The sequence below is a fragment of a genome, unplaced genomic scaffold (genome assembly GCF_019419815.1).
Source record: "Pyrus x bretschneideri cultivar Hongxiangsu unplaced genomic scaffold, Pyrus_bretschneideri_v1 Contig12, whole genome shotgun sequence".
NCBI lineage: Eukaryota > Viridiplantae > Streptophyta > Magnoliopsida > Rosales > Rosaceae > Pyrus > Pyrus x bretschneideri.
This window is the reverse complement of record NW_025999413.1, coordinates 7569262-7673613: the sequence shown is the minus strand read 5'-3', so window position 1 is coordinate 7673613 and position 104352 is coordinate 7569262. Positions and strand designations below refer to the sequence as shown.

At 37.8% G+C, this 104352-nt stretch overlaps 13 protein-coding genes and 4 pseudogenes across 18 annotated transcripts; 8 read left to right on the top strand and 9 right to left on the bottom strand.

The window, feature by feature from the left end:
* The first annotated feature begins 1878 nt into the window (after window positions 1-1878).
* LOC125474501 (7-deoxyloganetin glucosyltransferase-like) lies at window positions 1879-4130 on the top strand. Its single transcript, XM_048578315.1, has 2 exons — window positions 1879-2539; window positions 2765-4130. Exons 1-2 carry the CDS (start codon window positions 2035-2037, stop codon window positions 3694-3696), a joined length of 1437 nt encoding a protein of 478 aa, XP_048434272.1. The 5' UTR covers window positions 1879-2034; the 3' UTR covers window positions 3697-4130.
* A 3061-nt stretch (window positions 4131-7191) lies between these two features.
* Window positions 7192-8621, bottom strand: LOC125474164 (annotated as a pseudogene).
* A 2311-nt stretch (window positions 8622-10932) lies between these two features.
* LOC125474500 lies at window positions 10933-13830 on the top strand (annotated as a pseudogene).
* A 1884-nt stretch (window positions 13831-15714) lies between these two features.
* LOC125474499 lies at window positions 15715-17671 on the top strand (annotated as a pseudogene).
* Window positions 17672-18021: 350 nt separating this feature from the next.
* On the bottom strand, window positions 18022-27533 carry LOC125474498 (Fanconi anemia group D2 protein homolog). Its single transcript, XM_048578314.1, is given in 32 exon segments — window positions 18022-18486; window positions 19135-19255; window positions 19370-19426; window positions 19529-19584; window positions 19655-19715; window positions 19863-19997; window positions 20084-20116; window positions 20202-20279; window positions 20457-20552; window positions 20665-20891; window positions 20989-21169; window positions 21360-21493; window positions 21578-21779; window positions 21867-21902; window positions 22450-22930; window positions 23067-23170; window positions 23244-23339; window positions 23658-23738; window positions 23815-23866; window positions 23963-24041; window positions 24210-24304; window positions 24414-24556; window positions 24820-24927; window positions 25070-25171; window positions 25249-25295; window positions 25391-25520; window positions 25604-25735; window positions 25830-26042; window positions 26142-26393; window positions 26620-27049; window positions 27165-27493; window positions 27495-27533. Coding segments are annotated over 32 exon segments (4494 nt in total). The 5' UTR covers window positions 27519-27533; the 3' UTR covers window positions 18022-18307.
* A 921-nt stretch (window positions 27534-28454) lies between these two features.
* On the bottom strand, window positions 28455-32047 carry LOC125474497 (F-box protein At3g07870-like). The gene is made up of 3 exons (XM_048578313.1): window positions 31650-32047; window positions 30112-31358; window positions 28455-29047 (listed from the first exon to the last, which is right to left on the bottom strand). Exon 2 carries the CDS (start codon window positions 31280-31282, stop codon window positions 30122-30124), a length of 1161 nt encoding a protein of 386 aa, XP_048434270.1. The 5' UTR covers window positions 31283-31358; window positions 31650-32047; the 3' UTR covers window positions 28455-29047; window positions 30112-30121.
* Window positions 32048-35896: 3849 nt separating this feature from the next.
* Window positions 35897-39328, bottom strand: LOC125474496 (membrane-associated progesterone-binding protein 4). 2 transcript variants are annotated; one of them, XM_048578311.1, is made up of 8 exons: window positions 39080-39326; window positions 38747-38823; window positions 38411-38482; window positions 38077-38114; window positions 37833-37876; window positions 37188-37234; window positions 36456-36630; window positions 35897-36320 (listed from the first exon to the last, which is right to left on the bottom strand). In XM_048578311.1, the coding sequence occupies exons 1-8, from the start codon at window positions 39179-39181 to the stop codon at window positions 36153-36155; spliced, it is 723 nt and encodes a 240-aa protein (XP_048434268.1). In that variant the 5' UTR covers window positions 39182-39326; the 3' UTR covers window positions 35897-36152. The 2 variants fall into 2 exon arrangements, with proteins under 2 accessions (XP_048434268.1, XP_048434269.1); XM_048578312.1 differs by lacking the exon at window positions 37188-37234 and having other exon boundaries at window positions 36456-36566; window positions 39080-39328.
* A 923-nt stretch (window positions 39329-40251) lies between these two features.
* Window positions 40252-44704, top strand: LOC125474495 (endoplasmic reticulum-Golgi intermediate compartment protein 3-like). Its single transcript, XM_048578310.1, has 12 exons — window positions 40252-40412; window positions 40588-40722; window positions 40816-40898; window positions 41036-41111; window positions 41231-41298; window positions 41809-41890; window positions 41979-42103; window positions 42197-42280; window positions 42722-42868; window positions 43723-43831; window positions 43923-44042; window positions 44281-44704. Exons 2-12 carry the CDS (start codon window positions 40635-40637, stop codon window positions 44427-44429), a joined length of 1131 nt encoding a protein of 376 aa, XP_048434267.1. The 5' UTR covers window positions 40252-40412; window positions 40588-40634; the 3' UTR covers window positions 44430-44704.
* Window positions 44705-45016: 312 nt separating this feature from the next.
* LOC125474494 lies at window positions 45017-50436 on the bottom strand. 3 transcript variants are annotated; one of them, XM_048578307.1, is made up of 9 exons: window positions 50036-50428; window positions 49160-49615; window positions 48904-49075; window positions 48046-48349; window positions 47324-47396; window positions 46955-47045; window positions 46210-46289; window positions 45639-46091; window positions 45017-45464 (listed from the first exon to the last, which is right to left on the bottom strand). In XM_048578307.1, the coding sequence occupies exons 1-8, from the start codon at window positions 50129-50131 to the stop codon at window positions 45675-45677; spliced, it is 1689 nt and encodes a 562-aa protein (XP_048434264.1). In that variant the 5' UTR covers window positions 50132-50428; the 3' UTR covers window positions 45017-45464; window positions 45639-45674. The 3 variants fall into 3 exon arrangements, with proteins under 3 accessions (XP_048434264.1, XP_048434265.1, XP_048434266.1); XM_048578308.1 differs by having other exon boundaries at window positions 50057-50372; XM_048578309.1 differs by lacking the exon at window positions 45017-45464 and having other exon boundaries at window positions 45783-46066; window positions 50036-50436.
* A 1120-nt stretch (window positions 50437-51556) lies between these two features.
* On the top strand, window positions 51557-60544 carry LOC125474491 (vacuolar protein sorting-associated protein 53 A-like). 2 transcript variants are annotated; one of them, XM_048578303.1, is made up of 24 exons: window positions 51557-51693; window positions 51837-51931; window positions 52038-52094; window positions 52251-52401; window positions 52542-52612; window positions 52968-53092; window positions 53391-53551; window positions 53663-53804; window positions 54381-54444; window positions 55364-55549; window positions 55651-55686; window positions 56072-56176; window positions 56272-56331; window positions 56717-56794; window positions 57055-57160; window positions 57248-57315; window positions 57989-58066; window positions 58146-58279; window positions 58361-58454; window positions 58708-58785; window positions 59149-59211; window positions 59475-59543; window positions 59626-59721; window positions 60001-60544. In XM_048578303.1, exons 1-24 carry the CDS (start codon window positions 51645-51647, stop codon window positions 60301-60303), a joined length of 2469 nt encoding a protein of 822 aa, XP_048434260.1. In that variant the 5' UTR covers window positions 51557-51644; the 3' UTR covers window positions 60304-60544. The 2 variants fall into 2 exon arrangements, with proteins under 2 accessions (XP_048434260.1, XP_048434261.1); XM_048578304.1 differs by lacking the exon at window positions 51557-51693 and having other exon boundaries at window positions 51839-51931; window positions 52247-52401.
* A 567-nt stretch (window positions 60545-61111) lies between these two features.
* On the bottom strand, window positions 61112-65105 carry LOC125474492 (DEAD-box ATP-dependent RNA helicase 53, mitochondrial-like). Its single transcript, XM_048578305.1, is given in 8 exon segments — window positions 61112-61958; window positions 61960-62031; window positions 62540-62701; window positions 62970-63194; window positions 63275-63373; window positions 63793-64204; window positions 64347-64474; window positions 64624-65105. Coding segments are annotated over 8 exon segments (1917 nt in total). The 5' UTR covers window positions 65041-65105; the 3' UTR covers window positions 61112-61556.
* On the top strand, window positions 65078-67399 carry LOC125474493 (photosystem I chlorophyll a/b-binding protein 3-1, chloroplastic-like). The gene is made up of 4 exons (XM_048578306.1): window positions 65078-65087; window positions 65954-66137; window positions 66265-66326; window positions 66654-67399. The coding sequence occupies exons 2-4, from the start codon at window positions 65982-65984 to the stop codon at window positions 67267-67269; spliced, it is 834 nt and encodes a 277-aa protein (XP_048434263.1). The 5' UTR covers window positions 65078-65087; window positions 65954-65981; the 3' UTR covers window positions 67270-67399.
* A 1919-nt stretch (window positions 67400-69318) lies between these two features.
* On the top strand, window positions 69319-72281 carry LOC125474490 (transmembrane 9 superfamily member 12-like). Its single transcript, XM_048578302.1, is given in 3 exon segments — window positions 69319-69515; window positions 69845-71390; window positions 71393-72281. Coding segments are annotated over 2 exon segments (1977 nt in total). The 5' UTR covers window positions 69319-69515; window positions 69845-69931; the 3' UTR covers window positions 71911-72281.
* A 260-nt stretch (window positions 72282-72541) lies between these two features.
* On the bottom strand, window positions 72542-75231 carry LOC125474142 (annotated as a pseudogene).
* Window positions 75232-77886: 2655 nt separating this feature from the next.
* Window positions 77887-88846, top strand: LOC125474546. The gene is made up of 22 exons (XM_048578473.1): window positions 77887-78070; window positions 78149-78643; window positions 78792-79060; window positions 79193-79264; window positions 79440-79574; window positions 79686-79807; window positions 80128-80292; window positions 80530-80635; window positions 80848-80953; window positions 81055-81165; window positions 81327-81490; window positions 81629-81746; window positions 81932-82156; window positions 82551-82741; window positions 82853-83020; window positions 83159-83264; window positions 83416-83553; window positions 83672-83830; window positions 87777-87986; window positions 88073-88267; window positions 88350-88421; window positions 88510-88846. Exons 1-22 carry the CDS (start codon window positions 78023-78025, stop codon window positions 88666-88668), a joined length of 3534 nt encoding a protein of 1177 aa, XP_048434430.1. The 5' UTR covers window positions 77887-78022; the 3' UTR covers window positions 88669-88846.
* Window positions 88847-89078: 232 nt separating this feature from the next.
* Window positions 89079-96784, bottom strand: LOC125474489 (flowering time control protein FPA). The gene is made up of 4 exons (XM_048578301.1): window positions 96487-96784; window positions 96044-96358; window positions 91254-92494; window positions 89079-90514 (listed from the first exon to the last, which is right to left on the bottom strand). The coding sequence occupies exons 1-4, from the start codon at window positions 96487-96489 to the stop codon at window positions 89353-89355; spliced, it is 2721 nt and encodes a 906-aa protein (XP_048434258.1). The 5' UTR covers window positions 96490-96784; the 3' UTR covers window positions 89079-89352.
* A 2066-nt stretch (window positions 96785-98850) lies between these two features.
* LOC125474141 (vacuolar cation/proton exchanger 3-like) lies at window positions 98851-103024 on the bottom strand. Of its 2 annotated transcripts, none has more exons than XM_048577586.1 (14): window positions 102836-103024; window positions 102481-102593; window positions 102210-102363; window positions 101862-102110; window positions 101703-101770; window positions 101424-101452; window positions 101028-101224; window positions 100706-100918; window positions 100419-100553; window positions 100177-100293; window positions 100030-100083; window positions 99804-99920; window positions 99504-99600; window positions 98851-99318 (listed from the first exon to the last, which is right to left on the bottom strand). In XM_048577586.1, the coding sequence occupies exons 3-14, from the start codon at window positions 102294-102296 to the stop codon at window positions 99290-99292; spliced, it is 1392 nt and encodes a 463-aa protein (XP_048433543.1). In that variant the 5' UTR covers window positions 102297-102363; window positions 102481-102593; window positions 102836-103024; the 3' UTR covers window positions 98851-99289. The 2 variants fall into 2 exon arrangements, with proteins under 2 accessions (XP_048433543.1, XP_048433544.1); XM_048577587.1 differs by lacking the exon at window positions 102836-103024 and adding an exon at window positions 102733-102828.
* Window positions 103025-104352: the final 1328 nt, after the last annotated feature.

The window sequence follows — 104352 nt, the reverse complement described above, 5'->3', positions numbered from 1 at the left end:
GAAATCCCTTAATTACACTGAGTTAAATCCGGGTATAGCACTTAACTTGGTGCACAAGGAATGGTCATCATTAAACTCTAACCTTACCCGTTTCCTAAGTTAATGAAGCAGTACCAAAGAGGCCCGAAATACTTCCTTGGCCAATTTTCATTAAACAAACTATTGATGAGATTAATCTGCCTTCACTTGGATGTTGGTTGTATATGACAGCTGCTTGACAAAGAGATTTTTGGAACATGGTAATAGATTGGGTTCCAGTAATGAAGGGTATCAGGTTGAGGGGTCCGAATGACCTTGTGTGTTTACATTTCCCTTGGAAGAACTTGAAAGATTTCATGAAGCTTTAGCAGTTGTTTTGACGCATTCGAGCCGGAAGTTTTTATGACTGCTTTGTCATCTATGCCTCCGCCTGTTTATGCTCTTGGCCCTCTCCAATTGCTTCTCAATCAATTTCCGAAAGACCCTTTGAAGCCTATAGGATATGGTTTGGGGAAAGAAGAAATCAAGTGCCTTGATGGTTAAGCGCCAAGGCACGAAATTCAGTTGTTTATATGAATTTTGGCAGCTTACTATTCCTGATACCACAACAGCTTTTGGAGTTTGGTTGAATACTTGCAAAAGTAAGCTTCCCTTCTTGTGGGTAATTAGGCCTGATGTGGTTGTTGGTGAATCAGCAATTTTTCCACCAGAGTTTGAGTTTGAAACGAAAGAAAGAGGTCTAATAATGAGCTGGTGCCAGCAAGAGGAAGTCCCGAACCCTCCATCAGTTGTTGGGTTTTTGACGCACAGCAGTTGGAATTCGACTGTTGAGAGCAGGTCTGCAGGAGTGGCTCTTTATCATCCTAACTGAATGCTGATTACATATACTCAATATTTTGGCATCTGTTTTCAACATTTTCAATTTTTTGCATCATCTTGTTGAGTGCATCTTTGCTCACCCCCTATAAGTAGGGGTGATGCTCACCCCTCAATTGATTGCTGTTAGATTACTTTGGTTTAATTGATTTAACACACAAATCTTGAAATTTAAACTAGTTTAACTACAACCAATGCGGGGTGAGCATCTTCCTCAAAAATATACTCATTGTTGTTAGGCCGATCTTGCCATTTCTCAATGAAAAATTAGTCGTTTGGATTTTGTTCAGATAATAGTATGCTTATATAAATGAATACTAGCTAACACACGCGGATGTTCCACTTTGCTGAAAATCTTTGTGAACTGTTAGTTGATTCTGTTACAGTAACGACAGCCATTTTACTTTGGGAATTAATTCTGATCAGGTCTTTAATACCATTCTGGTTTTAAGTAGGATGATTAAGTCTGACAAAAAAAATTAGGATGATAAAGAGCCACATGAATGAGCAGAAAGGTCAAAGAGAAATTGTCACCACATTTGCCAAAGAGAACAAAAAAAATTAGGCTGATGAGGAGCCAAAATGAAAGAGCAGAAAGGTCAAAGAGAAATTGTCAACACATGTGCTAAAGAGATCAAAGTACAAAGAACAAACACAACCGTCCATTGTTTATCTGAATCATTGTGAAGAAAGTTGAGGTTCTACCATAAAATTAATTGACAATATAAGGAGTAACCCAATTTATTTATAAGCCCATGTAAGGTTTCTTCTCCCATCAATGCGGGACTCATTCTTAAGCCTAAAATGTGGACAACACAATAGGTGTCATGGAGCGTATGTGGCCGTTTGCCTTCACAAGAGGAACAACCTACTCTAACACCATGAAAAAAGTTGAGGGTCCACCATTAAACCAATTAGCAATATAAGAAGTACCACAATTTACTTATAAGCCCATGAAATGTCTCTCCTCCTATCAATGTGAATCTCATATTTTTTTACGTCCCCATCAAAGATATTTTATTAAAATCATTGAAATTTAAATCCAAATAATTGTTGTATTAAATGATAGTTATTTTAGTATTTCTTTGTAAAACCATATTCATCCATTTTATATAATCATGTGTGCACAATCCATCCATATATAATCATGTCCCACACTAGAGATTCATACAATCTGAGATGACTAGTTCCATAGAAGTAGGAGGCAATAAGCCTCATGCTGTAATTACTCCGCTTCCACTTCCAAGCCATGTAAAGGCGATGCTTAAATTTGCAAAGCTCCTCCACCATAAAGGCTTTCACATAACCTTTATCAACACTGAGTACAACCATAAGCGCTTTCTCAAGTCTCTCGGCCCCAACTCCCTTGATGGATTGCCTGACTTTCGGTACGAAACAATCCCAGATGGCCTCTCAGATATCGATACCCGCCAAGACCTCCCCTTGCTTCTGGAGTCCCTCGTAAAGAACTTCTTGTCTCCGTTCCGTAACCTCCTCAAGACACTGAAGGACAATAATCCTCCAGTGACTTGTATGGTTTCAGATGGTTTTTTGCCATCCACCATCACAGCTGCTCACGAGATTGGAGTTCCTATCGTAATCTTCTTTACTTTCGCTGCAGCCGGCTTCCTGGGCTCTAAACAATATCCTGTTTTGGTGGAAAAGGGACTTGCACCTTTAAAAGGTTAGAAATGTTGAAAATACATAATTTGTTATAATAATTTGAAGAAAGTTATTAAAAAATCTAAGCACTTGGAGGAGCTTCCTGAAGAAGCACATAAACCCATAAACACTTTTAGCTCTTTCAGAAGCAGTCACAGATAGGCTCTAAATACTGCTTGCCAATTGTTAATTTAATAAATTATTGATCATGAAATTAGGCCGCCTTACCTTGGGTGTTGTGTTGTAGATGAGAGCAGCTTGACAAACGGATTTTTGGACATGGCAATAGATTGGGTTCCGGGAATGAAGGGTATCCGGTTGAGGGATCTCCCAACTTGCTTTCGAACTACAGATCCGAATGACACTGTGTTTAAATTTTCCTTGGCAGCAGTGGAAGGAGTTCATGAAGCTTCAGCTGTTGTTGTTCATACGTTTGATGCATTGGAGCCAGATGCTTTGAGTGCTTTGTCATCTATGCCTCCACCTGTTTATGCCATTGGCCCTCTCCAGTTGCTTCTGGATCAGCTACCAAAAGATCCTTTGAAGTCTATGGGGTATAGTCTATGGAAAGAAGAAACTGAGTGCCTCGAATGGTTAAACACCAAGGCGCAAAATTCAGTTGTTTACGTGAATTTTGGCAGCTTAATATTCCTCACGCCACAACAGATTTTGGAGTTTGGTTGGGGACTTGCAAATAGTAAGCTTCCCTTCTTGTGGGCAATTAGGCCTGATTTGGTTCTTGGTGAATCGGCAATTTTGCCACCTGAATTTGAATTTGAAACGAAAGAAAGAAGTCTTATACCGAGTTGGTGCCCTCAAGAGCAAGTCTTAAACCATCCGGCAGTTGGTGGGTTTTTGACACACAGCGGTTGGAATTCAACCATTGAGAGCTTGTGTGCAGGAGTGCCTATGCTCTGTTGGCCCATCTTTGCTGAGCAAACGACCAACTGTTACTATACATGCAATGATTGGGGCTGCGGTTTGGAGATTGAAAATGATGTCAAGAGAGATGATGTGGAGAAGCTTGTTAGAGAGTTAATGGAGGGCGAGAAGGGCAAGGAAATGAAAAATAAAGCCATGGAGTGGAAGAAACTTGCGGAAGAAGCTAGCAGTCCACATGGTTCTTCGTCAAGAACTTTAGATAATTTGGTGAATCAAGTTTTATTAAGAAAAAGCTAGATCATGTATCCATACATGATACATGGTTCTTCGTCAAGAATGTAACAAATTTGCAATGGAGGGACAAGCGGCGGGCTCCCCGAGAGTGTGGCACCCTTCGCCTTCGGGATTGAGAGTCTTTCAACTCGATCCATTACATGTTGAAATATCAAAGTTTTAAGGCTTTTATATGAGGAAGCCACCACAATAGTCAAATGAAGTGGCGAAAGCCAATTATACTTTAGACCACAGGCTGCAAAGCTTTAATTCGAGCCGTGTATAAGATGATTAGGGTTGGAAGGAATATCTTCAAGATATATGCATTGTTTATGTCATTTAGTGTGAAGTGCTTGCGTGTAAAATATTTATTTTTTCTTGTTTCCTCGTCAAAATTCCAGCAAAACAGTCTCATGTTTGCCATCTCATAAAACTAATTAATCATAATATTTCATTCATCTCGACTGACTCAGAGCTCTCTATGAGATGCACGCACTCCTCCTTTGTCTTCTACACTGTAGGTGATACGAAGAAATCCGTCTTCATCCCTATTCTCCTCATCCACTGTAGAAAGTTTTTGCGTTTTCATTGCACCAAACCATCAGCCGTAGATAACCTTACAACAATATTTTGGTATATCTCAATGATGAGTTGATATTATACTATATATTTTACCCTATTCTTAGTATTAATTTATTGGTTATTTTGTAAGAAGTTTGATACTTTGAATTATATTTCTAATGTAGGACATTCGACTTCCTCTGGAGCAAAACATGATGAACCGGATGAATTTTGGAGTGTTTCAAATTGGAGGACGTTCGTGTGTCTCTGAACTTGATCGTATCAAAGTTTCATAATTTTATACCAAGCGGTTTATTTATGGTGATGAAATAAAGAATAAGCGCGAAGTGCTGTCAAAGTGACATTTTAGGCTTCTTTGGGCTTTTTGGCATCCAAGATAATGTCTTTTGGGTTCGAGGTCTTCTGCAATTATGTTCAAACCATCTCAAACTTTAATTCTAGCCATTTTAGGCCTGTCTTGAAGCGCTGAAGATCAAAAAACGTGGCTGTTTTCAGGCTGTGCAGATTTTTGGCAGATTTCTCATATTTGATTAGGATTATGTTTCCTAATTTATTTTAATTTATTTGGTTTCCTAGTATTTTTTTTTTCTGGTAGTATAAATAAGGCTTTTTAGCCATTAGGATTTGGAGGAGGAGAGAACGAGGAGAAGAACGCATAATATTTTGGATAACTTTGCTAGGTTTTGACGATTCAAGTTTATTTTCAAGGTGTTTTCTATCCTTGGTTTTTAATAATATTTTGTTTATGATTGTTCATAACTAGTTTCGCTTGCTAGGGCGAAGCCACGAGCCTTAGCAAGAATATGTAGTTTCTTTTCAATTTGCTTGTGATATTATGCATGCAGGTTTGAATTATTAATCACCGGTTTAAACTATCTAATTTTCTTAATGCTTAGCTACCATTATGATCTTTAGAAAAGTAATTTGATTCAATTTGGTTGGAGGTTAGTCCCTAAGATTGACGAAGGTTTTTTGTGATTAATATGTGCAACTTCACTTAGGATGAATACCACCTCTTAAGAGTTGTATGGTTTTTTAAAAGGTCTGACAAAGCTTAATGGGTCATGCATGTTTAGATTTAATCTGAATACTACAGACGGATTGCATGTTTGATATACGCTCTATATTGGGGTCCAAGTAGGCATATATTAGGAAAACCTAACCTTCAAATATGCATGGGGTTGTTACGGGTTGCATGTTTGATATACGCTCTATGTTGGGGGTTCAAGTAAGTCATAAATAATTGAAAGAACTACATAGGATTGTTAAGGTGACGGCGAAATCCTAGGCTTTTACAATTTAATTTTCAAAAACCGTTTTATTTTATTTTATTTTATTTTGTCACTTTATTTAATTATTTTCTATTAAATTCGTTTTTATTATTTGAAATCACAAAATCATCTTTTTCCAAAATTTTGTTTTAAATAATTAATTAAGATTTGATTTAACATAAATTATTCATTCAATTCTTCAAGAGCACAATCTTATTAGAGCTGTTATACTACAATTACTTTGTACTTTAAGTATTTAAATTGTTTTTATCTTTATTTCTGCAAGTGGAAAAAATCTCTATCAGTCAACGTCAGAAATGACAAGCATCATTATCCACACTCACCCGTATCAAACCTTGACAGTTCTCAGTTGTCAAGCAACTACGTTGTTCCGGAGCCACCACATACTCCCTTGTCCTGTTGCCCATGTCAGGACTGCCAAGAAATCAGTCTTTGTAGACTTTTCGGCAATTACGTCCTTTCCCCACATTATACACCTTAATTTGCCGGTATGCTTTACCATTCCGAGTGGTGATCTCTCTTTTGTTATATCTCAACCGCCCATTCTGAAAATATCCATCTTTCATATTTTAATAAAGGGATTTTTTTCTATATGGATCCAAAATAATTAAAAATTAGACCTATTTTAAAAATTAAAAATCACTAAAAATTGATCCTATATCAAAAATTGGCTTATAAAATTGAACTTATTTCAAATTTTTCCTTTAATAATTTGGGGGGAACATGCATGGGTACTCTGGCTCCACAACTCGTACAATTCGTTCAATGAAGCAGAAGTTACTAGAGGATTTTCATTCTTGAAAAGGCTTGCATGCCTTTACCTGCCATTTTGAACGAGAGAAATAATCTTGAAATTTGGGTAAAAGTAAGAATTTATAAAGTGGCATGCATTAATTTTCTAATTTGGATTCATAGCCATAGAAATTTAGAATTTTCACGGAAAAAAAAATTGGAATTTAGGACCTTCACTTTCCAAATTTTAATTCTATGTTGTTTGTACCATACTTCACCAATTCCAAAATTACCAAGTACTGATCAACTTTGTACCTAACCCGCTGAAGAAGTAGTGTTGAGGCAACCTTGCCAAAACACACGATTTTCTCTCCAATCACAACATGACATGCGTCAACATCAAAATAAAGCTCCTACAGTCCTACATTGACAACGGACGGGAGCCGAATACTCTCCTCAACTATAAAAGGAGATCATTCTTCTACAATAAATTCTTAATATCATATTGTACTTGTCATTAGAACTCACCAATGATGATTATGCTTGAACCTATGTATCATAAACTCGTCACTAGTAATGAGAACTCCCCCACCCCGTGAACGTAGCCCAACTTAGGATGAACAACGTACATCTTGTGTTTGTTCTTTATCGCTATTTCTTTACATATTATTTTCACTAGGTGACCGAATCAACCTTACGAAGGTCACAAACCTGACACTTTATATTGTTCCAAAGTCTATCCAATTTTGTATCTAAATAACAGAAAGAAAAAAAAACAATAATAACATTTATTGTTTTTGACAGATAGGTTGGAGCGAAAAGTTGGACAATATGGCAAAATCCAAATAAGCCCTCAAAACCAAATTTGACACCTTAAATTTAAGGTCCGGAGATACTCTTAGAAATAGAAAAGCTGAACAAATTAATCTGCGTAATTTTCAAGGGCGGAATTTGCAAGCGACTTTCAACTCGCCGGATGGTTTGTCACTGGCAAGTCCACTGTCCACCCAAGAGGAGTAGCCTCCTTCCATGTTGGTCACATGCTGGAAACCCTGCAATTATTTTGCCATTGTAATGCATTTCTCTTTAAATTTATGACTATGAAAAAAACAAAAACCAGAATAACGGCAAGCAATTAAAGGAAATCTGTAAGTTTGGAAACCTACTTCATTTAGAAGATCAACACAAGCTTTAAGTGCTCTTCCTCCACTGTTGCAACCCTTCAAATATATTTCAAAAAAATCCGCACTGATCAGATGAGAATTCTCATGACATTAAGAAAGAAGGAAAAATTAGGCAATGTCGAGATGATGTTTTAGTAAATACCACGACCAAGTGATCCTCTTTCTTGAAGGTTGAGGAAATTTGCGTGAGAAATTCAGGGTTTTTCACTCTACCTGCAGATTATTATAACAAGAAAGAAAAGAAAACAGAATTATATGCTAACTGAGTTGTTAGAGCTGGAATGTAATACATACATACATACATATATACATACATATATATATATATATATATATATTTCAAGCCCTTTAGGGAAAAAATGGGGACTAGTTATGAGATTTACCTCACATCAAACTTTAACGATTCGAACCGTATTATTTTATAAGTTTTGATTCACATATCATCTTTCAAAAATTCAATTCAATCCAAAATCATTTGCCTATTTAATTGTCACTATAAAATTTCAATGTTTCTTAAAACATATTGTTCGTTAATTTATTTGAACTTAATTAGATGCTTCAAATATTTCTGATTAGACTAATAATTTCAAGAAGGTGTAACTTGAAGATAGATAGTTCAGATTATTGAAGTTAAATATAGTGTGGACTCCACAACTAATCTCCAATTTTTTAAGAAAAATGAGGATCCCTCCGTTAAAGGCTCTGTACGAGTGTGTTTGTGTGTGTGTTGTGTGTATATATATATATATATATATATATATAATTCATATCCTGAAAGAAACATTATATACCTTCTTCTGTGATGAGCATGTAAGGAATGTTCATGGCATTTTCAACGTGGCTCTTTTTGGCCTATACACTCGTCCAATTGATAATAACATTTTCTTATTAGTTTTGGATCAGAAAAAGCAAGAGTTTCTTCTATCATTTATTTTTTTAGCTAGCAATAAGATGAATCCGCACCTGACATCCAGATAACGGTGACCTATACTGAGGAGACCTTTCGCTGTATAGACGTCGACACTTGCAACGTCTTCAGGCCTACAAAATAACACAAACATATTTTCAATCAGATCAGAACTCAAACTGTTGTCATGTAGGTTTTGATTATTCTTGAAGATTAGAAAATGAGATGATCTTACCTTTTCATGGCAGCCATTGTAGTACTAGCAGGTTTGACTTCAACTTCTTGGAACCCCAGGAGACTAGTTGGCACAACCTATGAAGTGCCAGAAGAGCCTGTCATGTCTATATATACAAGTGTTCAAAACAAGGAGTTGACTTTAACTACTATCCAGTTATGAGTTATGGATCATTAATCTCCTGATAGATGTATTTAGCCTTTAGTCACTTGCTTGAACATATAATTTTTTAAGGCTAAACGGTTGACTTTACTCTAATTGAAATATTTATTGGATAAATTATTTTAATTAGTTTAGAAGTTGCTTCCTTGATTATGTAAAGTATACAGCCCATTAATCATTTAAAATAAAAGAACGAACCTATATATATATATATATATATATAGGGTTGGAGAAGTATCAATTTTGGGCATATGCTTTGGCGATCCTGTGGACATACGTCACCAGGGGCTGAGGAGGTGAAAAGGGAAGGAGTGAAGAGTATAGGACTGACTACTGAGAGGGAAAAGAAAGAAAGAGTGGAAAAAGAAACGTGAAAATCCTAAATGGGTGTGTAGCTCAAGTGTGTAGAGCCAATTAATATCTCTTAGGTTCATTGGGATATTTCACTTTGGTATAATTTTGCATATATAACGTTTTAAAATATATAGTAGTGAAAAATAATTATATTTATGCATTCCAGTGTGGATTTGACCTCCTCTCTCCTAACAAATAATTTGATTCATTAACTTTATCATTTGTCAAATGTTGGATCCCTCTCCCCCTAACAAACAATTTAACCCACTAATTAACTCTATCGTTTGTCCAAAAAAATAAATGAAAGTTAAAATAACTAACAAATAAGTAGCCTCATAAGGTGGTTTAAATGTTGTAAAAGTAGCATTACTATTTCAGTAGTAATGCTAGGGATACCAAATTTTGTAAATCAAATTATGTGAATGTTGATGATTGATTAGTTAAGTGTTGATTAACATGCTTATTTCCTATTGATGATACATTACTTGGTTTAAAATTTGGAGGAAACATTTTTGCTCACCACGATAAATTATGGTATATGCTCACTATGCATCTAATCAATTGACATGTGTCATTTTATTTAACCTTGGTTAATTTTTTTCAAAATTGAAAAAAATAACAATTAATGTGAAGGTTAGGTGAAAGGTAAATGCTCACTTTATTCTGAGTACATCAATATTTTTATTGTAAAGGGAGGGGAAGTTTAGCAAAGTCACACAATGGGCAGCTTAATTTGGTATCGGATTGGCCATTCACAAGATTCAAATCTAAGACCTCTCACTTTCGAAGCTCCAGACCTTAGTACTGAGTGACATCAATGCTCACCTTATTGTGTAGTCATTAGCACAATATATATATATATAATGAAACGATAGCAGTTCTATTAAAAACCTATTACAAATATTAAAAAGGACATTCTAAATAACATCCAAGAGGTCCTCAATCCAAAGATACTTCAACAAAACGTAAAATGTCAACTTAACTAAATGAATAATGCTAGGGAGATTAAATTTGGAGACTAAACTTGCAAACTAAATGATGTGTCACCAATAGGAATGAGCATGTTTATCGACGTTTAAGTAATAAGCCAATTATCAACTTTCATATCTTTTAGTTTTTAAAATTTAGTCTCCCTAACATTACCCTAACTAAATTAGTTGCCACATACTCGCAAATTTGAGGATAAGACATGTGAGAATAAGCAAAGGACAACTTAGGCCAAACTAGTTGCCAATTGAAATTATTAGTTTAGAAGTTGTTAGCTATATAGTAGTACCAAGTTGTAATATTGATTTGTAAACAATTAAATGGGAATGTGAACCTTAAGAGGCGTTGTGCGTTTGTTGTGCATGCTAAGGCAAGCTCGGGCATATGTGCACGCCACTAATTGCATTCTTTCCTCGATTGATTCAGCTTCTACATTTTTACAATTTGCATATGAACAAATTCCCAAGTATACTGGTACAACTTCTCTTCATTCAACTTCCTTAATGACGGGAACCAAATGCTTGTCGAGCTTCCATGCTTCCCATGTCACTCTTCTCCAGAAGGTACCTCAAATTAACACAGCAACAAAATTACATTTTGTTTTTTTGTATAAAATTAAGCGCATATAATTTTGGTTAACTAATTAGATATATATATATATACACACACACACACATACATACATACATACATACATACATACATACATACATATATCAATGTTTTAAAAGGCTTGCCTCAAGGTGCACCTAGGTGGCCTTTGAGCCTGGGCGTGAGGGTTGCCGTCTCTGTTTTGAGGGAGTGGGCAGAAGGTGGCCGAAGGCATCGCTGGAGACTCTGTTTGGCTTTATTTTTTCCTTTTTCTTTTTTACTCCCAAATCCAAATTTTAGGTAGGGTTTTAACTGACTCATACATCTTCCTTGCACTATCATCTCTCTACCTTTTTTTTCTGATTTTTATTTTTGGCCTAATCGGATAAACGTTCTTCATAGTGATAAGGTAATTGGAAGATAGGCCATGTGATTAAAAAACTTAGGATTTAAGCCCTTGTAGTGATGCTCTGTTAATAAAGTTAGTCCAAAAAACAGGATAAAAATGTAATTTGACCCGTACACCTTCCTCTTTCCTCTCTGTAATTTTACTTTCTTCCATTTCAGAATGTTGTATTTTGCATCTGGCATATCAGCAAGCACATGGATTTCTTCAATTGGACCAGCACATGGATCCCTTCATCGGAGTGGCCAAGCTCCGTCCTCACCAATCAAAACCCATCTACCCATTTCTCAGCAGAAAACTCAAAATCAAACCCTCAGTCGAATCCCAGCTACCTAGTTCATCAAGAATCACAATTTCAAACTCCAAAACGCTGCTGGTGTTCGCGTCCGGCGACGGCAAGTTGATCCATGCCGTCCACTACATGTTTCTGGGTGTGGGATTGGGGCTGCTATGCACGGTGATGAAGTGCTGCGACGTCATATATAGAAGCACTAGTCCCCAAATCCGATGACTTGACGCTCACGGCTCCCGGTGCTGTTCTGGTTTGGGCGCCCTGTCGTATTTCTGGGCCGCCCTCGGCGTGACTCCATGGCTCTTTGACTTGTTTGTGGTAGCTTTTATTGAAAGGCTTTTCAGACCCACTTACAAAATGGTACTTCAGTTGATTTTTGTTTAAATTATGGGTTTTGATTGAAATTCTGAAGTGGGTTTTGTGTTGATAGTTGATATTTTGTTCTGGGGAAGAAGGTGTTGATAATGCAAAGTACAGCATCCCGAAATGGAAGATCGAAAATGCAAATTACAAACAGAGCAGAGAGACGAAGAAGAAGGTGTACACATGTTAAAGTACATTTTTATCCTTACATTTAATAGACATTTAACGGAAAAATTACTTTTAGATTAAATTTGCTAATAGATTACACCATGAGGGTTTAAATCCTAATTTTTTAATCAGGATGGCTATCTTCCAATTACATTGTTATCACAAGGACCATTTATCCAATTAGGCCTTTATTTTTTTTATATAATAGATGTGCGTGCTGTCTGCATGCATTTTTATATATGTGCTCATTGTGTTTTTCATCTTCTATTTAATATATATATATATTATATATATAATATAATATATGTATATATAAGTGTGTGTGTGTATATATATATATTTATAATATATGTATGTGCTCAGGATGATTATTGATTAATAATTTTTTTTTTAATATAATATATATGTACGCTCAGTGTATATATTAAAAAATTTAGGTTCTCGCCTCGCGCCTAGGCCGGGCTATCCCTCAGACGTGTCGCCCATGCCTCACGCTTTTAATACACTGATATATATATATATATATATATATATTAATACTAATAAATCACTAATTAATAGTTAGCAACTTTTATATGCATCATCCATGTCTATTTATAATTTATGTACTATGTACAGATTGGAGCGGAGTTTGTGGGGAGCTTCATCCTGATATTTTCGGCAGCAGCAGCACCTATTGTGAACCAAAAGTACCCTGATTCCGGGACGCTTCTAGGTAATGCGGCATGTTCAGGCCTAGCATTGACGATGGTTGTTTTGTCCATAGGCCACATCTCCGGAGCAAACCTAAGCCCGTCTGTCACCCTTGCTTTCGCAGCGTTTCGACACTTTCCGTGGTCCCAAGTTCCCTTCTACATAACAGCTCAGGTTTCAGCGTCCATTTCAGCAAGTTTTGCTCTCAAGGGTGTTTTTCATCACTTAATGTCTGGTGGAGTTACGGTTCCCTCAGTAAGCAATGGCCAAGGTTTTGCCCTCGAGTTCATTGTCACGTTCATTCTCATGTTTACTATCACTGCCGTTGCCACTGATACGCGTGCGGTATGTGTGTATATATGTCGGCATGATCTTGCAATCTAAATTCCCTTTAATTTATGATGTAAACTAATTTCTAGTTGGTTCATGCAGGTGGAGGAGATGGCAGGCGTAGCAATTGGAGCCGCAGTTTTACTCAACATTCTTGTGGCAGGGTGAGAACCATTGTTATAAACTAACATCATTTAGTCTCAGTTGATCTAAAACAAATTATACTTTGGCAGACCAACAACTGGCGGTTCGATGAACCCTATCCGGACTTTGGGTCCGGGTGTTGCCACCGGAAATTATAACGGATTTTGGATCTACTTAGTTGCACTCCCCTCTTGGTGCCTTAGCTGGTGCTGCTGCCTACACAGCTGTGAAGCTCCCAGACAATAAACCACCAAACCCGGTTAGAACTTCCCCTACTACTGCCAACCAGTCCACACAGGTTAATTAGTTAGGACAATAAAACCACCAAATCAGGTTAGGACTTCCACTTTTATTTGATCATTTGGTTCGTGTGTGATAGGTTAATGCGACACACTTCCTGACGCTAATTTGCCACAACTCCACATAGACGAATCTCCTTCCACTGTACAGGGTAATTCAAACTAGACCGATCGTGTTTCATATCATGCCCATACCATAACCAGCTACTTGACTTATTTCGACGATCATTCTGATGACTCACGTTATGGTAGGTTTGATTACAGGTATCATCAAAGGATCTCATCGATCCTAAAAATGGAACAGTTGCTGAATCTATATATTTAGGTTGGGAATGAAATATAATTTATACTTTATAATACGCTGAAGAAAAGAGAGCTGTGTTACGTTATCAAAATTCAAAAACAAGAAATTAATTAAAGAAAACTATTTTGGAACATTCTTTACATTTACAATATTATATGTCAATATCTACCACTGAAACGGATAGAAATGATCACAGAAAGTAGAAAATGAACGGGGGTGCTGTGAGGGTAGACTAATACTGCATCTACCTAAAAAAAATATCAGATTCAGGGAGGACCCTGATTAAACTAAACTGTTATCAATAGCGGCATAAGTATTGCCTACTCACCATGAGCAATTTGATCACATTAATTGTAAATATTTTCGAGGGACGTATACAGGCCAATAGTTCATCATTAACCACACTGATATTGTCCCCTAACTTTTGTCTTATCATTTGTACACCACATCAGGCGTGGAGTTTTCATGAAACGCATCTGTGTAATTAAAAGTTGAACCAATCAATATAAGCTTATTACACAAACATAGTCCAATGGAGTTGGTGACCAAACTGAAAGTCTAAAAGTGATCGTTCAGTTCAGTTTACAACCATAAACTTCAAGAAATCGTAGGCCTCTCTAGCTTTACAAACAGAATAAACCCGCGTACATTATTATTGTTTGTGCCCGGATTCTTAATTTGTATGAGTCACTATGAAAAGCGTTGTGTTAACCTTAAAATTTATTCGAGAAAATCCAACATGAGTTTCATGGTCGATCATGAGATTTTGGGGGCCTGTGCAACAACGACAGAGACAATTTCATAAAAACTGGCATGCCTTGACGAAGAGGGGAAAAAATTGTGAATTGTTTGAATTGAATCACATAAGTTACCTTACATAAGTGGTCGTACAACACAAATAATCTATATGCGCCTGTGAGTTCTCGCTCAGCTACATTGGATGAATATTTGTGAAAAACAGATGAGGTGGATCATGCGGTGCAGCGAGAAGTTAATGGCTTCTGGATGATCTGGAGATAAAATTATCACAGCTTTTAAAGGATCAAAACAGGTGGGTCGTTGGATGAAATTTGGAAGGTCTAGATCACTAATTCGGTGGCCTTGGTGGAAGAAATCCGGAGAGAATCTCTTTCCCATTTCAACAGGTGACGGCATATGACAATACGAGTAAGAGTCAGAAGCGCCTTCCACCATTTACTCCGGACCACATGCCCCACGTTTGTCCCTTCTTAATGTATATATACACAATTTCTGACACAAGTTTTTGTGGGGCGACTCTGTAATGTATTTTAACAATTCAAGTAGTTTATCTTTTAGGTATTTTCTTAAAGATTATGTCCACCAAAAATCACCCAAATCTTCAACGATATGGTTAAAAAAGTTGAGGTTTCACAATAAAACTAATTGGCAATAGAGAGAGGAACTTAATTATTTATAAGTGCATGCAAAAATCCGTTCTTTCTCTGATGTGAAACTCACTCTCAACAAATGACTTAATAGAACTTGGGCTTAAGCGATACTAGAGGAATTAGAGGGATTGAATGGATGCTATTAACCACTTGAATTGCTAGGCCTTTACATTATGATGTTCACAAACTTGTCTCAAAATGCTAAATCAAGGCAACTTCTGCAAAAACATTCAAAAAGTGAGACACACTTGTGCATCCACATAAAATCGTGATTAATAAGCATTGGCTCTCTGTGCTCAATCTTTCTTTTTCTTTTGCATGTGTTGAGTTATTAATCACATAAATAATGAATAATAAGAGGTGAAACGTCAATACTCACTCTCCTTGTAAGTCGTTTACAATTTAATAGGTATTAATTTGTAATAATAATATGATGATTATTAAAGATTTCGTGCTCCAAACAGGAAAAAAATATTCTTAAGGATTGGATCAGGATCTTGATCATCGAGTCAAATTTCGTGCAGTTTTGAATAGGAAAGTGACTAAATGTTTCGATTGTTTTTCACTCAAGTTAGGGTTGACGATCATTATATAAGGATGACTACTTATTCGTCCCGAAACACAAATCTCTCAACATATAACTTATCTCAACGATATCAACTGATCCAGATTCCTGATTTTCTTTTGAAGATTGCTCGGCAAAACCATTGTGTTTGGTATGGATTTTCGATCGTGATTCGTTACGAAATTGTTTTTAGTTTAGTGATTCGGCTCAAACTGTATTCAGTTCTTACTACTATTTTTCATTTGTATTTGCTTTCAGTTACAATGTAAAGGACGTTCTGCGCTGGTGAATATTTAAAGTCCGTACTCGCTCGAGTCACAGAAAAGAACTAAATCGCCCAGTTCACTCGATGCACAACAGCTTTGATTGGAGGTCAAGATTTCTTAAGGCGCAAGAACTGATTCAAACTGTCTAGTAGCAGTACCTAGTAGCAGCATACTCACTATTTCCGGCCTATAAGCACTATGTAAAGTTGTAAACAAAGTCGCGGTTTCAGCCTATAAGCAATATATATGTAAACAAAGTCCCCACTACTAGTACTGTTTCTCTTCCTTCGTTCTTCTGCCATAATGCCAGAAACCAATTCCCCGTCGAGCGTCCATGCTCCTCATGTCACTTTGCTCCGGAAGGTACGTACCTCTTATTTAACAGACCAACGAAATTATTAGATTTTCTAACTTTTGAAATCAAATTAAGCTATATATTTTGTACGCATCATGCACGTGTATTTACAGCTTGGTGCCGAGTTTGTGGGGAGCTTCATCCTGATATTTTCAGCAGCAGCAGCCCCTATTGTGAACCAAAAGTATCAAGGTTCGGAGACGCTGCTAGGCAATGCGGCATGCGCAGGCCTAGCAGTGATGGCAGTGATTTTGTCTACAGGCCACATCTCCGGAGCACACCTAAACCCGTCTGTCACCATTGCTTTTGCAGCGTTTCGACACTTCCCATGGACCCAAGTTCCCCTCTACATAATAGCACAGGTTTCAGCGTCCATCTCTGCAAGTTTCGCTCTAAAGGGAGTTTTTCATCCATTCATGTCTGGTGGTGTAACGGTTCCCTCTGTTAGCCATTGCCAAGCTTTTGCACTCGAGTTCATTGTCACTTTCATTCTCATGTTCACAGTCACTTCCGTTGCCACTGATACTCGTGCGGTATGTGCGTGCGTGCGTGCACTGTTACGTTGCTGCAGTCCAAATTCTCGCTAATCTATGATGTAAACTAATTTCTAAGTTGATGCAGGTGGGGGAGTTGGCAGGTGTAGCAATTGGAGCGACAGTTTTGCTCAACATTCTTGTGGCAGGGTGAGAAACCTTTTTGTTATAAAACTAACTGTATTCAAACTTTATTAGTTTATCTATATCAAATATTTATCTGCTCAGACAAACAACGGGGGTTCAATGAACCCTATCCGGACTTTGGGTCCGGCTGTGGCTGCCGGAAATTATAAAGGATTGTGGATCTACTTGGTCGCACCCACACTCGGTGCCTTAACTGGTGCTGCTACGTACACAGCTGTGAAGCTCCCACACAACCAGGTTTGACACTATCAATCATGTTCAAGTTATACATGGTCTCGACTTTCATTTGATCAATTGTTTTGTTGGGTCTGATAGATTCGTGACGAGGCTGATGGTGGCACTCCTTTGCCGCAATTCTACCCAGACAGATCTCCTTCCATCGAACAGGGTAATTCAAACTAGATCGATCGGTTGTCTTTCATATTATGATTATAATATAAGCAGTGCACCTACTTGATGACTAACGTTATGGTGGTAATTTTGATTTCAGGTCGCGCAACAGAACCTCGTCGGGCCTAAAACGCAGAAGAGTTGCTGAAGAACAGAAAGCACCATGTGCTATCTTTTTGAGTCAATATTACCTTGTCATACGAGGAAACTATGTTATCAGAAACAAATATTATTTATTGTACTTTGTCAAAATCTATCATATGAATAAATCCTGGAGTGTAAAATTCCTTACAAAAGATTCACAAAGAACCCAGATCCAGCTGAACAGTTATCCATACCCGGCATAAGTATTGCTGCAAACGAATGCTATCAACAGAGCGGGATTTGAAGCGTGGACTAGTATTTCCAAAACTGGAGAAACTAGATTACCGCCTTTTCCTGTTACAATACTCCACCACTCCATCCAACCCATGTCTGAGGATCTTGGATGTCTATACGCTGCTGCTGTTAACTCGGAATTACGAGTTAATAAATATATGCTGCCCACTTATCATTTGTCGTCCGCAATCATCAGAACTCAAGAATTCTTAGAGGTCCTGCAAAATTTAGATCGTGGAGTATTAAAATTTTTAAACTAATTGCTATTGAACTGCTGATACACTAAATGTAGAATTCTCTTTTATTTTTCATGTATTAAGTTACTCCCTTTTCAATATTAAAGTACAAATTCAATCATAATATTCAAACGAGGAGAGAAAAAAAGGTTCTATGTTATCTTCAGTTCTTGGCCGATATAACGTAACTCAGAATTTTATGTACTACGTGCAGACCGAGAATAGCAAACCACTCAGTTGCACGTTTTCCTTTGATGACTACTCGCAAAAATTTAGAACTCACACAAGGTTGGGCTCCGGTCAATATGCTTAAAGTTTCGGAATGCATTTCTCATTCTGTTTCTCTGTCCTCTTCACTATCAGGATTCTCAGGTTGATAATCATCAGTTGCTTCATCTGCTGTTTCATCAGCGGCTTCTGCTGTTTCTTCACCAGCATGGTCATCCTCGGTATCCATATACACTTGAGAACTCACCACCTGACCCTTCAAGTCTTTATGCTTCAGACTGCCTGTAAGAGCAGGCAACGAATGATAAATAAGAAACATGAACCGGAAGATGAAAAAACGATAATCGATAAAATGTGATCAGACCCACTGCATAGAAAAAGCGCAACTTAATTTAAGGTGTGAAGGTCTAAGAGAAAAATGACACTGGTGAAAGTATTAAAGATGTATGTATCGCATGATCACTAAGCATCTAACGATGAAAGCTCAGTGGTAATAACAAAGTATTCATGTAAATGACTGCAATCAATTGGGAGGAAGGAGGTTTGATTTAGTTGTGTAAGAGATAATTTCAACTATGCGGTTAAAGTAAGATATCGACTTGAAAATAATCAAATTCAAGTCAGTTGGTAATTTATTCTATATCCTCTCTTACCGCAAGCACAATACAGAACTCGGTAACAATCGGGAAGTAACTCAAGAGTCCAAGGAGATTAAAGAAAATGCAATTTAGCATGGGAAGAAACTGAATACTAGTATGATGATGTGGTAGTCAACAAAGAGCAAGAATACATTGACATTATCTAGTACATTTCTAACCCTTACAAATAATAAACGTTGCAAGAGGCTACGAGAAGATTATATGCCTAGTTCGAGGTAGCATATTCAAGTACCCACACAGTGCACAAAAGAAAACAACAATTCATACATACCCATCCAGAAAGTACATCCATTTGATGATGTGTGGAGAAGAGCTTTCACAGAGAACAAAAGGCGTTCCATAGATCTCTTTGTAGCAGGAATTTTTCTGGTAATGCTTGTTTGCCTCAAACCCTTCCACAATACAAAACAAAAAATAAAATGGTATTGTACGATAACAAACTCCAAGGGTGAAGATGATTTAGACCAAAATCTAATAAAAATAAAAAATATATATTTAAGACTTACCTTTGCTTCTGAACATAGGGTCTGTATTGTTCTTGTGGCCTTTTGAAGCTCTAAAACCTAATTCATTACAAGGATAAGTTTTGTTTTCCGGATAAATTAAGGGTAAAACTCGACTCCAATCATTAAGATGTATTTATGTATTTGCTCAAGAGATCTTACCAAGTGGATAATATCCTCTCTGTGAACTTCAAAATGGGACTGTAAGAAGTCAAAAACTGGAAACATAATGATGTTAGCGCCTCAAACACTTCTCATTTAATCATATGTAAAGTGTCGTGAATATACCTTTCATAAAGGAATCAATGAACTTCCCACCATACCCAACAGCCATGGCATGCAAAGTCACCTGAACCACGATATTGGGATGTCAAGAGTATCTTACCCGGGTGGCATTTGAACATAATAAGGACAATTATTATTTATTACACAAAAAGAGTAAATCAAGAAGAGAACAGATGCTAATTTAGAGAACTTTGGAGTCTTGTTTATTTACCTTATCGTGAGTTTTACAAAGGTTAACTAATGACACAACCACATTTACAGACTGTTGTAGCTTGCTTAGAAGTTTTTCAATAATGTTATGTTGAGCACTAGCTCTCGCTTTCTTCAGAAGAATAGCTTCCTTGACCTAAGAGAGAATCAACATGAGTAGTTCTGACCAAATGCACTTCAAGTACAACACTAAACGTTTCAAAAAATAAATCTACATCTCACCAATTTGTTAAGAACAGTTAGGTTCTCTTCATGCTGCACATAACACCAACTTGTGTTACTATCTCTGTCAAGAAAGAGTATCAGTTAACTTGATAGAAGGGGGAAATGTAAGCCTTACCAGTATCTTGTTCCACACAGCAAACGTTCCAGAACTTAGAGATGGGAAACCATGTTCATCATCTTCTCCCTTTGTCCACTAAAAAAAAAAGTAGAAAAACAGTCAGCAATTGCTGACTACCATACAGTGGTTATGTTATAATCAAACACCCAAAACTTTTAAAACCAGTTCTTCGATGCAGAATTTAAACAAATTGAGAAAAATAGTGTCTACCAAAACTCTTAAGAGACCAAGGTCCATAACAAAAATATGCACCTCAGGCAAAATAGTGCAGGCTAGCTGTTCCAGCCGATCAGAAGTGGAATCTCTATTTTCTAGGTAAATGCGCAATATTTTCTGTACCATTTCCCCCTGAAAAAATTAGAAAATAAAAAATGACAAGCATACACACATATCATAATATGGATCAAATAAATTTCCAAGCATGTGCAAGAAATAAGAGCTAGAAACATAGTTTGCTCACTTTGCACTTCCCACCATTCTCAAGATTTTCATCAAATCTATGCTTTAAAATCTTCTCGGCAGAAATACCAAGTTTCGTGCGCAAAGTAGGAAGAGCCTCCTGGACAAATCCTGAGTGCATGTTTTTACCATTTCCCTCCATCTTACTGATGAATTTGTGGACTGATGATACAATTGATTCTAGAGTAAAAAGTGACTCTGACGCCAGCATAAAAGAAAGAGAGCATGCTGCAGGGACCATATGAGGTTATGTAAGTGGCTTAATAAAGAGTGACAATCAATAAGCACCCTGAACACTATCAGCAAACAGAATGAAGTTATGTACCTATGTCCAAGACACCTTCAAAAAATGAATAAGCGCCAAAATATAGATATTCTGAAGTCCCAGGGGAAAGGTTAAGCTGTATGCCTTCCAAAAAACTATCTGGGATCTTGGTAGGCTGGAATGCTTCTAGCAGGTATGAGAGAGCTGGCTTATCTGTCTGAATACCAGGAAGGTTTAATATCTGTAATTAAAAAACCGAAGCAAAAGATTTAGTAGTTTTCATTTCAAACATAAAATTTGTGTGTAACAGTGTAAGTACTCATTTAGTTATCAGCCGAGGATGGGAGGTCTCACACACACACACACACACAATAAGAGACAGAGAGAGATGCCATTTCATTGAGGTGATAGATAAGGTAATGGAATTTCACCGCATTGAAACAATGAAGCACTTTTTTGAACATTGAAGTAGAAACTGCAGTTTTTGAATGTACAAGATTGGGAATGTCTGGATTTCGAGCAGAAGTAGATTGAATATTCCAATGTTCTTCACAAGTTTCATCACCTGCAGAGTGATGCTCAAAGATTAAAAGAAGATAGTGGCATCCTTCTAGTGTGTATCCATCAAATTTGGACTTCACTTTCTTACCTTCCGTAAGTACTAAAAGTGCACTATCAAAATGCCTCTTAATACTTGGACAGAGTGGTTTAACTTTGCTCAAGAATTCATCCACTGTCATTCTGGTGAACCCAACTGGAGGACTCAAGCCTCTGCCCCACAATTGTTTCCCAGGATTTAAGTAATCCAGCTTGTAGTGAACATCACGCAGAAGGTACAGATATAGAGGTAACTAGCATCCGCAAAAAAGGACATAAATGTTATAAGTTTAGAACTTTGTTTACAACATATAACAAAAATGACTCAAGTTGGTGGGTACCTCAGCAGCAGCATCAACACAACAGGATGCTTCACTCTGCATAAAATACATGAAAAACTACAATAAAAATTGCATGATGGTTCTAATCAAAATTTCAAATACACTGCACATCTTGTAAAACAAGATCAAGAAATGCTAGGGACTCTGTTAGTGCGTCGTTTGACACCTAACCAATTGTCATTTGAATTAATATGTAGCAAGACAAATCACTCCAAAGTAGACCATTTGATACTAATACTCCACACTTTTCAACAGTACATTTATCCATTGCTTGCATTTGAAAGAAAAGAAATATAAATAACTTTAGAGTATAATCACTCTAATGTACAAGTTCACAACCTCTTGCCAACATCTAATTAAGAATTAAGTTTTGAACTAAGAGGTGGCCACATTCAGAAAAAGAGTATCAGATTTATGATTTCTATTTGGACTTGAAGACCTGTGCATTGGGCTATGAGAATCACCTTCCTTCACTAATACCGAACAGTGACACTAATGAATGCAGTGGCCTAAAAGTGTGGTTAATCACAATCAATACCATAAGAACACCTTATTAGAGGCCAACCATCATGAAGCGTAATACCTTTGCAAACCCCAAAATGGAATAACAATGAACCAGCAGAGGTCTGAACTTAAATCTCTGAGCATCAATAGCCTTGGCGATGGCAGAAATTTCTATAACAGCAGCCTCATTAGAGTCAGAAGAATTTTTCTCTGATGACTCATATGACCTGCTCTTTGACGTTAAACAAGAAGAATCTTCATTTGGCACCTCTTGGCCTGTTAGAACTCCTGCCTTCTCCAAGACATCAAATAATGTGGGCTGCCGGAGTTTCGCATTGGTATATGATGTTGTTGATGCTTTTGAGATCTTTTTGTTTTTCTTCATGCCTCTTGGAGAGGTGGCCTCATGTGTTTTCTTATGCTCAATTTTCTTTTCAATGTTCACCATATGGTGAGGTTGGCTTAAAAGGGAAGACCGGTATATATCAGCATAAGGATGAAGTTCAGGAAGAGATAGAGAGCACCTCTCAATACAATTGTTTAATATGCTTTCCAAGAATCTGTGTTGTTAAGATTGTCTCCATCAGTACTTAGGGATCAAGAGGTTGTAATAAACAAGCTAGTTCATGTACACAAGAAAGCTGATTTACAAATTTAAAAACATGTTTTCAAGGGATTAACACCACAATAACTTACACAAGGTTTCTCAAGCGCTTCATTAGCTTGGAAAGTATATCCTCCTTTGTGGCCTGGCTTGTAAATTCAAATCTCCCAGTAACTTGTGTACAGAAGGCATTGAGCTAGCATGGTACATAAAGAGTCAGAAACCACAATTTAAATGCAAGGTAATATCTTTTAAGCTTCTTCACTTACTAGTTCCCGTATCCAATTGGCAGCATAATATAGAGACGCACATATAATCTGTTTCTGCTTCCCTGTTAGAGACTTCCACTCAGATCCGAATAAATACTGGTAATGCACAAGTCAGCACATGTCAGAGTAGGACATTGCCACCAACACTGGTAGGCTACACAAATTTGAGAAACCAAACCAACTAAAAATAATATCTTAGTTCATTTAAATAATTCTCAAATTCTGCAGTAAATAAGTTAGCTGGAGCAATCTCTCTGTGCCTGTATCTGAACATGTGTGCGACTTATGGTGTTAATCAGGGATATTTTTCTACAAACTTAAAATGTGGATTGCAGCTTCAACTTTAAGAAACTTCAGTATAAACCAAAGTCTAACTAGTGGGCGCTGTTGACAAAGCATTTTACTTCGCCTGACCTTAGACGAAGGCAGGTGCAAAGGGCAGCCAAGTAGTGCATCAATTCCACCAAGAGATCCTTGGTTTGTCAACCTTTCAATCTGAAAATTGACAGAAAAGTTTAAAGTTTTATCACAGAGGTCATAATCAGATCAGTCATAGCCACCTTTCACTTACTGCAGCTAATAAAAGGAAGTTAGCAGGAAGAACTTGTAAAGAAGAAGAAGACCTGCACACAACAAGATTCCAACTTCAGCAATCATAGATATCAAGTGGAGAAAACCTTATGTACAATAATAGATATAATGTATGGCCAAAATATTACTGCAATGTAGAGGAAGCCAATGGCAAAATGTTTAGACAAATAGGTGATATATCACCATCCAAGTTCATCCACAGCTCCCCTACAATGAAAAAAAGAATGGCAACTTTAATTCACCCACAATTAATTGCTTATACAGCACAATCTCAAGTAGCATCAGAAAACAAAAACAAAAACAAACAAAAATAAAAATTAAAAATTAAAAATTAAAAAAAAAAACAGAGGATGAAATATTGCATCACAGAATCACCTTCTAAACCACAATATGAGTCCTTAACAGCCAAATTCCCACCATCAAGATCAGACAGAAACAGGGATTCAAACTCCCCTACATGTTTCCCAATCCTGAAATATGCAGATTAGTTTTCTTCCAAATAAAGAACAATTACTTGTAAAAAAAATTAAATTGCTAACACGATAACAAAGAAAACACCAGCTTTTGAAACCAACTGACCATTCTATAACTGTTGGATGAAGTAATTTACAATCCAACGTTTCAGTCAGTTCATCATAAAACATGATCAAAGGTAAGGGCAGCTGTCTGCAAGAGTCCAAAGAAGTCTTCAAGAGCTCCAGTGCCTCGTCACAATTAGATTTCTGTAGTCAATGTGTTTAATAATGGTGAATGTACATCCCTTAATAAAAATTTTGGAAGCCAAAAAACATTTGATGTTAACTATATTGACAATATAAAATAGTATAAGCAAACCCATCTGGACACATTAAAATGTATTTTGCAGGTTTCCATATTTTCTTTGTTTCCTCTAATTATTAAAAAGAATTTGTAAATCTTACTATCTTACTAACAGTATGTGCCCCTAACTATGGTAGAGTGAAACTGAAATGCTGATGGATCTTACTTGAGATGGGGATGGACAGGTAACATCGGTTGCATCTCCTAGACAGGAAACAATCTTTAGAGTTCCAACCAGGCCCATCTTCTTGTAGTTCAGATCAGGATGAGTGACCTGCCAAACAGAGGGATGGAATAGATCAATTTGGATTACCAGAAAGGGTAAAATAATGATCATACACAAATGTGTGGTTCAAAGACGTTTGATCATGCTTATGTTGAAGTGCTCCAAATGAAAAGAAAATAATTCTTGGTACCTGCTTGCGTACTATCATCAAAAGTTCATTTGCAAAGGAAGAACCATAAGAATATGCACTAGACCGAGCCAAAAGTGCCAGATGGCCAAAAATCTCGTAGACCTGCACTGTAGTAAAGCCAGTGAAATAGTGATTCAACACTTTTGTGCCAAGAATGATAAAGAAATGTAGCATCCTACCTTGTGCAGATTTTCAACACTAAATCCCTCTAAGTAATCCAAAATACCTGGATTGCGGAACAAAGAATTCATCATGCATTTCTTGGAAAAGAATTACTCCAGAGTCTGACAAATCAACATGAACAACAGACTAATATCATACCGCTAATATGAGAAGAAAGAGGAATTAACTGCTGTGCATATTTCGAGGCTAGCAAAGCCAAGGTCTCTAAAGCAGAACCAACTTCAAAACCCACACTAGAACCCACATGGGTAACTAGCGAGCCAAGAACCTGCGAAAGTCATGATAGTAGTCACAGAATAGACCTTTATTTTAAATATCATATAACCAACAAAGAATATATAGGCCACTTACTTCCTGTCTGGAATACATATCGGCAAACTCCTCAAAAAGACAAACATAGATATACATGCCAAACTCCCTGGATTTTTGCTCCTTGCAAGCCAACAAGTACTCGGACAGAGAAATGAAAGATAGAAAATAATCCTAACAACAAATAAAAAAGCAGAATCAAATAAGGCTACAGAAACACCACTTAATTTTGTATTTCAGACTGAATCCATTCCTTGATACCAGATACCTGTACAAGCTCTTTGTGTCCATGAATGCATTGATCAAACATAGCTTCCTGAATGCAATCCTCAATAATTTTCTTCTTGAATAGCTTTTCAACGCTCCTTTGCAGGGATTCACCATTCATGTATATCAGCATCAGTAACCATATATCGATGACTTTGTGATCCTGAGCTTTCTCGAGGCTGTTCAATTCTTTCAAAATCTCCTGACACAGTATCTACACAACTCGTATAGAAGCAAATATATGATTTAGGGGAAATTTAACTTTATAAGAAGCACAAAATTTCTTTTAAGGACCAACTGGCAGAAGACATACATTCTTAAATCGAAGACTTGATCTCAAGGCATCAAGGATAGAAGCCTCGGTGTTGTCGGCACGTGACTTTCCTTTGAGTTTTTGTTGTGATGTGCGATAATTTGATACCCCAACAAATTTTAACTGCTGTCGAATCTGTGAGATTATTCTCCGGACATTTGACGGTGTTGCTGAAAGCAGTAGAAACCTAAGCAGATGAGGCATGTGCTCTGCCTCGATTGTTCTGATGCATGACAATGCTATGGTGGTTACCTTCAAATTGAAGAAAATTTAAAGTCAGGTGCAGCTAGAATATTCAAAAGAGAAAACTTCAATCCTATGTACGTGTAATAGCAACCCGTAAACTTGGAATACTCAATCATGCACTTTCTAAGTCAAATGAAGTTTCTTATTTTCTCATTTTCCTAGAAAATAAGCACAAATTTGATATTCCCAATTTTCTGACCAACCAAACAGATAATAAAGGATAATGTGAAACCTGTTCTTGCAACATTGGATCCAAATTAAGGTTCGAAAAGGAATCGAGCACTGGCACAACTACAGCCGAGTCCTCCTGAAGCAATTTCTCGAGAGCTTCAACCACAGTCTTATTATTCTGATCGCCGATGATCTCCGGCAACGATCCAATTATCTCTTTCTTCAAATGCAGAGGGCAAATCGAAAGAATCTGCATCAATTTCTCGGCCAATGCATTCGGATCAACAAGAAAATCCAGCCACCGGAAGTGATTGATGATCAGCCTAGCGACGTCGTCTTCGAGGGACAGAGACGGACCGGAATACTGCGTATACACGTGGAAATATTCTGGAAGCTTCTCGAGAAGCATGTTCTGAATTTGCAACTGGATAGTGGGCACCAACAGCAAGTGGCGTAGTAAGCTCTCGCTTCTGGCGGAGGCGGTGAGAATCCTGAAAATGTAGGAGCAATTTTCCATTAGATTTTCTTTCTCGGCAGCCAAACAGGAAATAGAAATTTTTGAAACTGAAGACTAGAAGTTGTTAGAGTGTCGAGGAAGTTACTCACCTGCGGAGGTTTTTAGGTGTGTTGATGTAGGAAGAGAGGCCGGAGAGGAAATCGGAGAGAAGAACAGAGGCATTTTCGGAAGAGGAAAAGGTGCGGTGGAGGTGACGGCGGAGCTTGTGTAGGTCCGAAGGGAGGCACGGCGGCCCGGAGTGATTGAGGAGGGTGCAGCCAGCGTCGGCTAAAATAGAGACCATTTTATCGATGGCTGGGGTTTCGACGGCGTCGTTAGGGGTTGGATTGGTTGAGTTCGCGGTGGCGGCGGGTTTAGAAGATTTGGAGGGAGGGCAAGAAGGGGCGGAAGAAGAGGGGGGCGGCCGTTTGCGGGAAGGGCATTTGCTGGTGGAGGAATACCATCTTGGCTTCGTTACGGCGTCGTTTTGCAGGTGGTGCTGTGATCTCTACGTCCGTGCGAGAGGGAGACGAAAAGAGAGAGATGAAGGCAGAACAGGCGCCAAATTTTGGAGAAAGTGGCGGTGGGGTTTTCAAAAATTAAAATAAAATTTTAAGTAAATTGTAGAAATAGTCCTTCAATTTAACTCAATTGAAGTAATTAACCCCCAACTAAAATTCAGTACTATTGGTCCCTCAACTTATTAAAACGTGCATCTATGATCTCTCAACTAAAAATTCATTACCAATGGTCCCTAAACTCATCAAAACGTGCATATATGGTCCCTCAACTAAAAATTCATTACCAATGATCCCTCAACTTGAATCCAACAAGAGAAATGGTCCCTTAACTTTAACCTAATTGGAGAAATGGTCTATCAACTTCAACCCAATTATGGACTTTCCAACATAACTCATTTTGACAAAATCCTAACGAAGTTGACAAAAATGATCATAGCTACACGTTTTGATGTGTTGAATGACCAATGATAATAAATTTTTAGTTGAATGCTGCAATTTAATTAAAGTTGAAAGACCATTATTACAATTTACTCTAAAATTTTAGAGGTATTTGTCGATTTTCAATCTGCCAATATCTTACTTTAATTTTTTACAATTGATTTTAAAAACATTTTTATTAAAAATAATTTTAATCATTTTAAAAGTATTTTCAAACAGTCTTATATCTTTATATTTTATATACATGAGATATATTTATATAGGGTTTCATTCTCGTTTATAGGCTCACTTTACATCGTATTTCAATGATCTAACTATCTATATTTTATAACACTATTTGCAAACATTAGGCAAATCTAAATCCATCCAACTATAATAAAGAAAATAGACGAATATGATTTTACGAAGTAAAAAAAAAAAAAAAAACACAATAATATAGCCACAAGAATATCCAAGTTTGGGTATAAATTAAAAGAAAACATACGAATATATATGTACAGTTATAAAATCCATGTACTGCTCGGAGGAAAAACGTTCCAACTATAATAAAGAAAATAGACGAATATGATTTTACGAAGAAGAAAAAAAAAAAAACACAATAATATAGCTACAAGAATATCCAAGTTTGGGTATAAATTAAAAGAAAACACAGTTATAAAATCCATGTACTGCTCGGAGGAAAACACGTTAACAATGCTTCTCTTTCCGCCCTTGTTCATCCTCCATTCCTCCTCCAACAACTTTGCCAGCCGGCATCAGATGTAGGATATATTAGATCTCCAGCCGGCATCAGATGTAGGATATATGAGATCTCTATCGTGTAAGCTCCTGAACGGATCGCATTCAAACTTGGCAGGTCCTGGCAAGATAATCGCATCCTTCGTAGTTTTCAACCCTGGTTAGTCCAGTTGGTCTTCTTGAAAGCATGCATAACGCGTGCTCATTTTCCCCCATCAAAACCATTTCTGGAGGTCTCTGAACTACCCTTGGGGCGCCTCATCATACCAAACCTAACTGAACAGTTTAAATCTAACCTGAAACCATTAAAACGAAGACAAGAACAAATCAAGTTCAGACAGATCAGACGGGATGACTTTCCTGTAACAAAATGGAAGAGGAACGGACAAGCTTATTGTGCTTATCACATGGAAACAGATATTAAGTATAAACTTACAATTTAAGCGAACTAGAGACTAGGCAAACAGCAGTTTGGGAAGAAATAAAAAAAAAAATCGTTTAACCATATGCCACGTTAATATTACACCAAAATATTAATGATTTGGCACATCGGATTCCCAAAATTTATGCAGTTGAACCAGATAGCAGTTATAAGAGAGAATGAGTTTATAAGTGTGTAAACAACCAGAAAGTACAGAAAACAAAATTTTAAAGGCTGAGGTTGAACCAGAAAACTGAAGAAATCAATCGGATATGTCACAAAATGGAGAAGGGAGACGGAATTTTACCAACTATGACACACAGTAATAGAGGCTCTACAACAGAAGTTGGCAAGGGGACAGACATAGTCATATAGTAAAGTGATTCGGGTAGGCACAGTTTAAAAATCTCCACTATTTTGTAATTCTTGTTATTGTTTTAATAAATGGTTATCGTTTCTTCTCCCAAAAAAAAAAAAAAAAAAAAAACATTAGAGTGTCAGGAATTACTTTCCATAACTTAGTAACATGGGGCTTGTTTGGCAAGTATTTTTAGACGAGGGCTTCTTGCAGGAAGCACTTCACGTGCTTTTGGAACTAAAAAACACTTTCTCTAAAAGCGCCTTCAATCGTTTAAAAGCACTTGCCAAACAAGCCCATAATCTACTATGAAACTAGTTCCTTTTAATATAAACAAGTAAAAAGCACAATTTGTCTCTAGCATGTCGTCCAAATTCGCGAAAGCAACTTGCAAACTACTAAAATATATCAACTAAAAAGAACTGAATGGTGCTCGAACAAATGCTATATTTCAAACACCAAGTAAAAACTTAAATATCGAATCTTATTTGTTCAGGTTAAACACTTATAGAAGCCACTCAACATTATGTCGTTCTAGACAAAACTGCATAGTATCAGTTAGATAGAGTGAAGAGACTTACATCGTTGGTTTCAGATGTTGGCGCCACCACCAATTACTGGTGAAACTAAGGTCTCCACAAACATAGTTGCTTCAGGCAACAAATTAGTAGGAGTATTAAGAACCTTCGTCAATGTATTTTCCTTTGGATTGTATAAAGCCAAGTAACTTGAATCACAACTCATCAAAACTTCATCATTCTCTAAAATGCAGAAAATATTAACAAAATTCATACTTAGTTGACGTAACGACGTCAAAGGAATTTGTATGATTTTAGTCCAAGATTCATGGACACCATAATCCTTCATCACCCATACAGTTATTGCAATATCACTCAAACTGACGTCATTGAACAAATATGCAAAGAGACGATTTGCAATAGTCCCAATACGAATGGAGATGTAACTTTGGATGTGAAGATAGGGTAGCGGCACAATATTCTCCTCCGCCAAAATAAAAGAGATGATTCTTGAACTAAGTACAGGGCGGAGCTCCTCCCCGCTCCATTTAAGCTCTACCCAATGTAGAGCTCCATTAACCAAGCACCCTTGCCCATGCAATTTAAAAGAGTCAAGGTATTGTTTAGTCCTCCACAAACCTGATTTTAGTGTAAAGACCGCAATCATCATGCCATCTGCAGTTGTAGATTTGCCACCCAATATAACCTTGTAATCTTCAATGGTGGAATCATAACCAAATCCATAAAACTTTGGACAAAAATAAAAACATGCAATTCTTGGTAACATTTTGGTAACTCTGGTACAAGGGTTCCATAAGAGAACTTCGCCTTTGTTTCCCTTTAGACATATCAAGCCATTGCAAGAACCCACAACACTCATACGTTCAAGCGTTACTGGCAATTGCAAACAAAGAAAAGAGCTTTGCACACATATACTGACATCCTTGAGTGCTTCGTAGTCTATGGATTGGAAAGGACTGTCTGAAATAAGAAGCCTATAGCTATTAGGGTTAACCCCTGTCACTGCCCGTCTCAGGTGCTTCCTAACAAGATGCAAATCGGAGATCAAGGCGCGCCATGACTTGCATACACACCGGAATTGGATCAAATATTTAACTGGTAGCCTTGACAGTATATCAATTATGATATCATCAGACTCAATCAGGGGTCGTTCAAGAAATCCGCCATCCGTGGGGACCCGTTGCTGCTGCCGCCGCTTCTGAAGGCCCGACATGTTAAAGCAACGGGAGCGGAGCCCAAACCACCAACTATCCGAGTAGGCTAAAACCTCAAAACCAATTTCGTCCTCCCTGGCAGCAAAAAAAAAAAAAAAAAACCAAATTTAAAACTTAGACCAAGGATGTACACCTTAAATTAAACCCTAATTTAGGATTGTACCAAAACTTAAAACCCTAAACTAAGAATTTAGACCTTAAATTAAACTCTAATTTAGTATGTAGTCTAATTTTCAGAGTAAGTTGTGGCTGGAGTTCGTATAGGATGCACAGAATTCATGAAAAAAAGTTCAAATTCTCTAAACAATAAAGAAAAGAAGTTGAAAAAAAAATGCACGTTGACTTGAAAATCGCGACTAAACTTACCTGGTACTGCTGTGCCGTCCGGGAAAGGTTTGATTGGAAGAAGAGGATTACGAAGGAGGAATGAAGTGGGAGGAAATGGAATTGCACGCCCTCCGATGGAATAACCTTACGACTTCAACACCCCGCCGGCAGACACCCATATCGTCTTCTCCGATCCCACCAATTTCCATTGGAGGACTTCGGCTCAGGCCACTCGACCCTGTTCTCCTGGTTGCTTGCAGAAGCTATTGACGAGAAGGAGAAATGATTGAGGATGAAAGGGGGAGGCGTGGGGGTCTAATCTATGCATCTGGGCAAGTGGGACTGTGGGAGGGCTGTTGGGAAATAAAAGATCGAGCAAAGGGTTGGATGCTGGGAGATCGGGACCAAGTGGTCAAGTCGGCACAACTTTTCTTGGATTTTATCAAAGGCATATTTGTCGATTTGCTTTTGTTGTATAGGGCTGTCAATTTCTCTGTACTCTAATTTTAGTTCATTATTATTTTTTAACTTATTTAATTAGTTGATTTTTTTGTAACTTTAATGGTAATTGATTATTCTTTGAACTTCTATAAATAGCCGATTTCTTTTTAACGTTAGATTTTAAAAATTTTCATGTATTTTGATCGTGCGGACAATACATGACAATTGTATGAGGATAAAAATAAAATAAAAAATTGGATAGATAAAAAAATTTTAAATCTAACATTAAGGGGAAATTGGCTATTTATAAAATTTTAAGTAAAGTACAAAAAATTACCTCAATTATTGGTATTACGACATTTTCATACCTCATATTTTAAAATTGACAATGTCATACCTCATCTTTAGAATTTGGTCCAATGTTATACTTTCTGTTACTGGACCGTTTACTTTTTAGTTAAATGCTCACGTGGCTTGATTCGGGACCCACTTTCTATTAAAATTTTAATAAAATATTATTAAAAATTAATATTTTTTAAAATAATAAAGAAAAGTAAAAATATAAAATAAAAAAATCCCTCTTCGTCCGTTCCCCCCTCTCTCTCCCCAGCTTCATCTTCTTCCCTTGTTAATCTTCAACCAAAAAAAAATTAAAAATTTGAAAACCCATCAACCTCCCCTGCAGAAGAAGAAGAAGGAGAAGGAGAATGAGGAAGGAGGAAGAAGAATAAGAGGAAAAAAGGAGAAGGAGGAAGAAAAAAAAAAAAATTTTTTTTTTTTGAAAACCCATCAACACCCCCTGCGGAAGAAGAAGAAGAAGGAGAAGGAGGAAGAAGAAGAAGAGGAAGAAAAAAAAAATCCAGCCCAACCCAGTTCGTGCCCCCCCCCCAACCCAGAAAAAAGAAGAAGGAGAAGGAGAAGGAGGAAGAAGAAGAAGAGGAAGAGAAAAAAAAAATTCCAACCCAACCCAGTTCGCCCCCCCCCCCAACCCAGAAAGAAGAAGAAGGAGGATGAAGAAGAAGAAGAAGAAGAAGAAGAAGAAAATAAAAATAAACTCAACCCAACCCAGTTCATGTACCCCTGCAACCCAGAAAGAAGAAGAAGGAAAAATAAATAAACAAACAAATCCAAAGTGAACCCATTTCGTCCCCCCCTCCCCCAACCCAACCCCTTGTCAACCCCAAATCCACCACTCTCATCCATTCTCCACATCCTTTTCCGCACCCATCCTCCATTTTCTCTATGCACTTGTCTTCCCGACGACGGGATCTGGTTTTTTTTTTTTTTTTTTTCTTGGGTTGCAGGAGGGAGAAAAAGGAGTGGGGAGGGAGGAAGACAAACTGAGGGTGGGTGTGGGGGAAGATAAATTGGATTTTTGTTTTTTTTTTTTTTTTTTGTTTTTTGTTTTTTTTGTTTTTTTGGGTTTGCAGGTGGGGGGAAGAAGATGAAGATGGGGATAAGAGAGAGGAGGGGGAGGGGGAGGGACAAACTAAGAGTTTTTTTTTTTTTTTTTTTTTTACACCTTTTATTATTATTTTAATATATTTAAAAATATTAAATTTTTTTTTTTAGTTTTTAATAATTTTTTTAATGATTTTTTAATAGAAAGTGGATTTCGAATCAAGTCACGCCCAAGTAACGGAAGGTATAACATTGGACCAAATTCTAAAGATGAGGTATGACATTGTCAATTTTAAAAGATAATGTATGAAAGTGTCATAACACGAATAGTTGAGGTAGTTTTTTGTACTTTACCCTAAAATTTTAGGAGGAATAATCAGCTAAAGTTAAAGTTCATGGAGAAAATGAGCTAATTACAAAAGTTCAAGGGAGTAATCGGCTAAAATTACAGTTCATAAGAGAAATTGGTAACTCTATACAAGTTCAAGAAAAAAACTAACAGCTAGCTCTTTGTTAAATAACTTTTTATTAAAACAAAACCTTACTTGATAAAATATTAATGATATAACGTTAAATTTCATTAATTTGCTTGAAAAAAAATGTTTTAAACAAGGATAGTGTAGTAATTAAGCTACTTTTAATTATGATTTAAGTAAATTAGTAAACAATTGATATGGAACCAATCTCATTTTTACTCCCATTCCTTTTTATTTCTCCTCAATTTAATTCGTACTTTATTCTTTTTATTCTGATTACGGATTAGCAAATTAATATATTGAAAAAAGAAAGAAGAAGAATCAGCAGCCTGAGAGTTGGGAAAATGACATGTAAAATGACAATTCCTTGGGGTCAGGAATTGGGCCTTGGTATTGACACGAATAATCTGCTTTACCAACCAGAGAGACTTTCCACGAATCCAAAACACAACATGGTATATTAGTAATATTCTTCTTGACTTAGTACTAAGTGTCACTTAGTATTACAGTCTAGTGATATTCATTTTCACTTGTAAGTAAAAAGTCTTAGGTTTGATTCTTGCCAAAAGCAATTTTGAACTACATTATTGCTGGCCCATTGTGCGGCTTAGCTTACTTCCCCACCCCCCTTAGGGCATGTTTACCAAACATGAATAGAATGGAAAGAAACGAAATCATGGAATGGAAAGAAACGGAATCGCATTCCTTCTGAAGCATTCCAACGTTTACTAACATGCAAGGAATGAAAAAGTAAGTGGGACCCACTTAAAATCCGGAATCGAATTCCTTAAATCGTCCGGAATTCAATTACATACATGGAAGTGGTAATAGAATTCCCGAATGAAGCCTTCTTTTGGAATCAAACATTTCTACCCAAAATACCCTTGTACCTTCCACTAGTAGCGCACCCTCTCCTTCGTTTCTCATCTGCCAACTCCTTACATCTTGATCACCACCACGACACTGCCTTTACACGCTGCAAACCCGGGTGGAGCATCGAGCATAGTCATGTTCTTCCTGAATGAGCCCTAGAACCCTTCTTTATACGAATGTTGTAGACCAATTTGGGGATGCGAGTCATAAATTGATTCCTTGGATTGGTGTGAACGGCAAACCCTTATTCCCTAGGGCATTTGCCAACGAGGATTTGGTGAACAACCACGAACGGGAGGGAAGAAGGATGAGAAATAATGTGGTTGGCAATGAGGAGAGTCTTGTGGATGAGGGGGAGTGAGTTGAGGCGGTGGAGGATGAGAGAAAAGAGGATGGGGGAGGAGACGAGGGACGAGAGACGGTGGTGGTGGTGGGTATTGGAGAGGATGGTGTGGGTGAGAGCATTTTGGTCAAGCGGGAGTGGCTGCTGAGAAAGATTAGGGAGTGGGGGAGAGAAAGGAGAGGAAATAAATTAGGGTGATTAAGAATCTTCTCAAATATGAAGAAGCAAATAAAAAATATTGTTTCATATTAAATTTGTACTAAAAGTTTTACTAAAAAAAAAAATTATCTCTACAAAAAAAAAAAAAAAAACAATGAAAGAGTAAAAGTTTTACCAAAAATAATTAGTAAATAAAATAGATTAGTTAAGGGTACTTTAGTGATTATATTAAATTTTATTCCGATTCATATGAATTAGTAAACAATTTATATAGATCAATGTCATTTCTACTCTGATTCCAGACAATTTTGGTAAACAACTCGAACATGAATCTAATTCTGATTCCAGCTCATTCCAATTTCCCCTCAATTCAATTCCCCTCAATTTGATTACGGATTAGTAAACACATCATAATGTAAATAATATTGTTTGTTAATATACCATTGAACAGTGAAAGTAGTTTTCAATAAGCTTGAAAACAAAAGCTATAAAGTAAAAACTAAATAGTTAACGCGACTAAAATCGTACGACCCTCCAATATTCTCATCAATTTACCACACAGAGCTATGCAAACAAACATGACCCATGAAGCCTTAGAAACGTTTGTTGATTGATTGATTATCTTGCAGCAAGAAAACATAATTCACAACATAAATTAAAAGAAAACATACAAATATACATGTCCTTGTTCTTGTTGTAAAATCCATGTATTGCAAGGAGGAAAATTGTAGACCTAACACATCAACAATGCTTCTGTTACTCCGCCCTCGTTCATCCTCTTCAACAACTATGTGAGGCGGCATGTAGAACGGTATACTCTAATGTGGAACTTCCAGAACCGATCTCATTTTATACTCGGCAGGTCTTGGCAAGATAATCACATCCTTCGTAGATCTTTAACCCCGGTTGGTCTAGTTGATCTTCATTAAAGCATGCGCATCGTGTGCTCATTTTCCCGGTCAAAGCCATTTGCAGCGGTCTCTGAACTAACCTCGGGACACCCTCATCGCACCAAACCTAATAAAACAGGTATAAATCTAAGATGTAGCACAATATTGAAACACATAACGAAAGTTACATAATAAGAACTGAATGAGAGCACAAGTAGTGTTTGGTTCTCGATCTATGTTTCCAATTCAGGGCGATACGTACCTCTCCACCCTCATCCTGACTCCACCTTGAGTTGCAACCAGGTTGCTTCGCTTCTTCATTCTCCTGTTTCTCCAAAAGCTGAGCACCTCTCGCAGCCTTTGCTTCCACTCCCTTCAAATATTTTGTAGGATTTCCTTGAGAATCATAGTAACGACCTACTAGTTTCCCTACAAATCTGACAATTCAAAGCCATGAAAGATCAGTTACAAAATATCATTATCCTTTCGACCTAATACCAATATAGTGAAAAGCAAAAACAAATCTAGTTCAAATATATTTGACATGATAACTTCGCTGAAACAAAATGGTGAACAAAAGAACAAGAGTATCGAGATTGACACAGGACAAGGCACCGGGGTCTGTCTTGTGAACCGCGAACGGCTATACATTTACAAGATAAATGATTCAAAGGAAAAGGCAGTATGAAATTCAGAAAGACATAAATATCTCTTGTTACCAAAACAATCACGGGCATATAAAAGCAGATATGATGATGACATTGCATCATAATAGGGTTGCCCACCTCAAAGAAAGTTTGGGGGATTTGTGGTAAACTTTTCGGTTTTATTTAATCAAAATTTTGGTAGTAGATGTAAACTATTAAACTCCAAAGATGTTTCCAACAGTTTAAAAAGTAGTAAACAGATTGGCGAATAGGACTGTGTTTCCAGTATCTTCAAACTTCTGACTTCATCGAAATACAAAGACAGCAGACAGATGTTTGTAACTCACATGTAACTTTTAAAGTAGAAATCCCTCCATTCAACGACACTCTTCACCTGAAAGATACGAAAGAACAAACAAAAACCAAAACAATCAAACTTGTAGCAACTGATGAAACTTAGCATATTAGTACAGGATTGAATATTACGTATTAGTCCATTAATATTGTTATTCTGTTTAAAAGTGAAAAAATAAAAAAGGGCCGATAGTGCAAAACTTTATCAAGAAAAGTCACAAAACATGCCATGTTGAAGGTGGATATGTCAGAAAATGGAAAAGACATAAATATAGTACAGCAAAGCATGACATGAGGTAGTCAAAACTCTACAAGATAGGTTCGATTCAATCCATACAGTAATGATTTCACATTAGAAGTAATGACTCTACAGACTACAAGTCAGTTGTGCTGGAATTTGGCATTAGACAATCGTCAAGTGTGGGTGAACGTTACTAACTCCATAGATCGTTGAATGAGAATTCATAGGGTGAATTGGGCATGCCATCACCACGTTGGTTTCTACCGTGTAACCGATTTCAAAATGTAGTGATGTTTGATAGACAGTGTCCTAAGTTTTAGCAGTTTTTCTTCCTTTATAACCTAGAATGGTTCCAAAAACATTAGGATAGAAAGAGAAGAAAAAAAGGACGAGTTACCTGTGTACTTGATAAACCACGTAACGAGTCTGTGAGCCCATCTCCTGCAATATAAAAAAAATGCCAAATACTATATTACTACTATAACATTAACACTTAATAGCGTCAAGAGTTACTTTCCATCAAATCCCCGAAAATGAGCTTATAATCAATGCAAAGGCAAGCCCATAAACTATCAAACCTCAAACTTGCATAAAATCATCACCAATTAGAAGCGACAAAAAGAAGCCAAACCTTTGTTTACCTGTAAAGTTTCCTGAAACAAATGCTCGTGAAGCATCTCTTGATTGATTGCAGGGTTGCACGCGAAAGAAAACAGCTGTTAATATATAAGTCTACACAGAATCACAGATACAAAGCATAAAAGGATATAAAAGAATTGTTACGTTTCACAAGTTATGAACCATAACAATCAAATTGATGTAAACGAATAACAATGAAATTGATGTAAACGAATAACAATTTTGGACTAGCACAACTAATCCGAACCTATGTTTTGGGGAAAAATCGAGAACAGATCAATACTGAGGACAAAATTTAAGTATGCAAGTTCAAAAGGATTACATAAGCGAACAAACCTTCCAGAAAAATGATTGTACCCCCCACCCTCACCGTAATGAGATTTTCCTTTCGTCACATCAAAAACCGACCTGATCGCAAAATATTGATCAGTTTATAGGAATCAGTAAGTGCATACTCACAAGGCATTTTTAGGAACCATATAAAATGCTCTACTTGATTGCCGAAATTCAATACGGTGTGAGACTTCAATCTCTTAGTTCTAAATAATTAACCAAGCTAGCATAATGCACACATTTGGGTGCTTGAATTGCATTAGGGTGGTTGAATTGCATTAGGGTGCTGCATTATGTGTAAATACATACATCTAAACAGAGAGAAAACGAAATGGGTACCCGAGAATTCCTAGAAAAATCGGTAAACTCGCATCAGTCCCATTGTACAAAGCCAGTTCTTCAACAGTGAACAATCTCTATAAGATCACAACAACAACATCAAGTCACATACTTTTGCACTATAATTTCAAACATTCAAAATCCAACACAACCAAACAAATCAAAAACCCATCTCGAAACGAAATTCACAGACAAATTCTCCAAAGAAAACCCAAGAAAAATCGAATCTTGGATTTCTTCAGCTCCCCAAACCATGAAAAATTTGAGCTGGGGAGTTCGATTTTCTGTGAAGAAAAAGAGAAACAAAAGAACGAGCTTTTGGGGATCTCTGACCTGTTGGGAGAAGGGCTTGTAATAGAAGGCGAAGAGAGCTACGAGGGAAACGAGTGCCGCAATTCCTACAAATGGGGAAGTTGCTAACAGCTTTGCCGCCATCCGACCTACTGAGACTCAACTCAACGATCTTCAACTGAAACCCAACCGCATCTGTATATGTACTTTCGCCGTGTTTTTAATGTTGTAACTAGGGTCGTGGAGACCTTTAGATGGAACTAGGGAAGTTTCATACCATCTGCACGTGACATTATATTTTCAAGGAGGCTGATATACCCACACCATGTTTTGCTTCTCAAATATTTTTTTAATTTTCGTTATTAAATTAAATGAATAGAAGAAAATTAAAGAATAAAAATTAATAAAAGGTGTGAGAAATAAAATAAGCTGTGTGGACAGCACATTCTATTATCTAAACTACTTATTAACAAAAAGTTTATTTTTAGCTACGCTTATTGAAACGCCTATTTTAATTTCACTTTGCTCTCTATAAATTAAAAGTCACAATTTTACTCATTGACAAAATTTATTCATTTGACTTGTGAACTCTCTCTTCTCCTTGAAAGATATATATATATATAAGACCCAACACCCAAAAAGACTATGCCACATGTGCAATAAATTTGATTAGTTTGGCTCACTCAAATTAAACCCCCATAAGAAACTAACAGATCTAAGGTAATGTGGAGCGAATTGTGAGTTTTATAAAAACGACTTTCAAATTTTAAGAGGCAAACTAGGATCAAAATCGCATTCCAAGGGTAAACTAAAACGAATTTTGAGTTTTAGCCAGTAAAGTATAAACTTTTGAGTTACAAGAAGCAACTGACTCCTTTAATCTTATCTACGTTATCGTACACAAACACTAATATTTTAGTTTGTCCTCCTTTAAATTATAATGTTCCAATTTATTAATCAATTTTCAATTCATTTAAATACGTGTCGTACAATTTGAATCCCTAAACATTTCGAGAAAAAATTCTTAAATAGTGGACCAAAATAAATTTAAAATATACATATACATATATATATATATATCAATTTGGTCCATAATCAACAACCACCATCAAGAAAATTGATCACCTTGGAGTTTTCAATCATCTATGCCAAAATAAATGACCCCTTGAATGATTGAATCTTGAAGAAAGCAAAGAAGCAAAAGAGGAGGCGCGGGTTCAGGACAAGACCAAGTTAGACGCGCGCGCACCATAACCCAGCTCAGAACTATAAAAGCGGCGGAGTCCAACAGCTTCAATTCTCCGACTTCGGTCTGCGGTCTTCTGGAACGCGAATATCTCTGTTTTTGGGCGATTCGTTCAAAGAAAATCTACTGGTACCCCTCCCTCCCTCTGCAATTCCAATTCTCTCTCTCTTTCTCTCTCTCTCTCTCTCTCTCTCTCTCTCTCTCTCTATAAAAGCACCATGATTTTGATTTGATCGGAATGATTGAATCCGAGGAGTTTTACTTTTTGATGCTTCAAAAGTTGAAATTTTTGAAAATGGTGCAGGATTTGGGTAAATTTATCATTGTTATTGGTAAAAATCGCGGTAAAAAATGAGGGTTAGACAAGCATTAAAGAACCTGGATGCGTTTCCTCGGGCGGAGGAGCACTTGCTGCAGAAAACGCAATCCGGGGCACTTGGTAATTTTTGAGATTTTTTGGTTTGGTTTTGTATTTTTTGAGTTGGGTTTTTTGTGAATTGCGAAAATTTATTGGCTTTTCTTGAATTTGTAGTTTCTGTTGTTGGGCTGCTTATAATGGCGACATTGTTTGTGCACGAGCTCAGATATTATCTCACCACATACACCGTCCACCAGGTTTGAATTTCGAATGCGTTGCTTTTCGTTTTCCGGAGATTTTGTTAAGTTGAATAAGTGGATAATTGATTGAAAGATATGCATGGATGCTAAGAGATTGTAAGTTGTCTAATTGAAAAGGGTTGTGTTTTTGGCAGATGTCCGTAGACTTAAAGCGCGGAGAGACTCTTCCGATTCATATAAATATGACATTTCCAGCTTTACCTTGTGATGGTGAGAATGTTCTTTCTCTTGCTATTTAAGTGAAGGGAGGTTTCCTTGTACAGGTTTTCTGTTCATCATTTGGTAGCTTTGTGTGATGATAAACTTCGGTTTTCTACGTTTGATTGCAGTCTTGAGTGTTGATGCAATCGATATGTCAGGCAAGCATGAAGTAGATCTTGACACAAACATATGGAAAGTAAGAGACTTTATTGATTCTTATGTATTTCCTGGTATTGGGCTGCAATGTAATATGGTGTTTCATGTCAAACAGCAATGAACTGCATTTGTACAATGGTAGAAAAAAGTGTTCTATCTGTTTAAACTTTGATGATTGTATTACAAAGTTTTTGGCGTCCAAGTGTTATCTTCACGTTTGTCATACACATGCTGAACATAATTTGTTTAACCTGCACCACTTCATGTGGGATTCTTTGGATCTTCCTTTACTTAGTGCTTTGTCAAGCCTTTTTTTCCTGGTTTTTTTTGCTGGGCCATCATAAGTTTTAGGCTTTTTGAAAAGTGGGTAGTGATGACTATTTTTGTTCTTTCCCTTGATCCACTGGCTTAAATTTTAGTTATAATCTCATTGCTGTTGACTATGCATTTATATAGTATGATTTGGTTTTTATAATTGGCAACTGGTGATCTGTCTTTATTCTTCCCTTCTATCATAGTCATTCTCCTAATCGGTTTAGAGTGGCTGCAGCTTCGCCTGAACAGTCATGGCCACATCATCGGCACTGAATATTTGTCTGACCTTGTTGAAAAGGAGCATTCTCACAAGCATGGTAATGTCCATGTTGCATTATCGCATTTTGTTTTGGTTGTATGTCTTGCTTTTTGCATTTTCTTTTTCTGATAAGGAACCTTGACCAGATGATGGCAAAGATAATCACGATGATAAGGACCAGGAAATTCATTCACAAGGAACTTTTGATCAAGCTGCAGAAGATCTCATTAAGAGGGTAAAGCATGCAATAGCAAATGGAGAAGGATGCCGGGTACATCATTACAGAGATCTCCACTTTTTATACTATTGGACTGCACTTGCTCCTTCAGAAATTTCATATATCTGATATAAAATTTTGCTGCAGGTGTTTGGTGTTTTAGATGTCCAAAGGGTTGCTGGAAACTTTCATTTATCAGTTCATGGGTTAAACATTTTCGTTGCACAAATGGTTAGTTTGCCTTAAAATGCTTGTTGCCTCCTCCTTCCAATTTCTGTCTTTTTTTGTGGTGAATGAGTTTCATGTGATCTAGAACATGCATAGTGCAGTGCCTGATCTAAAGTACTTATGGTGGATCTAAATTATGGGTCCCTGAATGAAAAATTTGATAAATTTGGGTTTTGGCATTTGGAACTGCTTAATCATAAGATCGGTGCATTTTGACTTGATATTTAAATCTATTTTCAACCTTTTTGGGTATGGAAATGAAATGGGGATTGAAGGCACTTGAGTAAAGTAATCCCTGTCTCGCTTGTCGTATCAAAAGGGATTCTTTGTGGATCAGTCTTGTGTCAACTAGCTTTTTTCACTATAGCATATTTGTAAAGCTTGCTGGCTCTAGTTAATTACAGCTCCCAACTTATTTTTCCATGTCTTACTGTTTATGTGCAGATTTTCGGAGGATCTAAAAATGTAAATGTAAGCCACATCATTCATGACTTGTCATTTGGCCCAAAATATCCAGGAATTCACAATCCACTTGATGGGACAGACCGTATTTTGCATGACACAAGCGGCACATTCAAATATTATATAAAGGTTTGAATATGTGAACTTCCTTTGTATACAGCTCTTTGGTAGATTTAAATCTCAGGTATCTGCAATATACACTGGCGTGTTTCATGCATATGTCTGTGCACGAATGCTTGCTTGCGTTTAAGCCTTTAAATGAACTTTAAATGTTCATTTTTTTACCTTCTGTTACTTGTGCAAGGTCGAGTAGTTGCCCCATATTTTAACTCAGATAGGAGAAATTTAAAGCAAGAAAGTTTCCCTGCTAGGAAGAGACTTGCATCCAAAAAGCGTACTCCTAGCCAAGGAACTTATCTCTCTAATAAAGAATTATACCGTTTCTTTCATCAAGTGGTCTGCAATACTTTGTGTTTGTTCATAAATGGATTTTACGTGAATTTATTTTATCAAAATAAATATACCTAAAGTCCATTACAAGGTTATACACTTCCCTGGGCCGTATGCTGCCAGTTCTTCTGCCTCAAAATCTTGAACTTAGAGGCATGGCATGCTGCCAGTTCCTTGTCAAAGTATAATGGAGTTTTGCTTCATTGGTCAGTTGGCATTTTGATATCAGTTCAGCGCAATAAGTTTTGAACATGAAGAGGAGCATTTTATGAATATTAAGTATCTGTCTCAAAACTATTGTTTTCAAATACAAATGAACTGATGCAATTGCTAGGAACAGAAAAACTAAAGGATTTGTTTCAAGTTCTACATTAATGTTCAGAACATGACCAATTAGATAATTTGCATTGGACATCAGCAGGCCTAACTTTGTTGTTAGATATGCTCTTTTACATACATTCTAATAGAGGGCTTTCATGGACAACTTAGAAACTTGATCGATTCTGAAAATGTATCTTTTTGTTGCGGTGCAGATTGTTCCAACTGAGTATAGGTATATCTCAAAAGAAGTTTTGTCAACCAATCAGTTCTCTGTCACAGAATATTTTTCTCCTATGAAACAGTTTGATAGGTCATGGCCAGGTTGGTTTATGAGAAATTTATTTGTCTGTCCCTTTTATTGGGTTCATTGGTGTTAATTATTGGCCCTGTTTGTTCGTTTGTTTGTATCCAGCTGTATACTTCTTGTATGATCTCTCACCAATTACTGTAACTATCAAAGAAGAACGCCGCAGTTTTCTCCATTTCATCACTCGGCTTTGTGCTGTATTGGGTGGTACCTTTGCTTTGACAGGTATGGGTTTTTCTTCTCATTCTGTATGATTTCTTATAAGTCACCACAATCAAAATATATTGTAGATTTGGAACTTCCGTTTCCGCTTATTGAAGTTCCAACTAGTTGATGTGCCCTCTATTAGAGTCTGGGCCATCAAAGTTTCCAATCTAACCATATTTTTGTTACAGATGGGAGGGTTACTTTTTCATCAATTTTCCCATTCATTGTAACCCTTGTATTCCTATTCTTGCATCAGGAATGCTAGATCGATGGATGTACAGGTTTGTTGAAGTATTGACGGCCAAACCAAAGCTAGAAGTGTACTCCGATAGACGTTGGGTGTCTGCTAATACAGTTTACTCAAGCATATCTCCAGATGGACTCTTGACGCCAGCAAGGTCATAACGTTTCCCAGTTAGCAAACCGACCTTGGATGTAAAACGTGGAGGCGAGAGCTGAAATGTGCATTACTGCTCATGTAACTCACTTGTTTGCTTCCCCTTTTATACATGCTATTGTTATCGTTTTCGATCTGCTGGGGGAAACTCAAGGTTGTTGTAGCATAATTGGTGTTTACAGATTCCTTCATTTTACTTAGTTTTGATTTAGGCACTGTTCAAATTTTGGTGAGATGTTATGAGCAGTTTTAAGCTCTTGCTATGAATTCTCTCTTAAATTTCTCTCTCGTATCACTTATCAAAATCTGGCACTCTATAGGAATTATCTCCAATTGAATTGTGCTAACTATCGAGGGCAGTGATGTGTGATGAGTTACCGTCGTTACCAAAGACAACTGATGACCGTGAAACTCGGTTACTCGTTTTGAAGAATGTTCAAAATGAGAGGTCAATCTGATGTGCAATTCCGTCCAAAACCCGAGCCAAACTGCATCGTGCCCTGGCCAATTCACTTATGTCAACTTTTGTAACGAGCGTCCTTGTCCCCAGCAGTAAACACTAAAAACTTAGAGGCCAACTCGGCACGAAAAATAGTTTGGAGGACTAAAGGGAAACAACCCAAAAGTGTAACACTAGAATGCGCAAGGCACGGCCTCTGCGAAATTCTTACAAGAAAGCTTCCTTCCCTAAAGGCTAAAGGGTTAGAGACAAGATGAGAAGAAGAACCTTGTAAAGTACAAGAAATACACGAACACTAACAAATAATCAGAAAAAAACAGAGAAAAACTACGGCTCAGTACGAAAATTGGAATTCTGAAATTGCCCGTTGTAACTGTCAAGACTAAACGGCCCATCAAGACGGGGTATTTCACTTGGCAGGGACTACCTCGTCATGCCTGAGACGTTTTCGCTTACAATGATGTCCGTAAATGAGTCGAGCACATGGCTGGTGAATACAACATACCATCCGGTCAGCCTTGTCTAAGAATCTGAGGTAGAAAACGCCTCTTGTCAAGTTACTCTTGCGTCTCTGATTCCTGACCTGCACGGAGTTAAAATGAGCACCTATATTAAATAATAAATAAGAAGTAGGTACAGATTTTACATGGCTGGCAAGGAAAACAGAAAGTCGCCTGCCCCATATTTAGAAAATGATTACATGCTAATATGCATGGGAAAAGATGAAAGATCTTCAGTATACAGAGCTCAAATTTACCTATCAAAGAAACAAAAATTGCTCAATCTTTATGGGCTATGTGCCCTGTCTAACTTCTAGCGGCCTAGAACCATCAGCATTTGGATCTCCATCCAACCGTTGGTGCTGGTGCTCCTGTTGGTGTCGATGATGCTCTTCTTCTTGCTGCTGAAGCTGTCGCTGTACTTGCTGGTACTGATTATGTGAATCTTCCATCAACTGTTGCCGTCGTTGTTGCTGGGATTGGCGTTGATATTGCTCTTCTTGCTGTAGCCACTGCTGGTGCTGTTGCCGGTGCTGCTGCAGTTGTAGTTCATGCAGATGCAGTGCACTGCTAGCATGTTGATAGGATGATTGCAGTTGTCTGCTGATTTTCCATCTACGATACTCAACCAGAAGGGAATTCGTGCTGATTGCAATCCCGAAGCCAGTGAATGAGGAAAGGAGGACTGAGAGAATTGGATTTACATTAAGCTGCACGGTCAGTGAACATGAGAGGCTGCAGCAGAGACTAATAGAATACAAAGAAAAAGGAAAAGAAAGGAAAACAGGCAGGGTGTGTAAATTCATGAAAGAAATCGGTTCTGCTTACTACAGTATAAAATATGTGGGCAAACAGGATCACGATGGCAAACTGGAAGGAGGCATAAGCCCATATGTAGCTCCTGCTCACTGCCACCACCATGCATAATCAGGTAGCGTATTCAAGCAAGGTATAATTCATGAAAAATAGAATGCTCCACTTATTCGTAGCAAAAATAGAGATGGAAAACATCATGAGTTGCTCAGAAAAAGACCACTCTGGGTGTTTCATCGAAAAAAGATAACTCTTTTTTAAAATTAATTTCCTTAGGGCAATATCTCTCTCACATCTTAAAATTCCGTACTTCTATTCATTGAATTGTACAAAATTAACTCCTAGGGTACTTTTTATCCAGCGTACTTTTATGTTTCTAAGATTTGATGTTCCTTTTTGTGCCCTCTAACTTTCTAGAATTGTACCGGATGAACTAAATCTCGCCTCTACTTAAGAGATAAAAGAACAATGCAGATTATTGGAATCTGGCCTCTCGAGTTGGCAAAGAGATGGCTCCAACTGCATCCTTAAAAGGGTGCAAAAAAATATTTCCTAATTGAAGTTTGATATGACAAAGCTTCCATTTCTTACCAAAGAGAAACAAGAAAAACCTGGTGAACAGATTAAAATTAATAACTTCATGGATATTGTGGGAAAAATAATTAAGCTGTATAGAACTGTATTTTATTAAGTGAGGATTTATATAAAGAAAGGGCATAAAATAAAAACAAGTTGATAGTAAAAGGAAGAAGAAACTCACCCATTGTGGAAGCAATCATAGATGAAAGGAGACCTAAAACACAAGAGAAGGGTAAGGAAACGGCAAGAGCACGAGGGCCCAAGTCAGATACCTGTTCAGAATGAAAAAGGAAACTTCACGCACATAATGATTCTAATGCAAAACAAGAACAAAATGTTCATACAAACGTTTAAATAACAAGCATAAATGTATAGACTGCAAGTCGTAAATTCTTCAGGATCATATCACAGAAAATATGATGACTGAACAATTGCTGTTTATGAAATCTAGTCGAATTTTCTCTTTGCCAGCAAGTATGAGCTTGCTACCAAAACCATGATTCCATATAATGAAGAGCTTGAGTTTATTGTAAATAAGCACAAAACAAACCAGAAGTTGCTCCAGAAAGCAGAAATACGCAAGCATGCTGACCAGGACAAGAACCGGTATGTCCTGCCAGACCCTGTCAAGCATGCAACAAGGCAAAATCCAAAATCAAACTCACATGGTAATATCTCAAGTCTCGACTGAGGGCATGATACCAAACATTTTGAGAAAATGTGCTGAGTGACAAGTTGATGGAAACAAATTGTTTATCATGTTTTTTTCTATGTGTTTAATGGAGCAGTAGAAGACGTGTAAGCATGCACCTCCCCCATCTCCAGAAATATCCAGGTTATTAGAAGTGTAAATATATAAAGTGAAAATTAAAAAAATAAGCAAAATGAGCAACCAGACATGCACAGATAGATGTTAAATGGGGCATTAACGGAGCGTAGTTTAGTTTTCCATCAAGTATCCAGAATTACTAACATATCAATGTGATGATTTCTGTGAAGATTTCATAGATACAACAGCATAAAATTGTTTTCATTCTATATTGCGAGTGTTTCTCATCATCTCATGTAATACTTGTCTTCTCTCTTCATTTTTACTTGGGAGGGAGGGGGTTGTGTGGTACTTTTTCTTTTGGTAGGAAACATTATTCGGTGAATATACCACAGTCATTTCATCTAAAATTGAAAACATGGAGCCTCGGGGCATTTTATAATGAGTTATTATTACGATGTCATGCTGGGATCATTATCATCATTGGAATAATTGGGACTTGCCTGTAATGATGGACTTCCCTCTGCTCCATTATTGTTGGTGGTCGTCTAATAACAGTTTGAGGATTGTGTATTTTGAGTAGTGTTACAGGTAAGTTTCGGACATCCTGCTTGCAGACGTCACAGGTTTTGTTCCCTTTAATGCTAAACCACTTTACTGCACAATCTTTGTGAGCAAGTGCTAGCTCTCCCTTGCAGCTGCACTCCATTTTAAGAGAATCACCACCTTCTGCGAGCTCAACCAAACAAATCCTGCAAACTGCTTCTTCTTCAGGAATATCTTCACCTGAATCTTCAGTGGCTGTGGCTGAAATTGGCAAGTTATCATTCTCATTAGTTACCGATATATATGTTAGATATTACAAAAAATTAAGGAGCACTCATAGTGGGAAAAATAAATTAATAAATTTGTAAGCATTTGATAAAAGTTAATGGCTCAATACTTCAACCGAGAAAGTATTAAAACCTTGGCTTTCAATTTTATTTTATTTTAAAGCTACGAATGACGTTCCCAGTTGCAAGTGAATGACCATAAATCAACAGATGAATAGAAAGATATGAAATCAAATCTATCTGCAATCAACGTAGCACTACTAAAAGTCAACAGGAGTATTATATGTACTATAATTCCGCAGTTTCTTGTTGGAGAGGTTTGTGAATATTCTCGTTCTCTTACTAGCCAAAATTTATATGCAGTAACCATGCCTGTAGGAGAGGTTTGTGAATATGCTCATTCTTCCTTCCAGCATGATTAGTGCATATAATACTCCTACAAAAGTGCTTCACCATATATGCTCAATCTCCTACAAGGCTACGAGCCAAGTTTTTCACATTCTATTCATGACAGGAGGTAGCATTTACCCGTTTCCAGTGCTGGGTCAGCATTTGGTGAGGCACGCTCAACTGCTGAAGGACGTGGAGTTGCTGAAATTACACGGATCATGCATCCAGAATCCATCCGCCTTAAACTTCTGGTCGCAATATTTACTGGAACTGAGAAAGAGCGGGACATATGATGCTTAACTTCAATTCTCTGAAACAAAATTCATTTTTAGTGTGACACGAGAATTTCTAAACTGGCACTGGTACATGAAAATGATAAATTAGAATTACTTACAGAATCAGAATGACTCTCCACTTGTCTTCCCTGCCCAATCTCAGAACCCAGATTTGCACTTGGTGTAACTGGTAAAGAATGAGTCCCTTTTGTTGATGTAGAGAAGAAAAGCTTATTGAGCGAGAAAGACCGTGAAGTAGAAGGCTTTTCCAACGGACTATCTGACGGTGATGTATCCGGCATAATGAGAATCGTCTTCTCGCCATCCAGAGGCAAATTTTTCACCCGGAAGCTTTTTTGAGGAAACAGATTTTTCACGGTTGATTTGATCTTAGCTGAATGTGGCCTAGGCGGTAGTCCAACTCTACTAGAACTTGGACTTGGTGTGGAGGGAATATCAATTCTCGTACAAGCAGACGAACTGGTTTCCAATGTCCTTGCCGGTATTTGCAATGAGGAGAGGTTTGGCCGTCTAGACGAACTGGTTTCTTCATTCTTTTCCTTTTGTTCATGAATCTGCAAAACCAACAAACCCTTTTATCGGTACACTATTCAACAATGAGATCGAAAATCGAAAATGTTATAGAGTCCAAGCATTCCAGCACACGTAAATACATGAACCTTATATCATCATCATGAACCGTAAAAACCGACATGCGATATGCAAAAAACTCGAAAGCAATGTAATTTCTGCACATAACTCGAACTGATTTTCGCTAATTGGAGTCAAAGAACTAAATTAAAGAAACTAAATTTAAGCATTAAAGAACCAAAAAGCTCAGATTTTGAGATTAACCCTTTTGAAGTTTTCAGTTTCCAATTCAGAGTACCTAAACAAAAGCAAAATACTAACACTTATTGATTGGTAACAGAGAAAATGCAGCAAACAAACAGAAAAACTAAATCTTTACTACTGAAATTACTAAAATCTGTGACCTGAAAATTGCAAAAAGTCACCTGGTGCTGATCAGATGAGCTCTCCGTAGTTGATTCCTCTCCAAGCTGAAGCTCAGAAACTGAATTGTCCGCCATAACCAGAAACTTTCCCAAAATTGCACCAAAAGAACTCTAATTTTGAAAACTGAGACAGTCTGCTGTCAGCTGACATTCACCAAATTTGAGCATAAATTGAAAACCACAGAAAACAGTGGCAATGATGGACACAACAAATTGTGGTCGGACAAAACATGAATTAATCAAAATTATCAAATATTAAATCGGATTTTGTGCTTTTCGGATTTGGGAATTTATAAATCGTTTTTGTTTATACAATCCCCACCACCGTGATTTGTGTGCTCAATGCTGGTGTTGGTGGATTGTGTTTTCTGACTTTACCTTTGCTTTTGCTTTACTTTCCTACTTCATTTGTTTGGTTAATCAATTAAGCATGATCAGCTGCTTTTAATTTAGAAAATTTTAACGAAAAATTATATTTTTACACCAAAAAATCAATCTTGGTATTATTCACTTTATCCTTTATTTTATCATTTTCGTTAAAACACAAAGTTTTCAAATCCTTTTTCATTAGTTTTCCTTTTAATTTAACTTGTTAGGATTCTTCAAAGTCCATTTTTTTATCGGGACACCATTTCAAAAAGGAACGACGATACAAATTCAACTCGTTGCCTTGCCACGAATAAAGATGGATTTCGGCGTGTTAACTTCGTTTAGGAAAAGGATCCTCATAGGGGATCTCGTGGTTGTGATTGTATTCGTTCATCGTACATCGTACGGTTAGAAATCATTTGAAATTTAAAATTAAATATAACTAGTATCTAATGAAAACTGACTGCACGATATATGATGAAATATCACGATCACAGGATCATCCGAATTCCCCAGGAAAAGGAGGTGAAGATCCCTTTCCCTTCATTTAGAAGGTTAAAATTAACTTTTAATATGTTTATGCATATTTCGGGTACCCTTATAACTCTAAGAAAGAAAATGAGAGTAGATGAGAAGTTATTAGCACTCCCAAACACATGCTCTAGACAATGACGGTATAAAATTTAAATTATTTTTATTTAAAATTAAAGGGTTTCAAATTTTGCGTAAAAAGAGACGACACACTATCATTGCCAATTAATTAACCAACATCTGACAAATTTGGGGTAAGAAGAGATGACACACTGTCATCGCCAATTAACTGAATCCACGTCTAACATCAAATTGTCAAATTAGTAATTTACCAATCAAATGCATCTAAGCTTCAATTTATTTCGTCAAAGTATCTCATGCAAAATTGTTCGGCCCACAGAACGACAAAAGTAGAGGCTCAGCCCATATTGGGATCAAACCCGCGCTTTCTGGCCCGCTCCAACTCGTTGCTCCTCCGAAACATGGTTCACGCAATCTCGTCGATCTTAGATCGATCCATCTTCCAGCGCCATTGCTGAGTCGAAAGCAAAGCTCCAACTCTCAGAGAGAGAGAGAGAGAGAGAAACAGAGAGAGAATCCACTCTCCAAATTCTCAGATCTCCTTCTTCCAACTGTTTCTGCCATCCATTACTTCAACGCAGCGAGCTCAGAGCTTAATTTGGCAGCCATGGACAAGTCAAGCGCTTTGGAATACATCAACCAGATGTTCCCCACAGGTCTCTCTCTCTCTCTCTCTCTCTCTCTCTCTCTCTCTCTCTTTCCATATATATATATCTATATCTGTATCTGTATGAATTTGTATAAGCGGAATGTGTAGGTGTTGGACTTACTCTTTGAATTCTTTGAATTGTGCAAACAGAGGCGTCTTTATCTGGTGTGGAACCACTAATGCAGAAGATACACAGTGAGATTCGGCGTGTCGATGCCGAAATTTTAGCGGCGGTTCGCCAGCAGGTCGTTGCCTCTGCCCTTTGAGCTCTGAGCTCACAGCTGCAATTGCACCTTTTTTTTTACTAGTGTTGTGGTTTTTGATGGATTGGCTGGTGCTTTTTTCTTTCAGAGCAATTCGGGGACGAAAGCGAAAGAAGATCTCGCCGCTGCTACGCATGCCGTGGAGGTCTGTTCTTAAACTCTCTGGTTAATTTGCAAAATCAAGGCTTGTAAAATCAAAGCTTGTAATGTGTTGTAAATCGATTTTATGTGGCTTTAATTTCTTTAGTTTGTTGTTTTTTTTTTTTGTTTTATTTATTTACTTTGTAATGCTCTAAGGCAGGAACTCATGTATAAAATCCGCGAAATTAAAACGAAAGCTGAGCAAAGTGAGACAATGGTTCAAGAAATATGTCGCGACATTAAGAAGTTAGACTTTGCAAAGAAGCATATAACAACGACGATTACTGCTCTTCATCGCCTGACCATGCTCGGTTAGTTGCTTGTTTATGATTTTTACAGTGATGATTGATCAAGATTTATCAATCAACTGTTTGACACTGATTAGAAACTGACGATGAATGCCTTCATATTACATTCTCATGGGAGTACCCTTTCTTTTGTAACATGGCAGTCTCTGCTGTTGAGCAGCTTCAAGTAATGGCTTCAAAACGACAATATAAAGAGGCAGCTGCACAGTTGGAGGTAACCTATCTGCTATTATACAGTGTCATTTTACTATAGGTAAAAAAGGAGGTTACTTTGTGATTCCTTTCAATTGAAGTTCTCAATTATGCTTTAGTCTTTTGTAGCATCCAATTATTATTACACTCTATTTAAGCAATTGGAAGATCCTCATACGAAATGATGTGCATTGTTTGCATGCGTTTTGTGTTATTTTTCTTATGTTACATCTTTGGAGTAGAATTGTTTTCTTCCTGATACGAACTTTTGCATTATACAAAGATGATTGAGAAGTATTTGCTAGTTTTAGAAGATTAGATTTATATGAATTTTGAGAATGTGCTTCATTTTGATTCTAGTTTATGATGCGTATCAGGCAGTGAACCAGTTATGTAGCCATTTTGAAGCTTACAGGGACATTCCAAAAATCACCGAGCTGAGGGAAAAATTTAAGAATATCAAACAAATTCTAAAGTCGCACGTGTTTTCCGATTTCTCAAGGTAAGTGTTTAAAATAATTTGCAGTGGCGTATAACAAATCATATTTAAGTATGTAGACCATTAAAAGGATAGATCATTAAACGGCTGTTAATGCTTGGTTTTGGCTTTAATAATTATAGCACTTGGTTATATTCTTTATGCTTTGTCAGGATGTGTGTGCCTTAGATTTTATTTAAGGCAGGAACTATATGGAGGAGTTGTTGTCTAGGACTCTTAGTTAACCTTCTGCAACTATAATGTTTTTGCTGTCTTTGACTCATAGATCCTTAGTATCTTCTCTTTTGCGGTTTATTCTCAGCTTAGGTACTGGAAAGGAGTCGGAGGAAACTAATTTACTTCAGCAGTTATCTGATGCTTGCTTGGTTGTTGATGCTTTAGAGCCATCTGTGAGGGAAGAATTAGTAAATAACTTTTGCAGCAGGGAACTTACTTCCTATGAGCAAATCTTTGAAGGAGCTGGTGTGTGTTCATGTTTGATGTTATTCTTAGCAAAGATGCATTCAGTATGTATGAAGACTTAACTTTAATTGTCCTTTATTTTGAATTTAATCTTGTTTTCTCTGTTTGTAGAACTAGCTAAGTTGGATAAAACTGAACGAAGATATGCATGGATAAAGCGTCGTATGAGAACAAATGAAGAAATCTGGAAAATCTTTCCTACTTCATGGCATGTTCCTTATCGGCTTTGTATTCAGTTCTGTAAAAAAACAAGGTACAATCAACTTCCCTTCGATATCATATTTTGTTGATAACTTCAATTCCTTTTCATAGAGGGTGGAAGTTTCTTAGTTTTTCTTTTACAAAAAATGTGGCCATCAACTTTTTAAAATACTGAAAAAGAACATTTAACATTTGGAAACTGTCGTTCCTGTTGCCATCTTTATGATATTCAAGGTTTCCACATAGTGCTTCAAGAAAAAAACCTGAACATTGTAGTGTTCTATGTGCTGGTCGTCACACGTGTAACTAAGTAGAAAGGGGGGGGGGCGAGTAATGCCATCACACATAGCAGATAAAATACATGTTTCTTTCTTTTCTTCATTTACTTTTTGAAATTTTAGTTTCCTTAATCTTTTTTTTTAATCAGAGGAGAAGAAAAATGTTTGAAGCAAAATTCCATAAAAGACACTTAACCTAGTTTACTTTTGAGGTTGACTTTTTATTCGTTTCCTTTTAGCGTTTACTTGACCCTCAGGACATAGTGGGTTCTAGTTAACATCTGATTTTACCAGAGAAATTCAAAGAAACTTAAAAATTTAAAACTTTTTTGTATTGTTCTTTTTTTCAGAAAGCAGCTGGAAGATATACATAATAATCAGAAAGAAAAGCCTGATGTTGGGACATTATTATTGGTAAGCCATATTTCTAATTTATTATGTTGGATTGCTTTTACATGTAGTTGAGGAGTGATATTTGGTGCTTCTTTGATTTGTCTTAGATTAGTTTGATTCTTGTCTATTCTTGTAGAAGCTGCGCAAACAACCTAAGTTCAGACTTCAGATAAACCCAATTTCAACCTTTTTGAGGCATTTGAATCGAATATCATTATGTCATCATATCTTCTTGCACTATTTTAATCCACTTCCCTTTTGGCTTGGCTATAAATGCAACCATCTGTCTCTTGTTGCACTCAGTTTTCTCTACAATTTGTTTTTCAACTCGTTGTCCATATGATGTGATATCATTTGTTTTGCTTCATGAAAATAACTGGAAATGGGTCAGTAAACAAGTGAGAGATCCTTTTTTTTTATATAGAAACCATGTTGAACCTATCAGCAGAGTACAAAACCTTAGTTTTGTCATTTCCTTAATAATATTGGGTACATCTGTTGAAACCTTTAAACAACCCATGAGTGATGTAGTGCATGCATATTTAATTTATATTTTTGGAGCCATATGGATCATGCATTGCTTGTCTCCTTGAGATCTTCCAGTCGCTAGGTGCTCTCTTTAATGAATCGGTGAAGTTTATGCTAGGAAACAAAAACAATAGAAAGAGAAAACTGAACCAAACCCAATTATGGTTGTGATTGGATTGTCTTTGCAAGTTTGGTTAGATCTGCCTAATCAGACTTCATATGGGAAACTATACTCATTAAGCATTTCCTTACCTCAAGTGGCACATCTATATTTAGGCTTCTTGTAAGTGATATGCTAGTGATAAATATAACAAAAAAATCTTCATGTAGTTGACATTTTATATCCATTCTCATGGCCTTCAAAACTTTTATCATTTGTTGGTGGTTTTAATGTTTTGACTGCTGTCTATAGGCACTACAGCGAACTCTTGAATTTGAGGATGAATTGGCAGAGAAATTTGGTGGTGGTACTCGAGGCAGGGAGGTCGGAAATGAGATTGAAGAAATTGGTAGAGGGGAAAACACTAGTCAAAGCGCTTCAGATATTAGAAAGAAGTATGAAAAAAAGCTTGCCGCACATCAGGAAAGTAGCAGAGAGGTATGCATGCTATGTATTGCTTAATATGGTTGAAATGTTCACAATGTGAATTCCATATACCATCAAGTTAATAAGCTTTCCTTCTGATTTTCATTTTCCAGGAAAAGGATAAAGAGTTATCAGCGCCTGCAGCTGGGGTAATTTTTTTTCTACTACTTGTATCCTTTCATAATAGGTAACCCCTTAATATATATGAAATGAAATAAGCCATGAGTGTGTATAATTACATTTTGACTTTTCTAGTATATGCCATTCCTTCTCTACATTACCTTTAGCATACTATAATGGTGAATCTTATATAGTGAGATTGCTTGAGTGTATCCTGTAAATATTTGTAAGCAATCCATGTGAGATTTGTCGTATCCTGCTTAAAATTTGGGGTTATTACTATGGTAAGATGACTAAGATATCGTCATGTTTGTGGTTATAGTCTACTATTATGGTCCTCTTGTATTTTAGTGCTAAGTCTACCTTCTCATAGTTATAATTTCTGAGAATTACTTGTACTGGTTGATTTTGCAGTTCAACTTCCGTGGAATCATTTCATCTTGCTTTGAGCCTCACTTGAATGTTTACACAGAACTAGAAGAGAAGACACTGATGGAGAATTTGGAGAAACTTGTTCAGGTAGAATAGGTTTATTACTTCTTATAACATATGTTCAATAGTTTGCTCGTGTTTTTACCTCTTTGATTTAAGTTTTGTTTTCATCTTTCCAATAGGAGGAAACATGGGACATTGAGGAGGGAAGTCAGAATAATGTTTTATCAAGTAGCATCCAGGTAAGCACTTAGATTTTCATTATTTTTCTACCGTCGCTTTAGAAGTTTAGTGTTGCAGTTAATGAGAATGACTTGAATAAGACTAAAAGCCTTTGATTTGGGGACAGTGCGTTTTTCCACTGGACTCAGTCACTCTTAGTTTTATTGATGTCATTCTTTAACTTATTTATGTGATATGAATGTTGAAATGTTATTCAATACTCAAATTGGTATATTCTTGATTTCTTGTAGATCCTTTATTGTTTCAAGAAAACTTTTTTCTTCTGGACACTGAATTCTTAGAACTATGCCTTAGAATCTTATATGACCTAATTTTCTTTAGGTCATGGTTATTTCTTTAATGATGTTAGATAATGTGACTTGGTTGCACTTTTTGGTCTTGCAGTTGTTTCTTATAATCAAGAGGAGCTTAAAGCGATGCAGTGCTTTGACAAAGAACCAGACATTATTTAATTTGTTCAAGGTACTTTCTAGAAGTTCCTCACTTAATATCCTAATTGGTGTTGACACACGTAGTGCATACAATATTACATATCCATAAACAACACTCTATTGTGGATGCATAGTGATTATAGGCCATCATTTTTTGTTGCAAGACTATTCTACTTCAGCCGCCTTCAAAGATTAGAAAAATGCATGTTTCTTCTTTGCGACTTAAGCAGTACGAATAATTAGATATTTTTTATTAACCAGAATATGATATGTGCCTCTTTCCAAGTTTAGGTTTTTCAAAGGATTCTCAAAGCATATGCAACAAAGCTTTTTGTAAGACTGCCTAAAGGTGGTACAGGGATCGTTGCAGCTGCAACTGGTATGGACGGACAGATAAGGTATAAAGGGACCAGTTTTAAGCTTCATGACATTTCACAAAATTCTTGTTATTCTGAATAGATGCTATTTTTCTTTTACGCTTAGCAGACATCTGACAGAGATGAAAGGGTGATTTGTTACATTGTCAACTCAGCTGAGTACTGCCATAAGACGGTAAGTAGTTTTTTAGAGACATACAGCTACTCTGACTTTTGAGTGTTAGCTTGATTCCTACGTGCGAGTGAAGCTATAATGCCTCATCTCAACGTAAACTTACAGTTATGAGAAAGGGGTACTATGTCTGATGGGAACCTCTGGATAAATAAGAACTAGATGATTCTTTTTGTCTGATGTATTTTTTTATTTTCGCATTACAAAAGGTAGAAGTTAACAAAGGCACCGATTAATGTAATGATTTACATTACAGTCTATGATTGTAAGGTGTTTGACACACATACCTCCATAATAACTTGAGTGGAAAATGAATCAACTACTTATTGTATTCATCACTGACTGCATTAGTATGTTGCCATTATGTGTCATGTGAATCTTGGTATAAATTTTAACATGGGTGTATAACGTGTATGCTTGTAATTATCATCAATACACGTGATTACCATGTACACTGAGTTTCTGATGGAAATTGTTGTCAGTATTAGTTGGTTTCTCAGGTTTCTATAGAGTTAGTTGACATGGCATGTTTTATTGCTGAAACCATTGTGAGGTGTCATTGTTTTATGATTAGCACTGAATCTGGTGTTCACATATTTATTTATAGACATACACAATAGTACAAGAAGGAAAACTACTATAAATTCTTGCTAATTTATGTTTTAATTTTTTGCAGTCTGGTGAACTGGCTGAAAGTGTATCCAAAATAATTGATACTCAGTTTGCTGATGGGGTGGATATGTCGGAAGTGCAGGTATTGCCTATTTTATAAGTTCACCTAAGGCTTTTTTTTTTTCCTGTTCATTTTCTACAAGAGTTATGCAATCATGCAGGATGAATTTTCAGCCGTTATAACAAAAGCATTAGTAACCTTGGTGCATGGCTTAGAAACTAAGTTTGATGCTGAAATGGCTGCAATGACACGAGTTCCATGGGCTACGCTTGAAAGTGTTGGTGACCAATCAGAGTAAGCTACCATTAATCTAAGTTTTGCTCTTTTACATCCAATACACACTTTCTACAAGTGACCACATCCACCTTTTTGCAGGTATGTTAATGGCATAAATATGATCCTCGTTACTAGTATTCCTATCCTTGGAACACTTCTTTCACCGATTTACTTCCAATTTTTCTTAGACAAGGTAATACAAGGGGTAGACATGTTTCATGTTAACATTTTTCCACAGATCTTGGTCTTGTTTTCCTAGGTTCATGAATCATTATTTATTCCATTTTTTTTTTCACTTTTCTTTGTTTTATTGATATGACATGCTTTCTTCAACCATTTTAAAGTTGTGTGCCACCATCCTTCACACAATTGTCTACCGTATACTTAACACCAAAGTCCTTTCTGAACATTTTGCTAATGTTGTTCCAATCTCTTCATCTGTGCAGCTTGCGTCATCTCTTGGTCCACGTTTCTTTACTAACATTTTCAAATGCAAGCAAATATCAGAAACTGGAGCGCAACAAGTAGGGCCTGCTTTCCTTATAATCGTCTCCTTTTCCTTTTAAACCTAATCTTGTTTAAATCAAGAAATGAGGACAAGTATATATAGTCACTTCTCAAATGAGATTTAAGGGATACATATACCACTTCCCTCGAGTCTTGAATTCGAAGTAGTTTGAATCTTACCTTGTGATAGAAATCAATCAATCAAACTTCATCCTGAATTGTTTTATATATATGTTTCTACTAGAGGATATTGTTCTTATGCATTTATCAAATGTATTTCTTTTTTCTCCAAGCATTTTTGTAGTTTATATCAGAAGTGAACATCGTGACTGATTGATGTGATTCTGAGATTAAAAAAAATGCTTTGTATGTTATTGCAGATGCTACTGGATACTCAAGCTGTAAAGACAATTCTTTTGGAGATACCATCCCTTGGTCACCAAGTGAGTGAATTGTTGATATATGTTTATAGTTACAAGTATGATCAGAACTATTAAAGTACAAGTAGCTCCTTCCTCGTTTATGGTATTAGGATCCTATTAGTGTCACTCACCTAAAGTATACATTCCAGGGTTTAAAGCATGAAAATCATTTCTTGATTCCTACTCATAAGTGCCCCTGATAGTTTTTTCGTCATAATTGACTGGTTATTTTTCTTAGCACACAAATCAAACCTATTAAAAGATCAATATATTTCTTCAAACAGACATCACGTGCTGCTAGCTATTCGAAATTTGTAAGCCGGGAGATGAGCAAAGCTGAAGCACTTCTGAAGGTAAGTATCAGTTTGTTGGTACTCATTCTGGCAGCCTCTGGTTTTCTTTTCTGAAGTAGGTTTATCTTGTCTTTGCGTATAGGTCATACTGTCGCCAATTGATTCTGTTGCGGATACATATCGTGCGTTACTACCAGAGGGAACGCCAATGGAGTTTCAGCGAATTTTGGAACTCAAGGTAATCATCAACTTATCCTGCCTTTTCGCGTCCATTCATTTTTCACATGAGACATTGTTGCTCATTCCATTAATCAAATCAAAGTTCTTAAGAAACTAGAGGAGACGAACTTGCAAGCAGACATTGCATTTTAGCGCATTTCTGTTCTTCAAACTATTTTGAACAATGAAAGAAATCTGCGGATTTATACCACTTCATGAATTAATCCAAAAGAGTTACGAGTTGGATGACCCCATTAATTTGATGCATGTTTCACTGAATATGAGTATGAATGTGCAGGGTCTTAAGAAAGCAGATCAGCAAAGTATACTGGATGACTTTAACAAGCACGGCCCGGGAATCACACAACCTTCTCTCCCACCACCTGCTGCACCACCAATCCCACTCCCAACTGCCCCCGCAGCTGCTCTGATATCAAATCCTGCTTCAGCCGGACTTATCGCATCCAGAGACGATGTGCTAACCAGAGCAGCTGCACTCGGGCGAGGTGCAGCCACAACAGGGTTCAAGAGGTTCCTGGCTTTAACCGAAGCTGCAAAAGATCGAAAAGACGGGCCTTTCAGGAAGCTCTTCAACGCATGACAACATTTTACACCCTACAAATGTAAATCATGCCATGGTTCTTTGTTTCTTTCTTTTTTTTTAATTTTTGTTTTGCTAAATCTCATGCGTCGCTTTCGGACGGATATTTCATAGGACAAAATATTGTATTAAATCTCGCGTTAAGTAGAAATTAGATTACTGCCATTTACTTTTCGCTATTTTTGGCTTGGCGTACGTACACTGAAATCCCAATCAATCTGAGAATAATTTGTAACTTGAATATATGGTGTTTATTTTATCATTATAAACCTCGAATTATCGTCTCTTAATTCTCTTTTGATTTCTTTAAACCGAAGGCCAAAAATGAATAGGGGCGCATAGCTGAATGTTTAAATGATGTTAAAATCACATGCCCTAAGGGAGGTAGAAAGTATTTCCCGGAGACACTACATGCGTTCAAGACAAATGACTTTAACCAGACGCTCCCAAACAAAACGCGACAACGCGCATTAATATGCGTAAGTGTAAATTTTATTGAAACAGAGTTTTTACTTTGTTGGAAGAGAACCTAAGTCAAATCATAATTGCCTGAAAAGCGGACCTTAATTTGCAATCGATCGGTGAAGACTGTTTAAAAAGTTGAACTAAGCTACCGAAGACAACTCCGAGGGTTTAAAATTTAAAGAAGGGATGCTGTAAAAGAGAGAATTGAAATGCTCCAACCACAAAGGCCTGGAATTAATAGAATTGCCCCTTGTCAGGTTGGACATGGTCTGTTAGCTTAAATCTAATCTCAAGGAATAACACGACCTCAAATAAACGACGTAAAATCGAAACATGGACACAATAACACTAAAAAGATGAATTAATTTAGGAGTCCTCCTCTCCTAATCCGAATAAGATGACTTTCGTTTCATATTCTAAATTTTAAACTTAATATAAACAGAAGAAAAAAACACCTAAAAAGACGCTTCCTTGGAGTCCGAGGTGCATAAGCGGGCCTGCACCACTTCGCTACACGCCCCCTCTAACTTCGGTTCATGAAATCAAATAATTGTTCTTGATAATTCTCTCCTCCTGGGTTCCGTATCTTCTTAACTGACATTGCAAGACAGACGTGTCAGTGAATCGTCAGCGCTGTTCACCCAAGAGCAGAGGAATATGTCAATTAAAAGAAACCAACCTGAGCCAGTAAATGTGTGGGATGGCAAAGATCAACCATAAAGAAGAAATAAATAAACAGACTTGCTAATGAATAAAATCCGAAGGGTCTGCTATTGTTTTGATCATCATCAAAACCTGTCATTCCCAAAGCTCCCAAAACGGCTAGAATTATTGTCAAGTCCACCCTGGCGATCCGAACCAAAGTTCCTAGAACCACCAGATCGATCAGAGCTACCAAACACTCCGAAACCACTTGATCGGTCAGAACTACCAAAACCACTTGAGCGGTCAGAACTACCGAAACCACTTGAACGACCAAAACCTGAATTACCAAAGTTTCCTCCATGGTTTGAACTAGATCCGGAAAACCCACTTCCAGATTGAGAATCACCGAAGGAACCATAACGACCGGGACGAGGCCCACTAGATCTACCCATCTGACCAGAAGAATCACCATAGCTATTGGAACGACCAAACCCACCAAGACGGCCAAAACCTGGTCCCGAAGGAGCACCAAATCGACTACCCTTCAGTGCCAGATCGATCTCTACCCATGTCAGGCATCATGTCAATGCTTTTGCTGTCAACAGCAATCCGGGGGAGCTGATGATCACAAAGTAATGAGATAATCAGTCTAGGGTGCAACATACACAAAAGCAGACATTTTCTCCAAGAAATATACAGATTGCAATTTATGAGGCATCCAAGCATGCAAAAAATGATGCGAAGCTCCCCATACAATACCAGAGAGGACTATGTCAGACCTCTGGTAAGCTTCGACTCAAACTAAGAAGTAAATCAGATAGGCAGAGAGCATGCACGTGAATCCAGACCCCACAGAAACATTTTAGAGGAAACACAGATCCTTAATGGGAATGAGTATCATTCATTTAGAGACTTTAACAGGAAAGTGCACAGCACTGCACACCATCCTGAGCGTATAAACTGTCAAGCTACTTTCGGCATATAACCTATTAATTAATTTACCCAAAAACACATGATAATCAACTTCAGAGTTGTGTTAATCTCAATGCCTTGAACTAAAAGCAGCGTCCACCCAAAGAAAACCCTGAAATCCAAAGATGCAAATGTAAAAGAACTTCATCTTTACCTCAGTAAATTTGCATCCTACTTCTTGCTCAATAGTCCTAACAGCCCTGGATTCAGCCTGTGTGTATACAAGAATAGCACTTCCTTTCTTCCCAGCACGACCTGTTCGGCCAGACCGGTGAACAAATATTTCTGGATTATTTGGCAGCTCATAATGTATCACCTAAGACCAAGAAAGCGAAGAAAGTCAATCCAACTCCTTTTCCTTAATTTGAATCCAAAACATTATCAGTGCCAAATGCTTCAGTATTTAAAAGCTTTAATTCAGTCATGAAAGCTAATGGAAGGGAAGGGAAAGAGAACATGTTGTAATAACTGCTTGATTAGAGAATAATATAGTATTAAATTGTCTAGTGATTATCAACTAGAGCATAAACAAAGACATAGATAAATGAAACAAAATCAAAAGTAAATCGTGAAATAAATCTCACCAGATCAACATTGGGTACATCAAGCCCACGAGCAGCAACGTCAGTGGCAACTAAAATATTAAAATTCCCATTTCGAAAACCAGCAAGGGTCCTTTCCCTCTGGCTTTGTGAAATATCCCCATGCAAAGCCTCACATCTAAAGCTTCTTGACATGGCATATGCCAACCGATCAGCATCACGCTTTGTCTGAGTGAAAACAATAGCCTTTCCTCCTTTTGCATGTTCCTAACAAACACACATACTTGATGGTGAGGAAGGACCAGATGTTGGAAAAGGTAAGAGCTGAAAAGGTTAAGATTACTTACTGTTATAAGTGGTCCAATAATTGATGCTCTTCCATATGAGTCCGAAACAATCGAGTATAGAGAAATTCCATCTGCCAATTTCTGATCAGAATCCCCAACCTAAAGCACATGTCAGCTCTCAGTTAGCAAATATGATCAGATGAATATGTCGATCCCATTAGCCATCTTTAGACTAGTAGTTTTTATGTTACCAAAAAAAAATCACCAGAAAACTTATTGCCGCTACTGTAATTTGAATTTTTTTTAGAAACCTAATTCTTCCGTCTTTGCAAACTTTCACTAAATATCCAGACACAAATGGACAAGACAAGTTGCTCATTCAATTTAACCAAAAGTATTCTTGTCAGTCATAGAAACCATCAGGTCACATCCATTAAGCACCACAACAATTTTGAAATGAAGAGAAAACCTTCTGTTTTAAGGTGGTTGTGCTCGGTTTAGCATGCCACTCTTATGATCCGATCCTACAAATAGCTACACAAGGTCGACGTAGAACAGACTAAAAAAAACATACTTACTAGATCAATAACGGCTGGATCTTTTAGATAATTCTGAGTAAGCTTTCTAATCCAATTGGGCATTGTTGCAGAAAACAACAACGTCTGACGTTTCTTTGGTACCCTCTCTAAGATTGTCTCTACAGCCTCCTGGAATCCCACCTGGAGCATCTGATCAGCTTCATCAAGAACAACAAACTGAACTTCCCCTAAATTCAGGGCTCCCCTATTGATAAGATCAATTACACGACCAGGCGTGCCAACAGCCACATCAACTCCATAGTCAAGCGCTCGCATTTGACTTGAAATGGGGGTACCACCATAGACACAGATTGTCTCCAAACCAGGTGCTGCATCATGGAATTCCTTCTCAACTTGCTTTGCAAGTTCTCTTGTCGGGGCCAAAACCAAAGCCAAAGGATTCTTTCCACGCCTATATATAATCAAACATAAATCAAATCCATACTCCAAAAACAAAAGGAAAATGCTGCAAAGAGGAAATCTGATAATCATACCGAAAACCCCTAACGAGCACATTAACAATCTAACTAATGATTTTGATATGAGAAACAAACCCCTTTATGGCATTGTGTTTAAAGATTTTATCCAAAATGGGTATCCCAAACGCAAGAGTTTTCCCTGTTCCTGTTCGAGCGCGTCCAATCATATCCCGCCCTTGCATCGCAGGTTCCAACACAGCCCTCTATAGACAAAATCCCCAAACAATGAATTAATACATAGTCCATACACAAATCAACCAACAAAAAAACTAAAAAAAAAAAAAATCATATTTTTCAATCATTTTCTCATCAACCAAACAGAGCACTACAAATTTGGGAAATGATTAATCACCTGTATGGGGAACAGCTTGCTGATACCCTTATTGGCCAAAGCTGACACGATCTCCTTAGCAATCCCTAGCTTCGCGATCTCGAGTCCGTCATCGTCGCCGCTCCTTCCAATCGACTCGTCGTAGGAGTACTCAACGGCGAGCTGCGCGCCCAGAGCCGTCGACGCTTGAAAGCTCAATGCCCCAGATTTCGCGTGCAAGCCCCTTACTTGATACCCGTACGAAGAACCCAACTTCGTCCTCGGTGCCGAGACGGTGTATAACCTAGCCTCGCCGGCGACGGCACCATTTGCGGAGAGTACGAGCTCGGGGGCCGACGCGCCGAGAAATGAATGGTGGTTGATCAGGAGGGTTTCGATGGCGGCGAAGGTCCGCGCCGTGGCTATAGTAGGCGTACGGCGCAGGATGGTGGTCATCATTTTTATGTAATTTAAAGCGGTTTAGGGTTTCAGAGGAGAGAGAGAGAAACGCTAAGATTTGGGGTTTAGGGTTTAGGGTTTAAGGGAGAGAGGCGAGGAAGTGGGTGAATGAGAAAAACCTCTGAGGCGAAGCGAAGGGGTTTATGGAAGCGAAATGAAAGGGAGATTTACGGGTTGGGATCCTCTGCGGTCGACCTTGGGACCCACGTTTTTCATTTTCCTAATTTGGGCTTGAATCTGGGCTAGCTTTACCTCATTGGAGTCCAATTTATGTTATAACTGAATTTCGAGGCCCATGTCAAACTGTTGCTTATTGAGCTCTATTTTGGGCCTTTTGGCCCATTGTGTACCCAATTGATTCATTGAGTCTTCGGGTTTGAAGACGGCTGTACGACCTGATGTGGAGTCTGGCTCGCCTAATCATATGATTAACCACATGACCAAAATATGCATTGCCTCCATCTCATTTAACATACACACATGGAATGGCTCAATGTTCCTTCAATTTTATCGTTGAGCATGGTTATCATTTGAAGCAAGATGTTTGACAAAATGTCAAAACGAGATCTAACCAGTGTGTTCTGCAGAGTGCCAAATATTTGAGCAAAAAAAAGAAAAAAAAATTGTGGAAAGCCAATACCAAGTTTGTGAAATCAGATATCGGATGAGAAATTTGCAATATCTCTTATCCAGTTAATGGCGCCACGTGTACAAACTTTGTTGGGCAGTGAGATCTCAACCTAATCTGAAACCTGGGTCCAGCACCAATCTCCACCAGGATCTCAAACGCCACATTGCCCACAAATCTTGGTTCCCCCTTGGCCCACACCAATTCCGTATCTTCCTTGTTACATGTACGAAGTTGTGGTATTTGAGAGACTGAGTGAAAATATTGAGTGGCAGAAGCAATAAGGAGAGAGAGAGAGAGAGAGAGAGAGAGAATGGCAGCTCAAGCTCTGGTTTCATCATCTTCTCTAACGGCCTCAAAGGAGGTTGCCAGGCAGATATTTGGAGGAGCAAAGGCCGTCCAATCTCCATTTGGGTCGAGAAAATCTGCTTCCTTTGTCGTAAGGGCGGCCTCTACTCCTCCTGTTAAGGTACGTGAATGTGATTTTTTGGTGCGGTCGTAATACCGTCACGTGGTGTTATGATTTGATTTCGGTTAGTGTAACGCAACTGACGTTCTTTGCTTATGATCTTGTGGTTTGTTTGATTTGGTTTCAGCAAGGAGCGGACAGACAGTTGTGGTTTGCTTCCAAGCAGAGCCTTTCTTACTTGGATGGCAGGTAACGATTTGTGATTGTTCTTTTCAGTGTGATTGCAAAGTGTTACTTACATTGGCGGAACTAGGTTTTAAATTTGGCTCGGATGAGATGTACAAGATGGGCTAGGAATGACAATTAAATTATGTTTGTTTTTCACATGAAACGTCTTGAGTTCGATAGAGGCCAAAAAAGTTAAAATGTAGTCATTCTAGTCACATAAAAGAGGACTGCCGTGATGAAATTCCTTTTTTTCAAAAACCAGAAAAGAAAATTGTGTGTGTCTTTCATTGTTTGACCTTGTCACATAATAAAAGAGAGTATTTGGAAATGGTTAAATATGACTTGCAGCCTTCCCGGCGACTATGGATTCGACCCATTGGGCCTCTCAGACCCAGACGGCACAGGTGGGTTCATCGAGCCCAGGTGGCTAGCCTACGGTGAAGTCATCAACGGACGTTACGCCATGCTTGGTGCAGTGGGTGCAATTGCCCCAGAAATCTTGGGCAAGCTCGGCCTAATCCCGCCCGAGACTGCCCTGCCTTGGTTTCAAACAGGGGTCATCCCGCCAGCTGGGACCTACAACTATTGGGCCGACCCTTACACGCTCTTTGTCTTTGAACTTGCCCTAATGGGGTTCGCCGAGCACCGGAGGTTCCAGGACTGGTACAACCCCGGGTCCATGGCCAAGCAATACTTCTTGGGGTTTGAGAAGTACTTGGGTGGGTCCGGGAACCCGGCTTACCCTGGTGGGCCCTTGTTCAACCCTCTAGGGTTTGGGAAAGATGAGAAGTCGCTGAACGAGTTGAAGCTCAAGGAAGTGAAGAACGGGAGGCTTGCCATGCTGGCAATATTGGGTTATTTTATTCAGGCTCTTGTGACTGGTGTGGGGCCCTACCAGAACCTTCTGGATCACTTGGCTGACCCGGTTCACAACAACATCTTGACCAGCCTCAAGTTCCATTAAGTAACGTTTGTACAATTAATATAATTTGGCCTTTGTTTGTTGTTTGTTATTGTTTTCTGTGACTCTGTGTAATAAATGACATGTTAAAAGAGCTATATTAGAACCCTAATTAATGTTACTATTTACTTCATACTTGACGTATGGTGCATACATGCATTCATTCTTAACTAAGTTCGTTGTTTCACGTGTTATCGTATAAATGATCGATGAATTTACATTTTACAAAGAGATATGTTAAGGAAATTCGCTCAAAATTGGGATTCTCGATAAACTGTATGACACGTCTTATTTTTTTGCACAATATTTTATATTATTAGCACGAGAATTAATGTTAAACTGTGGTAGAGAGTTCAAAAAGAATCACACTTTAAGAAAGTTTCCTTAGAATTTCTCTTTTACAAAACATAATTAATAAATAAAGCACGTGCTACAAATATGAATTGGCTTGTAACGCCATATAACAGTTTTTTAACATATGACATTGTATTATTAACTGATTCATTGCCACTGTGATGTATTGTTCTATTAAAAATTAATTACATGTGTTAATTTTTTAACATATGACATTGTATTATTAAAAAAGACGACATGTAATGGTAAATTCATTTTATATAAATCATTCTTATGAGTTAAACGCAAGCTTGTTTTTCATGAAACCGGTCAAGATAAAGACAAAAACACAGTTGGTATCGTGAGTTAGCTAAAGATAGTATTAGAAATGACATAAAGGTCGTATGCGACACATCTTGGCTTGAAGCTTAAGTTTCTAACCTTTACTTCCACATGTGTTTCGGATGTAGCAAAAAAGTAGATCCATGTTTATACATTCCTACCAAATACAGTGATTGCAACGTTATTGACAATATTGCTATATAATCACACCATAATGATAAAGGTTGAAGTTTTACAACCACAAACCTTGATGAGGATTTTACTTACAAAATTGCTAACCAATAGAACAAATAATAATGATGACAACAATGCAGTTTCGTTACCATAAAGCATAATAATGATCAAACGGAAAAGTTTGCAAATCGAAATCAGTTTATCTATATGTAGATTCTCACGCGTTACGCATCCATTTACTATTTTAATCTCAATTGTTTCCATTTCTTGGGCGAGATAAGTAACCTTTAGTTAGGTATAAGACAAGACGGTTAGTTGTTGAGTTGTTTAAGTCAAATGAAAAGCGCGTTCACAACGTACAATTACGATAATGGTTAATAAGATACTAAAGAGTTGAAAGTAGCTAAATCACTTGTGTACATATCGTCGATGTAATTGCAGCTTGTTAAAAAAATAATTCACATACACTTAGAAGGTTGTAATCTTGAATAGAGAATGTCGTTAACTATAGCCAGTGCTTAAAATTTTTGGTAAAATGTCAATAACTAATTATATTTGTTTGTTTTAATCAAAGTAAGAGCGATTTTCAAAGAGATATATGTCAAATCCAAACATCAAAATTCAATTTGAAATAACATATTGAGAAGTTTTGTTGTTTTAAGTGACATGTCAAATCTAATTATGCTCTAGGGCAATTAGCAAGAATGATCACTTTTTAACATTTGATCATAGAAATGATCAGTTTTTAATAATAACGACATATTGATCATCTAACGACCACACAATAATGACATGATGACAATTGATTTTCTGCAACCAAATCCAAATATAAAAAAATGTTCCGTCATGCTAATTGTCCTATGATCTATTTGTGATTTCGTAATGTGATTTATTATTTGCCCGTCCACATATGCCCTCGACTAACCTAAGGGCTTACAATGAACTTAATTTGATGTCAACATGATGATAAATTACTCATCAACTTTACTCATTCATCATGTAATCAATCACTTAAATGCACTACTTAGTTGTAAACGCACGCTATCAGACTCAGCAAATACGATTTATTTGTGCATATTTCCAAAAATCAGTTTTGTTTGTAACTTTGTAGCAAGGAAAAACAAATGAAAACCGCCCATCCAATCCAAGATCCAATCTAATTTTGTTTCAACAGTGGGATGGGGCCCTATATAACCATACGACTTGAGTACGTAGAGAACAAATTCCCCATCTCCAATCGCACCATTTTTTTAACAAAGCAGTTAGTTCCCTCACCCCCTCCGGGCTTGTTCGCGATAACATCAGCAGCATAATATTAAGCGAAAGGGGACGCCGGGATTCTGCTTCGCTCTCGCGCACCACGGCCGCTCAGCAACCGTGTCGGTTCCAGATCTGTCACGGTTCGTTCTCAATTTCTCAAAATTTTCATGGATCTGTTGCAGTTCCGTAACGCATGATTTGATTTTTGTTGTAATTTTAAATTTTTGGATCTGGGTATGCGTTTTTTATTATATTATTGGTTGTTAGATCTGGTTGAGTGAGTATTTGAATGTTTATGCTCTGTTAATTAGGGGATCTGATGCAGTTTGAGTATAGAAATTGAACAATTAACAAGTACTTGATCGATTTTGTTAACCCAAATGTTTAATTTTGTGTTTTTAGCTTAAATTTGTAGTCTTTGTGTTCTTTTGGCTGATATTAGTATTCTTTTTGTTTGAAATTTGTGTAGATTAATCGGTGAATGCATCTGTAAGAGTTAGCTTAGATCCACTGCTCACTCCAACTTGTGGTGAGTGTTGTGTTTTTTTCGGTTCTGATGGCGATATTGAATCCGGGAATGCCCTCAATCAAATGGGCTCTGCATGTTTTGGTTGTTTTTGTGCACACCTGTAATGGGTTTTATCTCCCCGGAAGCTACATGCATACATATGCGAAAGGGCAAGAAATCACTACAAAAGTTAACTCCTTGACTTCTATAGAGACTGAGCTGCCCTTCAGCTACTACAGTCTCCCTTATTGCAAACCCCCTGAAGGCATCAAGAAAAGCGCTGAGAATCTCGGGGAACTTCTTATGGGAGATGAGATCGAGAACTCTGCGTACCGCTTTAATATGAACGTGAATGAGACTCGTTACCTGTGTACCACAGATCCTTTGACCGAGCACGACGTAAAGCTGCTGAAACAGAGAACCCGCGATCTGTATCAGGTCAATATGATCCTTGATAATTTGCCCGCGATGAGATATGCTTATCAAAATGGGGTTAAGATTCAGTGGACTGGGTTTCCTGTTGGGTACACATCACCCAACAGTAAAGAAGATTACATCATCAATCACCTCAAGTTCAGGGTTATGATTCACGAGTATGAAGGGAGTGGTGTGCAGATAATTGGGACTGGGGAAGAAGGCATGGGTGTCATTTCGGAAGCTGATAAGAAGAAGGCATCTGGGTTTGAGATTGTTGGCTTTGAGGTTTACCCTTGTAGCATTAAATACGACCCAGAGGCCATGAAGAAAAAAGCTATGTATGAAATTATCAAACCTGTAAGTTGCCCTGCAGAGCTCGAAAAGGCTCAAATAATAAGGCAGCAAGAGAAAGTATCATTTACTTATGAGGTTGAGTTTGTGAAAAGTGATACAAGATGGCCATCAAGGTGGGATGCTTATCTGAAGATGGAGGGTGCTCGTGTGCACTGGTTCTCTATTCTGAATTCATTAATGGTGATCTTTTTCCTAGCTGGTATAGTTTTTGTCATATTCCTAAGGACGGTGAGGAGGGATTTAACAAGATACGAAGAACTCGACAAAGAATCTCAAGCTCAGATGAATGAGGAGCTCTCTGGGTGGAAGCTTGTTGTGGGAGATGTGTTCAGAGAACCAGATTCTCCAAAGCTTCTTTGCGTGATGGTTGGGGATGGAGTTCAGATTACTGGGATGGCAGTTGTCACTATCATCTTTGCAGCATTTGGTTTCATGTCACCAGCTTCACGAGGAATGCTACTGACAGGAATGATCATTCTATATCTCTTCCTTGGGATTATTGCTGGTTATGTTGCTGTCCGTATGTGGAGAACCATAAAGGGAACTTCTGAAGGGTGGAGATCGGTTTCCTGGTTTGTGGCATGTTTCTTTCCTGGAATTGTCTTTGTTATTCTTACAATACTGAATTTCATTCTATGGGGCAGCAAGAGTACTGGTGCCCTTCCCATTTCTTTGTACTTTATACTCATCTCCCTCTGGTTCTGCATTTCCGTGCCTCTCACCCTTCTCGGAGGCTTCTAGGCACACGAGCTGAGCCAATTTCATATCCCGTGAGAACCAACCAGATTCCGAGGGAGATTCCTGCACGCAAATATCCATCATGGCTTCTTGTTCTTGGTGCTGGGACACTTCCGTTTGGAACCCTTTTCATTGAACTCTTCTTCATCCTTTCTAGCATCTGGCTTGGAAGATTTTATTATGTCTTCGGTTTCCTTTTTATAGTGCTTATGTTGTTGGTTATCGTTTGTGCTGAAGTTTCAGTAGTTCTCACATACATGCATCTTTGTGTGGAGGATTGGAGGTGGTGGTGGAAGGCTTTCTTTGCCTCAGGTTCAGTTTCCTTTTACGTGTTCCTGTACTCCATCAATTACCTGGTATTTGACCTGCAGAGTTTGAGCGGGCCTGTGTCGGCTATCCTTTACCTCGGTTATTCATTGATCATGGCAACTGCAATCATGTTGTCAACTGGCACCATTGGCTTTCTCATGTCTTTCTACTTTGTTCATTACCTCTTCTCATCCGTAAAGATCGACTAGAAAAGCAGTTGGCTGGCATTGTATTCAAACAGATGGGAAATGTGAGTCTGCTATATGTAGGAGTAAGAAGTACTTTTGTTAAAAAATTTAGCCTTTACACTTGGTTGCATCCGAAAGCTGATGGTGTTGCGGTATCTCAAGCGGCGCTCCGATGATAGTGCATGAAGACCTTTGTTTTCTGCGTGCTGTCCTCGTTTGCGACGTCGCCAGCGGCAGTTCTCCGTTTACCCCTCTATCCCATTTTGTTTTACTGCTTCACTAGTGTTGCGCATTTACTTCATATCATATTGTGTTAGAAATTGTAATTTGTGGACCCTCAATCCTTGTATTCTCTTCTATTTCGTATTTGAAAGGAAAGGTAAATTGGATAATTCTTTTAACTCTCAACGGATTGATTTTTTGCTGGTAAGTTGATTTATGGGATTCGGTTCGGTTAAACTGTTGACTTTGTTTAAGTTGAGAGCTTAGGAGCGTTTGATAATCATTTATTTTTAGTTTTCAGAAAATTGAAAAAGGAAAACTAGAAAGCTACTTTTTCGAGTTTTCAAAATTTGACTTGGTTTTGGTTTGAAAACGGAGAACGATTACCTGAACATGTTTCAGTTTTTAGTTTTCTCGAAAACTGAATTGATTATCAAACGAACGCTAAATTACTCAAAATTTTTACTGTTTTACTGTTCATTGGTAAGTGAAACTTGCCAAATCAGCAAACGTAAGCTGCCAAAATTTTACACCAAAAGGCAAAAGGTAAATCTTAACTTATGAAACTCCACAAGGAAACAACACAAAGGTGATTTTGTTCCTTCATCCAGAGTGCCATATCACTCCATATCTGGATCCGGGTTGACCAGGTAAGCTTCTGCAGGGTCATTGTCCAAGCTCTCCTCCGTTTTCTCGTCATCATCGGCATGAGTAAGGAAATTTTCGACAGATGAATTCTCCGAATGCCCGTGAGAGGTCGGGTGGCCTTCAAGACTAGGCTGCATACCGGTTCCCTCGGTCATCTGATATGCAGGGTATGGTTCCAAATTTCCTACACCTGCAATGCCGTGAAGTATGGCTGCGGCTGTTGCAGCACCAATAAACTGATCAGCAAGCTTCTTACATGCATTCTCCATTGCTAAATTCATGAATCTCCGCTCAGCATCCTGACGGATATGCAATCGCCTCCCAACCTGCAAAGTTGTGTACCATGAATAGAGAAGTAGGTTTACATTTATCAACATAAGTTCCCAAATTAGTTTCCGAACTCGAAAACTTGCCTCAACTTGCATACTAACTCCTTCTTCATCTAGAGCTTCCTTAGCTAGTTTGTAAGAGTGCCTATACATGGAGCCACAACCCAAAACATAAAACATCATAGCATTTACAAGATAATGCACTTGAAAACGGAACCTTTGGAATGGTAATCCCGAATAGAGTAATGATTTTCCGCACTCTCATTTTCTATTTCTGCACTCATCCTCTTGTTTCCACCTTTCGGATTGAATAAATCAAAGGAAAATCAAGCGACAAAAATACATAAGCTGAAACTGAGAGTGCGGAAACAATCTACCTTTCCGAGTAAGTTAATAAGTACATTCGTATAGAAGATTGAGGAGCAAAGCAAATCATACTTTCTCCGGGATCGCTTGGGCGAGGGCGTGGAAGTACTACCAGGTGCTTCCGCTTTCTTCCAAGTCCTGTGAAACTGAGGTTTCTTTCATTTAGTGGCAGTGAAAATCTTAATGTAGCAACTCAAACATGAAATTTCTTTCACAACTCGCAAGTTAATTTCATCACTATATCAACTGTTTAGTAAAGGACATTATTACTGGTATATTTTTACTGCAGCAAGTTTTTGCAAAAGAACATACAGGTTTGAGTCCCCTCTCTCCATTCCTTCACCGCGTGCCTTCCAAGTCTGTATTTCTGCAAAAATGATTACCACGTCAATAACTTTGAGTGAAATTTGAAAAGTTATATAGTACTATTAGCACTTAACAATAGAACTCCGGTAAATATACGCAAACAAAACTGGTTACAAACTTTTACATACGAGGGACACTAACAAAACTGTTTCAGTGCAAACTGAAGCGTAAGACGAACATGCAATGAGGCCAAGGGCCAAAATGCAATGAGGCCAGGGGCGAAAGTGCAATGAGGCCTTCCTAATTCAGTACTTTAATGTATTTCATTTTTATTTTTAAATAAAATAGTGAAAACTTTTCAATCTAATCTACCACCAAAACACTATAAATTTGAGGCCCATATTTAGGACAAATTTGTAGGTTTTCCTTCTCAATTTACATGTCATATAGTGTTTTTTTTTCACAAATGATAGCATTTGTGGGTCAAATTGTTAGTTGGTAGGGGAAGGGGATCCGGAGAGATTGAACTTGCACCAGGGTGCATAGGCATGATTACTTTTCGCTAGTCTCGTAAAGCGCCATTTGCTTACATATGTCTTAGTTTAGTGCTCATCTAATTCTATTTTTTTTATTAAAAGTTTATAACCGGTTATGTTTGTGAATATTTTTCGAGGAATTTTCCTCAACCATCAATGAATCATGCATGGATGAAACAGACCTGGAGGTGGCTCTTCAAGTGGAAAAGAGTTATCCCCTGGACACCCATTGCCTCCTGGATTTTCTTCGGAGTTGCGTCTGCAAGATGAAACGCGTGATAAAATCAGATAACCGAAATCCGAAAACATGCGAAAAATCTCAAAGCCAAGGAAGTAGGAGAAGGGTACTCACTGTGAAGGCCTCCAAGCTGATTGACAGCATCAACAAAGCAGGCATGAAGCTCAGGAGTCCATCGTAGGCGGGGTCTGAGCTTCGCAGCAAGAACTCGGTCTTGAGGCAGCTGAAGATCACACGTTTCGCGATCAACCTCCTCCTCCTCCGCCACTTCTGCCGCCTCCTCACCCTCCACAACAACGCTGTCACTGCTATGCGTGACGGTAGGAGTCGGTGAAGATCCTTGAAAATCCTCTTCATCACCACCACCACAGCCAAAACCAACCATTTTCCCCTTCTTCTTTTCAGAAGAGAGAAAGCAAAGCAAAAGCAAATGCAGAAACGCAATAAAACCAACGGGCATAAAAGGTAGCTCTTCTGTGGTGATGTATAGCTAGCTAGCAAGGAGGTTACATGAGGAAGGCACAGAAGAGGCCAAAGCCAGCAGGTTTGTCTTTAATTTCTACTGCATGAAGGGAAACGTGGAAAGCTATGCCATTACTCCAGCCCTTTTTTTTTTTTTTTGCATTTTTATTGCCAACGATATTATTATTCTAAGTTGTACTAAAAAGAGCGGGAAAATTTGAACTCGTGATACAGTGAGTTAAAAATAAAGACCCTATCCACCAGTTGCTCCATTACACCACTTAGTTTTATATGAATTAATTGTCTTTACCTTCTTCTTCGTTACTACTCCCAAGGAGTTAATGCCAGACTGCACTTGTAGTGGTACTAAATGAATATGATCTGACCTTTGGTTTGAAAGGCAGGCCTTGCTTTTCCAGTTTTCCAGCTTCCTTTGTTTTGCTCATTTAGTGTTGGTTGGTACCTGGTACACATATAGTTAAGAAGAAAATACCTTACTCTGACATGTAACAAGATGTTTTTCTTTTATCGTTACAGGTAAATCACAATCTTGATACGTGTTAAAAAAAGTTTATTTTCATTTTTAAATAGGGAAGTGTTATTGGCCCTCCAAAAATCTCATTCTACATTCTTCACAAGTGTATTTTTCTTTCCAAATATAGAAAGTTTGGAGTGTAGAATAAGATTTTTGAAGTGTCAATAACAATTCCCTTTAAGTAAGTCACTTCATTTTTTGGTTCAGAGTCACTTCAAAAAATTTTCTTTGCACACTTGTTTTCATGCTCAGCGCACCTCTATTTGTTTATGTCTATTAATTCTCTTTTGATAGATTCAATCTAAAAGTTAAAAATAAACACAGATGTGCACAATAAGAAAAAGAGTGCGAAAATCACTTATGCTTTATTATACCTGTCAAAAGGAGCCAACCATATTTAGCTATGTTGCACTTAATTTTTTTTTTTATTTTTTTTTTGTACCTAATGCAGCTTGGACGATCCACATCTCAAGGTCAAGTGTTGATGACACATTGAGCTATCTATGTGGCCGAGAGCCCTCATAGGTCAGTAACGACACGGCAATTATCAGAGAGACACTTACCAATAAGATAATAGCCTTTTAGAGACGTTGGCTACGCCAAATGCGTGAGCAATTCATTGTTCTCTTTCATTTTTTACATAACGGACAATTATCTGAAAGACTCTTGACTAATAAGCTAATAGTTTGTCGAAAGGGCCCGCTATAGAAAATGCAGAAGCAACTTATTGCTATCTTTCATTTTTAACGTAAACAACACAATTATCTGAAACCCGCTATGGAAAATGCAGAAGCAATTGTCTTTCCTTTATGCCCGAGAGGAATCTCATTCACTCTAAACATAATTTACATCACCCACTGGCTATTAGTCTAGTAGTACCTCTCCTTCGAAGGTCCAAGTCCCTTCACACATAGATCCAAAAAATAAGAAGAATTTACACCACTTTCTAAGAGAGAAAGTAACTATGGTGGTACATTAAGAACAAGATAATGAAGGAAGAATACTTAGACAAAAGGGTGAGCAATATGGTTGGAAGATCTCTTGTGGAAACATACAAAGGGTTCAAAGCTCTTCCAGTTGCCATATAGTTTGATTCGGAGTCCTTTCGTTGTTGTGTATAACGGTACATTTAAAATCATAAATGTAGTGACGTACAATAACACCTACCATTTCTACTTTACTCTTATTTCCTTTTCTCTAAAATTCAAGTATCACAGTTCTGCTCTCTTAAGGTCCTCAAGATGAAAATCTGTGAAGACCAAATGCATATTAACCACAAAATTCTAAAAGTTTGTTTAGGTCTAAAGGCTTAAAATATTTGACACTTAATAAATCAAAACTAACTTAAAATCCATGAACCAATAGAAAACTCTCATGTTTTGCTTTATTAAGTTGTCAAATATTTTAAGCTTTTTGGATCTAAACTAATATAGTCTTGTGACTAATATGCATTTGATCCTCACACATTCTTAAAATGAAGACCTTAGGAGATCAGAACCGAATAATTTAATTTAAATAAAACCTTACATTTGTTTTATTTTTATTCGAGTCATACTTATTCTAGGTTCAATTTCTGGCGTTGATGAATCACACGATGATGATCAGAGGAAGGCTGAAATGCATCTGTCAGTCTTTCTGGTTCCAAAAAAATAGACTGCCGTGATGAAACCATCAGCTGATCTTTAAAAAAAAAAAAAAAAACATGACTACTTTAAACAACTTGATTATGTTGAAGTACGAACCTTCATGAGATATAATTTATCAACACTATCAAAGAACTCAATTTCATGGTATATAGGAGGTATGGTAGTTATATTAGTTTATTTCTCCTTTCTAAGGGCTGGTTTAGTATTACTGTGCTTTGAAAAAAAGTTACTTTTGCTGTGCTGTGAGAATAAGCAGCTGTAAAATAAAGCAGCAAAGTGTTTGGTAAACTTTTTTGTAAAAGTGCTTTTGAAAAAAAAAAGCAGTATTATAGTGTTTGGTAAACTTTTATGTAAAACAGATGTGAAAAAAGCCAGTTTTTCAAAGCTGGGTTTTCCAGCTTCTTGTTTTTGGTTTTTTTTCACCCAAAACTGTGAAAAAAAAGCTGAAGCTGAATGTTTACCAAACACAAAAACAGCTCCCAACTTTTTTTGATACCAACTTTTTTCAGAATCACCTCAGTACCAAACCAGGCCTAAATTTTGTTTATATAAGCTTATAAGTTAGGTCGAGACCAAAGGAGAGCTAGAAAATAGGGCAGACAAAAGCCTCCCTTCTTAAATTTTTATTTTTTCGAAAAAAGAAGAGAAAGGTGCCTTTTAGCGTTTTGCTTTTGAAAAGAAACAAATAATAAAAAGTCTTAACTAGCCGTTGCAAGCGGAAACCCACCGACCTCTGCTCTCTCTATCTCCCTCGTCTCTTCTCTTCTCTTCTCTTTCTTCTTCCACCCTCTCTCTGCTCCCCTCAACTCTCTCTCTCTCTCTCTCTAACCCATAGCCCCAGCAAAATGTTCACCGAAGGCCTCGACGAGAGTTCAATCAAATGGATCAAACAGGTACCAAAATCCCGAAAGTTCATAAATTTTCAAAATTTTTGAGAATTCAATTTTCATTTTTCAGTTGAATACCTGCAGGGATCAGAAATGGAAGTGCAAGAACAACAGCAACAAACCCCACAAGCGATCCGGTCGCCTCTCGCAGAGAAACTCACTTCCGACGCATACCCAATATCGCCTCTGCGCTTCCGCACCAACAGCGGTGGCGGTGCTCCCGCTCTGCCTCCGCTCAAGTTCCACTCCGGCCTGCTCGCTCCTCACAGCTTGGTGGCTCCCTGTCTAAGCAGCGACGACGAAAACGACTATGATGACGACAACGAGAGCGTGGATTATGTTTCGGATATGGGTTCGTCTGCCAATTACTTCGTGGAAGAGTCGAAGCCGACGGAACAGTATTATCAGGAAGAAGAAGAGGAGGTGTTTGGTTATAGGGATAAGCCTAGCACCGGGTTGAATAGAGGGTTGTTGAAGGAGGGTCTGACGGTTGAATTGCCCGGAAATTGCAGAAGATTTACGGACGGGGAAGTGGGTTTCAAGAAGAGATGCCCCCCGAAAACTTCGACACCGGGTGCCGCAATCAGCTCCTGAAAAGGGCTCAACTTCGAAATTTTAATGTAGGCCTTGATGCAAAATAATGATCTTTTTTGTTTTTGTTTAGTGGGTGTGTGCTTGTTTGTAATTTGAATCTTTTGTGGGTGATATTTTCAATTTTGTTTTGCAGGGCACTGCTCCAAGTGGTGATGAATGTGGTGTGCTCAGAGATTCAGCAGATTTGGGAACTCCGAGTGCACCTCCGATTTTTGAAATTGGGAGAGACGGGGCGGGTATTGATGATGAGATTCAAGGAGGGCAGGAAGTTTCTGAGGGGATGAGAGAGAGCAATGCGGCTGAAAATTCGACCTGCCCATCAAGGGGATCCATGGGGTTTGATGGGAGTGTAGAGGGTTTAGCAGATTTGGATACTAGTTCTTTCAAAGCTTCTGGTGAAAGGTATTGAATAAAGAGTTGTTTTGCTCTTCTTGTTTTAGCATTTTATTTGGACTGTGACTTTCATTTGATTTCTCTACTTTCTCGTTTCGGGTTTTTGATAGTTCTTGCATGATTTGACATTGCGTTCTGCAGAATCAACAAAAGCATAGCTGGAGAAACAGAAACGAAAGCCAGCCAATTAGACCATTCCTATTATAATACCAGGTGCTTCCACCATTGAATTTCATATGAAGACAGATACTTGTTTACTGTTACTTTCGATTTTGTGAAGTTTATTGCATGAAAAGATTCTACAGAGATATTACTTTTGTCATTCTAACCCGAAGAGATTTTTTTTAGAACTTTTTTTTTTTTATGGTATCTAATTGAATCATTGAAGTGGCCAATATGCCTGGCAAACCTTGGTTGCACACGAGGCATGTATACGCTTATGCCTACAAGCATGGGCAAGAGGCTGCACTGAGGCACCTGAATTTCTGCGTGACGAGTGTGTGGTTCTTCGGAATGCTTTTGGGTTAGCTACCTTTTCCTAACCCTAAATATTCAGTTCTTTTAAAGTTTCATGGCTGATGGCTAGTTCTCAGGGTTTGATTGGTCATTTAAGATTTACACTCTGATTAAACAGGCTAAACACATTTTTGTTGCAAGCCCGAGAAGCGCAGCCACTAGAAGCAAAGAGTAGTCGGAATGCAGAACAAAGTTTTGCTCCGAAAGCAAAGAAGGTGGTTGGAAAGATAAGAGTTGAAGGTATGATCTTATAAATGGGATAAGCTTATTAGTAATGTATTGAAGAATGGCTCAGAGTTAATCTCAGTTTAAGAAACATATCCACTGGATTTGGACATTAAAACTCTTTTACCAAAGTCATTTAATTTCTTTATTTACAACCGTTTTGGGAGGCCACAAGTATGAAATATTTTTTAAATATATCTTGACATTACTAGAAGGTTGCTAGCTATGCTAGCATAATTTAATCTAAGGGTTTTGTGTTTATTTTAGACACTAAGCTGATAAAAGTAGACAAAATAGTTTATTTGTAATTTGATGTAGTTTTTGAATGATGGCAGTGAAGAAACTTCGAGTAATACCCAGAAGGAAACTCAAGAGCACATATTCACAGCGAAGTGCAATGTACATACAAGCTGGGGCAGAATACGTCCGACATGTTTCATCACTAGTAAAAACTGGCATAAATTCTTTAAAGTCATCGTCATTCTCGATTACACCACAAGGTTTTAACCATACGAAGAACCCTTTTTTTTTTCTCAAATTAAATTTTCTCCGAAGACTTAATAGAAGCCGCCATTTACTTTATATATTACAACCCCAGAAAATTATTGTTACTGATTAGGATAAGTAAGAGATATGTCAATGTGTAGCATCTCTTGGTGGATTTTTCGTAACTTATGTCTTGTGTATTTTATACTGAAATTAATGGATGATTGACGCCTATCTTATTGTGTGTGCAGAGCCACTTTCATGCATACTCAAACTTAGTAGTGCCACTGAAGATACTGAAGTAGAGCCAAGTTCCGCAATTTGTTTGCACCCTGGAAGCGGTGATTACCATGTGTTGTAAGTTTCTGTTTTGCTTAAACCCTGGTGTCATGTTGGCATTTAACCCTCATTTTAATGGATATGCTGGTAACTTGTGTTGGTACTTGAAGTTCTGTATCATAGTCTAATATACCAAAGTGTAGGTCTCTTTCAGGGGACTTTGGTTATGACTTGAGAGTTTCATGTGATGTTAAATGTGGAAAAGGTCTTACATGTCTATGCACTTTCAGTTTTCCAGAGAGTCAAGTGGATGCTCTTTTGGTAGAAGTTCAAGACACGAAAAAATCAGTCCAAGGTCGAACTAAAATTCCTATTTCATCTTTGAATGACAGCACCGTATGAATCCTTCCCCTATCATCCAACGTTGATTTCTTAAGGCAGAACAATATCTTTCTACCATCTGCATGTTATATTATGTGACTTTCTTTATTATGCAGAGTGATAAACTTCGTTGGTGGCCTTTATACCATGATGATCAAGAATGTATTGGAAAGATCCAGCTCAACATCGGTAGTATGATAACTAGTGATGAAGCTAATCATATCAAGGTTTCTTTTCTTCCAACTCAACTCGTCTAAGAAAATCTTGTCACAAACTCAGAAATGTCGTTTCGTCTGTGTTCAGTCCAAGAATTTGGCATTGTTATTTTTATTTAGTCATCAAACTTTTAGGATAAGTGTTCTCACCTCTACTTTTTCACATATTATAGAGTGGACCAGTTGCGGAGACTCTAGCATATGATTTATTGCTGGAGGCTGCTATGCGGGCACAAAACTTTCATTCCCGGAACCTATGGTTGCATGGAACTTGGAAGTGGTTGTTGACTGAGTTTGCAGAATATTATGAAGTTTCCCAGTCATACACAAAGCTGAGGTACGTAGCAAATGTACAATTTTTTAAATCTAATAAGTAGCGATTTCTTTGTACGAAAATAAAACAAAGAAAGCACTATTATGCTCTTCTCTTTGTGATGGCTTGCATCGTATTTACATCCCTTTGGTTTCTTTGTAGATATCTGTTACATGTGATGAATGTGGCAACTCCGACGAAAGATTGCTTACAGCTTGTGAATGAGTTACTTGTACCTATAATAAAGGCCAGGAGTCAGAAATGTTTGACAAGGCAGGAGGTAAAGTATGGTTGTGCAAAAGTGCAAGATTACTTGATACTAAATGTTTTGAACCAATATGTTTTTCTTGGTATCTGTCCAATGAACACTAGGATTTTTTATTTTTATTTTTATTTTTACTTTCCCTCTGAAATTAGTTTTAACTTCCTTTTGTTTCAATTGGATTTGTTTTTGCTTTCTTGCAGAAAAGTATACTGTTAGACTGTGAAAACCAAATTGAGAGTCTTTTGGCTAATGTTTTCGAAAACTACAAGTCATTAGATGATGGGTCGCCCACAGGATTCACATCCTCATTTGGTCCAACCCCAGATTCTGCAGCACCAGCTCTAGCTCCTTCTGTACAAGTATACATGATCCTTCATGATATCCTCACTCTGGATGCCCAAACTATGCTGCGCAACTACTTGGAGGTACATGAATAATGTTAATAATTATCTTCTTACGTTTCCAAGACCGAACTTACATATATATATGAACGTTTTTTATGAAGTTGGAGGTCTTTAGTTTTCTTATCCTCAAATATTTGATGAGCTAACATGCAGATTCCAAGTGTTGGTTCATTACGGTCAATAAATTAGAGAGAGTTCATGGAATTAGAAAATACTTGGGAACATGCCCGTTATGCTTATTAGAATACACTTGGGAACATGCACTTTTAGCTGCTTTTTTTTTTTTTTTCTAGAGGCAGTGTCCATATGTAAATTTCCTGTATAACAACTCAACATATAACATGGATCGACGACTTCTTGGGTTTGTTTTGCGCTCAGGAAAATAGAGTTCTAAACCAAATGTATTTATTAACAGACAGCAGCAAAAAAGAGGTACCGAAAGCATGCTCTAGACACTGATGAGTTTGTGTCAAGTAACTCTGAAGGTTTCCTTATGGACTCCATATCCATCTCAACGGCATATCTGAAAATGAAGAATTTATGTATAAATATACAAAAGGAAATTCAGGCAGACATCAAAATCCACAACCAGCATGTACTCCCCAGGTACGGGCCTTTGTCTTTTGCACCTAATACTGTGACTCATAGTTCAACATTACACTTGATCGATATAATAAAATTAGTGTGAAAATACTGACAAATCTTACTTATTTCTAGTTCAATTGATCTCTCAAATATAGCAGCTGCCATTTACAGCACTGAGCTGTACAACAGACTTCAAGCATTTCTTGCTGCCTTGCCTCCATCAGGTCCACAGCCACATGTAAATGAGCTTTTAATTGCAGTTGCTGAATTTGAAAGAAACCTTGAGTCATGGAACATAAGGTCTGTGAAAGAGATTTGGACCAAAATCCCTCCTAGCATACACTTGAATAAATTTTTGCGGTTTGATTTTCTTGAACGAAGTTTCTGTTGTTTTGTATACTTTAAATAATTTCTCATTTCATGTTTTGCTTGCTTCAGTCCAGTGCAGGGTGGTGTTGACTCGAAGCATCTGTTTCACGATTACATAATGATCTGGGTACAGGATATGCAACTTAACTTACTTGAACGTTGCAGGGCAGAAAAGGTATAACTTCGCTTCAAGAACTTTTCTATGTAGCATTCCATGTGTAGTCTATTCCTTGATGTTCTTGCTCACGTTAGCGCAAACTTCCACAGAAGGCAATTGTTCAACTGAAGAACTGTGCGTAACTAACGAGATCTGAATAATGATTCAGGTGCCATGGTCTGGTGTGTCAACAAATAGTTCCACCTCACCATTTGCTGAGGATATGTATGAGAATATCAGAGAGACCCTTATTCAATACGAGGTGGTACTCAATCGATGGCCTCAATACTCCTTGATTTTGGAACAAGTGAGTTCTCATCTCATCGTATAGTATTATCAAAGAGCTTTCAGAAATGTCTCTCTCTTCCCGCCGCCCGGATTCAGCCCTATACATTCATCTAAGCTGTTTTGTTGGCTCTGTGCAGGCTGTAGCTAATGTCGAAAGAGCAATCATAAAAGCATTGGAGAAACAATATAACGATATCTTGACTCCATTGAAAGATGGTATCCAAAAGAGGCTTAATATGCAGGTCCAGAAGCTGACAAGAAGACAATCAGTCACAATCTACACCGTTCCTAGTCAGGTGAGTTCTCCAATTGCAAATTTTCCCATGCAATGTAATGAATTAGACGTTGTAAATATAGGGATTTGGTTCGTCTTTTGGTTCGAGTCCTATTTTGTTTAGGAAGGCTAAGGTGCACATATTCTTGTTCTCCAATGATTAGGAAATAATTAAAGTTTTCTTGCACAATTAGAGTAGGAATCCTAGAAGCAGAATTGGAATAAGAAAGGAAGTGTACTTTCCTATCCCAAAAAGATTAGGAAACCTAATCAGATTATAGGAGCATAAACCACACCTTATACTTATAAATAAGGGTGCGGGAAGGGCCGATAAGTAGTAGAAACCTAGAGAGGCAGCCGAAAGAAAGAGAAGGATTAGTTCCAAGGAAAAACCAGGGAGATAGTTGAGAGAAAGAGAGGGGTTAGTTCTCGGGTTTGCAAAAGTGATGTATACTCTATCATTAATCAAAGAAGCCATGATTTTTCTGCCTAGAGAAATCACAACTGGACGTAGGCAAAACTTCTACTCAACCAGTATAAGTCTTGTTTGTCCCTAGTTATTCTCTATGTTGCTAAGTTTAGTCTATCTCCGGATACATCAAATAGCGAGATCTAAAGGGAGGTCAAACTCTAACAATTGGTATCAAGAGCTTGGTTCAAAGTGTTCTGCAATGGCAAGAGGAAAGGAGGCCACAGACCTAGGAACCTTAAGGCCTGTGTTAAAACCTTTTGATGGCAAGGATGACTTCACGGACTGTCAAAGGATGATGAAGAACGTACTGATACGGTAGGAGTTGGATGATGCACTTCTTGGTGAAAAGCCTACGACCATGACAGAAGAGACATGAACCAAGATTCTCAAGAAGGCCAAGATCTCCATTGAGATCCATCTCACGAAATTGGTTAAGTCTCACATCATAGAAACGTGATTGAAGGAAGCATGGGACGAGTTAGAGAAGGTTTATATGGGCAAAACCATGTCCAATAAACTATTTTTTCAAGGATGAACTATTCGGGCTTCAACTGGAAGGAGGTGATATAGAAGATCATGTATGCAGGTTCCAGAATTGCATAGCCAATCTTCAGAAGGTCGAAGAAACTTTCAAACAACTTTAATGTTTGGAGGGGAGTCCCTGCAGCTTGAGAATGTAATTCAAGCCCTTCAATCATATGCTAAACTCAATGATATAACTAGAAGCTCTTAAGGCTTTTATGCCAAAGCAAATGAGAGTGGGCGGGAAAAGACAAAGGAAGAGAAGAGCAACAACATGGGTAGGTCAAGATCCAAGAAGAAAAAGAAAAAAAAAAACGAAGGCTGCTTCGAATGTGATTCTGCTGATCATTGGAAGAGTTGCAAGATGGAAGGAGAATGAAGCCAAAATGGAAGGTATTTAAGGTTCAGCTAGCGCAGTCACCAAAGAAGAGAGTGATAGGGAGATTCTTTCGGTAACATCAGGCTCCAAGTTTCACAAAATAGATTTTGGATACTAGATACAAATTTCTTATGTGTGTAGTAAGAGAATGGTTTGATACCTGCAAGAAGGTCAGCATCAGAGAAGTTTTAATGAGGGATGATTGACCATATCCTACAAATGGATTGGCACTGTTAGAATCAAGTTGTTTGATGGAGTGATAAGGACTTCAGGGAACATCATATATGTCCCTGGATTGAAAAAGAATTTGATATTCTTGGGCAGTTTAGACAAGCCCGGCTACGATAGTTGGGGGTGCAGCCGTTTCCACAAAGTAGGTAGACAAAGCAAGGAGCCTGACTGCATTCACTCATAGGTCTAGGGTCCTGCGCTAACTAAATCCAACTGTGGATCTAGGTAGTTTGTTACTTTTATGGATGATTTTTCTAGGAAGTTTGAGTTTATTTCACGAAGCAGAAATCCGAGGTTTTTGCAAAGTTCAAGGAATGGAAAACAGAAACCGAAGAAAGAGAGGGATTAATTCTAGGGTTTGCAAAAGTACTCTATTATGAACCAAAGAAGCTGTGATGTTTCTATCCATAGAAATCACTACTTGATGTAGGAAAAAGTTATGTTGGACCAGCATAAATCTTGTGTGTTTCTAGTTATTCTCTATATTGCTAAGTTTAGTCTATTGCCGAATACATCAAGGAGCAACATTCAAAGGATAGTAAGAATTTCAATAGTAACTCAGTCACTCACTCACACTCACAGATATACATGCCCTTTATGCAAAGGGATCTCCTTTTTTTTTTTTTTTTTTCTAGAAAAATGGGGATTAGATGTAGAACCCGAACTTCAACGATCCGAATTGTTTATTTTATAAGTCTCAATTCATAAATCTTTCTTACAAAAATTCAATTTAATTCAAAACTATTTGCCTATTAAATTATCACGATAAAATTTCATTATTTCTTATATAACAAAGCGTTCGTTAATTTCTTTGGACTCAATAATTTTCTTAAATATTTCCGATTCGGCTAATATTTTGGATGATCTTTGAGATGCAACTTGAAAAATAGACGGTTTGGATCATTGAAGTTCAATGTGATGTGAGCCCCAAAACTAATCCCCATTTAAAAAAAAACAAATAGGGATCTCTTCCCTTAAAGGCATCCCTAAACCCTAAACCATAAAGGCATCCCTCCCACACTGATACATTTAGGCCATCTCCAACCGAGGGCTGGCCAGAGGGCTCGTTTTAGCCCTCTGGCCCTCCAAGATTCTCCAAGATATTAATATTTTAATGAACAGTACAGGGTCATATTTGCCTCCGTCTCCAACCGGGGGCCAAAGAGTCATAGGGCCAAACATAATTTATTATTTAAATTTAAAAACTACAACAACTTAAATTCAAATACAACTTAAATTTAAAAACTACAATGATAACTGTCACATCCCGGCCCGAGACGGATCACTTCCCGGGCCCGCTCCAACACCGTAGCACGATATTGTCCGCTTTGGGCTTACCATTCCCTCACGATTTTGTTTTTGGGAACTTACAAGCAACTTCCCAGTGGATCACCCATCATGGGATTGCTCAAGCCCCCTTCTCGCTTAACTTCAGAGTTCCTACGGAACCCGAAGCCAGTGAGCTCCCAAAAGGCCTCGTGCAAGGTAGGGATGTGAATATACATATAAGGATCACTCCCCTGGGCGATGTGGGATGTCACAATCCACCCCCCTTAAGGGCCCGACGTCCTCGTCGGCACACCATGGCCAGGGTTAGGCTCTGATACCAAATTGTCAATTCCCGGCCCGGGGGGGACCACTTCCCGGGCCCGCTCCACCACCGTAGCACGATATTGTCCACTTTGGGCTTACCATTCCCTCACGGTTTTGTTTTTGGGAACTCACAAGCAACTTCCCAGTGAATCACCCATCATGGGATTGCTCAAGCCCCCTTATCGCTTAACTTCGAAGTTCCTACGGAACCCGAAGCCAGTGAGCTCCCAAAAGGCCTCGTGCAAGGTAGGGATGTGAATATACATATAAGGATCACTCCCCTGGGCGATGTGGGATGTCACAATAACTGGCCTAAAAAATAAAAAAAATTAGAATTTAAATTTAATGAATGGTTTAGGTATTTATAAGAAAAAAAAAATTAGAATTAATTTAAAAAAAAAAAATTGGCCCAAAAAACCAAAAAATAAAAATAAAAATTTGAATACAACGGCAGCCGTTGTATTCAAATTATTTTTTTAAGCAATAACCGACAGGAATACATTTAATTTTTAATATAAATATATTCCTGTCGGTCATAACCGACAGGAAAGCTATATTTTCTGGCCAGCCCTCCAGCCCTCTAGCCCTCTCCGATTCCGTGGGGCCCTCTCAGATTCCACAGCCCTCTGGCCTAGCCCTCAGTTGGAGACGGTTTTCGGGCTATTTTCGGCCCTCTGACCCTCTGGATCCTTCGGTTGGAGATGACCTTATATGTCGCTGTTGCATATATTAATATGTTTATATATCTTATCGATATCTTGTATTCCCCAGCTCGGAACTTTTTTAAACACCGTGAAGAGAATTCTTGATGTCCTTCATTGTAAAGTAGAAGACATCTTAAAGTCTTGGGCATCTTTTCTTCCTGCCATGGGCGATAACAAGAAGTCGCTGTTCGGGGAGCAGATGAATGGCATTACAGTTCTCTTGAGAACAAAATACAAAAATTACTTGCAGGCAACCGTAGGGAAGCTTCTCAGCAATGTAAGTCTATTCCTCTTGTTCCAATACTTGAACTTCCGTCCAACAGGTAAAAACTAGCAACGGTTTCTCATATATGATTGCTTCAGGTGCAAGCTAACCGTAATACAACGCTGAAAAGGATTCTAGAGGAAACAAAGGAAGATGATGGAGAGGCTGAGGTCCGTGAAAGAATGCACCCGCTGAGTTCACAGCTTGTCGACTCCATCTCCAACTTGCATGATGTCTTTACAAGCAAAATATTTATCGCAATTTGTCGTGGATTCTGGGATAGAATGGGACAGGTAAATAGAGAGACCTGTATTGCGCACAACCATTACTTTTAAATCTTCTTAACGCTGACACATTTCGATTCTTCTGTACTAGATCGTTTTGAAATTCCTTGAAGGCAGGAAGGAAAACCGAGTTTGGTACAATGGATCTTATTATGCTCTCGGGGTAAGTAGCGTCAGATTGAAATCGTACTTAGTTGGCACAAGAGGCAACTCATTGCAGTACCTTCTATCTCACTATGCTTTGTCTGCAGATATTGGACGATATGTTTGCTTCCCAAATGCAGCGTCTACAAGGCAACGCGCTGCAAGAGAAAGATCTTGAGCCCCCTCGTTCAGTAATCGAAGCCCGATCAATTCTCAGCAGGGATACAGAAAACGCTACAGATGCATCGACCTACTTCTACGTTTAGCCGGATGTCTCATGTTTTCGGGCTTGATGAGCTGCTGTCAGAATGCCTATATTTGTAGCACAAATGTATAGTGCACAAGTTCTATAGTATTAGTATTCATTCATTCTTATTCATTTTGTAATTTGACTTTGCATTAAAAGTCTTCATATCAATAAAGGCAATACAATTTTTATAGTCTCTTCAAATTCTGCCTTGTTCTTCATTCCTTTTCCTTTACTACTCGTCTTTTCTTCTAATCTCACTATGTAACTGGGAGGAAGAAAAACGGGTTCCCGCGATTAACAAAAACATTACATAAAACAAGTTTACAAGCGTTCCTGCACAATTGAGTCTTGTTTGCAGGGCTGCCGTATTGGCGACTCTGAAAGAGATGCCCTATACGGCAGCCCTGCAGAAGAATATCTAACATATGAAATGTAGCTGTTAACTTTCTTCAATTCTGTCAATATAGAATGTAGATGAGTAGCATGACCCCATTCGAGTCATTGGACAAAACAAACCAATAAGCATCAAACTGCATGAACCCAACAGTAAAACTAAGAAAGAACAGGATTTACATCAAACTATAGGAAAATCAAAATTCATGTGCAACTGCACTGCGTTAGGGGTGTTGAATTTCGAATTTTATCCGTTACTCACTCTCAAAAAATAGATGAGACCAGCACGATCATATTCCAGTCCTGGTCAACTTCCTTTCCCTTGGATTTGCTGAAGAAGAGCTGCTGCCAACTGTAATGTCGCTTGCAGGCGTTTCTGTGGATCTGTTTCTACTACTTCATTTGTACTAGTGCTTTGCAGTTGTTGGTTTCCCTGAACCGCTGTTTGGACAGTGTGAGGCGTTGCAGGCACAGTTGATACCTGCTGTTGCCGCTGCTGCAACTGTTGGACTTGACCAAACTGAGATGTTGACGGCAGCGAATTCACCTCATTATTCTGCATACCAAATGTCTGGGATGTCCTTGGAATGTTATCAGACTCATTCATTTTGTTTCTTTGTCTAAAATCTTCTCCGGTAGCTGGATTTGGAGTTCTTGCAGACTGCCTCTGCTGCTGCCCAAGAGATGATGCCAATTGTGCAAGTTGCTCAGGTTGCAGGGAATCAGACGGCACAGATGAAGAGCCTGGAGATTGGATTTCCTGCTGTGACGAATGGCTGTTTCGAATACGAGAAATTCCACCTGGAATGCTCGACTGTTGTGCTTCCCTTTGCATGACCCTATGCTCCTGAAAAATAGAATCAATGGAACTAGTGGGCATTTGGGTTGGTTTATTTCTAGCATCCGTAATTGAGTTTTGCGGCTTGTGTGAAGACCAGTTTCGCCCCAATGCAGGGCTTTCAATATGATGTGGATACTCGTGCCTGCTCTCATTGTAAGAATCAGATCCATTTCCAACACCATAAGCTGAACCTGAAAATGACACCAATGGAGCTGATGTAAATGAATGAATAGATTCTGAAGGTGTTGATGGCTTTGTATATGATGTATCCCCAGGCAACGACAATAATCTTGTGTCTTTTCTTTCGGGTTGTTGGTGTACCGATCCAAAATTGGAACTAGGATTTTCTAACCTCAAAACAACACCGGAGATGCTGAGTTTCCCTGGTACCTTCAGCACTTTCTCTGAGAAGTCTGACGGGGGCACAAGAAACAAGGTATTCTTATCATCTAACTTAGCAACGGCTGCTCGCTGCTTCTCCCCAAGATAATGCATAAATTCATTGTAGTATCCAATATCAGCATCACTTTGTGGGGCAAAGAACACAACCCAAGCACTTGCTGCTTGATAGTAATGCTTTGAAAGCATGTCTAGACCAGTCCTTGCAGTACAATCCAAAAATTCGGGCCTGCAGCAGAACATTGGTGCTAATAATGGATTAGATCCAACACTATCATGTGTGACGAAACATTAGAAAAAATTTATTTTGTTTTCAGAGCAGATGAAACTAGTCTATCTAGATTGCACCATGTAGTTTGAATCAGACTTACATGAATACAAATAATGTTATAATCACGATGCGGACTAACAAAGGGAATTAGACTAAACCACTCGACAAAATTACAAAAAGGATTCGATTGTATAGTCTCAACTAATCTATCAATGTAGCTGAAAATGAGATGATTCTGAAATTCAAAAAAATTGGGTCACCTACAGATAATCCTCTTCTTACTGGGGAAAAAACAACGAAAAAGCTAATTAAAACTGTTGCAGCTAATGTTCTGATTATTTAATACATCAGCCGAAATACCAGGCAGCCACAGTTTTGTGAACTCTCAAATGCACGGAAAATTAACTGGAACTCTTCCATTTCTGACACATCTAAGTAATTTGTTATGATGTTGATAACAAAAATGCATACTGTGCATTAATAGAAATGGCGTGTTACTGAGAGACACGCAACAAGCAAGAAGTTATAGTAATCAGCTACTGTTAAAGATAAATGACAACAGGCAATAGGTAAATATAGCCTTTTCACATTCTTGATTCTATTCACTCTACTGTCCTTTTATCCGGAGAATGATTCTGTTCAATTAATCATGCAAGTAACCAGAAATTGACTTGTGCAAAAATATTTTACTACTTACAAAGTGAAGTCAAGGAGTTTGCCCACAGGAAAGCAACGAGCATTACAGACAGGAGTTCCTCCCTTTGCTATAGTCCCTTCCCATTTCCACACATTGAAAGAAGGCCGATCTGGTTCAGGAGTGAACCTTCTCCTATCAACAGGATTTGCTAGGTGAGAACCCGAGCTCACCTGAAAATCATCATAAGATTCTTTCCAGCGGTCACCCCTTTCTTCTAGAGCTGGAGGTAAACTCATTGGTCGATCAGGGATCTGGTTGTAACCAAATGGCCCACCCTCAAAGTTTCTATTGGAACTGTCAGCTTGGGGAAAATCAGAGTATGACCTAGAAAAGCCATGTCTTTCTGGGTTGTAGTCAGACTGGGGATACTCTGGAAACTCTTTGTTCGAAAGAAAAGACTCTGTCTTCAATTTCTTGGCCCCATTAAAGAAATGAATATCTTCTTGCAAGTCCCATGGCTCTTCAATAGGTTGACTTGTCTGAGGAAATCTCTGTGAATAATCATTTAAATGAGCATATGTCTCTCTTTTAGGACTACCCTGAGGATCATACATATCTTCTGATAGTCCTAGTTCAGACCTCATTTCCTTGTATCTCCTCAGTTCAAACATATTGTTTTCACCTCTCCATAAATTCCCCTTCCGCTTAAAACCATAGGAATCAGAATTACCAGCATCAAAATCTGGAAAATAATGAGGAGATCTGATGCTGGGATTACCTGTGAAGCTCCCAAATTTCGTGTCCTCTTGAAAATTCTCAGATGATCCTGAGCGACCATTCACCTGAAAATGAGGGGATGGAGGGACACTCATTGAATTCCTTCCACTGTTAGCTGAGCCTGTTTCACTCTTTGCAAAGCAAATATGCACCCGGGGATTTCCAAATAATTTTCCCTGAAGAGCTTCTTTCGCTCTGCACGCTGACACTTCACTCCTAAATCGAACAAAAGCATAAGTACGACCAGGGAATGCAGTGATCTTCTCAATCTCACCAAACGGTGAGAAAGCTTTCCTTAATATCATTTCATCCACCCTCAATAAAGCAGGAAAACCTATCCATAAAACAGCACTAGGCTCTGCATTCTTATCACTCATATTGGATTTTTCCTGATAAAATTGCTCAGGACTATCCTGGCGTGGTCTAAACTCCCTTTGATAAAAAGGTGATCCTCTTGGAGCTGTACGTTGTTCATCTCGACGTTGGGAGTAATCTTCTTCACGCGATGGTGCAGATGATTTATCCTGTGATAAGAGATTTATCAAAGTAAGAACAGAACAAGCTTATATATGTACGAATATAGGTTGACTTTAACTTTGTATCATTAATACTGTCCTGTTTTGTTGATCTTGATGGAAATATTAAAGTTTACTACCAACTCTCCAACTGGAACAAACAGGTTCAATCACATAAAGATTACTCCAATGACCAATATATCTTGAACATCCTTCTCGACTAGATCATGCATTACGGTCCTTACAGTGAATCTAATTATATTCAACATTAATGATTTTGTTGTTCAGTTCCTATTTTTCTTTTTGGAGGAAGCTATTAAACTATAACCATTTTAAGCATCCTCACTAAATTTGCTCTCCACATATTCTGTTTTACTTCTACATTATTAAGTAATTAACAAGCCTCATTTTGCAAATTATTTGGAAAGTCTAGTGTGGTAGACACACAACAAAAAATTTCAAACAAAGGCTGATGGACAACTTACTACAAGATGCACTCAAACATTGGAAAACACAGAACAATGCTGCTTCACACACAAAATTAAGCATGCTAAGGTAACTGCTAAATGTGTCTCATTATTCAAATCAGAATCACAGATAGATATCTCAGCACAAGAAGTCTACAAGAACATACCACATCTAAGTACTGTGAATAACATTCTATGACTCCAAACACTGTAAATCATGCTAGCAAGAGTACGCAAATACTTGGTCAATAACTGTTACAGATTTTTCACTGAGGGCAATAATCAAGATTGCGAAACCATTAAGAACTGCAGGAATTTAACACTGTTGGCCTGGATCAAATTAGTGAACAATAAGAGAAAGCCGAAAGTGCCTTAAACTACATTGGCCTCCCAAGGCCAAGATTGTAAACACAGGCCAATATCTCGCAAGACATGCTTTTATCTCGGGAATTAAGTAATGTGCTCAGATGTTCCAACCTGAAACGAGACTTCAACGTGCTCCAGCTGAACTGATGTACTAAATGGTACACGCCTTATTTCAACTCACATGAACCCATCTTAGATAAGTTCTCAAAACATAAAAGAATAACTGCTCTAAGGCTAGCCTGAGATATGTATTACAATCATACTTGATACGAAAACAAAAAGCTGAAGATAATGGAGGTACAGCAGTAATCTAAAACATGAAGAATCCAGTTGTTACATTAAAATAGTGGACTGGATTTTCACGACAGACTTACTTTTCTTTTTATTTGAGAAAGAAAGAAGTGAAATGTAGATTGCACGAACTCTATTATCAGTAACGATTGTGATGCATCATTCATAAGATCGAAAACGTGAAGGAAGCTCTGTTCTCACTGCTGCATACTTTTAACAGATAATGAATGTTGGAAGTGTGAATTAGACAAAGATTTCTAATCGTTTGCATGCAATCTGCTGTCGATGGTTGTTCTGCATTTGAATCTGATATATGGGAGCAGGCTTGAAAAGAATCTAAACATAATATGCAATTCTGAGCGCCATAGCATCATCAAGTTTTTATAGCATATTAACATACATATGAATCATTAATTCAAACACTACTCAGTGGTTGAGGAGTTGCAGAATATGAATAGCCAACACATGCAAGACATTGGTCTTATCCCAAGAAGCTTTCTTCCTCTTGTGATCTGAGCTACATCATCCAAATAGGATGCTTCTAACTACTGCACATTAAATAAACAAAATTTGGGGGTGGGCTGGATCTTTCTTTAAACATGCCAAATGCATTGAGGACAAGAATCCATTTCCAAGTCTTTCATGTTTTCACTGAACCCGGCCCAATCTTGCAGCATGCATCAGCGACTCAATTTGTTTTTATTTTATTAATTGAGTTACACTGTTATTGGGGATACTTGCAGAGGTTGCATAGCAAAATATTATTTTACCCTTGCAAGAGCAAGAGGAGGTGACTAATTATGCTTGTTGTTCAATGGGTTTTAATTTTTTGCTAGTTATACGATCATTTTGATATGATAAATTGGAATTTCAATGTCTCTTTTTAATCGTTAGAACTATTATCTAATATATATGGTCACAACTATTTTAAAAAGGTCATTAAGAATTTCTTAAGTTGCAAGGTAGATCGTAAACGATTATCAACAAGAGAGGAAAATTAACAGACAACACAGAAAGTAACAAATGGTGAATTCAACCATGCGTATTTTAAAGTCCATATGTTTCCATGATTAACACAACATAGGGTGATCCTTGCTCTCTCAACGACAAATGTATTGAACTGCAGATCTGATGCTATTTGCTAAAAGCTCTAACACTTGAGTAGTAAACAGATTGATTCCTGAAACTTTTGTCTTGTATGGGAACTAGTCCTACCGAACATAATCTTAACCAATCTCTCAATGGTGGGAACATTAACAACAAGTTCTTTAGATTTCTCCCACCTGTTTCTTGATATAATAGATGAAATTTTAGTTTGGGCTTGATAATTGCCCTTTTCTTTTATTAAGTACATTGCATCCCTAACAAGTGTATACAGAAGATGACACTAGCAAAATCTTTCATATGTACAATAAAAAATCTCGCTGTGTGTTTCAAATGCCACCCCACAGTGAATTCAGTGTAAGAGCATACCCTGAAACCTGTTAATTTCACATGAGGCAGTGGGCTAACAATCACAACTACATTGAAAATTGCTGGTTCAGCACTCAAACCCACCCAACTATAAACACCAGCATAGTTTATGAAATGTGCATTATGAATCCAAATAGACGATAAGAATGACAGTAAGAATTGATAAAAGGGAAAAAATGGTGTGCTGTGTCCTTCTTTATTAAGTAGTGATAAATTACTTATGGGAGGTTTAAGAGACGCTAGCCATAAATGTTGCTGCATTCAACATATTTTGCAGTTAAAATTAAACCTCAACTAGTCCAACTTGTAGATGGCTTCCAGCTACTCTTATGGAAAGATACAAGGAAAAAGAATTTCCAGGGCTGTTCATCCTTCATAGATAGGTATGCAACCCATAATTATTATGTTACGTCACAAGTTTTGTCATTAAACATTTGGAAAGAAAAGAGCTTTTGGGTTGCATCCCCTTGCATGTGTTTCACCTTCAAAGAGTTAATCTTGAAAGTTCAAATGTGGAATGCTAGGAATGGTCACGACGAAAACCATGGAATGAGCAGAGGACATGCCCCTTGATTTAGCCTTACATGTGCTCCCTATTAAAATAAAGGGACTTTATATTTGTTGTTGTACACATTAGCACTGCATGTCAGCGTTATAATTATGCTGGAAAGGAGTATCTTATACTTACGGATTTAATAATTTTTGTGGAATGTGGCATTGTTATAATCATTATGCATTTTTCATGGAGCATTTTGATTAGCTGATTAGACATCATAATTCGGTAAACTGTGGAATATATTCTTGCTCAAACTCAAAGATAACGGAACAAGACAACTACCATGGCCTTCGATTCAGATAACCAACTTATATTATACACACACATACTCAGTGCACACTTACAACATCGCATATATTTACAACAAAGATAGAAAAATAGCATCTTGAATAAAAAGTAACTAACCGCCTTGGTAAACTCGATCCTCAGCGGGTTGCCCGCAACAAGAAGACCCTGGAGGGAATCCATGGCAGCGATTGCATCGTCTTCCCTGTTGAACTTAAGAAAGGCATAACTCCGGCCGGGATGGAAGGCTACGCTTTCTAGCTCTCCAAACTGCAGAAAGGGATTAACGAGATCTTCCTCCACGACACTATGAGAAAGGTTCCCAACCCATAGGTTCCTGGACGGCGGAGCTTTCCCACTTTTGGAATCCAACCGCCGCAGCCCATTCCCACCGCGACTCTCCGGAAACCGGTCCCTACCTCCAACTCGACCCGCCTAATCATCCAAAAACCGAAAATCCGAATCAAAGACAAAGCACAGTAAACAATGAACTAGCACGACGATTTTATCGAAAAAATAAAAAATTCTACGGTTTTGAGATTGAATTGATCAGAAACACTTACCATAGTAACTTTACGGTGATTCCGGCGACGCTTTTAGAATGTGAATCGATCGAAGTCCAATGCCTTCTGAAATTCTTCAATCTACTTGGAGCAGTGAAAGATTGGAGAAGATAGTAGAAAATCTCAGTGACTGAACTCTGCCACTCGCTTGTTCTTCTTCTCAGCCTCTCCAAGTTTACAGTTTTATAATTAGGGTTTTGGAATTGGGATTTTTTGATAGGATAGAATTCCCCGGGCCGCGGTAAAGTGGGCGATGATGATGATTTTTTTTAATTATTTTATTGTATTTTTGTCGAAGGGGTGTGTGGTGATGATTGGGCACGTCGTTACCAAGAATGGGTGTCCTGTACTCAACTGAAAACGGAATTGTAAGACACGGGGCCAATTGGTAAATAAGGCTAAATATAAAATGTCCTTTTCGCCCTTAAATATTACAAAATGGAAAATGATAGCCATGCATCCTGTTGAATTGAACTCATGCACAACCCCTGTTCAATTTAATGTATTGTTTTCGTTTGATTTATTTAAGATACCTATTAATAAAATTCTGTTTATCAATCAAAATTATATGAAATTATTATTCTAGTTCTCTCGTCAAAGCTAAACAAAATTAAAAGGCATGTCAATTTAGTAATTACATACCTCTTAAATTTTCAGTTTTTTACACGAACCTCACAGCCAAATAAACATGATAGATTTATTTAAAAAATAAAATGAAAAATGGAGGAGGTTTTTTTTTTTTTTTTTTTTTTTTTGTAATTTTAGTTTTTAACTCACGTCTCCACACTTCAAAACCAACCCCCAACGCCAACTTCAAAGTTTCACGGCCTATATATATATATATATATATATTTTTTTTTTTTTTAAGAAGTGATATAAATATTTTTATACAAAACAGACAAATTTAATTACACACGTATAACGTGTGTGGATAGACTAGCTAAATATGATGATTACAAGTAAAGAGGAGTACGTGAGAGACTAAAAATGATGTTAAAAATTAGTTTCCTTACCAAAATCATTGTCTTTTTCAATTGGTCGATTTGATAACTTCTTGAATTTTTAAAATTTGAGTTGGAGTTGCATCGTCTTGATTGTCTTGGTTTTGTCTCAAAATCTCAACTGAATCGATTGCAATGTAACAATTTCAGTTCGGTTTGATTTTAACAAATATCCCTAGGAAAATCAAACCTAGCTAATTTTGAAAGATTTGGTTTGATTTGGAACAGGTGGTTTGGACTTGAGTGAGTTGAGTCCACTCTCCCACCCCTTAGACCAACTCCAACCGTTGGTGTAAGTCCTAAATTTTCTCTTCTATTCCACCCCCCCCCCCCCCCAAAAAAAACAATTTCATTTCAACCCTTGTTCTAAAATTGGGTTGTTCTAAAATTGGGTTAAGTGTTAGAACCTAAAAAAAAACCCAAATACCAGCCAAGATTTAACCCAAAATTAGTGGTGGAGCCCACATGTGAGAGTGAAAAAGATGATGTGAAGCCCAAATGCCCAAAACTCACAATTGGACTCGCCAAATGCGCCATGCACAACACCAAAGGGACCCCACCCATGTGGGCATGTCCCCCACGTGTCAAATGCCATAATAGCCTAACGACTAGTTTTGTGATCCAACGACTACATTTAAATGGGCCGTTGGTTGATCCAACGGTCCACATTCAAATATATATATTTTTTATATTTATATATTTATTGAATCTAACGACTGAAATCAAATATAATGGTACAAAAAAAAAAAAAAAAGATCTAATGGTCCAAATTTAAATCCAACAGCTAAAATTATTAAAAAAAAAAATTAACTCAAAATTCACCCAAAAACTTTATAAATACCTATGCTTATATAAAAGATGATTGAAGGTTTGTGTTTCATGTGTGTAGGTTTGTGTTTTATGTGTTTCATGTGTTTTGGTATGTGTTTCGTGTCTCATGTGTTTCGTGTGTTTGCTGTGTTATACATCTCTATCATGTGTTTTGTATGTTTCATATGTTTTGTGTTTATACATCTCTATCATGTGTTGACTTAGTGATTTTTCAATATTTATCGAAATTTAAATATTTTTAAATTAAAATGTTCATAAAATTAATTTAGGATAGGCTACATAATTTTTTTTAAAGTTAATTGGAAAAAAATAGCCTAAATTTATTTTTTAATAATCTGGGGCTAAAATTAGGCTAGAAGGGTTGGAGCAGAAAAACTGTTTATAAGTTAAAACCTAAATTTTTTGGGCTAAAAATTTTAGGTTTTACTCCAAGGGTTAGAGATGGTCTTAGTGTAGTGTAGATACTATCGTTTGTCAAAACAAAACAAAAAACAACTATAACATGTAATTATCCTAAAATCGACATGCCATCAACTTTCAAGGGTAAATTACAATTTGTACCTTCAAATTTTGGTATAAGTATAAACTTATACCTTATTTTTAAAGCATTACAATGTCATACATCCTTAATTTACTGAATCTTTTACATTAGACTATTACCATTCCTATTTTTTTGAGCACCAAATTTAAACTTTTTACCCTATAATATCCATCTCTCTCTTCTCTGCTCCAATGTGGCATTGGGACAGATATACATACATCCACTGGCTTCCGAGGCAAAGTAAGGGAAATAACAACACATTTCCCGGGCATCAGGCGTACTAATTTCGACATGGAAAACTATCCGGCATTACCAAACAAGTTACTCTTTAATCTTAATGATTCCGGGAGGCCAGCCGGCAAAAACCTCGCTTCTTCAGTACATGACATCGGCTTTGCGCATTAGTTGATCACCCGCTTCGATGATTCAGTTACTGCTTCGGGTTCTGGGGCTTATCCTCTGCAGAGAAAATGTGCGTCAAGTCACAATTAAGAAACATACTAAACCCAAAACGCAGAGAGATAATGTGCTGCATTCTGTTGAATTGAATATGCAAGCAGAAAAAACAATCGTTCGAAACTGTAGAAAGTCGGATCAACTATCCACTGGCCACTTGAGAGAAAATTAAGGAGGGGAGAACTCACGAATCGCTTTAGGATCTCTATGTACAAAGAAGCTTGCAGCGACGATAATGTAGCAAAGAATGAGCATTAGTCCTTTGAAGTAATTAGATGTTCCCTCCTGCAAGTTCAATTTCAGTCCATTTGAACACATTACACAAAGGAAAAATGGTCGCTGTAGCGCCCGCTGACACAAGGAAACACGGCACAAACCCTGAAATTCATGTGTTTCTAGTGCGTTTGTGCACAAAGAACTTGGAGTATTTCCTATAAAAGCAGTCAAGTAAGAAATCGAAAGATTTATGATTTGCTCAAATGACGAACCTGCAGCATGAAGGCTACAACCAGAACAGTTATGAAAAGCGTTGCTGTCTCAAACAGTTGGAAATCTAAGTCCATAGGGCACCCCATGCACCACCCAACCACAACACAAAACGGAATCTGCAGCAATCAAAAAGGAAACCATCACGCCATCACATTTATGCACTGTAGAGATAAAATCATCGTGAAATGTCAGTGTAAATGCATATGTATGATAGATGGTACTCACTCCAAACATTGAGATCTGCGTTGATGAGCCTATCGCCACTCCCAAAGTAATATCCTGCATCAAACGTTAAGCCAAAGTTAACAAGGAAGCGATGATAAGTCATGAGCGATTGTATTTATACATGGAACCGATGGGACAACCACTTACAAGCTTGTCTTTCATGGCAAACATAACAGCACCGGCGTGCTCTGCTGCATTTCCAACAATTGGGAGCAGAATAACACTAATAAATGCAACTGGGATGCCCATTGCAACAGATGCACCCTGAAAAAAAATTACAGAAACAACACAAGAGATTCCTCACTACAAACCCAACAAGAATAACTAACAAATTTCAAATCATCCAAAATCGGAAGAGGATAAGACAATGATTTAACAAGACATGTTACCTCTATAGCGTTAACCAAATATTCCGAGAGGACTGAAATCCACGCGGTTAGAATTGATAGCCATATTACGGATTCCCACTTAGTGATCTCGGGAGCCTCTTCCTCATCTGAATTTTCTTCGGTTTGATCCTCTGCCTGGTTTTGAACCAAATTCACATACACCATTAGATCACATAGAGGAGAACTTGCATAAACTCCACTAAATCAAATTCATCACACTTGAACAGTGAAAGCATCAGAATTAGTAACACGGTTTGAGGTCTGTATTGGCGAAGACTTGTACCAACCTGATTAACTGGAATATACAAATTATGCTGGCTTCTCAATTGGAAAAACAGAAATGAAGCATAGGCGACGAGCATAATGCAGCTAGTGAATCTCGAAAGGGATAACTCAGACTTCCCATAGTGCAACTCTGTCCGAGTAGAGTGTAGTACTGCTGGAAAGAGCAGACCCATGACTGCCATCAATAGCAATCCAGAGTTCACTCCAGCAGTTCCCTGAGAATATAGACATTCTGAGCTTTATTTGCAAGCAAATGAGATGGACGGTAGAAGAGCGAAAATAAAACCAACTAAACAAGTGCTCCTTTTTCAGACGAAAATATACCTTGTTGAACACTTGCTCCGTCTTTGAATGCACAAGTCCACCTGCAAAGAATGCACATCCAAGCACAAGCAACATGTTTGACAGGATCGAGCCTAGTAAGGACTGTTGAACAACACGAATCATGCCGCGTTTCAGAGCATAAATTGATATTATCAATTCCGTTGCGTTTCCAAAGGTGGCATTTAAAAGACCTCCAACTGCAAAATTAACAAATTGATAATTTTACTATCATAATAATCCACAAAGTCCATTCTGAATATCCGATGCTATTTTACTGAGCTCAAAACCAAACTTAAAAGTTTTAAGATACTCAAATCCTCAAGCTTTTCGTAAAACCTAAAGATGTAAATGTAACGGGGAATATAAAAACGGGTAGTTGTTTTAGCAACAGCTTACCTGTTGGTCCAGTATAGCAAGCCAGCTGCCTGCATCAAAAGAAGCCAATCTGTATTAGGTATTTAGGTACTCTATAATGCACATTAACTGCAAAGTTGGTATGGATGTCGGGCTCAAGTGCGCGCGGAACAAACGCTAATATGCTACAATACGGTAACAAATGTTGGTTCTCTAACACATCAAGTTACTGGAAATGTTCAGTCAAGGCTGTTGGATTCCCACTCGTAAACATTATGTTAGCAAATAAAGAAACTACAAAAAGAATGCAAGAAGTTTTACTCTGTTGCGTATCCTAATCGCTCAGCCAAAGGTATGATTCCCAACAAGCTTAAAAGAAAGACCCAACCCTGAAATGCATTAAGAAGAATCAAATAACCAAGCCTACAATCGTGTGATGATCCAAAAGATTCACACACAGAAAAATATAATGAAACTCACATGATGGCCGGTTAATTTATCAACAACGATTGCCAAAGGGCCAAAAGGCATGAGCAGGTTAATTTTGGCAGAGAAAACTACAATCCTGATGCTGTCAGCCACACTGTTCTTCAGAACATGGGGACAACAATCATTTGCACCACCAGAATATAGAGCTCTGAGGGGAGCCTCATCCAAAGAATGTTTTTCAGGACCAACTAGGCTCTGGTCCTCGAACTCAAACGCTGATTTGGATTGCGTTGATCCCATCTGTGGAATCAAAATCTTTGTTACCAAAAAATTATCACTGGTATCGAAGGAAATGTATGCCTTTGATACCACATACAACTAAAGGATTAAAAAACTGACCTCAACATGGGAATTTATTTTTATTGTGGATGCATCGTTGTTCCTGCTCTTGTTGTCGTCGTTGTTGTAACGGTTATCAGAATCCATGAGGTGGAAGTACAATTCTATGCCAAGAAATCAACAAGAATTCCATCGTCGAACACGAGCAGATTCACTGTTTCATCGCATTCTCCACAATGAACACATACATAGAAATAAAAATGTTCCATCTACAAATTCTATGCCTATACATATACTCATAATACACATAACATCTATGTATAAGCTCTACCTGTTACTGATAAAGTCCATATCGCAGACCTGGGCGTAAGCAAGTTGTTTACTGCAGTGTGCTTCCCTTCTGCACCCAAGTTCGATTTCGAATCCCCCTCCCTGTTATTTGGTCTACATTAAAGTATCCCTTGAATCAGAATAAAGCCCATATGAAAATTTTGTGAACAACGTGAATCTAACAACCCTAATAAAAAGAAAATCACGCATCAATACATACATATATATATATATATATGAATTTATTCTTAACCTGTTTCAAACAGAACCCTAATGAAATTCTGAATAAGAACACAAAAATTTCTCAGCCCCAAGAAACAAAACAAGAACAAGGATCGTGGAAGTATAGAGCTAACCTTGTGGTCTAACGTGTGTGTGTATATATTTATATATTGATTCTCCAATGTGAACACTAAAAAATCAGATCCAAAAAAACATGCATGCATATGTTAGCAGCAGAAATGTAATTTAATTTCTTTTTTTTGTAAAAAAATTCTGGGATTCCTTTCAAACTAAACAATGAGACTAATGGAAGGCAGAAGATAAAAAGCAAAGATTCAAGGAAGGTAGTTATTAAGTGCAAATTTGCAAATTGATGGTTTTGATAAAAGAGGAAATTAAACAGCTTTGACAGATATTGATATGTGAAATATGGTCCACAGCCATCCGTGGGAACCCGCCATTTTCGCCCTAACAAATATCATTGTCTCTCCTTTCCTATTTTCAGACATGCAAATGCAATGATTTCTTTTTCTTCCGTTCTTTTCTTTTTCTTTCGATCCAATCACTTTACTTTATTCCGTTCTCATAGGAGAAAAAACGTTTGTACCGTTGACACCGACCAATCCCGTCAATCTCAAATTTGCCATATTAAGCACTATATACATGTTTGGAATTGCTTTTAAAGTGATTGAAATAGTGATGAAAGTGTTTTTTTTAGTTTCAAAGCATTTGAAGTGAATTGTGGAAGAAGCTCCATGTCACATCCTAGACCGGTTCCACTATAGCACGATATTGTCAGCCCCGACCACGGCCTCACGGTTTTGTTTATGGAAACTAACACGAGAACTTCCCAGTGGGCCATCCATCCTGGGATTCCTCTTGCTCGAACTCGCTTAACTTCGAAGTTCCGATGGAACCCGAAGCAAGTGAGTTCCCAAAAGATCTCGTGCTATAGGAGGTGGGCATGTACATATAAAGCACATCACCCCTTCTCTGTTGGTCGACGTGGGATGTTACAATCTACCTCCCTTAGGGGCCCGACATCCTCATTGGCACACTCGCACCGAACGGTAGAGTGGCTTTGATACCATTATGTCACATCCTAGTCCTGGCTCTGCCATAACACGATGTTGTCTGCTTTGGGCTTCCGCCATGCCCTCAAGGTTTTGTTTTTATGAACTCACGCGAGAACTTCGCAGTTGGTCGCTCATCCTGGGAATGCTCTCGCCCGAACTCGCTTAACTTCGGAGTTCTGATGGAACCCGAAACCAGTGAGTTTCCAAAAGACCTCATGCTATATAGAGGTGGGCATGTACATATAAGGCACATCACCCCCTCTCCGTTGATCTATGTGGGATGTTACAATCCACCCCATTAGGGGCTTGACATCCTCGTCGGCACACTCGCACCACACGGCAGAGTGGCTCTGATACCATTCTGTCACATCCCAAACCGGCTCTGCCGTAGCACGATATTGTCCACTTTGGGTTCCGACCACACCCTCATGGTTTTGTTTCTGAGAACTCACACGAGAACTTCTCAGTGGGTCACCTATCATTGGATTGCTCTCGCTCGAACTCGCTTAACTTCGGAGTTCCGATGGAATCCAAAGCTAGTTAGTTCTCAAAAGATCTCATGCTATAGGGGGTGG

Coding starts and splice junctions, on each gene's coding strand:
- LOC125474501 (XM_048578315.1), top strand. CDS start 2,035: ATGACTAGTTCCATAGAAGTAGGAGGCAATAAGCCTCATGCTGTAATT. Junction 2,540..2,764: donor GGGACTTGCACCTTTAAAAG/GTTAGAAATGTT, acceptor GTTGTGTTGTAG/ATGAGAGCAGCTTGACAAAC.
- LOC125474497 (XM_048578313.1), bottom strand. CDS start 31,282: ATGTCGGGCCTTCAGAAGCGGCGGCAGCAGCAACGGGTCCCCACGGAT.
- LOC125474496 (XM_048578311.1), bottom strand. CDS start 39,181: ATGGCGGCAAAGCTGTTAGCAACTTCCCCATTTGTAGGAATTGCGGCA. Junction 38,824..39,079: donor ACAAGCCCTTCTCCCAACAG/GTCAGAGATCCC, acceptor GTGATCTTATAG/AGATTGTTCACTGTTGAAGA. Junction 38,483..38,746: donor ATTTTTCTAGGAATTCTCGG/GTACCCATTTCG, acceptor TTTTGCGATCAG/GTCGGTTTTTGATGTGACGA.
- LOC125474495 (XM_048578310.1), top strand. CDS start 40,635: ATGAGGGTTAGACAAGCATTAAAGAACCTGGATGCGTTTCCTCGGGCG. Junction 42,281..42,721: donor ACATTTTCGTTGCACAAATG/GTTAGTTTGCCT, acceptor GTTTATGTGCAG/ATTTTCGGAGGATCTAAAAA. Junction 43,832..43,922: donor GTTTGATAGGTCATGGCCAG/GTTGGTTTATGA, acceptor GTTTGTATCCAG/CTGTATACTTCTTGTATGAT.
- LOC125474494 (XM_048578307.1), bottom strand. CDS start 50,131: ATGGCGGACAATTCAGTTTCTGAGCTTCAGCTTGGAGAGGAATCAACT. Junction 49,616..50,035: donor TGACTTTTTGCAATTTTCAG/GTCACAGATTTT, acceptor TTGGTTTTGCAG/ATTCATGAACAAAAGGAAAA. Junction 48,350..48,903: donor TGACCCAGCACTGGAAACGG/GTAAATGCTACC, acceptor TGCCAATTTCAG/CCACAGCCACTGAAGATTCA.
- LOC125474491 (XM_048578303.1), top strand. CDS start 51,645: ATGGACAAGTCAAGCGCTTTGGAATACATCAACCAGATGTTCCCCACA. Junction 57,161..57,247: donor TGGTATGGACGGACAGATAA/GGTATAAAGGGA, acceptor TTTACGCTTAGC/AGACATCTGACAGAGATGAA. Junction 58,280..58,360: donor AGTGTTGGTGACCAATCAGA/GTAAGCTACCAT, acceptor ACCTTTTTGCAG/GTATGTTAATGGCATAAATA.
- LOC125474493 (XM_048578306.1), top strand. CDS start 65,982: ATGGCAGCTCAAGCTCTGGTTTCATCATCTTCTCTAACGGCCTCAAAG. Junction 66,138..66,264: donor CCTCTACTCCTCCTGTTAAG/GTACGTGAATGT, acceptor ATTTGGTTTCAG/CAAGGAGCGGACAGACAGTT. Junction 66,327..66,653: donor CTTTCTTACTTGGATGGCAG/GTAACGATTTGT, acceptor TATGACTTGCAG/CCTTCCCGGCGACTATGGAT.
- LOC125474546 (XM_048578473.1), top strand. CDS start 78,023: ATGTTCACCGAAGGCCTCGACGAGAGTTCAATCAAATGGATCAAACAG. Junction 78,644..78,791: donor AAACTTCGACACCGGGTGCC/GCAATCAGCTCC, acceptor TTTGTTTTGCAG/GGCACTGCTCCAAGTGGTGA. Junction 81,166..81,326: donor ATGAAGCTAATCATATCAAG/GTTTCTTTTCTT, acceptor CACATATTATAG/AGTGGACCAGTTGCGGAGAC.
- LOC125474489 (XM_048578301.1), bottom strand. Junction 92,495..96,043: donor GGATCGAGTTTACCAAGGCG/GTTAGTTACTTT, acceptor CTCTTATCACAG/GATAAATCATCTGCACCATC. Junction 90,515..91,253: donor AAACTCCTTGACTTCACTTT/GTAAGTAGTAAA, acceptor GTTCTGCTGCAG/GCCCGAATTTTTGGATTGTA.
- LOC125474141 (XM_048577586.1), bottom strand. CDS start 102,296: ATGGATTCTGATAACCGTTACAACAACGACGACAACAAGAGCAGGAAC. Junction 102,111..102,209: donor AAATAAATTCCCATGTTGAG/GTCAGTTTTTTA, acceptor TTGATTCCACAG/ATGGGATCAACGCAATCCAA. Junction 100,554..100,705: donor TGTATATTCCAGTTAATCAG/GTTGGTACAAGT, acceptor GTTCAAAACCAG/GCAGAGGATCAAACCGAAGA.